The sequence below is a fragment of the Sander lucioperca genome, chromosome 13, assembly GCF_008315115.2.
Source record: "Sander lucioperca isolate FBNREF2018 chromosome 13, SLUC_FBN_1.2, whole genome shotgun sequence".
NCBI classification, from domain to species: domain Eukaryota; kingdom Metazoa; phylum Chordata; class Actinopteri; order Perciformes; family Percidae; genus Sander; species Sander lucioperca.
Genome location: NC_050185.1, coordinates 15,411,237 through 15,555,415, shown reverse-complemented (window position 1 = coordinate 15,555,415; position 144,179 = coordinate 15,411,237). Strand labels below are relative to the sequence as shown.

Sequence of the window (144,179 nt, the reverse complement as noted above, 5' to 3'; positions counted from 1 at the left end):
CATTGGCCCTTTTGACACTCAAGAAGAGAATGCAGCCTTAATGGTCAGTACTTACATTAATTGATTGCAGGCCTTAATGCTCGATTCCAATTTATTGCCAGATCCGTTTTTCTTTTTTTGACTGACTGTTCACATTACTTTCTAAAATGTGGTCCGCATCAGACTTAAGTATGAATTGGGCCAGCCTGACAGTGACCCGCATGTGCAAAAGAGTAATACAGCGTATCACACAGCACCCTGTTTAAAGGAGAAATCCGGCGCATAATGAACCTAGGGGTTAATAACACATTTGTACCGAGTCAACCGTTCTCTTGGAGATATATATATATATATATATATATATATATATGTGTGTGTTTTCATGCTAATCGAATGTGACCAGTTTTAGCGCAAACTGCTAATTAGCTTATAACGCTAGTCATCGGGGCACTGGTAAAGTTAAAAAAAATCGCTATTTCTATACCACTAACAAGGCTCAAAATAGCACCACACTTCCACGGTAGCATAATGAGGGTCCCTACATGTAAACTGAAGCATTGAAAACTTTGTAAGTGTACAGACAGTTTATTAAAAATATAGTTTATAAAGACAGTACCGTTCCCATCTTGGGAAAACAGTCAAACGACAAACGCTGTGCTTGAGCTATGTTATTGGTTACTGGTTGCACGGTGTTCGTTGTTTGACTGATTGTGACTGTTTTGAGCCTTGTTAGTGAGATAGAAATAGCAATTTCTTTTTACTTCCATAAGGTGACAAGATTTCTGAGACAAAATCTGGGGACATTTTCAGCTCAGAAACGTAAATACCTCCAAAAAAGGTATGTTTTTATCTTTGTAAAACTTAAAACGGGGACACTGCTCCAGGGACTAGACCTAGAGCTGCACTGGGGCACAAGCCCCCATAGGGGGATCGATGGGCTTGCTCCCCTGTAAGAAAACTTTGTCTATTTTAACATTTAAATGCATCAATCTGGTGCACTTTGAAAAGAAATTCAGAGGTTAGACTTGATTATTCTTATCTATGGATGGACATATTTGTGCTGTAGCCTGAACTATTTTGCACTTCAGAATTATAACCATGCACACAGGTGGACTAGTTTTTTCTTCATATTTTTGCATTAATGTCACTAGGAAGCATACCAGTAGAAATATATATTCATATTTGTAAGTGGGATATATATATATATATATGTATATGTGTGTGTGTGTGTGTGTGTGTGTGTAAGTGGGATGGTCTGGAATCTGACAATATAATAACCATTATGGTGGGATACACTGGCTAAGCAATTAACAAAAATGTCTGTGCTGACAAATAGTTTACATGAGAATACATTATAATTTTGGCCCTTTGGCTGAGTCTCTATCTGTCATGTCACATTCTCATTAGGGGCTGAGCCCCCCTAAAGGTCTGATCCTAGAATCGCCCCTGCTGCTACATCATACTTGTACTCCACTACACCTCAGAGGGAAATGCTGTAGCTAATGTTTACTGCACTACATTTATCTGAAAGCTTTTGCTTTATTGCTTCACGCTGGGCTTGTTTCTGCAACAGCTCATTGAGTATCGGATACAATTAAAACTATTGAGGAAATATTTTCCTTTGACATTGGTCCAATATTAAACGAGATCGCTGCAGTCGGCAATGGCGAAACAAGCTACAATGTAAGTTAATAGGACGTCAATTGTCCAGCTTACGTTCATAAAAGTGTTCGTTTTGCCACTGACAGGCTCAGATTAATATTGTGTTATAAAGTGTCTGACAACATTATGGAAAGGATTTCTAAGGAGGTCGATCTTTCTGTTTAAGGGTAAGATCCTTTTTTAAAACATAAAAAGTCCGCGAAATTGCGTTCGCTAAACCCACCAGACTCCATGTAAATAAACAATAATTTTAGCATCGTAAAATGGGCATTCTAGAACATCTCTGAGCTCTGAGGCTTGCTCTGGCTGTCTTGAGCCTACACGTGTAGGGTGTACGACTATTTCATTCCAATTTCGGGTCTGTCAGTCACAGTGAAAACCGGGGACAGGTCACCGAAACCGGGGACGTCTGGTCACCCTACTTTACCAGTGCCCCGACGACTAGCGTTATAAGCTAATTAGTGGTTTGTGTTAAAACTGGTCACATTCGATTAGCATGAAAACATATCCCAGAGAATGGTCGACTCTGTACAAATGTGTTATCAACCTCTAGGTGCATTTTGCACCAGATTTCTTCTTTAAATGCTTATCAAAATAAACCGCTGGATGTAGCGAACCAAGGAGATGCTACTAGCTATCGCTTGCTACTAGCCGATAGCTGGCAGTTTGGGAACAGAAACGTTAATAACGTTATATCCAGGTTACAGTCTTTATAGCATACAGCTCTCGGATGTATTATAAGACAATAGAAATTATGAATTACAGCCATTATATCTATTATTACAGCTACAGGAACTCGGGCGAACCGTCATATGATGCTGCAGTGCAGGGCGGCTCAGCTGGACGCGGTCCTGTGGGTCTGCTTTGTGTTCATTATGCACATTCATTATGCCTAGTTAACTAACTCTGGATTCGGCTATTAGTGCATGTTACAACTTTTAAAACATAATGATTTAAATAAGGACTATTTAAGTGTTCGGACTGGTAAGTTGATGTACCTCAAAAACATTTATTCGCTGATATATAGGATTATCTTTTGCCATGTGAAGTCTATGGGAAATGTCTTTCTGGGCCAGAGGGCATCACGTAATGTTGCAATTCCTTCGTTGGCCGCTGTGCCCATGCTTGCATTGAAGCCTAGCGCTGTTCCTGGGGGCTTGTCTCTTACCTGCTGTTCTCGTTTCCCGGCAGTGCAGAATTGTGACCATGGTCGCTCTAGAGTGAATTTACTCTAGAGTCAATTCCGATCTAACTGTCCAGACTGAGGTAACGGATTTGGACCACATATGAAAATAGCCCAAATTAGAAATGGAAAAGATCAGATGCCATGTGACTTGGGCTGTTCACATTGTCAAGAAAAAAAAACAGATATGAGCAAATAAATCGGATATGGGTTACATTGGCCTGCAGTCTGAACGTAGCCTTAGAGTTTATTGCAAACACACACACATACATTGTCAGATCCAGGGTTAAGCCTTGAGCCATGCCGGGAGCTTCACAGGTTCACCTTCAGGCCAACGCTGCTCTATTTGTACTCTCTTTTCCTCTCATAAAACCCTTTATTGTACGTTCATCTTGCTGAGCAACATCATGGCCTGTATTCAAAGCGACTGGCTACTTTACCCTTATCAGTCATTAACACTATGAGCCTGGAAAGGTTTATTCTATTTGGAACTTGACAATTTTTTATTTAATTCTCTTATCTTGAGAAGTATTCATTAAAACAACTGACAGGGGAAATATTACTTTGCAAAGTTGAACCCCCAAACCATGTTCAGTTTGCTCTGACAAGAGACTTTGTGGTGAAGGATTAATCTCAGTCTGAGTAGGTCTATATGGCTGAATTAACTCTACTGCTTTTAATGTCTACTTCCACCTTTATGCATCATGAATTCATTCGTCTGAACAGTTTTGATAGATAAGAAAGAAAGATATGAACATTTGAATGACTTACCTATACTGTGTGTGGTTAACAGAAGATACTTCCTCCATATGGAACAATTTTAGAAGTGACAATAAAGATGCAATGTCAAGTTAACAATTGATTTCAAAGGCACAAGTATTTACCCTTCTTTTATGAGAACACTAAATACCCAGAGGTGGGGTTTTATTTGGACTACAGACAGAACAGTAAAGAGAGTTATTTTTAGCAATCTAATCGACAAAGAAATAAATGGATCTGTGGTGAAAAATGGAAATTGGGGCATGATTTTTAAAGGCAAAAAGTGGGCAAAATGTCAATCTCAACAAAGGAACCGAGGAACTAATGAGGGGATTTCCAATGAAGCATATTAAAAGGCTAGTTAATATAAACAGAAGGGTGCTTAGGAGTGTAAAAACAATTAATGTTTGACATGGAGGTGGGCGAGAAAAAAAGCATAGTTGAAGACTCGTCATGAATTTACACTAAAGACATAGCTGCTGTGGAGAGATATGTCTTGACAGCCTCAGTGCTTTCTCCTATAATCTGCTATGACTGCACTCTTCATATTCAAATGGCAACCGTGTCATGAAAGACTTTCAAAGGCCTTTTTAGATCAGTGTGTGTTCAGCTACAAGGATGGTTCCACTTCTACTGTAGCTTGACTATTTTCACACCTTTTTTGTTCCATTTTGTTTGGTGGAGAGAACACAAATATCAGTTTGAAAAGCCACTGTGATCGGCTCTCATTCATTGTAAAATTCCATGAATGTGTAAACAAAGTTGGAGTAACTTGTAAATATAAATGGGATTTCATTAAATCACTGAGGCAAGTGTCTTGCAGACGAAGTCAAAAGATGAAACTGCAATTAAAAAACTCTAGTTTGATTCTCTTCATGTGCTGAGTTCAGAGGGATGACAATGGTGTGTTGATAGCATGCAGGCAACAGTTTCGGTCTCTCTTCAAAGCTTGAAGTTCTCTCAGAAATTGCAGCACTGGTGTGTAGGCGCTATGCCATAGAATGTACATGACTGATGGTCTTACCTACTGATTTTACCTTCAGCACAGAGTTTATAGTCCCCAAAATCTCTAGTTTGTTTACCTCGAGGTGGTTGTGTTTAGTATGCTGCATGCAAACCTTCAGCTCTTCTGCAATAGCCACATTAAACACACAAAGCGAAGGTTAAAGCGAAGGTTAGCCTCTACCCATCTTGCAGCTATTGACACGATTGAACACGTTAGCCTGAGGGTCATAAATATATTTTTTTGATGCATTTAACATGACTTCAAGCTGATTCTGGGCAACTTTTAAATAGCTTATAGAATATTATACACATTATTTATTTTTCATATTTGAAACTCCTTACCACAAAGTAACTTTTTTTCAATGCATATATTGCAGGGCGGCTAATTGAATACATCACAGACATATCAAAGCTGTTGCATATTATATTGGTGTTATTGTTGTTTTTTAGTTCTTCTTTGTGTGTGTTAAAGAGATGGTTAAATATTTAGGCAAATACACTTATTCACTTTCTTGTTGAGCGTTAGATGAAAATGGCAACCGTTTCATGAAAGACTTTCAAAGGCCTTTTTAGAGCAGTGTGTGTTCAGCTACAAGGATGGTTCCACTTCTACTGTAGCTTGACTATTTTCACACCTTTTTTGTTCCATTTTGTTTGGTGGAGAGAACACAAATATCAGTTTGAAAAGCCACTGTGATCGGCTCTCATTCATTGTAAAATTCCATGAATGTGTAAACAAAGTTGGAGTAAAAACATTGATAACACTGTTACGTCTGTGTAGTAAATATGTAGCTGCTACCTGTACAGACACAGTTATACGGCTGGTTAGCTTAGCTTAGCATAAAGACTGGAAACATCTAGCCTGGCTCTGTAAGATATCTTCCTACTATTAGCTCAAAAGCTAATTAAGCAAATTAGTACAGTCATGGCCAAAAGTGTTGGCACCCCTGAAATTTTTCCAGAAAATCAAGTATTTCTCACAGAAAAGTATTGCATTAACACATGTTTTGCTATACACATGTTTATTCCCTTTGTGTGTATTGGAACAAAACAAAAAAGAAGGAAAAAAAGCAAATTGGACATAATTGCACACAAAACTCCAAAAATGGGCTGGACAAAATTATTGGCACCCTTAACTTAATGTTTGGTTGCACACCCTTTGGAAAAAATAACTGAAATCAATCGCTTCCTATAACCATCAATAAGCTTCTTACACCTCTCACCCGAAATTTTGGACCACTCTTCCTTTGCAAACTGCTCCAGGTCTCTCATATTGGAAGGGCGCCTTTTCCCAACAGCAATTTTAAGATCGCTCCACAGGTATTCAATGGGATTTAGATCTGGACTCATTGCTGGCCACTTCAGAACTCTCCAGCGCTTTGTTGCCATCCATTTCTGTGTGCTTTTTGAAGTATGTTTGGGGTCATTGTCCTGCTGGAAGACCCACGATCTCGGACGCAAACCCAGTTTTTTGACACTGGGCCCTACGTTGCGACCCAAAATCCTTTGGTAATCCTCAGATTTCATGATGCCTTGCACACAGTCAAGAGGCAGCAAAACAACCCCAAAACATCTTTGAACCTCCACCATATTTGACTGTAGGTACTGTGTTCTTTTCTTTGTAGGCCTCATTCCGTTTTCGGTAAACAGTAGAATGATGTGCTTTACCAAAAAGCTCTATCTTGGTCTCATCTGTCCACAAGACGTTTTCCCAGAAGGATTTTGGCTTACTCAAGTACATTTTGGCAAACTGTAGTCTTGCTTTTTTATGTCTGTGTCAGCAGTGGGGTCCTCCTGGGTCTCCTGCCATAGCGTTCCATTTCATTCAAATGTCGACGGATAGTTCGTGCTGACACTGATGCACCCTGAGCCTGCAGGATAGCTTGAATTTCTTTGGAACTTGTTTGGGGCTGCTTATCCACCATCCGGACTATCCTGCGTTGCAACCTTTCCTCAATGTTTCTCTTCCGTCCATGTCCAGGGAGATTAGCTACAGTGCCATGGGTTGCAAACTTCTTGATAATGCTGCGCACTGTGGACAAAGGAACATCTAGATCTCTGGAGATGGACTTGTAACCTTGATATTGTTGATATTTTTCCACAATTTTTGGTGTCAAGTCCTCAGACAGTTCTCTTCTCCTCTTTCTGTTGTCCATGCTTAGTGTGGTACACACAGACACACAATGCACAGACTAAGTCAACTTCTCTCCTTTTTATCTGCTTTCAGGTGTGATTTTTATATTGCCCACACCTGTTACTTGCCCCAGGTGAGTTTAAAGGAGCATCACATGCTTGAAACAATCTTATTTATCCACAATTTTGAAAGGGTGCCAATAATTTTATCCAGCCCATGTTTGGAGTTTTGTGTGCAATTTGCAAAGGAAGAGTGGTCCAGAATTCCGGGTGAGAGGTGTAAGAAGCTTATTGATGGTTATAGGAAGCGATTGATTTCAGTTATTTTTTCCAAAGGGTGTGCAACCAAACATTAAGTTAAGGGTGCAAATAATTTTGTCCAGCCCATTTTTGGAGTTTTGTGTGCAATTATGTCCAATTTGCTTTTTTTTCCTTCTTTTTTTTGTTTTGTTCCAATACACACAAAGGGAATAAACATGTGTATAGCAAAACATGTGTTAATGCAATACTTTTCTGTGAGAAATACTTAATTTTCTGGAAAAATTTCAGGGGTGCCAACACTTTTGGCCATGACTGTATGTAGCCTAATCTAACTTTTTTTAACCCCTCTAAAAAACTATTCCTGGTTGTAGCCGATGTGATTGAGCATTTCTTGGAAAAAAAAACTGTTGCCAGGCAACCAGCAGACACAGCTGTCTGGTTGTGCCTAAGAAATATTCAGCACATAATTGTAACGGATTAAACAACAGATATAACACTAAAACCAGGGTGCTTTTTGTGCAAAAAGCAAAGGAGGGGATGGTTGTTTTCAAATGCACAAAAAAAAAAAAAGGCATGTCAAAACGCTTATTTATGCACTTCAATATCCAACGGAAAATAATCTCAACATGAAACGTGGTGTCAACATAACACAGCGCTTTCAAGTCGGAGTTCACTTTGCGACGAAAACAAAATACTTTCACCCTGGAACGCGTGTTCGTTCCTTGGGAGTGTTTTAACCACAATGTTTTTCCTAAACTTAACTAGTCGTTTTGGTGCCTACACTTAACTGTCATCGCCGCATGAAGCTCACTTTTTCTGGCTAAATTCAACAACCATGGCCCCTGAAAGGATCGTCATCTGGTGGTGTCTGTAGCCAGCTCACAGTTACCTATTGGCAGCTAAACAACTGCTGCATGTGTTGGTGCAGGTGCTGACATAATCAATAATCATAATCAATGTTAAAGTTACAGAACAGATGGCATTCCATTTTTACTGTTGTGATGACAAAATTATGGCAACTTATTTAATAACCTTTATGTAGTATGTGTCAACACAAATGTGTTTTACACTAAAGAAAGAAGAACAATTAATACAACACACCCTACACACAGATTAAACATGTAATACATGCAATGTAAATACTGCATAATGTATGAGGATACATACATTGGTGATTACCATCCAGCATCTGTAAACATCACCATCATCTGGCTCAGCTTTCTAAAAGTTATGGCTTCTCAAAACTTTATTTTCACATTATTTCTCATTTGTATTGCCTCCTGTTCCTCCCTGTGAATGTCTGCTGAGAGGTAAGAGTGACTCGAGATGTTGTAACTCTGAGCATGACACTGTAGATGAGGCTTCTACCTTCTTAACTCATTTGGGAGAAGGTCTCAAAAGGTGACAGATGAAACCATGATGGGAAAGTAAGAAAAAAAAAGATGGGAGGGGAAAACAAGGGTTTATAAAGACGAAGGTACCTAAGGTCTTAAAAAATTCTCCCCATGCAGCTGCCATTATCCCAGTTTGCCTGTCTCCTCTCTCAAAACAGAGCTGTGAGCCGCTGAACCCAGGGATATTAATTTGCAGCCCTAATGTCCTGTGGCCATGGAATTGGAGTCATCTCAACACAAACAAATTGGTTCTTCCAGCTCATCTGTAATGCAAGCCATGCCTGCCTGCCTGCCTGCTGCTGGTGTGGCGCCGAGCTGAATGACCCCCTACGACAAGCAGGAGGAGGATATGGCTAACTTGCCCGGCGTGACAGCGGTTCAGTGGCCAAGCTGGGTTCATAATAAAAGGAGTAAAAGAAGGAAATAAAGCTGTGTATGATATATGACTGATTGGTTTCTGGTGAACACCTGAGTGCAGCTGGCCAGTGGATCAGAATCTATTTGTCAGTTATGATTGCAGGGATATTGAGGTGGGGAAAAAATAAGACAGTAGATGACAGACAATATGTAGAAAAAAAAAAAACTGAAATATATTGAGAGTGGAAAAGCAGTAACAGACACCGCTGGGTAAGAACAGAGGGTGGTTTGGGGGAAATGTTGAAATGGAGGTGTGATCGGTGTTTCAGAACGCTCGGGCTATTACACAGCCCGTCAGAGCCACCTCCCTGTGTGCTTGTGCTCTTTTCTCTCCCCTGTTGTCCATCCCCTGGTCAAACCTCAGCAATGATCAGTGCAGCTACAAGACTATATTTGATCCTCCCTCTTTCTGGCTGTTTGTTGACCCCCCCCCCGTCTTGTACTGCACATGTCCACGTGCCAAAAGCACACTACATTGCACATGAAAGGAAGGAATTGTCAATACCAAAATGCCAAGATAATGGTCAGGACTCCACTGGTGTTAAAGCAGATTTAAATCCCAGATAATGATGTAGGATTCCAGATCTGGAGCAAGGCCACCTTTGAAGTGCATTCACTTAAAGGAGCTCCTTGAACTACATAACCCCGTGGAGGCTGTCTTGAACTCTAAATAATAACCTTCATTTAACAGTAGGAACATAAACCACACTTATTTAGGACTTACAGCCTATAAATCATAAAGTATTTATATTACATCTACATTAAATCAGACGGGCCTAGCTTTTTATGATCACATCACATTTCTAAATATAAAAAACAGCAGTCAAATGACACTACACATTTATAGAGCAGAGTCCTTCAGCATAAAGCTAGTAAATTGCTGCACTCTTCAGTTTTCATTTCCACACAGCATTAATAGAACTCCCTTTATCCTTTAAATTCTTTAGGAGATAATTGGTGAATTTTCATGTGCATTATTGTCTTGCTTTCTTTGTACTCCAAAACATGGCACAAAAAAAGCAAAACATGCACACAGAACGTGAAGTCTGAGAGCTTTGGATTAGTCAGATCAAAAAAAGGTTTTTTACTCACATCTTATAGTTGTGCGTGTATGCTTGATGTTTTGTTCTTTTTTACTAAACCAACCACAACAAAAATACATTGACGATAAAATGGCAGCTAGCCATATATAGAAAGTTTTGATTTGCGAGTGCATGTGTGCATTAAATCTATAGCATGGATGGTCAAAACAATATGCTTATTAATAACTGTCAGAAGAGGCAGCAGGAGATTTACAGTGGATGATCAGGCATCAGCTCCACATACTGTACAGGGAAATAAATAATTCTTAAGTCTCCAGGAAGCTGATTAGTGTTGACAGATTTTCCAATAGAGAACATAAGTGATGGCCAATGCAACAGTATGTTTTAGTAAAAGAGTAAAGAGTAAAATAAGATTACTAGCATGACTGGAGGTGTAAGGCTTGCTGAGATTGACAAGTTAGTTTTGATTTAATAAATTGAAATATCTGCATTTAGCAGATAGTGGTTTGGAGGGAGGGAATTGTTTTTAGCCAATTACTGAAAGTATATTGTTCTATATGTCCAAGCTGGGTAGTACAATAGCTTGCCAAGTTCAGCCCTGATTTTGAGTTGTGTTGCGTGTAGATATAGCAGCTATTTCATTAGCCTATTATTATTATTATTATTATTATTATTATTATTATATTGTTGGTTTCATATCCTGCTCTGGGTTTTCTTGATGACATTATACTGTATTTTTAGCAACATTAGCAACATTTATTTATTAGTAAAATTCTTAGTTAATATTTATCAAGAGTAAACTCAATTAGTTTAAAACTCAACTAATCTGCATCATTAGAACTGGAGGATGAAGGAAGAATTCAAGTTGTTTACTCTGTTGCCACACACACACACACACACACACGCAATATCAGGGGTGATTCTAAGATCAGACCTTTAGGGGGGCTCAGGCCCTAATGAGAATGTGACAGATACAGTGCCTTGCAAAAGTGTTAACCCCCCCCCCACATTAAATCAGTAATTTTTGACACTATTAACACTATGATGATAGAACTAAACCTGACACTTTGTTGACATAATGTTCTAACATTCAGCAATTTTAGTTGCTTACGTTTCAATTTGGGTTCTAATCTGCGCCATTTAATTACCAAATTCTTCTCTTTCTCTGGGGACTGCCAACGTTACACTTCTTAACCGCACTCCTGCTCTCCCTCTGACAGATTAGATAGAGCGAGACTCAGGAGTCTGGCACAACCACCTCCGATTGGCCAACACTACATTTTTGTTAACCTTTTCCTTTCTTTTCTTGCGAACAGACAAGTTTGCAAACTCTAATTTGACGCACTTTTTTTTTATTATTATAATTTTTAGGGGGGCTGAGATGAAATTTAGGGGGGGCTTGAGCCTCCTTAAAAAGGGTCTAAAATCGCCAATGTGCATTATGTACAGAGATGTCAGAGCGAGGGGGCTTCCTCACAGGATAGCTCCTGTGCCTGCTCAATGAGGCGGACTGGCATCTCTCCCAAGCCAAGTTCCCATAGACAGAGCTACTCCACCCCCTTGGTGTGTTTTGATCAAAGTGGGTTGACAGGGGCCTGGCAACTTAAGCCACAACTGCCATCAGATTTTGATTACAATGTTGCTTGAATCTGATTGGCACTTAGAAGTATATGACATCATCCTTATCCAGCTGAGCCCCGCCCACTTCAAACCAGTAAGAACAGCCACAGAAATGCATGTGATTTAATTAAAAAATAAAAAAATAAAAAACGTTCTAACAGAAAATGTCACTCATAATAAGAAGCTGATTGAGAAAATAGGTCTTCAGGGCTCTTTATGTCTTCATTAGTCTCTCCAAGTCTATTTTTAAAACTGAATAAACTCTAAGTGACTAATTTGAGTGCCACAAAAATGTCAGAGAGTGCTTTAATTCCCCTTGAACTAATCAAATCAGCGGGCTCACGACAGACATCAGTGGTCCACTCAGAGTTAATTGCAGTGGCAGTTTAAGAAAGGTGCTGTCCTGAGAGACTTTAACTCATGAGAGATGACAATCCAGCCACCCAGTCATAACCCTGCTCACTTCTACATTTAGTGACGACTATGTGGTATTTGTTATACCCATACTGTAGGGTTTGATTTAAATAAATGGTGACTGGAATGATCTGTACTATAATTGTCCAGTGCTTTGGATACTGCTGCGTGGTGATGGTTTGCAGGAAAAAAAACATCCGCTCTAAGAGAACATTGACCTCGCTTGCACACTGGAACTCGGTGAAAGTAAGCGCATGCACGCAGGGAGGGTGGACGTTGTTGTCTCTCTTTGCGCGCTTTGCGAAGCGCATATCGGGCTCTCCTCTCTCCAACCGCGCCTGCAGAATTCATCCCTCCCTCCCCGTTTCTCTCTCTCTCTCTCTCTCTCTCTCTCTCTCTCTCTCTCACAGAAGGTGCTTTAACTTTACGAAGGCGACCACATTTCAGTCTCAAGGTAAACGCTTTATTGGGAAGGGAGACCTTGCAGGAGGAGAGGGAGATAACGAGACTGTGACGGCGGCGTTTTGCCGAGCGGAGACCTGTTCAGCCCGAAATGATTGACTGTTTCTTGAAATGAGAAAGTCTTAGAAATCTCTTTTTCCCTGGGCGACACCGTCAGCATCACAGCCACAATGTACAGGCGGAAACAAGCGAGTGTTTGCATCCTCCAAACAATATTTGGATTGTCAAGAACTCAAAGGTAGGACATTAATTCACCAAATAAACGCTGGCCAGATTTTTGAGTTTGCTTTTAATAGCGCGCGTTCTTAAAGCTGACAATAATTGACTAATGATGGGTAGTAAATTGTCTTTACGGAAAATATGTTTTTACGTTTATACGCACATGATCACATGTCAGTGTTTAATAGAAAGAAGTGATGATTGTCGCATCGCAATGTGTGTTGTGATGGAGGATGTTGTTGATAAAGAACTCTGCACACAGTTTCCACTAGCGACTGCTGGAGCATCTATCCCATCCTCTTCTCTTTGTGTGTGTTATAATGTGCGATATGCCTTTGGCATGAAGTCATCAAGTGACTCTTTGTACTGTAATAGTAATTTTTTTCCTCTGTGGAGATTGGTCAGAACACTTTTCACCCTGTAGCCAAGAAAGATAGACAATAGCTAAGAGCGTGAAAAGGAGTGGTTCAGTGTCTACATTCAGGATATTATTATTATTATTATTATTATTATTATTATTATTATTATTATTATTATCTTCAGCATGCAGTAAGTTGTTGTTTAAGGTGATAACAGGGATAAACGTTGCAGCAAATATTTAGCAATTTGTGCAAAAAAGAGGTATGCAGCAAGGAGCTTATTCTCTCTTCACACACACACACACACACACACACACACACACACACACACACACACACACACACACACACACACAGCTATCAATCCCTACCCTTTCCCTCTGATGTACCCCTGGTGCCTGCAACAATTGGGATGGCACAAGTGATGTCAGGTCTGATCGCTCCTTGAACTGCAGTCTTCATAGATTGCAAAACCTTCACCAAAAAGTACCTGATTTTCAACTAACAGCTTCAGTAGTAATTTTTGAGGGAAAAAAAACATATGTTTCTAAAATTCAGGCTCAATCCGGGACACATTTACTTCAATGTCTGATTTTAAGTGTTAGCTGTGGAGCTCTTTCTATCTATCTATCTATCTATCTATCTATCTATCTATCCATCTATCTATCTACAGACAAAACACAATCTAGATTAATGGTGTCTTGCCATCTTTTAGCCAGAGCCTGCCTCTCACTAACAATGTACATGGCTGCTATTGACAGCAACCTTCCCATTGTATTATTCAAACACATTTGGCTGAGATTTTCAGGGGAGGATTTACACATGAAGGAACACTTTAAATCATGTGATGGAGGTGTGGAAAACACTAAGCCAAGTGATAAAAGAGGAGAGGAGACAAGTGTCCAGAGGAGTCCTGACTCCTCTGTGGAAGGTTCCTTGCTAAGGGTTTAATGTCTTATCAGCTCCACAGACAGACGTGTAGACAGTGGGAACAGACTATCAGCAGCGGCTGCTGACACAGGAATAGGATTCAGATTAATTTCAAGTGGATTATGACATTTTTACACAGTCTCCTTTGATGATAATAGTTCATAAGGGGATCAGTCAACGTGGTTATAAGCCCATTAGTCACTTCATCCTTTCTGTTGCTTAATCTGTCAGTGGACTTTCATGTGCTGAGGCCAGGGGGTAAGGTTCACCACGAATGGGATGTATTTGCATTTTCTGCAATGAGCTCTCATGCATTATCCCAATGTGCGATCATCAATAACTACCTGGCGTTACCGTATTATGCACATTATACGCCAGCCAGCACTTCCAAAATTAAATTACAGAAAGATGAAGTTGTTGTTGTCGAGTACAGGGAGCAGATGCGGTATCCAGGAAAAGGAAAATCTGTGAGAGACACAGGCCGGATGAAATGGGTTGGTAAACATGGCCGACAGATAAGACACATTGGTATTCAGCTGCATCTTGCCACACTGGCATCAAGGCCTGGCCGATAATAGCCGCTCTCGGCTTCAGGGTCAGAGGTCTGAGGTTGATTGGCAATGGGCTGACACAGGGAAATAGAGTGTGCTGACTGGAGTCTAATGGGGTTGAAGCGCACAGATGTCTGAGCATGGCTGGCATGTTAGCGATGCCACGGTCCCACTCTTCCCCTCGTGCACCTGGATGCTTACAGGTTGTTCACTAATCTATTAGCTCCTTTTGTCAAACACCTCTGGGCTCTCTTACACAGCAGCACACAGGCCGGTGCTTGTGCCATCTCTGTCATGCTGGATTGTTTTCCTCACACACAGCGTTTGCTCCATTCGCTTTCAGCTGCACCCCCCCCAGCCGCTGCTGTCTAGCAACATGCCCAAGTGCACTCAACCAGAGAATCGCCTTTAAGTATGATATCTCTCTTTTGTTCCCCATTTTCTCTCTCTTTTCTCTTCCAAACACATCCACCCACTGGTACACATGTATATTTACTCACAGCCGTCTATGCACAAAACATAAACGCCCACAAACAAATGTGCGCATACAAACACGCAGAACGGTGATTCTTTCTATGACTCTCCACTGCTTCTGAGGTGTCCTACATTGCTCAGCTCTCGCTGAAATAGCTTATTCACACTTAAAAAAGGCCCCTCTCTGCACCAACAACACGGCAGCAATGTATTTGGAACCATGACAACACTAAAAAGATTTCTCAGAGCATCCCTAAGTAATGACATGAAAAGTAATCCGCTGTCAGCTCGTAGCCTTTGTGCAGATCAGAAGTGTTACAGTGGCAGAAACAGGGAAGTACTTGGAAGATACTTATTATGACAATATGCATGGCAGCCATTGGATCTGGTTCCATGTCAGAGAGTTCATTTGCATTGATCTGTTGACAATAGCTGATGCCCATCACTTACTGAACAGGAAACAAAATGGTAATTTTTGTCTCTTAAATCTTTAGCTCTTTGGAAGAGCAACATGCTGTTTTGCGCTGTTGAGGCAATATCTCTTTGAGCTGCAAAATTCCACTAACAAATCTAAACTGTGGTGTAGAAGCCAGTAGAAGTAGCTTGTCCTCTGGCACGCTGTCTCATTTTATTATGGTATCCACAGCAAAGCTTTAGTATTAATGCGGTGATGATTTATTGAGGTTAAAATGCTATTTGTAGCCCCTTCAACTTAAGTGGCCATCCTCTTGATTTGAAAAATATACTTTGACATTCTAAAAACTCACAAGGGTGCGTTGTAAAAGTAAAAGTTGCCTTTGACACCCAGTTGGAACCAATGAATAGGAAGCTGTACAAATTCAAGAAATGTAGTTTATTTCCACAAAATCAGTTTTGATTATTCGTCAACACCACCCAGGAGCTCACAGCCAACACAGCAACAAATCATCAGTATTTTAAGGACACGTTAGCAAGGCCGACGCCACCACGGGGCTTGAACCTTTCGCAGAGACCAACCCACTCCAGGAAAGCAGCAATGTACGCAACAATAGCATCCTAAGTAGATGGCAACCTCAGCACCTGCTCATCTTTAGTTTTTCATTAAGATTTCCTTCATAATGGAAAAAATACTCACACTTTCACTCGACTGACTCAAGAATTGCACGATTGTGCGATCCCTGGAGCTATACGTGGAGCAAAGGGCGCACTGGTGTGGAACAACGTCAGCACATTCCGACGCAGGAGGTCAACAGGGAGGAAAACTTTGTTGGTTGTCTGGTGAGCTCCAGGAAGCCTGGGAGCGTGAGGCTTGTGTTTTATTCATGGGGCAGGAAAACATGAAAAGTACAGCAAACTAAAAATCCTACATTGGGGGAAATAAGGAAGAGAAAGAGAGAGATTTAGAGCAACTGAAGAACTGCAACATAAATGAGTAAGGGAATCTAAGAAGCAAGTGATGATTACACTGTAAATGGAAGATTAAAACGAGGAGCGTTATGTGACAGAGGATGCTGCATAAAGGAAAAGTGGGAATGAAAGACACGGCAGGTTATTGCAGTCAGCCTGTTTCTTCTGTCTGATTGAAGGCTATGGTTACAGCTCCATAACATCCTGTAATATGGAGCTTAAGAAGTTGAAATAAATATTTTCATTGCATGTCCTGAACCACTCGCAGAAAGCCATTTATAATGGACGTCTCTTCTTTTTATTGTATGACACAGAATTTGAAGGTTAAGCAAAATAAAGAGGATGTTTGCAGAATGTGAATCAGCAGAGGTTTCTGACCATGATTAACCAAAGGATAAAGGAAATATATGAATCGTTCATGATGATTAATGTATAAGTTATTAACCTGTGCAACAAAAAGCTATTATCCATATCCCATCGCCACAACGTTATTTGGCATTATGTGTAATCTTGTTGTCTTCGATTGGAAATACCCTCTCTTTAAGCATTTAGAAATGCACGATTGGGGTCAGGACCCCCAAGAAATAATCTGCTTTTGGCTTTTCTATTTTAAATGCAGATTGATCAGACAAAGGTCAAGGGTGACAGCTAAGAAGGAGAACCCTGAGGTTTTTTTTGCAGTGTGGAAAAAACTGAGAAGAAAGGAAGTTTATAATTTTGTTTTGATTCTTGTGATAGTTAAATGTTATGTGCCTCATTTTACAGCTGTTTAGGGCATATTAATCATGTGGAAAGTATTTAGTCTGAGCACCACAGGGTGTCCTCTGTGGGAGAGACACCCAGAGCAAATATAAGCATTCTGCTGTATGGTTGCATCAGTATTATGAAGATTGATCAATATCGCTAAAGTATGCAACTTCTAAAGGCTGTAACCATCTGTGTGTACTGTATAGATGTGTTTCTTTGGTTTACATTTATGGTAAAATATACAACATTTAAGGCCCTAACCTCGCCAGCTTTGTTGCAAACAGACACAATTTATGCAGGACCTTTACATGTAACAAAGTATTTTTTCCAGTGTTGTATTAGTACTTTTACTTAAGTTAAGGATCTGAATATTTCTTTTCGCCACTGCAAGAAGCAAAGCAATGTGTAACCCTCGATCCAGACTATTTACCATGGGAGTCGGGAACATCATCAAGGTCCTCTTCTTATCCTAACCACGAGACACCCAGAGACTCCTCACACAAAGCAGGCCAAGTGTGAAGGACTCTGACGCCTCAAAATACAAAACCATGACAATGCACAAATCATAAATCCTTTCATGTCTAATAATTTTCTACCACAACAACTGATTTAAATTCCAATGAATTCATAGAACTGAAATACTTTATTTTGAAACGCATTTATCTGAACTCATGTTTGAATTTTTCTTTTCATGTACATTTCCACGTGCCCTATATATATATATATATATATATATATATATATATATATATATATATATATAAACTACATTCAAATGGCTCAATTTCAATAAGCTCAATTCAGATCCAAATATCCAACTCAAGTCAGAAAATCCGGTTGTTCAATTTGACGTGGTCAAATTCAGACACTAGAATTGATCCAGTAATGATTTAACTTCACAATTACATATTCAGATGCTTACAGTACAGGACGCATTCTCCTGAACAGGTGCGTATGATATTGTACGAAAATCTATGCACACCAAAACGTATGATATCCTACGAAATTAGTAGACCGCCGGCTGGTCACGTGACGCCGGCTGGCTACGAGCTCCAAGACGCCGAGCGGCAGTTGCTAGTTGTTTAAGCTACTACAGAGCTTTGCGACGCGGGCTACAGACCTCTGTTGTATCAGCGGTAGTTGGTGGTTAAGTTACCCGAAAATAGGTGACTTTGAGCCGGGTACAAAGCACCGCGAGCTGCCGGTCATTTCGGCAGACATTATGGTTAAATTTAGTCCACAGAATATGATAGGCCTAACAAACTCGATTGCTTTTAAAGATTTGGGTAATTCTGATTCACTCAGTAAACTGATCGGGTTGTGCGAGTCAGTATTGCTCTATAGGCGAGCTTGCAATGTTTTGGACTGTCTGCTCGACCTAATTGCATTTAAACATACTACATTTATACACCAAACCTACAGTAGCCTAGCTAGGCCACGTGAAGAACATTGTATGTTATTTCAGAAGTGAAAGAATGGCTTTTGTTGTTGATTTGCTTTACCCTGAGCTCGAGGAGAGACTTCACTCGCACGTTCACTGAATCAGATCCACTCATGACAACGTAGCCGGCTGAGAAGCGGGATTGACTGACTCCCGCGAGAACTCAAGAGTCATCGACAACTCATGAGTTGTCGACAACTTGTCTGCAAGGCGAGCCGTGGCGAGCTTGCAATGTTTCCGGCTCTGAGTCTGTGGGTCGGGAAGTTCCTATAACCTGTCTTGGACTGTCTCTCTGCTAACTCAGTCGCTTGAGTTGACTTGTGCAGTTGTTGTTGCTTACGAAATTGTAAGTTATAAAGCTTTTGGCAGCTAAGATGGCTAGGACTAGTAGTAGCTAATGTTGCAAGAGGTTTGCGTGTGGCGCTGTTATCATTTTAGATTGAATTGTAATAGGACTCAACTGATCCGAGTTAATGATACTAGAAGCTCGCGACTCGTGAGTTAATTTAAAGAGTCGGGTGAAAGAGCCGAGTGAATCACGACTCAAACAGGTTTAGAATATGAGCATTTTGCCGCGACAAAAATTAAGATTAGGCAAAAAAAATACTAGTTAAAATAAGGAAAAGATTGTGATTTGGATTAAAACACTTCTAAGGGACACGTATTTCCTGGGTGAAAGGCTTTAATTTTCCACGGGAAGCGAACTCCGCTCTCTGGCTTGAAAGTCCTCTATGTTAATTCTCTTCCATCCTACCCGACCTCCTCCCTTCACGGCCAGCCGCGTTCTTATACAGCGGCCGTCAATGCTGTGAATACAGCAACAAAAAAACAAAACATGGAATGCTTACGAATTACAGTGCTAAACTTTTCGACAAATGGTTCATGAGAACAGGCTGCAGTACAACATTCAAATCATTATGGTCATTAGTGATTCCATAGAAATGAGGCAGACATGGCCATCTTAGTTAACTCATCATCATTCATGATTACTATACAAATATACAAATAATGACACTTTAAGCTCTGCCAATTGGGATCCTCATCTTCAACCTATTTATTTTTTACTTTTATCATATATTAGTAGTAAATATCGGATATATATATATATATATATATATATATATATATATATATATATATATATATTCAGTGGAAGATTATAGCCCTCTGAGCTTTATAGGCTTCAACTGATCCATATTAGAAAGTCAGGCTGATGACACCTTTTAAGGCCTAAACAATGGAGCGATAACAATTTAAATTAGATGGCAACGCTTTGATGTATTGCTGTTACTACTCTGGTAAGTGTATGTGTGTGTGTGTGTGTTATTTTATGTGTCTAAAGTGAGGAAGCAAATTAAATAAAAAACTTTGACTTAATTGAATCATCTGCAGGTTGCCACTCTTGACAGGTGGGATGCTGTAAAAAGTTGTTGTTGCTGAGGGAACGACGGGTAAAACTTTGATCTAATGTGAGCAATTGTTCGGTAAACGATTACCTGCTGGTAGATGTCAAATAAATCATCCTTCCAGTTTTTATATTGAATCTAAAAACTCTCCCTGTCTGTGTGTTTTCTCTCCAGATCTGAGAGCGCTGAATGCTGAACGTCATTAACGCCTTCACTGATATCAGCGCACGCCATTGAGGAGCACATCCTGTCTTATTTCACCCATCATTTTCCCATCTCTTTGCAAGAACTAGCATCACTAAGAAACCCCCCCTGCATACCTTTTGACCCCTGTTGCTATGGAGAATCTCAGTGAGCTCCAGAACCCGTTGTTGGACAAAAACAGTAAGCACATGGTCAACGGTTATGGGGGTGACTTCCCTAATAACCAGTACCAGGAAAACATTATTAATTACTTTGCTGGTGGAGGAGAGGGAGGAGGAGGAAAGGTGAATAACGGCAACGTAGTGAGCGGAAGTAGTTACAATACCAACGGGAAGATGAAATCTCAGCAGCTTTTGGACGCCACCTCACTGCACCTGGCAGTAGAGGCATTCTACAGGCCCAACTTCATCCTGTACAAGGAGGACAGTGGCAGCATTAAGGCTAAGGAATATAAAAGCGAGTGCTGTGAGACCACATTCACAGAGAAGAAGGCGAAGGAGGCATCCAACACAGCGGGGGCGGACACGCCTGGCACTGAGGATCCCCAGGCAAAGCTGCTGGAGGACAGCGAACACATCAAGATCCAAACCGTTTCCTATGAGGTTGAGGAGGAGGAGTATGTGGAGTATGAGGTAAGAGAGAAAAAGCACGAGTGGAATAAAGGAAGAAGCAAAGAAAGCTTGCATTTGACCAGAATGGATTGTTTTTAAGGTGAATGAGATCAGCTGTAAATAGACAGTTTTTTTGTGAAATTCAGTGTCAATTTTTATCATTTTCATAAAATAAAAAAAATGTGTTTAGTGTGTAGCACTTAACCTAGTGCTTCACAACAGTGTATAGACCATCAAGGACGAATGAGATCCATGCAGATGAATGGATTTTAGATTAGTGAGAGATTTTAAGGCAGGTGTGGTACATTTATCTGGGGGTCAGGGAGAAACTTGTGTGATCTCAGTGTTTTCAATGAAAGGCTCATATCAAGCTGATATATCCATCCGATCAAGGCTTGGGTACCTGAAGTGTAGTGCTGTTTGTGCTAAATTAGAGAAAGAGCGAGCATGCTGGTATCCCTGTGGTATTTGTACACTTGTATCGTTACACGATTGGGCTCGACGCCTGGATCAGACTGACGTTTTACTAACCACAAATCCCATTTGATCCACTGACCTTGGCCTCAATTCCCAACTCTAGTAAAATTCACAGTCGAATAAATCACCCATGCCTGGCTCACCCAGGGATATTAGGTGCTACAGAACTACAGCATTAGCCACAGTATTTTCACTTTCAACTGGCATGGCTAAGCACAAAGCACTCTAAAGGATTTAGGGGATTGGACAGGCAGAATAGGGTGTTGAGTTTGACCAGTGTCCTGGCTGCAAGACCTAATGGACTGACTGCCACACACGGGAGAGTCTGCTAGAATGAACCTGGGTTGCTGTGATATACATGGAGCTGCTGAAATGCAACGTGACATGGGTGCATATAGCTTGGGGGCTCTGCAGAGAGACATGGTTGCTCACTAACTTCAAGAAAAAACATTGCAGATGCAGTGCAGATGCCAAAAGCAAATAGCCTAAATAAATTATCAAATAAATATATTTTCTGATGTGATTAAGTTCTTCCCGTTGTACTTTTTCACTTGTAAACATAGGGGGATCCACACAAAGAAGATATGAGATAGAAATGATTGTATGCACCAACTGGAGGCTCCTCTTAGCCATTCAAAGGTTAAGTGAATACATTACCATATTGTTCATATATTTCCACACGCTTCCTGTTCACAAATGAGCAAGCATACAGCATACACAGTGGGAGTTATCATGTAGCCTCCCAGCAGTAGACCATTGACACCACAAAGACCTTTGACAAGAAAAGCCCCTCAGCTGACATGCACGGATTAGTTGGCGTTTTAAATGTTTATCAGTTATAACAAAACACCGCACAATATATATTTATTATGTAACCTGTTAGCAAGCACACAACATTTATCTCCCAACTATTTATTATTCATTATTTATTTATGCTTGCACCAAGTTTCTCTTCTAATGGCTTGTATCTAACACACTGAGGGCAAAATATAGTTTTGTGGGTTTGTTTGGCAGTATTATTACTATTAGTAGTAATATTAATTAGCTCAATGGTACCCTGAGGAGTTTTCTTGCAAACAAACAAAGGTTATGTGTACAAACTCAATACATGTGTATCCTTGAGCTCTTAGAATTGTGTTGAATGTGTTTCCTTCCTTAGAAAACATCAAGAGAGGTGATCTTCTGAATTGGATTTTAATTTGTGCAATATTTACATATGTTAAACCGAGCAGTATCATACATATGGTAACCTGAGCAAGAGAGTCTGGGCGAGGGCGTATGATGTTGTGAGACCGGAAACACCCAATGAACCCAGGATACATCACTGATGATGTGTCTGAGTTGCACCAGAGGTGTATGTTAACAACTACATACTGTACATGTTTGCTAGCTTGCAGCATTGCTCTTTACCGCCTATGTTGCTGCCGCTAACTGCTGATCAGTGGGAAAGTGTGAAACGGCACGACAGGAATGTGTTTTGAGTCGCCCACATGCTCACACATGCATGATACAAAAAAATAAAACAAAAGGACCCACTTGTGAAAACTACTACTGGTGGTCAAAAACTCCACAGGGTTCCTTTAAAGGCCCAATTACAGTCTGACCACAGCTGTTGAAAAGACTAAAATCTCAAAAACATTAAGAATTGCATTACAAAATATCTGTTCTTTGTTAGAAAGTCGTACATAGAACTTTGAGGTACACATTAACTACAATATGACTCCCAAAGTACATTTTGGCCAGAAACATTGGAAGCTAGATTACTAAAATCAGAATATGCAGCTTAAATCAGTTTTAAGTTTTGTTCTCAACTGTAACGAGAAAAAGTTTTTTATTTCGCCACTACTCTGACTGGCCTCTTCTGACCGAGGCTCATGGGTATCGTAGTAGGCCTATTTAGACCTGTCTGAAGAAACAAAGTTGAAATAATTAAACCTTGTGACCATAACATAAATCTATCGGATTGTTACATTATCCAGGAGAGTCTCAATTTTCTAAAATTGAGGAAATTGTTTAAAAGAAAAAATGCCACTTCGCATTGGTTATGAATTAAATGAAGAGATTATAATAGCTGTTTGAAATTAATGATACAGGACGGTTTAACTAAAAGTTTCTTTTTTTCAAAGTGTCAAAGTTCACATGAAATTTGAGTGTGAGTAATTATTGTTGAGTAATTGTGTGAGTAATTATCGTTCCTCATGGGTATCGTTATGTCCCATCTGTTTTAATTTACCTCTGTTGGTTGAAGTGAATACAAAAAAACATGTTTTTTTTCCAACTGTACAACATACTGTACATTCACCATTTCAATTCATGTGCAGTGGTTTAGATAAAATGATTAGATAAATGATGAATGAGAGCAGAATGCTGAATTTATCTCCTAAAAACCTCCACTTGAAAACACTGAAGCACAACTGAACTGAAATTGAATCCAATCTATTTTTCTCTTTTTAAGGAAGGTACAAATGAGACAAAATATTTAGGTAGTGGAGGCTTCCTCTTGAGGAGGTTAGGATTGGGAGACAAAAGGGATGAAACATGATGCCTTTATGTGCAGGCAATTTTCTGGTATAACCTAAATTGTTCAGTTCTTCATAGTTGCACAGCGGTTTTGTATGTCTGTATCGGTGGATGGAGGAATTTTAGCTCTTTTTTTTGAGGAAAAAGATGGTTGTTTTTTATTTTGATTATGAGTGACAGTGTGGTGGCTTAGTGCAATATTATAAGGCACTGACAGCTTGATATCAATGATACATGAGAGGGCAACATTTGCTACTATTATAGGTATGGTGGCAGTAAAAAAAACATCTTTTAAAGAGTTGCTGATCATTATATCCTTCGACAAGTGCTCATACTTTAAGCATTGTATTTGAGCTGGGTTTCTCCTCAGCTGAAGTATAAACTGCCACACAAAAATGACGTGGCTATGAGACAGGAGTCAATTTTACAAATAGGTAGGGCTGGGTATTGTTCAAAAATATTCAGTACCGGTACCAATACCAATTCCAATACTGTGTCTTCGATACCGGTTTCTAAACAATACTTTTTTCGATACCATTTTTATAGATCAAAAAGAAATTACAACATTACACATTAAGTCACTTTTTATTTTTCATCTCCTACTACATGAGCCTCGTCTTTGTGCGTAACGTAGAGTTTTTCCTGCATGCCTCTAAGACTTAGACAGCCAATCACCAGCATTAATAGATCTTGGTAGAAGCATGCTGCATGCTTATTGGCTCACTGATGCGGATAAAATGTACTCCTTAGCTATTGAAATTGGGTTTTGAATGACGAGGCATTTTTCGATACTCAATACTTTAGAGGCAATTCGGTCAGAGCCTAAAAAGTATTGAACTCGGTACCCAGCCCTAAAAATATGTACCACCTTTTAAATAAACTGTGTGAAATTGCTCACAAATTGTTAGATGGTGTGACCAGGCCTATAGGGACATCTTTCAGAGATTGAACCGCTGCTCCTTTTTCACACTCCACCTGTCAACTGCGTCTTTAAAGTTTTTTTAAAATCCCTCTTTTTTGTGTCTCTTTATATGCAGCTCCTCCTCAGTGAGTCGTATTGATTTAAGAAAGGAATCATTAAGGTGTGATGCCTTTTGCCTGATTCAGCTCAAACATTTTCAGCAAGAGTTTAAAAGGTAAAAATTACGTTTTTCACCAATCATTTTGCTTAACTGGATGTACTTCTTGTACAATGCCTAATCCATAATCATCATAATCCTGCGATGTGGAGTGATTTTTTTACTCTGAAAAGTTTTCATCAGCACTTTTTAAGTAGATGAGACAGAAAGAGTGACAATGCCAGAAAGCTGATTTAACTACTGTAGCTTTGTCTGAGATTAGCAAAATGTTCTTAAGGGCAAACGTCTCTCAAAGGTCGATACAGCAGCACGTACAGCTCAATATTTAACCTGCTATATTAGAAGGATTACAGTGATCAGTTATTTTCAACTTCGCTCAGAATTGGAGGAAGACTTGGCTTGAGGAAGTGACAGAAGGATGTTAAGAGGTACAGGCTGTTATGGAAGAATGCCACTGCCTACCAGGAGCTGCACACAATACGGTAATCAGTGTAAAATAATAAGCTTTAAATCCTCACCAATTCATAAAAGGTCTTTAACTTCAGGCGGTACAAGATGTGCTCGTTTTGCTTTTCCTTTAACTTGCAGATATTAAAAGCCTGCTGTTTCTAGAACCCATCACCAAAAAATTAAAATGGGAAACTACTGCAGTGGAATAAAGAGTTCTGCATTTTACTTATAAACGGATGTATTAAAAGCAGCACAAGTTCTCCAATTGACAAAGTACATGAGTACATTTGCAGACCGCCTCTGAGGAGAATAAGGAGATATACATTTCCTTTCCTTTGTTTTCATGTCCCTACCTGTCAAACGTGATATGCATTATACAAAAAACTACTGGAAGCATTTAATGGTATCACTTGAGAAATGTGCAGTCCTCCTATGAACCTCTTGTTCTTACTTCAGTAATAGCTGCAGAGGGCAAACCTTTTATTCATGCACCAAAACATTGAATTAGCTGTTCTCGGTAAGATTCTCTGAAAGAACATTTTCATGCCTTACATCTCCACATAACATCCCCTTTATTGATTTAAAACCATAACAGACTTCTGTTCGTTGCATATTCTCAAGTTACACCACTTTCTTTTCCTACTTTTTTATTAAAGGACAATTCCGGCGCAAAATGAACCTAGGGGTTAATAACAGATATGTACCCACTCGATCGTTCTCTGGGACATGTTTACATGCGGCCGCCGTCTTGAAAACCAGTCATGACTTACAGCTGGTGATGCAAACTAAAATCAAAAGCAATTTGCTCAATATATTTGAAATAATCGCACTCTGCATAACTTGTCTAGTGTACTTACTCAGTGGATAACTGTCCATCTGGTCCCTCCGGTCTGGGTCGGCATCTCCAATTTATTTTCGGGGCATGGAAAAAAGTTTCAAGTACAGCCCTGTTTATCAGAGCGGGGAAATCTTCAGACTGTACAAAACACTGTGTCTCTTGGGTGTTGCAACGCAACAGGTCCCACTCCGTGCAACACAGACACTCCTGTTCAGTGGCCATAGCTTCACAATATCCGCAGGTACACCACCAGTTTCCCAAAGTACGAGGCTGTGTTGCGGCATTGACTACCGGTAGCTCTCTCTCTCTCGTAGCCCTTTCACGGAGCTCCCGCAGCTCTTCATTCAATAAACTGTCTGTACACTTACAAAGTTCTCAATGCTTCGGTTAACATTTAGGGACCCTCATTATGCTACCGTTGAAGTTTGGTGATATTTTGAGCCTTTTTAGTGGTATAAATAGCGTTTTGTTTTTACTTTCCCTGTGCCCGAATACTAGCATTGTAAGCTAATCAGCGGTCCGTGCTAGCTTCTTTCAAGCTACAAACTCATTCGATTAGCATGAAAACATGTCCCAGAGAGCGATCGAGTGGGTACACATCTGTTAATAACCCCTAGGTTCGTTTTGCGCCGGAATTGTCCTTTAACTTATTCTTTTTAAGCACAATATTTGAAAACAACAGGACAGTTAGTAAGCAGAACGTCTAATGCAGTGGTTCACAACCTGGGAGTTCGCAACCCAAAGGGGGCCGCAAGATCATTTCTGGGGGTCACCAGATGGTTGGGGAGAAAAAAATGTACATAACATATTCTAGACATTTTACATTACTGTGTGAGTTTGGTACATTTCACATCTTATATTCAGAGCTCCGTTTGTAAATCAGGAGGTTCTGGAACACAGAAAGGAGTCAAAGGCAGGTCAGGGGGAGAGAAAAAGTCACAAATGCATCAAAAATCCACAGAGCCTGAAGCACATTGGACAAGGCTAGGAGCTAGCTGCTGAAACTAAATCATCATCAGTCATTAAAACAAATCATTATTTGTTTACATGTATTAATCAGAGCATTTACAAAGTACTCAAAATCAGCACAGGAGGCATGGGGAAACAGCTTTTTACACCAGTTTGCAACTCTCTTTCTCGTTGTCGAGGGGGGGTGGGGGCATTGGGAACACCAAACTCATTATTCTGGGGGGTCGCGACTCGAAAAGGTTGAGAACCACTGGTCTAATGAATAGAGGGTCCGTGATGATGAGCACTAGCCCTGCTGAAGTACCCCTAAGTAAGGCGCTGGGCCCCTGGCAGCTGCGAGGTGGCATTCGTGCACTCTGCCCTCCGTGGAGAAGATTAAAGCCCAGAGAATTTTGCCTCCAGAGGCCGACAACACGAAAAACAGAGCTAAGGTTCTTCCATGTTAGAGGCCTCTGTGCCACACAACCAAAACAATTTCATCTGTCTCCTTTTATTAGCTCCAGCCTTGACAAGTGTACAATATGCACAGGGGGGGTCTGCCGAATGGCCAAGATCATGTCCAAGAAACTGCATTTATATTTACTCTGTCAGACGATTTCTCTAGCATGAAACAGTGTTTTGCTCAACGTTGTCAGTGCTGTGTCCAAATCACTGAGGGCCAGATGTACGTACATTTGCGAATGTAGCGTTATCAGCGCCATGGCCAACCCGCAGAAAGCGCACGCTGTGATACTTAAGCATACGTCGTATTTACCAAACCTCCAGTTCATCGGGTAATCAGCGCCTTTCTCCGCCCACTATACCGTAAATTGTGCTGTAGCAAAGCGTTAAGTACTGGTGCTATGATACGGCTGAGTGCAGACTGCGATATTCCCACTGCTGATGCTATGACTGTTTGAAATGACCCTGATGCCAATATTTGTAATGTAACGAGGAGTTTAACAACTGCTGGAATGGAATGTGAACGCTGAGTCGGAGATTCAATGTCATCTTTGATTTCTTCCAGTAACGGTAATATTGCATGGCTGCTTAATCTGTAATGCTTAATGATTTAGTGTTCACTCAACTGAAAAAGTGTGATCCTTGTGGCAAAAATCTTTTCAGCTCGTCTCCTTCACCTACATCTTCGTCTTGCTTGGATTACTGCTGCCATTTCACCAGGAGGCATATGCGAGGAAACCCGCTTCCAGGTTTACACCTGCTTTTAAGAGGCGGAGAATTTTCACCGCAAAATAGAGGCGCACTTTCATGGGCGTTTTTTGTACCGCGGAATACATAATTAGGCACACTTTACGCTTCCCCTCCCATCTCTTTATGGGAAACTCCCACTTTCCCCTTGACCCTCCCGTGAATGCATATGCATGACACGGAAAAGCGCAATTTGCCATTTTCAGTTTCCGCGACAGGCAGTCCGCGCTTTTACCTCAGTGCAGCCTGTTTGTACATACCTCGCCATGCTTTTACGGGCACGTTGTGAAACAAATACGCCTGAAGTGGGCGCAAAAGCGTTAGTACATCTGGCCCTGACAGTTTACCAGGTTGCATTTATGAGCCATGGACAAATTGCTGCTTTGTTTTATGAGAAAAATGTCAATTACAACAACTAAGTTGTATGTATTGCTTTAAAATTAAAGTGATCATTTGGAGTAGGAGGTGCTACAGCTGAGGTTTTGTTGGTCAAAAAACAGTGTGTCAGTGTTGACAGAAAACATTTTGCAAATGACCTGAGGATGCTGGTGTTACAGTGTTTTTAGATTTATCTGACATTTTGTGAATGCAGTTACACAGTCCTGGCTGAGGAGAGACCGCATACTGTTGCTCCTTGCTGAACCATAACAAGCTTGGAGGCTATACCCCTGTGGCTCTGTGACTTATGTCAGGTGGATCTTCTGTATGTTGACACACCTGGCAAAGTAAGTCCATCTTACAGCAGAGTATAGTTCCAGGAAGAATAAGGTGGTTGAACAAGACAGGCCATGGTCCAGGCATCGTTTTAAACCACTCATCCCTGTGAATAGTGCTGGTAGCCTCAGGTTGAGGAGCTGACTGGGGTTAATAAACCAGCAGGGATTGACTTACCTCCATCTTTACCAGATCCCATTGCTGCACTTCTTCCTCAGTAGTGTCTGGGTTTGCAGAGCACAAATTTTTCAATATCAGGAAATTTATTTGTTGGTAACTCTTTCACATAGTGATTTGGCGACACCTGTGGTAACTGGTATTAATGCTGAGAACTTCCTCATAATACTATGGGCCCTATCTTGCACACGGTGCAGCGCAGCACAAAGCACGACGCAAGTGTCTTTGCTAGTTTAAGACCGACGCAGTTGTCAATTTCCCATCCAGCGCCCATGTGGTTTAAATAGCGAAGGCACCTGCGCTCATCTGTGCACCCATGGGCGTGCTGGTCTTACAGGGAGGTGTGTTCAAGTGCATTCTTGGGGTATTGCTATCTTGAGGCAGCGGAAAGTGATCGCGTCATTGACCAACAAAAACCTGGTCTAAAGTCAATATCGCAGCATTTCATTGTTATTTTAACAGCGCATTAGTAAAATACACACACACACAGGAATGCGCAGCAGCATACAAACATGCAAAAGATTAAAAATAAAAATATTACAATGGGAAATAGTATTATTGTGTATATCTATATATACATGGAATACCTCTTGGGACAGAGGATTGAGAGACGACGGAAAATCTCTCCTTTCTGCTTAGCAAATCCGCCATCATAATAGCAATGTGCCAAGGTACAAACGTGCCTGGCTTTTAAAGGGAATGGGAGATGACACTGATTGGTTTATTGCATGTTACGCCCAAAACACACCTATGGTTAATGAAGACACTAAGTACAACCCTTTTGAACCATGCGCCTGGCGGGTGGACCCTTTTTTCCGGCGTTAAACTAGCAAAAGTGGATTCGTACACGCCCTAGATGCACCTGCACCAGGCACTTCACGCCGTGCACTTAGATCATTGAAATAAGGCCCTATAAGTCCCAGAGTTCCATTTGAAATGACATGTTTATCGATCATTTGGAGCAGGAAACACGCCTCGAGCAGCTACTCTATCAGAAATACAACAGAAAGGGGTGAGCAACTCATGCAACCTGTGTTATTTATACTTTAAATCACTGTAGCTATTTCTTGGACTTAAATATGCTTCTTCAAAATGACTGGATGTTCTATTCTCTGGATTACTGAAATGGACTCCTTCAGGGATAATGCTAACTACTGCAAAGAGAGGTAACTAATGAGTGGAAATACATTTACAGTTTTTTTCAAATCCTTAAACACAATCTTTTCATGTCACACGATTTTTGAAACCTCTCACTCAAAGTGCAAAATTACACAGCAAATCTCCAAAACCATAAGCTATTTCTCAGCCTTTCACTCAGTTTTCAATTGCATAAAACACTTTTTTCAAAACACTATACACAATTCTCTACCTAAGACACAAAAATCTAACAGGAAGTGACTTGCTTTCCTTTTCTAAACACAACCAATCAAAATGCTACACTTATTTACCAGGGCACACACACTCTCCTCACATATGCAAACACATTATGTCATTACTGAACACTAACCAATCACTGCTTTAGTATAGGCCTATGCAGAGGTCAAAGGTCAGATTACCTGTTTTGAACAATGGATGCCAACAATAGACAGAGAGCAAGGGGAGGAGGAGGGACAGACAGGGGACGACAACGAGGAGGAGAAAGAGGGAAGAAGAGGAAGGAGAGCCATCTCTGATGAGATCAGGGCCACACTTATTCATCATGTGATCAACCACGGATTGACCATGAGAAAAGCCCATCTTGAGTAGTAGTAAAAGTGTTTGCCATTTATTTTATTTATTTAGAGAAACAGGGACAGCGTACAATAAACATTAACCTCAAGAGGAGAGATGCATAGTACCAGGATTTAGCTCAAGAGCTAATTTTCACCCATAGTCCCTGGGCACTATTTGATGCAAATGCTTCATTTTGAGATGTGTTTATGGTATTTTTAATGCAGTATTTCATTTTGAAGGAGATGTGAGGCATTTTGCATTTTGTGTGTGCAGTTTTAGAAATTGTGGAATAGAGTTTTGAAAAAAGGAGACAGTTTTGAAAATGTGTGTAAGCAGTTGGAAAAAACTGTAATGGCTATAGTGGAACAAATACCATTCTTAAGTATCTAAAATTGTGTTTGACGTCATGAAAATTGGAAGGATTATTATAACTTTAAGGACATTGCTACCTACCTGACGTGATCCTGGATATCTTAGATCTTGCAGTCATGCATTTGGTCCATTAAAATTGAAACATGTATTTTCACCTGCATAAGAAAATAGCACTTGAGCTACGGATAAGACCAACTGTTACACCGTCTGCATGCAGTTTGCATTCATCAGTCCATTTCATATTTACATAATAATTTGAAAATGTGGTAGTCCTGCCTCTGTGCAACATTTCAATACAAATGGCTTCTACTTAGCTTTTCTGATTTAATCCCTTTTTTCAGCACAGGCATTGGAAGGCTAAAATCATGGGCATGGGTGTGAAATCAATAGTTAGATCAATTTTACAATAAATATATTTCTAACTCCCCTCTGCCTCACCTCTGCAGTATTTTAAATCAGACCAGGTTTGATTAGAGGAGTTATCCGTTCTCAATAAATCTGAGGGGACATTAGCTCTTACATCTTCATTAAATCTAAAATGTAGTCATGCTGCGGTTCAGTGCACTCATATGGTTCCTTTCCTTTCCTGCGCCCAATATGAGCCAGTGTCATGGGTTCTATAGAGAAATCTTTAGTGAGATATCCCATTTCTCATTTAGCACTAAATGACAAACCGATCTCTTGGATCATTTCAATTTAACAGTTGTCTAAGCAACTCTTTGACGTTCAGTCGTTCAAAGGAGCAGCCTTAATGGGAATTCCAGACAACATTACATATTATTCTCCACATTTTTGTTTACGTTTGGTGCAGGATTGGGGACAAAAGTTTGGTCATTTTTTTAAATGTCGATCTGCTTGCAACTGCCTTTTCACATAGCTTGCAGATGTGACAAGTCAAATCTAACAGCTCATCAAAGGAAAAAGGGAGCTAGAGAAAGAGAGAGAGAGTTTCAAACCCTGGCTCCCTTCTCACCTTGAGGTGGTTGGATTATTGAGAATGATGATTAGAATTCCTCAGAAAAATGAAGAAATAATCATTGAAGATAGAATACTTTTAAGTAAACTCATAAGTTTGCTTCAACATTGCTTATTTACACTTTATATGTTGTGGGCACTGAGCAGAGAGAAATGATGAAAGCTCTCTTTAATGGTGGGCGAGTGCTTCTTCCTATCACCCTGTTTGTGATAAGGTGTGTGTAGGAAGAAGCACTCGCCCATCATTTCAAAGACCTTGCATTAAACACTTAAACACCGGCAGTAGTTCTTTTAACTGTGTGAACCACAGTTGGCATGGCTTGTGAGAGAATTGTGTCACAATTATAATGATTGGAATGGGTTCATTGGTTGTCTACACACTCTTCTGTCTATACCCATCCCAGAGAGACTGGGAGTTGACAGCACAACAATCTGGCTCTGTACATATACAGCCTCGGTGGACCCCATTTCCCTACATCTATTGTCACATCTGTACAAATAACTGAATCAACAAGTAAACACTTGCATTTGTAGCAGTTACTAGGTTGAATTAAATTAAATTGAATGAAGACAAAGGCAGAAAGCCATCTTACTCTGGTCTTACTCTAAAGAGAGAAGTTTGGGCCTCATTCACCAAACGTTCTTAAGAACAAATTTGTTCTTAAACCCCACTTACGCAGTTTTCATGAAGATTCTGGCATTCACCAATGTTTTCTTATTTGGGATTTGTTCTTAGCTAAGAACAGAATCTACGCACACTCAAGAGCACTCTTACGCACAATTGAGAGCTGACATGTTTGCGCAAAATAAGTAATTATACCGTTTTCGTCCATTCTAATTTAAAATTTAATATTTCTCTCCTTTATAATTTTGTAACTAATTATTGTCATTATTTAACACATAATTATATGTTTGTTTGTTTTAATAAATACAAACTACACTTACACTTCTGCTCACTTGTAAAGCACTTTGAATTGCCATTGTATATGAATTGTGCTAACCCTATATACTTCATCAGTTCTGCGCCCTTCTCCGGACACAGCGTTCACTGCATGAGTAATTGCATTCCATGCATCGGTTTTATTTGCTGCTTTGTATACACTGCTGACGCTACTAAATATGATGTCTCGTTTTTCGCCAATTTCTTGCAGCAGTACCTCCACTTCAGAATTACTGAAGTTTTTCTTTCTTTTGGAGTCGAGGACTCCACCGTCTGTACCACGTCTTTTCGACATTTCTCTAGTGTGCACGTGGCCCTGCCATCTCATGCCCTTTTATGGGAATTAATGGGGCGTTTACCTATGCTAAATAGGAGCCACAGGCACAAGCTTTACATTTACGAAGACATTGGGATTCATCATTCTAAGAACACACCTGTGAACAATTCTGCTGTTTAAGAACACGTCATGAATCAGACGTAGACTTTTTCTTAGTAACTTTCTTAAAGTGCCCATATTATGAAAAAATCACTTTTTCTGGGATTTGGGGTGTTATGTTGTGTCTCTGGTGCTTCCACACACATACAAACTTTGAAAAAAATCCATCCATGCTGTTTAGAGTGAGATATGGTTTCTGAATGTGTCCTGCCTTCAGTCTCTGGGTGAGCTGTTCAAAATCGGCACGGCTTGTGACGTCACAAGCCGAAACGAGCAGGCTAACAGCAACCATTAGCTCGTAGCGTTAGCGTTAGCATGCTAACGCTAATGCTAACGCTAGCATGCTAACGCTAGCATGCTATCTCGTTCTCAATAGCAAAGCACTGCTACAACACACACAAGTTCACCATAATCTTCAAAAGAACTACTTACATGTGCGCCCTCATTTAGAAGTCTCCCAGCTAATCCTGCCTTGTAACTGACCGAAGTTGTAGAAACAGCCTTTCTTTTACTGTCTATGGAACTAGCTAGCTGACATGATCTACATCTGAGCTACTGGGCATGTGCGAGTGCAATCAAAGATAGTACAGAAGAAGAAGAAGAAGAAAAGAGGTCTCACTCTGTAGCTAAAACAGAGACCAGCTGAAAAGAGGATCTGCAGCAGTGAGAGAGAGCACTGCAGTACAACACAAATATGGTGTTTTTTGAAAATTTAACCATGTAAACCTATTCTGGTACAACCTTAAAATACAATTATGAACCTGAAAATGAGCATAATATGGCTGCTTTAAGAACAAATTTAAGAAAAAACTTAGGAAGATATTGGTGAATGAGGCCCATTGTCTCTCTGCCAAACTTAACTGGTGCTTTCTTAATTCTCGCCTGAACGGCAGCTCAAGAGTATTAGAAAATAAATAATGAGAGATGCTTCTGTAATGCAACGGGTTTTAAATAATATCAGCCCTTTGGGGCGGGGGCAGTCATGTAATGATTGTCCATCAGTCTGTTGGATTTAGATTTTATATTCAAAAAGAAACTAAAGGGAGATAAGGCTCTTGTTGCGATGTACATATAATCGGTGGGTAGTTACAATACCTTGCTTTTCAGCCTTAAATCCACTCTGTCGCAGTCCACTACTCTGGCAGGTCACCTTCTCATTGGGTGTGAATATGTAATACAGCTTTGGCATATGCCATATTAAATGGCTATATGCACAGGCTAATCGAATACCCTCTAAAATTTATACTTCACTCTAATGCAGCAATTTCAGTCAGAGTGGCACTTATCTTAAGGTGTTGGTCTTAGTTCTACTGTAGCTGAAGTATTTGGAGTTAGGACCTTTGGATCTGGTTTTTGTTGTATGGAAAGATGAATATGTGTATACAGTCCAAAAGCTGTTTAGACTGTTTAATCCAGTCCCAACTGTGGCCTTCGGGTCAAGTGTGTGAGTTTTCATTTGTATATATTGTGCACCTGCTTGTTTAAACACTATTGCCGTGTATGTATTTATATGCATTTGCTTTCTTTGTTAGTTGCAATGTTTCTACCTGAGTTGACCTATGGATTCTGAAAGGTTAAACCGGGCATGTTGCAGGTTGGCACCTTAACCCCTAGGCCACAAGGGTGCCTGAACAACTGTTTTCTAACAAACGTGTAATATACAAGAGGTATTCTGGTTCCATAAGTCAAGAATTTATTTTAAATTTTTTGTAAGATTTAATCGCTAACTTCTTCACAACCCATTTTTGCTTGTGCATTACAGCCTGTTTACAGAGCACGGTGAGAATACCAAGCATGATGTGTAGTGTTCCCCTGTTGTAGCCTCATTACACCATCCTAAATTGCACACCTGTCAACAATAGGCCATTGGGCAATGGAGAGAAAGAAACAACAAATATTTTGTTCATTAATTCACTGCAGGCAGGCAGGCAGGCAGGCAGGCAAGCAGCCCCGACGACTGTAATACATATTTGAGAGGACTGCATCATGACAAGGCTCTTATCATTGGAATCACACACTGTGTGACTGAGTGTCCCTCTGAGGTTCCTGAGTGTGGTAGACCTCATAGGGCTGCTGAGCCCAGGCACTGTGTAAATCACAAGGTCTTATAAGCAGTGTGGTGAAGCTTGTATTTCTTTTGACCAGCCACCCCCTTTGGTAGCACTTAATCACGCCGCCTGATAAATTACAAACCCTTAAGACAACACCCTCACATCTGGAGCCATGAGCTCCTAACCCGGAATAACTTAACATGACCACCTGGAACACGGAGACAGAGTGTGTATGTTGAACTGATGCAGCATTAGGATGCAAAGGGTGCAACTGAATATTGTCTTGGCTGGATCTGCCTCACCACAGACAGGGAGGCCAGATGACCTGCAGAGGACTCTTATGCAAAACGAACACGCACCATGTTTTGTCAAAATATAATTAAATGAGAGGGGACTATTAAGAGGGCCCAGATCCTAATGAAATGGCGTGTTTTCTCATGGACATAGGACACTGTTGCAATCAGAAGATGACATCATTCATAGTTTTTGCAATTTCCCAATGAATTGTTATCAGGATTGTAAATGTGCTGAAAATGTAATTTTGTGCCGTATTGCATCTTTAATGGCACTCGCTCATTAACTTTGCTTATGCATTCAGCCAAGTAATTGAATTCCCTTTGGTTGTTAAGTAGTTTCTGTCTGCAACCAGAACTCACTCTCGGTATACTTCTACCTTTGTGTAGCTGTTTTTTGCTTCATAAAATGGTTGAAGAGACAATATTAATATCTGTGGGTGCTTTAATCTGATTCAGTGTGCTCAGGAATTTGTGTTTGTGGTGTGTAGTTTTAATTTTTCCTCTCTCATACTTTCAGACAAGCAAGCTGCATTGCGCAGATCCAAAATATGCCTTTTTTCCTCCAGTATACAACCTTTAATTGTACAGTTGGACTCACTATGGAAGGGGAAATTATATATTCACGTTGTTCCCCTATAGAGGCCTATGGCATTTAATTTCAGATGTCAGCTTCCACAACATGAATCTGCATTCAAAGCATATCAAAGAAACTGTTTGATTTGATATATCCTCAAGGACAATAAGACATTTATTCCAGACCGTCCTCATTCAAAACGACTGTATACAGGTTGATTGTGCAATCAGCTCATATCATTCCATATTTACGTTTGCTGTTAGGCAGCGACCTCTCGTAAATAAACATATGTCGTTTTGGGAGTTATTGGAAACGATCTATTCTGTCGTTTAGGTATGATGATGTGTTGTTAATTATTTTTATATTTGAAGGGGGACAGACAAATAATAGTGACAGGGTTCATTTACTAAAATACCCAAAATGACAGTGTGCTCCAGCCAGATTCACTGTGTCTTTTTGCAATCTGTGACTAAGTCTATATTTATGTATTCATTTTACTGTCACAAGTAAATCATGAACAGGGATGATCTCTGTCGTCCTTAGGTTTGAATTTCTGAACACATTAGCGCGTCACAAATAAAGAGAGAATCAAATGCCACATCCTGTGAGATACTTTGTACACGGTGGAGTGGTTCAGTTCAAAGATGCATTAAAATGCTCATGTTCACTGTCATGCCATCTTTATATGATTACCTGCCTCCCACACAGGAGTTAAGGTACAGTACAAGACATCCACTTGATATCAGGACGCAAGAACAAAGGTATGATAGATCTCCAGGGGGATGGAGAGCAGAGGGTAAAAAAAAAAAGTGGACAGGGGCACATTTCCTGTTTTGTGGAGGCAATTTTGCAACAAAGAAATTAGACGAGCCCTCCTCTTGGTTATGCTGTCATGGCAGAGTGGTGAAACCATCCATTAGTTCTTCATTACCTGTCAGCCAGTTGCCACATGTTGACATGATTTACGCCCCACAAAACATATCTGAGTACAGCTAGCAGCACCGGCATGCATAGTCATTAGGGCTCTCATGTATAGGAGAGATAGTGAACGAATGTCAACACACACACACACACACACACACACTCATTAAAAGTCAGGTAGGAAAACAAAATTCTGTTAACTTTAAATTAACCAGCTTTGCAGTAAATCCAAAGCCTGTCAGTCTGACCTGTAACTTCTGGTTTGCTGAGCTTCTTGTAGGATTTAAATTCATGGACGACTTGAATTTCAGGAAAAATGAGATACTGGTGGGATCACACTCCCATGAGACAGCTTTGCAGAGGGATTGGCGGCCTGTTTTCATCTGCTTTGGATCTCCTGCAACCATTTGAAGGTTTCATGATTAATGGCCTTCCTGTACATCCAGACAGGTTTGCATGTAGAGCACATGCAGCCCTGTCTGCAGGCCTGCACTGACTCCAGCTAGCCTCATTGTTCGCCTGCTTCACTGACTTCCTCTGCTTCTTTAACTTCTCTCTCCATCTTCCCTGGTAGCCTAAGCCAACTAAACAGCTAGCATCCCTGGATGATGTATGCTTTCATTCTCCAAACAGCCAAAAGGCTGTGCAGATATTGTCAGTAAGCTCTGAGGCACAGGGCAGAGGAAGGCTGCCTCTGCAGAGATTGCGCTATAGTGTTTGCTTAAGGCCATGAAGGCAGAACGACATTATGCAGAATGTAGGCTGCATTATACTTGTGTGATGGCCTCCGCATTGCATTATGAAGAGAATGAAGATATATCGATCATCTCAGCAGGGGTCTGTGTTCACAGCTTTTAACAGATCCATAAGCTTCACACCTTGACAACACAGAGTGGCATTCTGAGGCTGCAGAGACGGATTGGAAAGGTTTCGCTTGCTCAGTCTTTTTTGGAGTTTAATATAATTTACTTGTTTTGTCCTCTAGGATGTCTATTTTTGAATGAAGTGTGTGTGTGTGTGTGTGTGTGTGTGTGTGTGTATGTGTTCCCCCTACCATTAGTAGGCATGGCCCCCCACACATTTTAACCACCCACCCACTAATCCCCACCATCAATCAGGAAACATGGCTATAAGGGCTGCATGTTATTAAAACTAATTGAAAACGGTTTCACCCCTCAAAGCAAATTCATTCCCAACACTCCCACCCAGTTACAGTAATTTTACTTTTAATACAAAGCAAACACCACTACACTGCACTCTTGCTTATTGAAATAAAACACACTGTGCACAACAGAATCCATGTTTTTAAAAGAGTGGTCTGTAGCGCCCTTGTTCTTTCAAATTATTCATCCACAAACCTTTGCACCATTGTAATAAGCTGACCCTATTTAAGTAGTTGTCCTTTAAATTTAACAAGCAAGCTGAGGATGCCCTGGTGGCCTAGGTGTTGAGGTGCCATATGTGAGCCGCATCGTACCTAGTTCTGCTTCACCTCTTTATTGTTCTCTCTGCAATAGAAGAATTTAAAAAAAGCAGCAAAAAAAAACAAAAAACAGTAAAGATAATTCCTATGCTCCTTTGATTTAACAGCACAGTTAACCAAGAGAAGCCTGAAAATTCTGGAGTAAAGGGGAGTCATAAGCCCGGTGTGAGTCAGGATTACAATGTTTTTTAGAGCAATAACACCAGCCCTGGTAAAACCAACAACCCTGACCTCTAACAACCTTTGAACGTACACATGTTCCATCAAAACAAGTTCTTATCGAGGCTATTTTGCAGCGGCACCGCGGCTCTGTCCGGCGCTTAGCAGCGCCCAAGGCGATTGTGATTGATTTAAAGAAATGCCAATAAACAAGAGCACGTTTTTCTCCCATCCCAGAATGCTGTGTGGACTGCCCCAGACCATCCTCTGCAGCGCTGTGGAGGAAGGTCTGGCAATGGGTACACCACAACCACAAAAACAAATGCAGGGATTAAGAGTTATAAACCCACTGATAAGGATTATAGCGACAAGATGTCAGATTGCTCAATGGAAATCAGGGAAAATAATTTCCTTTGTCAGATTGCCATCTTAAATTTGATGATTGGACTTTCGATATACCTCCCATCTCTAATTGAAATATTCAGCTTTATATTGATCTCAATTTCTTTGACACAACAGTACATTGTTAGCCTTGATTTCTTTCATTTATTTCTCATGTCCCACCCTCATGGATCATCCTTTAAACAGGATGATGTGTGAAGGATGCAGCTTAATGGCTCTTATAGAAACCATGGCCTCAATCTGTGATTTCTTTTCATTACAGGCACCGTGGAAAATAAATCTCTACTCTTAGTCCTGCCTTTGTTGTGGGGCAAAATACACTTTATATGTACAGTATGTTAACGGTTGTCTGAAACTGAAATTTGACTGCTGTGGATCAGAACCCCCTAAACAGCATGCAGATGGATGAGTGTCTATTCTCTTTTGCTGAAGGCATTTCAGTTCCATGTGAGGAATGTTGCGTGGAGCGTGAAATAGTTTCGTAAAGCTTTAGGGAGGAGGTGTGTTTGATTCATAACTATTTCTCATTTGAAAGCAAAGTCTACTTTCAACAGTAGCTCTTTTTTATGCCATCTGTTGTTTAGATGCCAAAATGTAGGAATCTGCATATCTCAAAACTAATGAGAAACTAATGGGCCATCACAAAAAGTCCATGAATACGAGCTATGACATTACGTGGAAGGAAATGATCCAGCATGCAGAGACTCGTCTGTTTTGTTTCCCATTACGCAAATGGCTTTTGTCTTTTTTAATGAATGCAGATTCTTTCTCCTCCCAGTCGACTTAAAAATCACCTCTACCTGTACACAGATAAAGGAAAACTTTTTCTTTCATCGTTTACAGTGAAATATGCCTCAACCCACCTGCACGAAATGGATACACTGACCGATAAATGTGATTGGCCGAAGCGGTGCCGCAAATATATGATGTGTTAATGATGGAGGGAAGAATAAAAACTGCCAAACTATATATGCAACTATGTATGTCTTGTCGGAAGTCGCAGTTAAACTTAAATAGTTTACTGTGAATGAAAATAAGGCCCATTCATGAAGTATCCGTAAGGTACAAGAATTAATAAATTTAGTATATCATGCATGACTTAATGCAGGAACAATATGTTAATTAATACATCAATTAAGGTTTTTGAATCATCATGACTTCTGATTTATTAATGATGTTCATGTCTTCTTCAAAAAACCTGACCAGTCCCAGCAGTTTACATATATTCTTAAAAAAAATGGAATTGTTGTTAACATTGTTAACTAAACATGACTTCTTCATAACTTCATCATGTTTGTAGCCCTTAAAAAGTGCTGACCTGGTCCATCTTTAACATTGATGATAATGTATTAAGAATTAAAGGAGTCAGTTGGCAATATGATACTGAAGTCACGACACAAAATACAGTATACTGCAGATGCATTGTTATAGTTGCTTTATTCACAACAACAGTAATGCCTGAGTGAGAACAATGCTCACACAAGTAGGGTATTTATGAATTTTACGTTTTACTAACTAACTAACTAAGTGTCTGAACACAAGAAAGAGGTCACAAAGATTGGGGCGTATGCCACCATTAATCATATCTTATTTATCAATGTTAAAGATTACAACACTACAATTCAGTGTCTTTAGCCTGGCACTCTAACTACTGATGTACCTATGAAGAAGACATGATCATTAATAAATCAGAAATCATGATGATTAATATACCTTAATTGATGCATTAATTAACGTATTGTTCCTGCATTAAGTCAAAAGTGTTTTTACGGTTGAGTATGTGCCAGACGTAAATTGCCACAACTTGTCATTTTAAGACTTTCGTAAGGACTAAACAAACAAAACATAAAAATGTTAACTAGTGAGCTTTAGATGTGATTATATGTTGTTATTCCCGTTTTTAGTCTTTATGCTAAGATAAGCGGCTGTAGCCTAAATTTACCATATAAACATGAGTGAGGTATCGATCTTATAATTAACCCTTCGAAAGAAAGCAAATAAGCTCATTCCCCAAAATGTCAAACTACGTCTTTGACACAGGACTCGCCTGTTTGTTTACTACTAAGTCACCACTCATGAATTGTAACATTTGCACATGTACAGGGCACGAAACGGGTGTGTGTGTTTTGACCTGAGTTGGTGTTCTCTATGCAGACGGACTGCTCCAGCGACAGCGAGAGCGAGGACAACTTCATAGTCGTCCCTCCACGAGACCACCTGGGCCTGGCCATCTTCTCCATGCTCTGCTGTTTCTGGCCTCTAGGGATCGCAGCATTTTACTTTTCACAGGGGGTGAGGACACACACACACACACATGCAAACACACACACACACACACGCACACACACACACACACACACACACACACACACAAACACAAACACATGCAATACAGACGCCTCCAAAGTTATGGTCTGTCATGCTGCTGAATGATACATGATCAGTTTGTTGAGCTCTAACGTAAAACAGGTGCATCCTCCCATACACATACACCTTCATGAATTTGAGACACACAAGCACACAAATAGACATGCGCATATACTACCCAGCTCTATGTATGACTCATCACACATAAAAAGGACTGACAGCTGACTCTCTTACTGCCAATGCAAGGCTACTTTTTACTGGGCAACCCATCAATAACTCAAGGCCAATCTGTAATGGCTGCTTGATGCTCTGTAAACAGGTTGAAAGCCGCCTTTAGGAAGAATATATATATATATATATATATATACACACATATATATATATATATATATATATATATATATATACATATATATATATACATATATATATATATATATATATACATATATATATATATACATATATCATATATATACATACTATACATACTATATACTATATATATATATATATATATATATATATATATATATATATATATATATATATATATATATATATATATATATATATATATCCCCTGTATATATATCCCCTCCAAGGCTCTATCTGCAAATTCCCAAAAAAAAAGGAGGTGACCAAAATACTAAGATGAGACGGCCTTTGAAGTAGTGTCATTTTCAAGAGGACTAAAGATGAACCCAATTACAGGTGTGCCGACGGATTAAAGGTGATCTCAGACACGTTAAACGGCCTTGTTGGAGCTGTAGTTTGGAAAGCAGTATTTGTCGGAAGAAATGCATGAAAACACACTAAAAACAGTTTTCTGGCTTTCATGCACAACTATCCTGTTTTTGAATGTTAAGGAATGCCAAGGAATTAAACCAAAAGAGTCTATTTACAGATCAGAGCTTAGGTGTTTGATATCCTTAATGGGTAATAGATAAACTAGCCTGACAAGCCAGACCCACATCAAGATGTTGGGTCTGGGAACTCACCATTGGCAGGGCTCAATCCGAGGGGCGGGATAAACGGTTGTCTTTCAAATTCCCTCTGCACTCATAGCCAACGAGAGCAACGCTAGTTGATAGATTAAACTTTTCCCGCATCCGGTCGGCAAAACTCCAAACACATCTTCCTTTTTTTAAGAATGACTTCAGTGCTTAACTCCAAGTCTTCCAGAGTCGCGGCTAAAGCCAATTCCAAAGACCGCTGTTCGCCAGCAGCACCAGCAGCAGCCATCTTCTTTGTTTTCAAGTAGCAGGGAATTCACGCAGAACTGTCGCAACTCTGCCATCCTTATGTTAAGCCACGACTCTATACACAATGTAATTGGCCCAAATTACATTTGCTGCTGCTAGGGTGTGTCTAGATTTCTAGGCTAAGATAAAACAACATTGCCTTGCCAGAGATATTTAACATGATGGAAAGATAAAGCCACATTATTATGAACTGTAGAGCCAGCCATTCTTTCCAAAGAGTACAAGCCCGTGTGATTATAGTGTGTGATCTGTCACAGTATGACCAGGCAACACAGTTAATTATAGCTTAGCCGCTGTCATTGGCAAACTGCACATAATGGTTGTCTAATGGATTCCAACTGGACTTCCTCCCTTTTTTCAATTCTGTAGGAAACAACTCCAATGATGACGTGTCATTCAAACAAAGAGCAGAGGGATCACTTTGTCTTGTTGCTAATCAATTCTGTCTCTTTCAACATTCAACATGAAAGGCCAAACACATTAAAAGGCCGACACACACACGTGCAGCATGTGTTTAAAAGCACATGTAAACACACACACACTAGAGACAGACAAGTCTCAGTCAATCAAAAGCTTGAGCATTTAGCTTACTTATCTGCGGGGGCGAGTAGTCCGAGGCAGATGAAGGCAGTCAGTGAATTATCTGGTCAGGGGCTAATTTGATTCTTCTTGGGTAATTATGGACAAGTGATGGCTGTGTTTAGGGATGGATGGCTTTTTTGCTAATCTCCCTCCTTTAAAAGGTGCCATCTAGAAGAGCTGTCAGGAAAAGATATGGTGGGAGTCTGGGATTGTTTCCTTTTATAGCTCAATAACCCACTTCACTGGTCTTCATTTCATTCAGTCGTTCAGGGAGCCCCCCCTAACTAAATGAATTAATTCTGTATAGGTGTGAGGATATTCTCAGTTTTGTCAGAACACGGCCTGGAATTTAATTTTCCGTGTCAACTTCTGCACCATCTGTACTTAGAAAAAGAGTGTAAGGATCTGGACTGACCAACAAAGCCAGACTGCAATATCTAGATTTTTTTACGTCATATGTAAAGTCTGTGACAATGATTTTTGGGGGGAAAAATCTGCCTAAAAAGACAGAATTAAGGTATAATGCCTTATCTGCACAGTTTGGTTAATATAGCCTTAAAACTTCAAACCCTTCATTCTCAACTTCACTAGCCGTGTTTCAATTCACATATTTTAATGCGCATTAGGTATTGCATTAGAAAAGCTGGATGGAAACGACAACATTTGATAAAACCTCCCCCATTGCGCAAAACAGTTTTTACGACAGTTTTCCCTGGTGGTAATCATACCTAAACTGATATGAAAAACAATTGAAACTTGCCCAACTGAACCAAATTCCTAAAGACCTCTCTCCATTTTTCTCTTGTAGATGGGCAAGTTTGCCAGGACGACTTGTTTTGTTTCTGGTTAGCAACCTCTATTTCTACTACTACGGATTACAGCCATGCAAAGTCTATAGCGCCAACGTATGACGAAACTACACTGGAGCCTAGTTTATTTTATATATGCGTAGTTAATGCGCTTAATTCACATTTCTTTATTGCGACATTTCAATAGGTTGCTTAAAATTGGATGGACAATTTGTCAATGGCTACAGTTTTTGTTGTTACTGCTCTCTGCCTTCGGCAGGCAGTGTAAGCTGATGCATTATGGGATTAGACAAGGGCGGCAGAATGAGCCGAGGCGAAAAGTTTAGAATTGATAGCACCTGAGCTTCGTAATTTACTCGGAGGACATTTACAAACAAACAGCTTAGCGACTGTAATAGAGTCTGTGGATGGCCGATCAATAGTGTTTTTGTCCCAATGGAAGGTCAGATCTTGTCAAACTAAGAGAGCCACTGCATGGCTTCCCAAGGAGAGGAGTTTAAGTGAGAGCATCAACAAACACACAGAAACAGACATGCATTCATGTACTAATTTAAATATACTCATATCCTATTTGCCAAAGACTATACATCTTTAATTCTGTGTATCGTCTTTATGGTAAGTAGTGTTTTATCGTTTTAGGATTCAGCGTTAACCGCCCACACACACAACCGATAATGAATAAAATAATGTGGATAACTGCGGGGAAATTAGCTCGGAGCATTTGATTGGGAAGCAAATTGAGTTTCAATTATCGGCACTAATAGGGTGAGTGTTTTGTTTGGAGATGCTGATAAATGTTTCCCTAAGCTCTGAGACATCTGTGCTGAAAGGTGTAGAGTTGAGGAGCTGCATTCCTGCCATGATTATGCAAATAAGACTCCCCTGAAGTTATCTCACAGCATACAAGTCATAATAATGGATGAAAATGAATGTGCTAATTATTGTGAAAGAGTTTATGTATTTGCATGCTTGTCTGTGTGTGGGAGGCCGAGAGACATACACAGAGAGAAGGAGAGAAGAAGAGAGGGATTTGTGTGTTTATTATTCGGAAGAAAAACCTGTTAAGGGTGCTGAATTGACTTCCGAGAGCACATCGCAATAGGAGTCTCGATGCAGCCATGTCTGAGATGTTATCTTTTTTTCTACGACGCCTCATTTCAATCATTTTGTCAAGGTTGTGGAGATAAAGACTTAATGCTTCTAACTGCTTTGCTCTCAAGGGGATTCAAGGAAAAATCCTCACAACGACATACACGGATGCTGACAGAGAAGAGAGCATAGGCACACGCACTTTCAACCTTCTATACTCATCTATTTTGTGCACATAGCATTATTATATGAGTCATGTCCCTGTGAAAGAGCCACAACATGCTTTTCAGTCCCTCTAGGATTTCGCAGCCTTTTTTTTGAGATTGTTGCGGCCCAAAATGCCTGATTTTGCGGGAGCTTTTGTAAAAAAAAAATTGCGATAAAAGTTGCGATGTCTTTTGTATTTTTGTTGCAATGAAGTTGCGATTTTTTTGGGTATAATTCTTTAAAAATAAAAAGGAAACTTATTTTGGGGAGAATAAAACTACTCTGGGCTGAATTGTTAGTTAATTTCCTATCCTGGGCTAGGACACACATTCATACGGTTTGATAAAGTAACGTTACTTATTGGACTGCTGGGATTGGTTGAAGTCGCGGGAAGCTCCGGTTATTGGTCAAATTTGCGGTAAAGTTGCGGTGATTGGTCAAAATTGCGAGTTGCACCGAATTCACGGTGATTGGTTGAATTTGCATGAATTGTTGCAATCGCGACATCGCGAATTCCTGGAGGGACTGGCTTTTATTTAATTATTTGTGTTCGGTGGGGTAAAAGATTGATGCATCAAATACAGTGTTTAATAAATGCTTTCACTGGTCAAATTACATAACAAGCATGTGTCCTTCAACTTCCTGGCAGTGATGTGGGAATTGAAACCGCTACATTACGAATCTTTTTAGGATATTCTTTTCCTAAAGAACTTGCTGGAGTCAAAAGGAGAGGGCACGGTCTCGTTTTGAAAGCAAACTCGAACCTAATTTCCCATAAGGCCTCCATAACGGTGCTTTTGTTTCAATAATTACTGTATTGATTTGGAAATTGAAGTCTCTGCCTTGATATATGTCCTTTGTCTAGATTTGCTTCCTGACCTTTCGAGGCATTTGTCTGAAGAGTCTTTCTCCCTGGCTCTCATCTGGCTGTCTTTGTCTTGGACGATTAGGCATTGTCTTCTAAAACCTTTCTTGCCACTAATAAAACATTTGGTGCACAGTGGGAAAGACCGAATGTGTAGTGGTTTTTACATGTCATCATACCTAAACGATACAACAGGTCAATTGCCAATGACTCCAAAAAACAACATTTAGGAGCTTTCTATTTAACACAGTGATATGGTCTCACAGTGGCCATTTCAAACATGTGACCATAACATGTGACCATAACTTGCGACCATAACATGTGACCATAACATGTGACCATAACTTGCGACCATAACATGTGACCATAACATGTGACCATAACATGTGACCATAACATGTGACGCACAGTTTTAATAAAGTGACCATTCTATTCAACGTAATGGTTGCGGTTTTAAACACGTAGTTAATGTTATGAAATGGAACTAGTTTAGGGAACAAAAATACTTAGTTTGGGTTAGGAAATCAGAGATTGGCTTAACATGAGTCACGTAAAACTACTAAAATGAGGATGGAAGAACATCACAGATGACCAACGTCACCGAATTATGTCGGCAAAACCTCATTGACTTTTGGTTTCAATCAGGATTTATTGTTCATTTATTATTCTTAATGAGTATGTACTATGTGATGCAGAGCTTGCTGCTTCATAAGTAGAAAAAGTATACAGGTATAAGAGGAAGAAAGGCTCAGCTATTTGCACTAAGTCTGTGCCAGGGCTACTTTATGCCTGATTTATGGTTCTGCGTTGAATCTACACCGTAGTTACGCGTAGATAGAGGCCCCACGCTGTACACCTCTCCAGAAATGTAACTACACGTCGCAGGCATGCAGACTGCAACAACTGTGATTGGTCCGCTTGGCCGTAGCTTGGCAGCATCGCATTTCCCTTTTACTCATTTCTGGCGCTTTCTTTCTCCGTGAACAACATGAAATCAAGGAAAGAGTTAACCTTTCCTGCTACAGTTTTCCACATACTGGTCAGAAAGCACATGGGGGGGGACACTTTGTTTCTCCGTCTCCACTGCCGGAGTCGGAACTTGCTCCAAAGCTAACCCCTGTCAATCTCTCACTCGCTCTACCACACACTCCCCACACACACATATGGACTCTGCTATTCTCTTAAAGAGATACACTAGAACGATGCAGACACACCAGCGCACAAGTATAAATCCTCACAACAGTGTAGGCCATTTACCTTCAGTCTTTACCTATCACTTTCTCAGTGTAATGACACTGACAATGTTTTTTCACTGTGTCGTTATCTAAAGAAAAACTCAGGATAAAGTTTAACAAATCTGATCTTGTTTCAATAAATGTCCCAAAAAAGTCTCCCTACCCTAAGACAACCCCTGTTGACATGCAACGTTGCAATCAAGAACTCGCCTCTCATTCCGTTACGACATACATAACAAACCACTTGAAATGAGTAAGCAGCCGTTATGCGCTTAGAGAGGCATCTGTCCTTTCTGCATTTGCTTTGCTCAGCAGTATTTTCCAATGATAAATTATATGTGCCATTTCTGTCTTATATTATAGACAAAACCCAGTATCAACACATCACGCTTTGTTTCAAATGTAATTTGCATCTGTCTGATTGAATTGACTTGGCTACAAAATTGCAGACAGAGTGCAGAGCTAAACAGGGAATAGTAGTCTAGATGGGAGTTTGCTGTCTGGGGTGACTGCTCTGGTCCGGTTTGCATGATTGTTATGCAAATGGAGAGAGGCTTCGAATAATACAGCATTTAAAAAAAAAAAAAATAAATTCTGGGTATAATATACAGATGAAAAGTCATCAGTAAATCTTAAATATTCATAAAAACAAAACAAAAAATGTTTAAACAAAAATACTGGCACATACATTGAAAAAAGTTTAACATGTATGTTTGTGAGCTGTTTGTTATTGCCATTTTCAAATCGGTTTGAATAATTGAAATTATGAATAATTGACTCGCTAACAGTCTTTCCGGTGTGTTACATTTACCTCAGGCTCTCTCTTCAGTTAGCCATGCAGAGCACACCTAAAAATAAAGCAGCCACAGGGTCAGGTACCTGAACCAACTGGCTCCTCTCTAAGAGGAAAAACAGTGGCTCCATTTCAAAGTCCTCCCAGATTTCTGAGTTTCTCGTTCTGTTATGATGAGCAAGGCTGGGCGTCCTGCAAAGAAACCTCATTTGAGCCTCTTCTATCCGCATGCGAAGGTCAAAATAAGGATTTGTGTAGAGCCTTGCTTTGGGGGGGTTCGGATGGTCCCCCCCCACCGCCAAAGGTCCATATATAAAGTCAGTTTTTTTTTTTTAAATAAACAAGTGTCTTTTTAAATAACAACGGCCATGAATCCCCCCCCAAAATAAAAATTATCTATACCACCACGAAGCCCTAATCTTGTTAAAAGCACCACTTTTGTGAATGTGTTAACTGGCACAAAACATGTACAATGTAACGTCTAATGTATCAACAACCCACGCAACTAACTTCATGCTATTTGCTCATAGCAAAATATGTGAGGCCAAGGACATCAAAATGAAATATTTGAACTTCATAATTAAATACAAAAGGAGGGAAAAACTGCAAAAAGGTCCACTTAAAAAAAAAAAAAAAAAAGAATGAATTCAATAAAGTAATGGTCATTTCACACACTCACGTTACATTCCAAACTCTTGACCAATTATTATGTAAAGTAAAATCAATAATGGTTGTGCCTTGAAATCAGTGAATCTAATCGACAACAAAAAAAATGAATAGATTAATATGTGATGTCATTTGGAGAAACGTAGAACAGAAATGAGTTTAGGGAAAGACAATGGAGATGGAAACAAAGTCCAAATAAAGCCACTGTTAACAATTCCTACTGTTGTCCGTGTGTGTAATTTCAGCTATATGAATGAAAACAACAAATCAAAACAGGCGTCTGTCCTCTCTCCATTTCCCTCCTGGCAAGCAAGTTCATTAAAAAAATAGTAAGATAGCTAGAGGATACCCAGCACAAGCAGCAGTGTGTGAACACATCAACAATGGGCAGGATGAACAAGAGAAGCCCCTGTTCATTCGTCGTCGTTTTTTCAAGCAAAGTACTCATATCCATTATCCAGATAGTATGGAATGATATACATAGCTAATGTTTCCTATGTGGCTAATTAATAAACGTTGACACAGTGGGATAGTTTACTTTGTCTCACTCATTAACAGGGACTCCCAGGGATGATTTATTTAACGGTCTTAATAGTATTAGATACTAGAAAAATACAAAGACAGGACAAGACTGAGTTTTTAACTTAAGTAACGCATTATTTAAAGCTGCTGTAATCAATATATTCATCAATGGATCAAATCAAACCCACTCTGCACTAAGAGACTTCAGTTGTTTTATACTGGGGCTGGTCAGAGTTAAACAACTGTTATTTAAGCAGAATGGTTAACACAACACCTCACAGGATCTATATGTGCCTATAGTGGATTGTAAAAATGCACTATAACCTTAATACTTTGTAACTGGGTTATGCTGATGGGGCTTGTTGTCTGGGAAAATAAGTATAAAACCATCCCTGCTTTCTAATGACCAGTTTCAATACACATTACAGCGTTTAGCTTTCACCTGTTAGCATGAGTTGTTGATGAAGTTCTTTCATGTTAAACAATAGCAGCACTCTCAAACTGTACTCTCATGAGTCTTGAAAAATGTTGTTTTATAGCTTAATCTCTGCTGTTCTTTGTGGAGTTTTCTTTTTCCCCTTTAATTCAATATTATGATAAATCTGCTGTTCTCATGTGTCATTTATCATTCAACGCTTGCAGCCGATATAACATAACCTCTGGTCCTTGACATTTTCACACTAATTGCCATTTTTTAGTCCTGCCATGCACACGAGTGCTCCCAGGTTATACCGAGTCGCTCGATCAATGGACTCATCCTCCCATTGCATTTTTTCTTCACACACACACACACACACACACACACACACACACGGAGAGACAATAGCTTCTTTTTTTTTTTCTTTCTTTTTTTTTTTTTTTAAATATGTCACCCTTTCTCTTGAGCTCCATGCAAACTGTATCTGACTTTCTTTTCTTGCATGTTCTCCTTTCCAGACCACCAAGGCAGTGAACAAAGGTGACTTCCCACTGGCCAACATCGCCTCTAGACGGGCTTTGTTCCTCGCTGCCCTCTCCATCACCATAGGCACCGGTGTGTATGTGGGGGTGGTGGTAGCTCTCATCGCCTACCTTTCTAAACCAGGACACATATAGCAGCTGCACCTTCCCTCCAACACACCTCCCAGGAGCCCAGGAAAAGAACAACCTCCCCCCGCTCCCTTGGGAACGGCATTGCTCCTGCACACTTCGAGGACATGTTTTTTGGTTTCGGGGATGCACAGTTTTTCCCTCCGCTTTCCTTTCTTTCCAGCTTTCTCTCCCTACAGGCCCTCTGGCAGCCACGATTAGCCACAGTCACTGGAGAGAGGTCAAGCTGGAGGGTGAGAAGAAGGGGAATTGGGGATAGACAAAGTTTTTCTTTTGTTGAGACAGTGAGAGGGTTTGAGTAATGGAAGTGTTCCATGTTCGAGTCCAGTTTGCATTCCATTGACTTAAACCACTGTTGGCTTCATCCTCTTTTTCCTGGTGTTAACTTCCAAGACCCCGACAGACACATCGAGGAGAAGAGACTGAGGCGATAACGCTGCACACTCAAGCAATTATTAAAGAGCAGAGGTATAGGAGGGTTAGAAATCAACACAAAATCACTCTTAAACCAACTCTATGTCGTTGCTATTTGAGCTGCAGTTAAAATAAGAGCCTCTCTGCGGAGTCCCGTCTCCTGCCATCTGACTTGAGCTGCCCTCATCGACTCAAAAACACCAAGGCTGCATTTGTCTCTGGGCTCACTGCCTCACAGTAGATGACCACACTCGCATTTTCTGAAATCATGACAAAGGAGGGTTTTCCTTTTGCAGAGAAACTTTAGGAAAGAAAATACAGAACTGCTAATTATAATTTAAATCAAAGAAGAAAAGAAAACACAATCAGACGCGGTTTCTGACTCATTGAACAATATGCACTGGCATGAATTACAAGAATCTCAATGGAGCCTCAGGCCTGTATTTTTACCTCTGAGGTGTCCATCAAAGACAGGCTCTGAAAGCTAAAAAAAATCTGTTTATGCCAGATATGGTTTGCCTACGTACACGCAAATGTGCTTTGTTTTTATGTTGTCTTTTTGTGTTCCCTGCTGTCTAAAGGCACCTTGATTAATCTCGCTTTAAGGAATGTTCATTTATAGTCTTTGAAGTAAAGCACATGCGAGGTGGCCAGATGGTCAGAATTTCAGAGGGAGGGCGCCTGGGTAGCTCACCTGGTAGAGCGCGCGCCCATATATAGAGGTTTACTCCTCGACACAGCGGCCGCGGGTTTGACTCCGACCTACGGCCCTTTGCTGCCTGTCGTTCCCCATCTCTCTCCCCCTTCATGTCTTCAGCTGTCCTATATAAATAAAAGCCTAAAATGCCCAAAAAATTCTTTAAAAAATAAATAAAAATAAAAAAAGAATTTCAGAGAGGAAGGGTGCACAGTGTCTCCCCAAAACACTGCATCTGGTGAGGCAATATTAAATTAAACATCAGCCATTCACAATGGGCGATAGAGTTATAAATCAGGTAGGTAATATCATTAAAAGGCAGGCCTTACGTGTCCTCCACGGCTGCGCATATAATGTAAACAAAGTGTCGCAGTGTGACAGCTTTGAATTTAGCCGTGATCAATTATTCTTTGCATGACTCTAGCTGTATGCCAGCAGTATTACTGCTACGCATGATTGATTGGATTGAGAACTTGTTTTTGTCAGATCATAAAAAAAGCTTAAATTAAAATTGATCAGGCTGTGAAGGGGCTCATATTTTGTGCAATGCTTAAACCCACATTCCCCAATTCAGCTATTAAAATAGAGGACATGTCACAGTGATAAAGCATTGAGACACTTCAATTTGCTCCTTCACAATTTCAAGATTTTTTACTCGAAGTTGAACGACAAATTCACAGGTTCTCTTTGTACGGAGGGCTTATTACTTTTTTGTTTTGATATTGTAGATGCAGGCCGATGCTAGTCCAAGCCTCAAGAGGTGACATTATACGCTTAGTTTCTCTGCACAGGTACTGCATTAGTCATACCTGACATTTATGGTGCACAATTAGCTCCCCATAATGGCTTTTTCTGAAGGAATGTGTACTCTCTGGAGCATAGCCTTAAAATAGCACAACCACATTAATTTCACTAATAAGCCACTTTTGGCATTGCTGGTTGCTGTCAAAAACTGCAAGTAAACAATCCATTTAGACATCCATGGCTCTGTGAACATTTTGAAATAACCATGTAAATTGGTTCTGCTGTGCTAATGAAGAGTGAATATTGCCCTTATTCTCCACGAGGAGACGTTTCCAGTACCCTAGAAATCCAGAGTTCTCGCGAGAGCACAATTTGAATTTGCTCAGCGAGTCACTCTGGCATTGAGTAATGATGCTCATTTACTATGCCCTTGTAGCCGAGCTGCACCAATCACATCGGTGTATCTGATATAGGCGGGCCAGAGGCGTGCTAAACAGAATCTACCAGTTAGCTGCGCTGGTAGCTAAGCGCATGGGGCTCTGGATACGTCACCCTGTGTATTGTTGTAATTGGTCGTAGTGTTATCCAATTGCGTGCAGTGAGATTTTCAAATGCATGCTTGGTGCCGCCCCTCGAGTTGGGCCATTTTCATTACTCAATGCCAGACCCTTAATCTTTCGGATTTGGGTCTGGATTTCCAGGCTACGTTTCCAGTGCACTTTGCTTAAATAAAACTGCAGCCAAGACTCCAAAGACTTTCCTTTGAATTGTATATTTGGCTGCCTGTATGAATAAACATCAAGGCAGTCAGATAATGACAAAACTGAATGCCGATTGATTTCTAGGTATTTGTTTGGGGCCCTGTTATTCACCTCATTGAGTTTCTGGTCATGTGAAAAGCTGATCAATACACCCTTGTAACCTCTGAGCACTTCTGACCACACGTTCCAGTGGTGAGCTACCGATTCCTCATCAGTGTACACACACATCATGGCCATCACTGTAACTATACTGAAATACTCTGTAAGCCTGCTTTCATCTCTCGGAGAAAGTTTTATTGCTGATAACGATGAACATGCTTTGTGTTATGTAGCGTGTCATTCAAAATGATGTGTTTTTATCTGGCTTCTTTGGCAATCTGGTATTGTGCAATGTGTTACAACAGTACGTGGGTTTCAATGCTGTTGTTATTTCCTTCTCATCGTGATGAGTTAATGTACACATCCACGCAACAAAGACGTTTGCTGAATGCGTTGCTCAATGCCAGGGTGATAGCGCTCTATTTGTGTCGTGCTCTTAAGCCGAATTAAAGATGACATTTTTTTATTATGTTTTGGGGATTTTGTTTCCTATCTTGTGTGAAGGCAACATGTACATAGTGCAAATAAAGACATGTTCAAATGTAATGACAAATAAATCAGAAAGGAAGGATGTCCTTTCTTAAAAGCAAAACACTTTTTTTCTGTGGTTTATATCAGGGGTCTTCAACGTTTTTTAAGCCAAGGGCCCCTCAACTTAAAGAGAGACAGCTCAGGGACCCCCTACTACATCTATTGTAAAAATTGAGTTGCATATTAAACTGGGCCTACAATAACATGTAGGGCAGCCTAAAGCCTTTATACATAACTTTTTTTACATAGAATACTAAGCTATTAAAATAGCCTAATAATTGTTGGCATGATTTTATAAATCATGTTTGAATGTTAAAACATACATGTGGATGGCCTCAGTGACTACCTTACCTATAGGCCAGTATGCCTATCATCAGTGGGGATTTATATTTGCTAATAATATGTTAGATTCATGTTAAGACTTTTTAATTTTTGAAAGAAATTCAAAAATTAACAACAATTTGGAGGCCCCCCTGCATTGACTCTGAGGACCCCCTAGGGGCCCCGTACCCCCTGTTGAAGATCCCTGGTTTATACAACGTGAAGCTCTGTAGACAGATTTATATCCCAAAAAAACTCTCCTCAACGATGACCTGCGAGAATTGGCCCAGTAATTGAGATGCTTGAGTTGTCCTTAAAGCTAAAACAAACACAGACTGAGTCATGGAGTGTAGGTGGTTTTGCCAGAAAGAGATGGAGGAGCAGCTCGGAAATTTGTAGCTGTAGTGTTCTCATACTGTAGCTGCGGGCAGGAAAGTACACCGTCACCATCATGGTTATTGAACATAAACGCAAAGCCGCACTCAACATTTCACACTGAATAATACAGGTAGGAGACAAACTGACATTTCACACTGTTTAGTGGCTTGGGATTGTCTGGTATGTGGCATATTTTCTACAACAGTCCATACTAATTTTATAATAATAATAAAACTTTTTTGTCTGACGTACCACAACAGTTAGATAAGCTGAAGTACCGCTTCATCGACACCACCCCACTATCTTCTTATGAATGGAATATGAATTGGATGAACTATTTCAACTGTTTGTTACTTTTAGCTAACTATTTTAAAACTGTATCCATTACTTTCATTATTTCAACACATGGCTTTTAACTATTTAACCATTTACTTTTAGCTATTTCAATAGTTTGTTTTACTTTTAAATACGTTATTTCAACAGTATACAATTACTTCTAGCCATTTCAACAGTTAAGCTGTCAGCTTTTGTTCATTACTTTTAGCAAACCATTTTATCATTATCTTAACGGTTTCAACCCAGATTTAATTATATATTTTAACCATTAATTAATTACTTCTAGCCAAGTGTGGAGCATGGATGGACGTGAGGCAGGCCAAATGAAGCCTAAAGTCTATGCTAGCCACCTGCGATGGCACTCAAAGCGGCCCTTAATTATGCATAACTTTAAGCCTGAATATAATTTAAACAGGTGAGTTATTAAAAACAGTAATCCCTACATGCAGCCAAATTATTCTATGTCAGAGCTGATTCGGAGGTAATATAGGATAGCATAGCTTGCCAGTGTATAACAACAGTGGGTGTGACTGCAGCAGCAGCTGGGGAAGAGCTCTTATTACAGGAGTGAGTAAGTGGTGAGTCACACGCTGAAGTCTTTGTCGGTGAACACGCTGCAGCACAATAGACGATGTTGAGATGCTTGCCTAGTCATCAGGGGTGAAACATTCTCATATAACACAAAACAAAGAGCATGCTCCACTTATTTCCCCCTTCATGAGAATATGCTAAACAGGCTGTGCTCAACAGCAGACACACAGGCAGATTGAATTAATAAGCGCAATAGATCAAAAGAAGACTGTTGTGTTTCCCAGCATTCAGTGACTTCGCCTAAACAAACAAGACAGTGAGCAGGAAAATATTTTGCTCGTCCTCGTGCAAGAGGGATTTCACATGCTCCCTTTAAAAATTATTTGTGAAGTTGGAAGATTTTTAGGAAAAGAGCCTATTATTATAAAGCTACGAATAGAATCATCGAATGCTTTTAATCATTACAGAATAGAGTTTTTTTTTTTTTTTTTTTTGATTTGACTGTAAAAAAGCAATGTCTGACTCCCCCAGTTCCTCTCATATGTGGATGAGTCAGTTTTCATCACTTCAACAACCATTTCTTGTCCACATAAGAGGATCATGCCGAAGATTACCGTGGGAGAGAGAAATGAGTTTGGTTTTATTTGCTCTCCTCGTATTTCTAACTGGAAGCTACAATGCTAAACTGCAGTCTTTTTCTGCAAGTGCGGTTCTTGAGATTGGTTATTGTGTTTCAATTAAGGATGGCGCAATACCCTGGAAACCTCCACTTTATGGGCTTCTCACACTTGCCCACACATGACAAGAACTGCAAGTCAGTGGAGTTTTACAGCTTCCAGTAATAATGTTCACGGGTGGATTAGGCAAAAGGAATCGTTGATCAGCTTTCACACTGTAGTACGATTTGTGTTTTAATTACATCTCGCATGACACATATCCCTCACTGATTGTTTTCTGAGTGTGATTCTTTTCTTAGCTACTGTTTTCCCTGCAGTAAACGCAGTTGTTTTCCTACAGAGGTGAAGAAGAGAGCCTTTGTAAACCACAAGACAGAAACAGGAATGGAAAGAGTATGCATTTTGATTGTACATTTTTTGCAGGCAATCATATTTCCAACCTCCCAGATGATTGGGGGTGCAATACAGAGTAATCCTGAGGTTCCAAACTCCTCTCCTCTTTGTTTGGGGATATATAGTGCCTTCAAGGCACCCTATAAGGATTTCATACCAACGAGGAAGCTGAGAAAAATGAAAAGCGTGCGGGTAGCCTCCTCCCACTGAGGTTACTCTTATTTCCCTACAGCAGTAAAATAATAAACAATGCAAATAATTTTCTATTATCAATACTTGGTTAACCTACTGGATTGGGGTAGTTCATGATGTGTTTTTTTCCATTGATTTGGTAGAAAGAAAATGCTAAATCTGATGGAATTGCTTGGGGCATTAAAAAACGTTTTTGGACAGATTGCAACCTCAGATAAAGAGGCTTATTTAGCTTAAGCGACTCAGGCATTTTATAAAAATAGCACAATGAACAGGTGCTGGTTTAGAATACCTTGTGAATTTGTAATGCAAGACCTTTTTTGGGGCTTTGAGGAGTGGGCACTTGAGAGGAAACTGATTGTCTCAAAAGCCCCAAACCATAAAAAAAAAAAAGGCTCACAGATGTTACGTTCTCTAAATATTCTCATCTTGGATGACAGGACTAGCCGGGCCCCAGGCTGTTTGGGCTCCATTTCCATAGCAGTCCCCAAGGCTACAGCTAACCATCACAAAAGTATTCTGGTCATAAAAAAAAAACAACAACTTTGATACAAACTTATTCCCATCTCCAAACTGAATGCTGCTGTGGAGCTGTACCTATCCCTCAATATCCAATCTCTATATTTAGACTGAATATTCTTTGTGGGTATATCCGCTTTTACTTATCTCTTTCAATAAGGAAACCTCGGTGGAGAGAAGAAAATTGTGCCCCTGCTGAATAACTGATTAGAAGACTGTGCGGTTAGTTATTCATGAGAAATAGTTGGAAAGATCTGCACTAGATTGAGAGACGTGCATCAAAATCCTCACCATTTAGTTTGGCAGCAGTTAACACTGAAACAAATGTGGAATTAGTGCTGCTTTTTGTAGAGAAGACGCAAAGATACTGTACACACACAAAGACAAATTTAATCATCATTAGAGTCATATAAATAAATTACACCTGTAAGTTTGATATCAGGCATCATAAGAAATAATGTGGGAGCCTTTTCATTGTGAGACTGGATTTTTCGATTACAGCATGCCTCCACAATATTGAATTTGTGGCAGTTTGAGTCAAGAAGAGACGCATGGAAACAGCTCTTGAATTAAATTGTGCAATTATTTGCAAATGTAAAATGTCTAAGTAGCGTTAGGATCATTGTTTACCTTGCAGCAGTAGTTTATGCGGGGAGATATCCAGGCTGTTACTGCTGTTGAAGAGTGAGTGAATAATGCAGGTCTGACTGAGAACCTCTTGTACAGAGTAAAAAAAAACTTGCTCTCTTCTATGACTCTGCGCACCTCTCAGAGTATAGGCTGTGCATTTTCCAGGAAAGCCCATTCAAATGCAATGAAAGTGTTTTCACATTATGTTTTCACATAACTTTGGCTTTTATCTTGCTCCTGCAGTAAGCAAGGAGAGAAAAAGGGGGTGGAGATTGAACAAATGTTATGTATTTTAAAGCTGAGAGAGAGAGAGAGAGAGAGAGAGAGAGAGAGACAGATATCTATGTAAATATTTCTTTATCAACTTGAAAGCAAATAAGGAAAAGCGGAGTCTAAGAGGGGAAACATGAAATTGTACAGATGAATCTATGAATGTACAGCTATTCAAAGTCGGTCAGAGGGAGCAGCTGGGCGGCTGAGGGGAATATATCTTTTTTTTGGAAGATGAGATTAAGTAAAAAGCCGACAAAGCAGTTATCAATGTGGATAACAGATTCATACAAGTTACATTATTCAGTTGCAGATGGTTTAAATGGAACATTTGTTAAGCCTTTGCTTCACTGAGGAATAATTCAACATTTTGGGAAATACGTATGCAAACTCTAACCCTACAGCAAACAGCCAGTTAGCTTAGCATAAAGACAGGAAACAGGGGAAAACAGCTAGCACGATCTGTCCAAAAGGGAACAACTACCAGCACCTGCAGCTCAAACCACAACTCACACTTCGGTTTTTGTATGGATTAAATAAATGAGACATATCGTGTTTAACAGTGCGCTTTAGAGGGACTGGTAGGATAATTTTTTTACCTTTAGACAGAGCCAGGTTAGCTGTTTCCAGTCTTGTTCTTGTACTAAGCTAGGATAACCAGCTGATGGCTGTAGCTTCATATTAACCGTATAGGCATGACAGTGGCACTGATCTTCTCCTCAAACTCTCAACAAGAAATCAAACAAGCATATTTCCGAAAATGTGAAACTACTCCTTTAAAAAATACCTAGTGAATGAAGTAATAAACACATTTGTCAATCAACATCAGTAAGAATAACAACTAGAAACGCAGACCTCCGCCAAGGCGTGCCCTATCTCACAATGGTAATGCAGTAGGAATTTTCCTAGTTGAAAACTACGTTTTTCCGATTATTCAAACACCCCCTAAATGCAGCACAAACACCCTATCTCGCAATGTTGATGAAAGAGAAAAATCATTTATTTATCCGCGCTGTCATTTGGATGTTCTCCCAAATTGAAAGGCGTTTTCCTTGGCCCATGCTACGCCCTTCCACCAAGTTTCATAAAAAACGGGCCAGTAGTTTTTCTGTAATTCTGCTCACAGACAAACCAACAAACCAAACCAAAAACATAACCTTTTTGGCGGAGGTAATAAGTCTAAACATGCTACAAGATATGAGTACAGACTTAAACATCTTTAATCAATTTATGCCTCAAATACAACTGATTAACAGTCTGACACCGCCGTGTACACACACAACACACACAACTCTTTTTCCCCTCCATATTGGCTTTTGTCTGCCTCATAAACATTTCCAAGCAGTCACGTCTGTCTCCGAAATTCAAAAGCTATCTTCCTCAGGACATAAGAGGAGCAGGGCGTGGATGAAACGTAATAAAATGGACAACTCAAAGCAACCTGCTGCGGGTGTCTGGTGACAGATGGAACTGCCTTCAAATAGTACCCTTTGGTGATAAAAAAAGGACAGAACATAGACTCTTCCCTCTGTTCACAAAATTAATGCTTTTCATGCCAGCATGGAAGACAGACGCACCAGTCACCAGTGTCACAAGTTGGATTAAAATGCTTTTTCATTACCTGAAACATTAAAAAGGAATCAGCACAGCAGTTAAAGGGGCTACACACACAACCACCCACACACACACACACCCACACACACCCACACCCACACACGGCAGAGCTGCTGCTAATCAAAACCAGCGGTTTGCCTCAAGCAGTGATACACTGCAAGGGAAATATGGACATCCCTTGCTGTTATGACTGTATAGCGGCAATTGCTACTTGTTAATTGAGAGCAATTGAATGTCTACCAGGCAAAAAGAGACTTAGAGAATGTCAAGGTTGCAAGAATACCACTCTCAACTGAATGAAGACAAGGCAATTATTTCGTCCCTTTTCCTTTCCTCACATGACTTTTCCAGATCTGCACTTACATGTAGTCATTAAATGCAACTGTGGGGTGTGAGCCAATTAGATAAGAGATTGTGCGAGATAGACTTATCGCTATAGTAATGCAGTCATAAAATGTCACTTAAAGGTAAGAATGACTTGCGAAGCTCTCAAGTAATAAATCTGTCCACTTCCTTTAACTCCAGCCAGACAACTGTCACATTAATGATTCCTTCAAGATTCCAGCATTTACAGAATGACATCTGGAGCTCCTTGTCTTCAAGTGTGCTCATGCTTGATTGAGTTATCTCGGTGGGAGTTTTACTACAGTCTCTCTCTGCAGACTAGTTGAGACTGAGTGTAGCATGCAGCTATAGGCAATGTGACATGGGAACAGTAACACTTTGAATAATGCAGCAGCCACCCACCTCCACACACACATTTACTGCTGTCATTATCTTTACCAACAGTTCTGTGGGAACACCCCCTGAAGCCGGCACTCGCAACTTCTCCTGTTCCTCATCTCACCTTAGCAAGTTTCAGATGGCCAACTCCATTATCTTAGCTCCAGCTGGTGAACCAGTACACAGAGTTTCATCAGATTAGTTTCAGGTGAGATTCCTCTCTATTATTAATATGGAGGTGCACTTGTCATTCTCCCAGCTAAGAGATCAAGAAACAAGAGATTGTTTGCAGGAGGCTGCACTTAACACTAAATGTTTCCTGCTGGAATCAACAGGCTGATTAGTCCTGATTGATGCGCTAGAGCCTTTTTAGTCTCACTTTGCCAGACCATCCACACGCTGCGGAGCGGAGGAGGGTCTTGCTAGTCTACATAGCATTCCGGGATGGGAGAAAAACGTGCTCAGGTTTATTGGCATTTCTTTAAACCAATCACAATCGTCATGGGCGGCGCTAAGCTCCACACGGAGCCGCTGTAAAATAGCCGTGCGAGAGAAAACTCAAATTTGACAGATAGTCTAGCTAGCTGTCTCAATTTACCATGCAGAGATCTGATGTGCAGTCAACCATAGTCCTCATAAATCCACCGGAGTTTAAAATACCAACACAAAGAAAGCGGAAGGAAACTAAAAAAATACATGCATCCAGCAGAATTACCTGCGGCACCGGAGCAATCCCGGAAGTGGAACTTCAAGGATATAGACTAGAGCCTCTTTGACTAGCAGCGGTGCTCCATTCTAAACAAGTTAGAAGTTGAACGACCCACAAAATTGAAGAATTTGCTGCCTCATGTGCAAAAGCCAACTTCATTTCTGGGAGACATATCATGCTGTATGTTTGTTTCAGCTGAAGCACATAAACTGGTCTATTTGAATAGCTCTTTAACTTACTGACTGCTTCACAGCACTGTGTTTGCTCTTGTAAACACAAACAAAAGCCAGCAACTCAATAGCTTACCAAGATGAATGCCTCTCCGATGCCACATGCGCCCTCACATCTCACAATGATGCGACAAAAGGGGGTTAGCGACAACATGCGTCAACGTGTGTAACCTGGGGAATGTCACTGAGACTGTCTGGCCTTTAAGCCAAGCAAGAAGTGAGTGGCAACAATCAGCTGGTGACAGTGAGAGACCTTTAAAATGGGGACCACATCTTGAGCGATCACTCCTCGGAAAGGTCGCAAGGACGTACAAAAATGGCACTGTACATACTGTAAATACCATCAGAGGGAGCAGCACAAGACAATACGGGAGAAAGCGTAAGAGCAGGATACTTCAGAGTGGACCGTGTTTAAGAGAGAAATAGACGGAGAGTGAAGGGAATAAAAACAAGGCCGGGGCAGACAAGGCCGCCTGACAGACAGGTAGTGATTTACTGCCTTCCTGCTGACTCTCACGTTGTTGTCTCCGTCCCTAATTGGCAGTCAATTATCTTCCAATGACAGCCCCATCCAATGGCGAGCCAGTATGCGTGAAGTCTTTGTTGACATCCCCGGGGAACGGCAAAGTTTACGAGGCTCGAGTTCGGTGACAGATCAATCCTGCTTGTAGAGATCCTTTCCCCTGAAGAATAAGCCACCATTGTAGATGTGTGTTAGTGATGTCCGGGGACACACTTACACTGCTGGAAAGAAAAAAATCTAAAAATGCTTTTAAATTTTAAAAGGGGTTGATTGCAGGGTGGGTGATTGCGCTTGATTATTATGTTTCACAAGAATGGATAATGACGAGAGGGTCGCCTCCCTACGCCTGCGGGTTGTGGGGGGGAAAACTCTGACTGCTGTTTGTGCGTATGCACCAAACAAGAGCTCGGAGTATTCGGCCTTCTTGGAGACCTTGAATGGAGTCCTGTATGGGGCTCCAGTAGGGGACTCCATAGTTCTGCTGGGGGACTTCAACGCGCACGTGGGAAATGATGGAGACACATGGAGAGGCGTGATTGGGAGGAACGGCCTCCCTGATCTAAACCAGAGTGGTTGTTTGTTGTTGGACTTCTGTGCTAGTCATGGATTGTCTATAACGAACACCATGTTCGAACATAGGGATGCTCATAAGTGTACTTGGTACCAGAGCACCCTAGGCCAAAGGTCAATGATCGATTTTATAATCGTTTCATCTGATCTGAGGCCGTATGTTTTGGACACTCGGGTGAAGAGAGGGTCAGAGCTGTCAACTGATCACCATCTGGTGGTGAGTTGGGTCAGAGGGTGGGGGAAGACTCTGGACAGACCTGTTAAGCCCAAACGGGTAGTGCGGGTAAATTGGGAACGTCTGGAGGAGGCCCCTGTCCGACAGACTTTCAACTCATACCTCCGGCGGAGCTTTTCGTGCATCCCTGTGGAGGCTGGGGGCATTGAACCCGAGTGGACAATGTTCAAAGTTTCCATTGCTGAAGCTGCGGCGGGGAGCTGTGGTCTTAGGGTCTTAGGTGCCTCAAGGGGCGGTAACCCACGAACACCGTGGTGGACACCGGTGGTCAGGGAAGCCGTCCGACTGAAGAAGGAGTCTTTCCGGGATATGTTATCCCAGAGGACTCCGGAGGCAGTTGCAAGGTACCGAAGGGCCCGAAGGGCTGCAGCCTCTGCCGTGAAAGAGGCAAAGCAGCGGGTGTGGGAGAAGTTCGGAGAAGACATGGAGAAGGACTGTCGGTCGGCACCAAGGTGCTTCTGGAAAACCGTTCGCCACCTCAGGAGGGGGAAGCGGGGAACCATCCCAAGCACTTTGAGGAACTCCTAAATCCGACTAATACGCCCTCTATGGTAGAGGCAGAGCTGGAGGATGATGGAGGATTGTCGTCAATTTCCCTGGTGGAAGTTGCTGAGGTAGTTAAACAACTCCACAGTGGCAAAGCCCCAGGGATTGATGAGATCCGTCCAGAAATACTTAAAGCTCTGGGTGTGGAGGGGTTGTCTTGGTTGACACGCCTCTTCAACATTGCGTGGAAGTCGGGGACGGTGCCTAAGGAGTGGCAGACCGGGGTGGTGGTTCCGCTTTTCAAAAAGGGGGACCAGAGGGTGTGTGCCAATTACAGGGGTATCACACTTCTCAGCCTCCCCGGTAAAGTCTACTCCAAGGTGCTGGAAAGGAGGGTTCGGTCGATAGTCGAACCTCAGGTTGAAGAGGAACAATGCGGATTCCGTCCTGGTCGTGGAACAACGGACCAGATCTTTACTCTCGCAAGGATCCTGGAGGGAGCCTGGGGGTATGCCCAACCGGTCTACATATGCTTTGTGGATCTGGAGAAGGCGTATGACCGGGTCCCCCGGGAGATACTGTGGGAGGTGCTGCGGGAGTATGGGGTGAGGGGGTCCCTTCTCAGGGTCATCCAATCTCTGTACGACCAAAGCGAGAGCTGTGTCCGGGTTCTCGGCAGTAAGTCGGACTCGTTTCAGTTGAGAGTTGGCCTCCGCCAGGGCTGCGCTTTGTCACCAATCCTGTTTGTAGTATTTATGGACAGGATATCGAGGCGTAGTCGGGGTGGAGAGGGGTTGCAGTTTGGTGAGCTGGGGATCTCATCGCTGCTTTTTGCGGATGATGTGGTCCTGATGGCATCGTCGGCCTGTGACCTTCAGCACTCACTGGATCGGTTCGCAGCCGAGTGTGAAGCAGCTGGGATGAGGATCAGCACCTCTAAATCTGAGGCCATGGTTCTCAGCAGGAAACCGATGGAGTGCCTTCTCCAGGTAGGGAATGAGTCTTTACCCCAAGTGAAGGAGTTCAAGTACCTTGGGGTATTGTTCGCGAGTGAGGGGACAATGGAGCGGGAGATTGGTCGGAGAATCGGCGCAGCGGGTGCGGTATTACACTCAATGTATCGCACCGTTGTGACGAAAAGAGAGCTGAGCCAGAAGGCAAAGCTCTCAATCTACCGGTCAGTTTTCGTTCCTACCCTCACCTATGGTCATGAAGGCTGGGTCATGACCGAAAGAACGAGATCCAGGGTACAAGCGGCCGAAATGGGTTTCCTCAGGAGGGTGGCTGGCGTCTCCCTTAGAGATAGGGTGAGAAGCTCAGTCATCCGTGAGGAGCTCGGAGTAGAGCCGCTGCTCCTTCGCGTCGAAAGGAGCCAGTTGAGGTGGTTCGGGCATCTGGTAAGGATGCCCCCTGGGCGCCTCCCTAGGGAGGTGTTCCAGGCACGTCCAGCTGGGAGGAGGCCTCGGGGAAGACCCAGGACTAGGTGGAGGGATTATATCTCCAACCTGGCCTGGGAACGCCTCGGGATCCCCCAGTCGGAGCTGGTTAATGTGGCTCGGGAAAGGGAAGTTTGGGGTCCCCTGCTGGAGCTGCTACCCCCGCGACCCGTTACCGGATAAGCGGAAGAAGATGGATGGATGGATGGATGGATGGATAATGACGATGAGGAGGAGAATGGATGCTGCTAAAAAGTTTAGACCCTGTGGTATTGAGCATGATGCATTAGCAGAACAGTGGGCTGCTAATCAATTCTTAATTATGCTGTTAGGGTTTTTGTGGAGAAAAAAAAAAAATCGTGTCCCCGGGTCAAAGGCTGCTTGTGTAGCATGGGAGCAGCAGAATCAATGAATTGATAACGTTGCAGCAGCAACTGAGAGTGTGTGTGTGTGTGTGTGTGTGTGTGTGTGTGTGTGTGTGTGTGTGTGTGTGTGTGTGTGTGTGTGACACAGCCCAGGTCCCAAGGTTCCCTTCAATCACATCTGTTGTTGTAGAAGGCTTTTGTATGCGATGTCTCATCTCCCATCATCGCTGAGAACAGCTTGATAAGGCTGTGTACTTGGCTTGGTAATAAAAAGATGTGCTGCAAGGCAAAGAGAGCACTTGCAAACACCCCCCAACACCTGTCCAATCAGCCAACAAGACCCAGCCTTAAATGTTTTCCATCAGTGCCGCTGGTGTTCAGGAGTTCTGAGCTCACGGGGAAACGCTGGTAATTGGCTTCTGTTTGTTCCTGGACTTATCAGTGTATTACTTTCATGGATAACTTGGAACTAATTAATCAGGGTATGGTGAGAGGGATGGGATTTGCCTTTCACTATCACTCGCTTTCATTTTCTTCTCATTTTCTTTCAAACACCAACTCTTCTCATAGTGTTCTGCAAGCCCTTTTGGAACAGTTGGGATACAGATACGGACTCTGAGAAGTGGTCGAGATAAAGTTATTTCCCAATTTAAGAGGCTTTGTTTTTACACGCCTAATCCTATGTTTTTGTCTCACATTGCCACCGTGGATTTGTTTGAACTTTTACAATGTGTGTATTCCTGCCAGCTGCCCCGCAGCATCTCACACTCATTTGAATGCAGAATAACTTTTTTTTTAATTGCTTTGATACAATCTAGGAATTTCATCTATTAATGCCTGAGGAAGCTTTTTAATGGCAACTGACCGTGTGTTGTTGAACAATGATGCTGAATCGGCTCAGAATCACATTGTTATACATATCTGTTAAAGAACATGACAAATATACATAGCATGTCCTTGAAACGGGGGAGATAAGATCAACCTTGGTGCTTTATTATAATTCTATAAATATCTAGCAGACATGACCCTCATCTAGGGCTGGACGATTAATCGAAGACTTATCAACATCGAAATTCGGAAGCGGTTATCAACGTATTTTTCCCAGTGACGATAATTTTGATAATTTATTCCTGTTGATAGGCCTACTTTCTCCTTAAAAACATTCTACCGCGTGTGTAGTCACGTGACTTCACCCAGACCAGTCAGCCGCATGGAAAGCATAATGGAGGATAATTCAAACACCGAATCAGAGTCAAATAAGCAACTTGTGCCCAAAAAAAATGCAGTGGCCGTCGTCTGGAAACATTTTGGCTTCAGAAAAGATTATTTAGAACAACGTGATTAATTATCGTTCATTTATTATTATCGAGGTAAAATGTGCAATTAATCATGATTTTGATTTTAGGTCATATCGTGCAGCCCTACACTCATCACTCTTCAGTTATTTATTGTGCGGATTAATTAAATCAAGGGCATGTTTCTATGGCAATAAGTGATGTTCACTTTCCAAGGCTTTTTTTAAACCTGATGCTCTGGAATTACGCCCAGTATTTGTGCCATACATTGTGAGACATAGGCCTAATATACACGGCCACTATATGTGCTGAGTGAACAACCTTGGTATGTGAACAACCAAAACAAATTCTAACCATTTTCCTGTGATCACAGGCTCTACCATTTGGTAGACAGCCTTAGCCACTGCAGAAATGTGTACTTGCTGAGTAGCCTAAATAAGAAGTGCACAGCCTCTTCCTGCAGTGCTGACCCTAAGGAGCACCACTCTGCATCCACAAACTGTGAGGGCCTGTGATCTTACAACTAGAGTCACAATGGGAAAAACGTATGTATCACAGGTGTCTAAATATGCACAGGAATCAACATGGACCCAAAGTGACTCAATGTCCAACCAGGGATAAACCGCCATACTTTCTACCCACCAGATAGTTGCAGCAAATCAAAGTCAATTTAGCAAGAAATATCCTCTTAATGTCTCCAGTGCCACAACTTATAATGGACCCTCATTCAATTTCAACGGATAATAAATTACAGAGCAAGACCAAGATGCTGCCACGCAAATGTCTACTATCCCTGTTGCATTGAACAGAGTCCCTATAGTTGCCATTCTTTTGGCAGAAAGCCCTCGCTCCTGTGTTGAGCGTTCACATGGCCAGCGTACGTGCTGTTTGTTTAGTGTCTTGCCCACAAGCTCCTTCACCATAAAAGACGAACAGCTGTTGCGAGCTTCTTAGGGATGCTGTATGTTCTGCATTAAAATGCCAAAGTAAACACACAAGACAAAAATTATGCATTTCCTCCAGCATGGGTTGGAGAGAAGAAAAAAAAACATTCAGATGCACAGCCAGACAACAACGTCAATATTGGACAATTCTGCACAACGCTGGATTACGTTCATTGTCAAGGTTTTTCAAATGCTTACTTTGTACAATATCACAGTATCAAAGGTTAATTTAAGGTCTGTGATAGGATAACAACAACTCTGGTCTACTGCATAAAAGTCAGACTTGGGCTACATGGCCAACTAGCACTTGGTCCTCCACACACTTACTGAACATTTGCTTCAGGACACACTACTTCCTACAGTTGCACTGAACACTGAATGTAAATCAGTACGGAATCATCCTAATAAACATCTGATGCGCTGAGGCTATGGATGGCAATACATTTGCCCTGTTTGTCTAATCCACCTGAGTTAACAAGCAACTTGTGCACCTGTTTCCACAACAACAAGAAAGCCGAAAAGTTTTAATAATATTTTTTTATTGAGTTGGAAACATACACCAGCTGTGTCAGTTCCCATTGTCAGTTTAATGACCTGACCAGAAACTAGCATCTCTAAGGAGTCCAGGGGTTCTCACAAAAGGGCTCGGTCAGCTTGCTTCTTAGTCCAACTAATGGTAGCCAAGAATGCAGGAAAGAGAATGCACATACCTGGTTTATAGCTTGAGTGGCGAAACCCGTCACTGTCCTGCAGGGAAGCTCGTCGACGATCCATTAACTGGAGGGAACAGAGGGAACGTGCATCATTAAGCATGAAAAACATGTGAGCGGACTTTCAATATTCCCCATGAATGTAAATTCACCTTTCAGGCACTTCATCTGCATTTGGCTTCAAACCAGTATTTGTGGCGCTGGATGTTAGTTTGTGCCATTCTTAACTTTGAGGACAGAATTCCAATAGAAGCCGACTCTCTTCTTCATTTTGGCGAGCCATTTACATCATGCCCCTCCATAATTCATACACCTAAAAGGTGTAAAACGAGAGAGGCCCTTAAGGAAGACAACTTTAAATTCCAACTCAATCAACAGCTGATCATTTCAAGGCCTAAACTTGCATTATATAACAACATACATTATACACAAGGCTTTATGTTTTACAAGTTTATGTCAAGTAATGAGAAGGCTAAATACAGTGGTGCTGGATACAATTTGTTATGTTTCTAGTAGCTGTGAATCTAATGCCAATTCCAAATAATTGCATTTAAGTATTCTTTCATGCTTCATTATCAAGAGGGAATTCAAGCCTTACGGAGGTCTTCTATTATTTAGGAAACAGCAGGGATCATATTTGAGGTATAAAACACTTTGACACATTTCTTTGTAGATGAAATGGATCCTTATGCTTCTGCCTAGCATGAAGTGCTTTCACTACAAATCTATAATTTGAGTAGCAGCCCATGGGAGTTCTCTCCCCCCCCCATCCTCTCCTCAACCCTAGAGTGTGGGAGGAGTGCAGAAGGGCCTCGCATTAATGCCTCGCGCTTTCAAATGGAAGCCCATCGACTAGGGATGCGTGTTCATTTCATATGCTTGATATCTAACTCGGAAGGAGGAATGGGAAGTGTGAGGATTAGCAGGCAGGCAGACACACAGCATGGAAGTCTGTCTGGCTCTGTTGACTCTGTGGGATCCCAGAAGACTCTGCACACATATACGGGAGCCAGAGGGTAGTGACGAGGCGGCTGTTGATGTTTGAAAATACACACATGCTGATATGTGGACACGTAGGGCCTGCACGCACTCGCACAGATAAATGTTAATACGTACTTGTATATATTAACGCCTGTATGAGCACATTTTATTTGGATATACTGCTCCAATTTATGTTTTACGTGTTGGTTTTATTGATTCACCTGTTTTCAATGTGCTGGTTTTATTGTAAAGTGTCCTTGAGTACCATGAAAAGCACTATATAAATAAAATGCATTATTATTATCACATTTTTCCTGCTGCTTTTCTTTATTTCACATAGCAAGTGATTTGTCATGGTGTTAAGGATAAACACTGGCCAGACAGTCAAATTTCTGTAGTTCTAGTATTTATTACATTCTGCCTGCACAGTGTCCTAGCTGTGTTGCTAAGTTGTGTAGCGCAGGCCTTTGTGGCTGAGTTATGTTAGCACAGCAAGCACATGTGGGTGTATATAAAACGTGCTGTAAGTCATTTCTGGTTATCTCAGTATGCATACTGTCCTCATACACATTCTTAATGAAATGACCATTCAACTCATTTTTTAATACATTCAATTCAAATAAATGCATTGGTCATATGTAACTTCAATTTACAAAATGTTTGTTGCATGATCGCCCAGCCATCTTACCTGCTGGCCATGGGTACAAACTTCCAAACAGGAAGTGCCACCTTCCAATGGGATTTATAGTAGAGGAAATTTAGACTGTACCATTTTGAGTGGAGTACAGAGGGGGGTTTCATTGTTTCAGGGAATAGTCTGTTTTTTTTAAGTACCCAAGTATACCAACCCAGTCGCACGGCAGTTCGTGAAATGGTCACGTTATGTAATCTATGGATTCGTGTTGGTAGGACGAATTTTAAAGTAATGTATTTAAATGAGAAGTATGTTTCGTGATCACGGCACGACTACGGTAGCGAGTAGTACGAAATGCCGAAAATCCACGTAGGGAGGCTGGTTGGGGTGGTGGATGGGTCAAATAACACAGGACTTTCACCCCGGAGACCGGGGATTGTGTCCTGACGTGTGGCGTGTCCTTTCACCGTTCTCGTGTCCCTGCGCGTGGCGTGTCGTTTCCCCGTTCTTCTTTTCCAAAACCCCGAAAGGTTGAAACCCAACCTCAGATGCTTCCCATTACGTGCTGACCAGCACGAATACATTACGTTCTCAGCAACACAAAATAAACGAGATAATCGTGTCTGTGTACATGAATCAATAGATTAAAAATATGTGACCATTTCACGAACTGCCGTGAGACCGTGTTGCATATACATTTCTGTGTTAGGACAATAAGATTAGATTGGATTAGATTAGATTTGTTTTGTTGTTTTACACTTTTTACTATTTCAAGAGTGTTAACATGTTTGTGCCGTAGTAGACACTGATGTATATGTTTGTATAGGTAGATTTGAAATGTCAGTGTGGAAGCTGTTTAGGTCAATGAATGATGTTCATTAAATCTACTGTATGTAACCAGCATATTACTGCAATAAACGCAGAAAACAGAAAAACATGTACATGGATGCATATCAACACACGCCCCCATTTTGAAGAAGCAGGCATATATATATATATATATATATATATATATATATATATATATATATATATCTTTTTTTTAAGATAACAGTCATGCTGTGAATTAAAGGCAGAGGAAGAAAAAAAACTGGTCGCCTTTCACAGCATAACCTCAATTTACATAAATGTGTGTGTTGTATGTGAGTGCAGTCATGTGTGAATTTGCACGTGTGAGGTTGTGTGTACGAAGAGTGCAGCTGTGATGTTGTGTGATCCGTGTGGGTGCAGGTGGTCCATATTGGCCAGATTTGTGTGTGTGTGTGTGTGTGTGTGTGTGTGTGCGTGTTTGTGTGTGTGTGTGTGTGTGTGTGTGAGCCTGTGAGCCTGTGATCCTGAGCACAGCTGTGATATGGCAATATACTCAGCATCACGTTCAGCTCAGGCTATTCATACATCATCCCCACAGTTTCTACAGTCATTTGTGAGGATGCACTCTGGTAACAAGCTCCATCTTCAGCTTCCTTGTGCATGCCTGTGACTGTACAGTCGGTGTGGCAGTGCAGCTGTGTGATTGTAGTGCTTGATTCTGTGGGTGGCTGTGTTTTTCTGAGTTAAGATGCAAAGCTTTGAGGTGAGAAGAACAAGCGCTTTATTATTTTCTCACAGAGATTTATGTGCAATCTTCCACTGTGGCTCAGCGGGGCCGGATATCAGAAGCCAGTAATCTCAGCCACGGATTTAGTGCCAGAGTCAAAGGGTCAACAACCTCTCCATCCACACACAAGTATCAACATGTGATGGATAACCAGGACCGCATCAGGACACGGAAATGCTTAGTAAGCCATATTGTTTGTGTCCGTACTGACAGCCGCCATGTCAGTTTTTTGAGAGAATTAGACATATAGCCACTAAATAGTTGGCACTTTTCCTGAGCTTGCATGTTCCTTCCTCCCACTTTCCAAAATACATGTTTGTTGACCCACGCAAAATTTTACTGAAAGCTATTGTAAGGATTTGTAAAGGTATGTAATCATTGCCTTCAATCAACTAACTTTCGTATAATGTGTGATGGAAAAGGTTATTTCAGAGTGGGAGCGCATCTCATAATTAGTCGTCTGAATCAGTTTTTGGTAAATCAACACTAATTTCAGGTACACACTTTAATAGCGACAAGACTATTCACAGAGGATAATCTTCTCTTGTTTGTAAAAGACAACATCCAACGATGCTGTCAGTTTCAGACAATAAGGTGTCACTGGCACACTTGTGGTCCCTACTCTGAACATAATGCGCCACTTATTCATACTTTGTGAGAGCTCCTTTCAAACTGATAAAAGAGGATTTTATACATGATAATATAATGAAGATTTATCCCTAAAATCTGCAGCAATAAATAACTTTCTGTAGTCAATTTCTCCACTCACACATCCTAACTGATTATTCAGCAAAGTTCAGAGAGATGGGCTCTCGGAACGCTCTTTCACTTTGAAAGCCCGTGGGACAATTACTGACACACATTGACACGAAAATGTAATTAAAATGTCATTAAATGATAATCAAAAACTGCAGCCATCATGATCCCAGCGGGGTAATCTACAGGGCCTGTGAGGCACATGCAGGCATTGAGAACTGTTGGCAGCACTGGCATCATCACAAATACCACTTCTACAGCCATTCAAACCGCATTCATGCCGGACTGCGGTCACAGGTGACACATACACATCAGACTTTGCATGCATGCATTTGAAATCCCCACTTTTCAGTGAGTTATTAGGGCCTACAGCAACATTTAAATTGACAGTACTTTATTTGCATGAAAGTGAATTATTAAAGGCCCAGAAAACACATTTTCTCAATTTGCTTCTTACTATGAGAGATGTCTTCCCACATGAAAACAAAATAATCTGCTAAAGTAAGAACAGTTTTATTTATTTTTTTACATAAGAGAATTCTGTAGTTGTGCATTTGTCTGTGCTCTTCTCACTGGTTTGAAGTTGGTCCGTCTCAGTTGGACTATTGCCATGCTATTTAGTACACGCATTCATGACCCTCTCAGAATGAACTGTAATCTTTTCATCTACCTCCATCATCAGGGCAAAATTTAAATTGGTTTAATACTTGATTTGGTTTAATAGCTACGCTAATGACATTCCCATCAGCCTCAGCTTTGTGCTAATTAGCAAATGTTAGCATACTTACAACCTAAACTTAAGATTGTTAACATTTAATTAAACTACATTATACCTGCAAACAGCAGGAATACAACTGCACTGTGAGCATGCTAGCATGCTGATGTTAGCATTGATTTCACAGAGCTGCTAACAAGACTAGACCATCTGTAGCTTGTTTAACTTTTAATAAATAATATTTGATGACGTCATTTAAACTCTGATTTAGATGCCTATGTAGTCATGAACAACCAATGTTATCAAGAAAAATGTAAATGTTGAAACTAGTTTCCAGTGGCTTTAACACACATCATAGCCTATTCCAACCTATTCTGGTGGCGGTGGTGGTGATGATGAGTACAGCCAAAAACATTCCAGTCAAGTTTAGTTTCTAAACGTTGCAGCCAATATCTAGAGTGCTGGAATCAGCCTGGAGTAAACAAACAATAACCGTATCTGTATTAAAGAAAACCATGTCCACACCATCAAAGACCCACATTAAAGCAGAGCTAGGTTGGAATTGTTTTGTTGACCCACTCATCACCCTCAAACAGGGATTCATCCTGGCTCAGTCAACAAAGGATATTGCTTAAAATGTACATTACATTGTTGTTTGACTTCTTTTTCCATCAGCTTTCTTCTTTTTGTGCCAGAATCATGTAGTCGTAATTGTTTTCTTGTTACTAAAGCAAATGTTGTTGTAATGTATAAGTCTTGCATGCTTGAGAAGCAGCTTTAAGCCTCATCTATATAGTTCTCTTCTGCAGGGCTCTGACCCTCCAACCTACCAGCCAGCAGACGTAGAGCAGACTGGCCGTACACTGCAGCAGACAGCCATCCTGCTCTAAAGACCAAACACGTTGTCCAAACACTGGTATACCCTGTTCTAGCAGTCTTTTTTGTGCGGTGGATGACTGTAGAAGCTAAACCTTAGATGTGTTACTTCTTTGATGAAGATGAGAGAAAACCAGTTCAGTCAGGGAGGAGGCAATTCTCTGTCAATGCTTCTCTCACACTGATTCTCCGGCAGCAGTTTGAAAGCTTGCCCAGCAACAGGGTTGGCAAAGGTGTGGAAGTGCAGAGCAGTGGAGATTTTTCTTGAGTGAAAGTATATGAAACACCAAACAATTCAACTCAAGGATCAAGTTGTTCTTGGTTTGTATGACTCATATCTCAGGCAGATCAGCCCAGACATTGGCTGATAATACAGAATGTGTAAACAGAGGAATATGCTTCTTCTTTTTTTAAATCATACAAAAGGTACTCATAGGTACAGTATTACAATCATTCAGTGTTGTGTTTCCCAGCCATACACATTCCTTGATCTTCCAAAGACAGGTCTGTTTAGTCCCACATGTGTGCTTGCTAGCACAAAGGTACATGCCACGTGTCTCATTACTAGGGCTGTCCTCCATTAAAGAAATTCGTAGTCGACTGACAAATACAATTTCGTCGACTAATCGCTTAATTGATTTAATCGACATCAATCTTAATTAATCCTCCACAAATAATCCCGCAAAAGAACCACTTTAAATCTTGTGTTTACCAGAGATGTGCTGATAGTTTTTGTAAATAAATCATTCAGCATTAAAAAAGCATAACAAATGACTAATCTACTAAAGAAATCTTAGCAAAACTACAGAGTAGTCGACTAAGAGCAAAACTACAGACTAGCCGGCTAATCGACGCAGAGAGGGCAGCCCTACTCATTACTGCAATACGTTGTACAACCGAGATGTGAGGGACAAACCAGTTTTTCCTTGGCTCAATTATGGACTTTTTTTTAACTCTGCGGGATGATGTGTCGACAGCCAAGCCTTAAATTATTGTAGAAAATAATCCTTTTAACTCATTTGTTAGCACATTGTTGTTATTGTTTGAGTGTGCCACACATATGGGCACAAGCTCAGCGAGTGTGTAGAGGATATTGGGCGTTGTGTAGCTCAGCTGGGATTGTGAAGTGCAGAAGCTTGTGCCACAACATCAAGTCACTGCCACTTACCTGCTCTATTGACCGTAAAACAACAGGCCGCAATAACAGTGGACCTTGGAATTGGAAACAGCTCCTGGTCTGCCCATTTGGTAATAAACAATAACTGGCTCATTTCACACTCTTCAGATCATTCTCTTGGCTCCTATAGCCGCTAGAAACAGAAGAGAACCTTTATGTAGACATGTGATGTTAGCAACTGTGCCCTCCATTAAACCTTTAGTGACTGTAGCTGTGTTCGAAACTGTTCCCTATCACGGAAATAGTGCACTATATAGTTTGTTCGCCATGTTGTAGTGGTGTTCGAATTCTCTGCGGTTAATTTCATTCACTATATAGTCCACTTTGAAACACCCACAATGCACTGCTAATTTGAGTGTACATACGATGTAACCTACATTTTACTCCCGTATACCACAATGCAACGCGGCCGTGTTTTCCCAGAAGAGAAGAAGAAGCAGAAGTCACAGCGAAAACTGAAAAGGAGGAAAATGGAGCGGACTTTCGTTTCTAAACAGTGGAAATGTAACATGCAACATTCCCTATATAGTTCACTATTTAATAAACACTATATAGGGAATAGTGAGTGAGGGAACAGTTTTGAACACAGCTTGTGTTTCACAGTATTTCTTGGTTTAGGTGTCAAACCATTTTATTTGTTATGGTTATCCTCGGTTTGTTTTTTGATACAAAAATGCCATAACTGTAATCTGTGCTAATGCTTGCACATTAGTATGAATAGTGCTTCTTGTAGCCTGCATAAAAAACACTGGCTTGCAGTAGGACCACATTTCAGTCAATTTGGTGAACTCATGGATATATTGTAAACCGTGTGCCACCTGTAGCACAGATTCAATGCAAACTCAATTAAGTCTGGATTTGAAAGAACAATAGTTCATCTTGAAATACAATACAAGTCTTTATACTATCTTATTTGTTGTTTTTTTGGCACCTGGCAACACACACTTTGCCTTAGAAGTGGCTGCAGAGAGCATCTTCTCACGAACATGATGGATGTGTGGACGAATAACTCGGGCAAATGGAAAAGTAAACAGCCGCGGGTGGTGAGAGTATTAGAGGAGATTATACAGGTGGCGGGCTGCGGGGCTGCCCCATTAACATCAATACCGTCCTGGCTTTAGAGCAGAGGGGGTGTGCTGCTTCTAAGCCCTGCTCTGGGGCCACTCACTCCACTCCAGGTGTGTGACTCTGCTAAACTTGCCTTCATCCACCGAGGGGTGATAGAGGCTTATTATTCCACTTTTAATGCTGGAAACGGGGGTTCGCATGTGGCGCAGCAAGATCATAAAATGGAAGTTGTGTGTTTTTCTCACATTTCATCATGTATGGCTTACAGAGTATCTGAGGGCTATTTCACAAAACCAAGATAAGGGATTAAGCCTGGATTTCCCCGTTATCCTGGCTCAATTTAGCCTTGACTCGGTTTCACAAAAGCAGAAGCACCTAAGTTACCATGGAGATTTATTCTGTGCAGCTAGCCTGCTCCTGACCAGGCTAACAGCCATGATTTATTAATCCTGCTGCCTTTTCTGTTCACTCAGCAGTGGTTTTACGCTATTGTTATCAGCCTGCATTAAAATACAACAGGTGCGTATTGCTGTTCATTTAAGTACTGTTATTATTTAAAGTTGTGACCATTATTTTTCAGAATTATTCATGTGACAGTCATTGTTACTGTTATATTGCTGTATGCAGACTGCTATTCATATTGTTGTTAGAAGTTTGATGAACATATTATAGCAACAACAGACAATACGACAATACAGATTAGCGCTGCCTGCTGTTTTGGAGACGTATTACGTCTCGTCTCTTCGGTGTGTTCTGAGGCATTTTTTTGACCAACTCTGAGAGACTGATCAGTCCAACTGCCTTTTCTGCCGACGGTTGGCCATCTGGTTGGTGTGTAAGCAGCTTTACTGAAACCATTCAATGAGTCCCTTGTCATTTGCAAAAACGAACAGTTGTACACTTTGCATTAAAAGCGATCAGTGGAAGTTAATATGACTTAGGAAATTTATATTTAAGCCCATGAGAGAGAGGGAGAAACCGAGTGAGAGAGATATTTACGCATCATATTCTAGCGTTATAGAAAATTGATCTTCATGGTAAATTTCCTGAGTAACATTATCTGCTTACTTTTAAGGCAAAGAGTACAACTGTTAATTTGTGAAAATGATTAATAGCCTAATCCTCGAATGGTATGATTATGATGGTTTCAGTTCACAGCAGTTGTCAGTAAATGTATATTTTTAGGCTGCTTACGCATTCAGTCAGTCCGTGATCGTCTGCCTCGCTTTCTCTCGCTGTTTCATTACAGCGGCCGTGTTTCTTTTCTTCATTTTACAAATAATGTGTTTCACGTCATCATACTTCCACAAGAAGCTGCTGCTCACTCTGTGTAAAGTGCGTATTCTCCATTTTAGCATCAGTAAATCTGTTATCGACCTTGCGGTCTGTTAAAGAAAGCCGTGAACGCATCTATCCAAATTACTTCATCCTGGCTCGACCTAGTCGCTCCTCCTCAGCCTGGCTTGGCATTCATGAAACGCACCAAGCCAGGCTGCACAGATTAGACTAGGTCAAGCCTCGCTTTATCGGTTATCCTGGATTTATTTTTTTTCTTGTGAAACACTGTGGCATCAGATGAATGCCAAATTGCCACAGCATTTGACAATGTGTCATACTTTTGATGTGGCTGACAAAGTGCATTGGTACAGCTGAAAGCAGCATGTTATATTGACTTGTTTATGTCAAAACCATGTGTAACCGGACACGTGTAGGGGTGTCGGCTAAATTGTATTAATTAATTGGATTCCAACCCAATCCCTTACTTTTTACTACACATTTGTTTTTGAACCAGGGGTTCCCTCGAACACAGGCAATTCCACAATTAAAAACTCAGAGACGTAGGCTACATTCAAAACATAATTATACTGTATTAAAGCAATCAATAAAAATATGAACAACAATTAAATCAAGATAAAAACTAAATATAAAATACCAATACCTGGAATTAAAAATAACCAGAAATAAAACAAACAATGGAGCTACTAAAAAGTGACAGGAGTTACACTCTCAACAGGGGCAACTAGAAACAAGTGGCCTTAAACTTCATAAAATCCCAGCAAAAGCAGACTATAAATCAATAAAACAAGTCCTAGCAAAGCCACATGTTAAAACATGCACATAAAATAATTTAGCCACTTCTTTCCTACATTATACATGCGTATCTCTCTTATAAGAAACTTTGCTTTAGTAGTTTTCCTCCACAAACAATGATAAAAACTAAAAACACAAAAGCAGCAGTGACTATCTCAACTCTGCAGGTACACAAAAGACATGGGTTAGTGGTATCCGTTGTTTACAATGGCATGTAAGTCAACCAGAACTTACTAAATGTTTACCTCACCTGTGTGCAACACTTCGGTCAGTACAGTAGGATATCGTAAACTCTTGACCCTGAGCGTGCAGTCAAGCTGGACCTTAACGAGTCAATCCTACGTGTGACACCGGAGCAGCACAGCGCACGGAGACATCTGTCTGGACAACAGGTTCTTACTCCCATCTCGTAAAATACGGACACTTGGTCAGGTGCCTTTGTCGTTGTTATTGACACAAAGTCTCCTTTAGCATCATATAACACGCTTTAACTAAACACGCTTGGTCTGGACTATTGGCGTCCCTTTTGACGCAGTTATATTAAGGTAAAGGTCGTGGGTGTGCTTACGTTTCCGTGACTCGCGGGAATAACGGGACGGTTGAGTTTAGAAAAAGGTTGTGGGTGGGCTTACGTTTCCATGACTCGTGGGAATAACGGGACGGTTAAAGAAGAAAGCGACTTTAGGAAACGTGACAAGCGGGGTCTCATGAGTGAAAGTCCAGTGTTTGACCCATCCACCACCCCAACCAACCTCCTTACACGGCCTTACATACTACTCGCTAAACCCTGTGTAGCTGCCTGCTCTCCCCGGTACGTTATACAAACACGCTGAAGGACACCTTTTTCGTCAGCCACTGTCCAAACGTCCGTATTGTACGAGTTTGGAGTGAGAACGGGTTGGTCTGGAAACATTGTGGAATCAAGAACATTTTACAAACTTAGATGACATAAACACGGTAACGCTACAATCAAAAGCTACATACCTTGCACTCGGAAGACACTGCAGAGCGAAAGAGAACAATTTGCTAACGGTTACACATGTGACACTAATTATTTAGCATGAGTCATGAGCAGCGCATCTATTTATCCAAATATAATCACACAGAGGAGCGAGAAAAGCAGGAAAGGAAGGTGTTCGACTTTCAAGATTTCTGTGTGTGTAGATTGATTGCCAATTAGACAGGCAGACAGAACTGTCTTGGTTCAGGTTTAGGGACAGGTATTGACGCCCCAGGCCCTCTCACTGGGCCTTTGTCTGGGATTTTTTGATAGGGTGCATTTGTGTTACCATGGGGACATAGAAATTAACCGCTTTCTTATTTGCACTCCTCTGTTCTCTCAGAGGGAGCTGCTTTTTGAATGCTAAACAGTGTTGCTATATCTTCAAAAGGCGACATTGGATTGATCCCCCTGAGCCATCAAATCTAGGATCAATTTACCTCTGTGCCCCACCCATGCAGCTTCCACCATCTGAGAGTGAAAACAGAGACCTAATGTTACATCAGGATCCGGACTGGATGTTTACTTTTGTCCAATTCCTTAGAGGCCACTGTCAGAACATGTGAATATATGCATATCTCTCTCTTTAAGATTAAGATTACTCAACTAAACCACCATTAAAGCAGACAACTGCAAAAGAAAATACAGATATTTTCAAATAAAAATGGCTCGTTAAACACCGGGTCCTTGGTTATTTTAATTTTATTTAACTTTTTATGAAGTGATATCTCAAGTTTATGAAGATACAAATAAGTATTAATAGAAGTTAAAGGAAGTTTACAGTAGTGTTAATTTCGTCAGACGAGACTAAATATGTTCGTCCACCTTTTTTTCCATTACTAAGACGAGACAATAACGAGACTGCACCAATGTCCAAAAACGCTAAGACTAAATTAACATGCATTATTGTTGACAAAAAAGACGAGACTAAAATTTTGCATAAAATAAAAACTAAGATAAAATTTCTCTTCATTTTCATCTACAATCGTCTCTACTTTTTCATCGTGAGATAGAATATTCAGCTGTTACGCCTTCAAAATATTCCGAATGAGTTCGTGCTGTTGCTGCCAGCCTCTGTCTTTTCTCAGAAAACACTTCTCTCCAAACTCTATCTCTGAGCTCAGATTGCTGTCTTTCTATTTCCTTGCCTCTCCTATTTCTGCTGATGGTGTGTAATGACCAGCGCGTCTGACTGCTTGCTGTCATTGTTGCTGCTGTTGTGCTCATTTGCGTATCGTTGGCCAGCTGATGACAGATCTGCTGATGGTCTTTAATTCGGGATCGATTTGTTGTTTCTCAATGATCGGCTCGACAGAGAGAGTTTGATTGGTCCATTGATGGTTGACGTGCTCTCTCAATTATTCTTTGTGTGATACTGTATAGAGCTCAACAGTCCTGCCCACAGCCGGTGCTGGAAGTAAAAATACAATGCAATTTCTCCACCGACAATTGGAGTATAAGCCATAAAATCCTAACCGTCAATGGTAGACTTAAAACCAGCTACGACATGACTAAGCGATTGTATATGCTCATATAGACGCCAAAAGTTCATGGGGCACCAACCTTGTTTTGAGATAAATGTCTTTTATTCGCGATGTCTTGGATAAGTACTTCATTACCCACAATCCTGAACAATCCCACAGTGATGCCTCTGATTGGTGGAACTCATGTCATGTGACTGGTTAAACCCTAAACCCAGCGAAAGTCTGTGAGTCTTTGCTGCTGTACTGTGTAGGCTACTGTAACGTTACGGTCTACTGTACGATCTTTAATAAAAAGAAGAAAAAAAAAACCTGTGTTGCGTTTCTGCACGGTAGACTTATCAGTGCAATCATGATCTCCTTGGCTGCCATGATGGCTTTTTTCATGGACGAGAACAAGTGTCCAAAGGGGTGAAAACTTTAAATTGGGTCACGTTATTGAATGTAGTGTGTCCGAGGTTCAGCTTTGTTTCAGGTTTTGTAAGGGCCAGCATGCAGGGACAAGACCTACAAAGTTGTGGTGAGTTTTGCAGGGAGGTTGGTAACGTTAGTTAACATTATCCATTCACTTTAGCTAGGCTACTGTAGCCTTCATACTGTATGAGTCATATCAATCATATATTATTTCTTTATTATGATTACTACTGAAATAACTGCTATTAACTGTACATTCACTATATAAAAATCACTATGTTTTGGAAGAAAAGTGTGAGAGGCTGTCGTCGGATTGGGGTTCGGGTGTTTTGACTGAAATGGAAATAATCTCAGAAATAATTTGTTATTTAAAAAAAGACAAATGTTTTTGACTAAAACTTGACTAAAATATATTGAGTTTTCTTTTGACTAAAACTAGTCTAAAACTTGACCAACAAAAAAAGATATGCGAATGACTAAATATGACTAAAACTAACAAGAACATTTGGCACAAGACTAAATTAAAAATAGGTGACAAAATTAACACTAGTTTACAGTGTGTAATCAGGCAACATGAAAGAACCAATCCAACTGCAGAAACAATAGACAGACTATAGAAATATCTTAGTAACATTAAAGCATTAGTGCGTAACTTTCTGATATTAACGTCCGTTACATTCAAGCCAAATGAGTTGCTACAAAGCAAATTAAGACTATCAGCTCCACACAACTCTCTGTATTTCTCTGTATGGCTATGTTCAGAAGACTGTGTCGTCCAGCGACTTTCCCACGCAGAAGCTTGAGTCAAGATAATTACCTCTTCTGAAGAGTCCATTGTGTTTTTTTAATCCTCCGTGTCCTCCTCGGCTACTAGCAACTGCGTACTGGAGGAGGGTGGGGGCGCGATCACTGAAGGCTTGTATCATGTGGACGAGTTGACAGTGTTGTTGTCATTACTTAGAATTCCTCATGGGACATCACTTTAACTAACTTGAAACATGAATCAGTAACATGATATAGCACATATATGCAAATGACAATCCATTGCTGATTGTTATGTGAACAGTTGATTAGAAACGTGCTGCATTTACATTTTGCTTGTTGTTTTATGTTGAGATTCCAAGATTTAGCAGTCAAAGGTTGGACCAAAAGTATGCAATCTGTGTTAAATTAATGGCTCCACATCTTTAATTGCTCCACAGCTGGACTTCAAACTGACTGGACAAATTGAGGAGGGTTGAAGTATTCAAGTGTCTCTTGAATTTGGTGCCTAAACCTTCTCTAAGAGGTTGATTTTCTAAACCTCCATCAGAAGAGTAGGCCTCAAGTGGGCTCTTCACGGGCCATTGTGTCAAATAGTGTACCACACCCAACTTTTGGACAGCGGGACAAAGTCGCATATGGCTTGTTGCACAGTCTAAAGGGAGTGGTGACGTCACCGGCAATTGGTTTACAATGTGAGCTTTGGGTGCATGTTAACCCATTGATTACTGTATGTTTCCACATGCATGGACGGATGATCAACTGTAGCCAGTTTGGAAAATAATCACTCCTCAAATCAAGGATTTACAAGGATGGTGCAGTGGCCATTTGCATTGTACAGCCTCAATTGCATTCACAATGCAAAACATCATGCATAATGGTAATTGCAGTCTGTACATTCCAAACTTAACTGATTACCGTCTTCATAAGTATCCATACCTATGCGCCTTTAAGGTAATTGGGGGAGGACAATTATCATATGTCACAGCTTGTACAGAAAAATTATGTTTGGGCTTGTATAATGACCCACAAAATACAATAAAAATCTAGCATTAGAAAAAGATTTCTCCTCCAATGACATGTATAATTATAAAACGATTAGCTCAAATCAACATCATACGAAAGAGGATTAGGGACACGTGAACATTTTATTTGATTTCTTAGTTTAAAGTCAGAATTTTGAGCAAAAAGTCACAATTGTGAAAAAAAAGTTTTAAAAGTTCACAGTTCTGACATTAAAATCAGAACTTAAATACAATTTTCACGTGTCCCTAATCCTCTTCCGTAACATCCCATATAGTCTTGCTTTGACAGACCCTCCTCCAAAGCACGCTGGAGGAGAGTCTGGCTACTCCACATAGCATTCGGGGGTGGGAGGAAAATGTGCTCTGGTTCATTGGCATTTCATTGGCACCAATCACAATCATCTTGGGTAGTGCTAAGCACCGGAGATAAGCTGCGGTGCCACTGCAAAATAGGCTCGGAAGGAACTTGCTTTGGTGGAACATGTGTATGTTTAAAAGTTGTTGGATTTACCCTGCAGTGATCTGAGAAAAGGTTAACCATAGTCTTCATAAATTGTCCGGAGTTTAAAATGCCAACACAAAGGAAGCCCAAGGCAACGGATATCCGGCCTACATGAGTGAAATCCGGTGGATTTTCCGGCGGCAACAGAGCAATCCCGGAAGTGGAACGTCAAGGATACAGACTACATCCCATTCAACACCTATGATTCAAATTCCTTTGCACAATAAGTATCCCTCCATGTCTGAGAATAAAACGTGAGACTAATGAGCTAGCTGGCGCTACAGAAGGAAGCCGTTCATCTGCACACACAGCCATAACACAGAGCTGGTTTAAAATTGGCAAAGTATCCCTATAATAATAATAATAATAATAATAATAATAATAATAATAATAATATGCTATATTCTGAATATTTTCACCGCTTTACCTTGCTTTTGACCAGTTAAGTTGCCGTCCGGGAAAAGCAGAAAGCATCACTCTAAGTGTAGGGACATTTTCAACCTCTTCCCCTTCCCTACTCTTTCCCATTTTTTGCCATGACAGGGATGAAGCGAGGCTTTGAGAGACGGATGAGGAAGGGAAACCCTCCTGCTTGTCTTTCACACATTCCCCTATTTTTGGGGGGGTTGTTTGGTTTACTCATGAGGAGGCATTGTGGCTCAGATTGCAACCATAGACTGTTATCATTCAAGTGCTCCTTTGTTTTGATGCTCTCTGCAGCTTTGTGTGTTTGTCTCATCTCACCCTCCTCAGTGACATTTGGAGGATGCTATTCATGGAGACTTTGCAGCTCGTAGTACAGAGACACTGGAATCTGATAGTTCTTTGAAGTTCAGACTCCGGGACAATAAAAAAAATATATTTTAAGACTCATTTGACAGCCAAAGTAATTACTGTTTTTTCTCTTTTGTTATTTGTGTATATCTCAAGCCATTTCGTTGTTCTTCCTCGCTGTTTGAAAGACGACGATGCCTTAGTATAGATATGCAGCACAAATAAATCATACTTTCTCAGTGTAAACAAAGGCACTAGATATAGTCATGAGACAGACAACAAACTGGATGAAAGAAAACTTTACCCTTGAAATTCCTGGGAGCACTTCATAGCACACTTCCCAGACATTGACTGTTTATTCAGTTCAACAGGTAGAAGATGAGACAAGATAAATGTTCAATGATTTCTGTTGGGAAATCAGGTTATAAATACAGGCAACAGATGTAGTACATCTCATTAAGGATCAGATTCTAAATTTGTCTTAATTAAAAGCTGAACAGAAGGATATTTTAGGTAAAGACTTTTGAAAGGCAGTGAAAAGTTTATAACACATTGAATTTAAAAAAAGTGTTCTGACTTAAATCCCTAGGAGGCTAAAAATAAAGTTTTTGCTAACTACCAACTCTACCGCATACAATAAAACAGTTTAATAGTGATTGCAATAGTTGAGTTATTTTGATACATACGCTTATTCACTTTCATGCTGAGAGTTAAAGGGGAACCATGCAGGTTTTTTAGCATAATTTACCTTAACTGAACAGCTTTGGAGTCATTGGAATGGTTATATTACTTTTTTCAGGTTGAATGGTGGTCGTCTCGCTCCCCCCCTAGCGCCTGCGAGCGGAAAAACCACCCTTGCAGCTTGGCCGCCGGCCATAGTGTCAGGAAGTATCGTGTGATATCAGGTCTGGCAATGTATTGAATTGCTTCACGGCACTGCACACATACGCCCATTCAGGAACCGGCTAAAAGGTAGCGATGGAGTTTTTCACACTATCGTCATGGCTGAGCCGGCAAAAAAAAAAGCAGAAAGCTAGGAAAGCATTGTCGGAGGAACAGAGAAAGAGGAAACGGCAGACTGACCGAGAGGACTCAGACACAACTAAACATAGGAGCTGCCAAATATCTATTCCGAAGCTGTAGGGGGAGCTCCATAGAGAAACCTGCCAGCAAAAAGCGAGAAAACAGCGAAGAAACTGCATAGAGTCCCTTTAAATATAAAGGTCGATACCACTTTCATGTTTGTACAGTAATTAGAAGGCTGCTTAGCTTAGCATTAAGACTGGAAATAGGGAAAAGCCGCTTACTGGGCTCATTCCAATGATAACCAAATCCGCCTACAAATTAAACAAATGTCATATACCGTGTTCAACCTATTACCTCCTGACCGTTCAATACAAAACCATTTCTTGTTAAAAATATATCACATGTAGGCTACAGACTTTCTTCACGTGTTTATTTTCCTTCCTAGAGTCATCTTTATTGAAATGAAGTGATTACTTGGTTTCTGAATGCTCTGAAGCTGATGTCCTCGTCTTGTTTTCTCTCACCTTCCGCCTATAGAGCAGTGAGCAGCGCTGGCCGGTAGGAAGAGTTGATTAAAAAGTAATAAAGCTACAGAGGGAGAGACGGACAGAGAGAGATTATTTAAGACAAGAAAGAGAGACAGAGAGAGATGTATGATTGCACTGGGATCATCTGCTTTTGGCCAGACTTCCTCTTGAGTATTGCTTTTGATAGCTGACTTCATTAAGCGTGAGTTTACTAGCAGAGACACTCTTGGCTGATGAGTAATGCAGTCAATATTCTTCAGACAGATAATACCTGTTCAGACTGGACACACAGCAGCGCAGCACTGCTACAGCTGCTTGCTTCAAATGAAGGACCTGGCCCAGGGGATCGGTTGGTCATCTGTTGCACGGCTCCCAGAGTTTGTTTCCAAAGCTTATAAATCTGGACAGATTGAAGCTCCAGCCTGCAGGGAAAAAGCCATTTAATTTACAGTTATTAAAAACAAAGTGACTCTCTCCTCTTCAATGTTCTCTCCTCCTCTCCTGGAGCTACAGTGACTATATTTATACAGAAAACAAGTAATTGATTTTCAGCCCACAGAAAGGCAGTTATGATTGCTTTGGATGTAGAGGTAAATGCAGGTGTACTGCAGATCACTAAAATACAATTGTGGTGCAGATTCAATAGGTTCAACATAATATTGTTGTTCCTTTTTGCAAAGAGCAAAGTAAGCCTCAAAGAAAAATTCTCAATTGAAAAAATGTGTCTATGCTATGGTTTACATGCTTTAGTGGTATAAATTAAATTTGCATTATTTACTTATGGCCTCAAATATCAGGTGGCCATCTTTGTGTACAAAAGTCAACATCAGCAGAAAGGTAAACCAAACTTTCTTGGTTGCTTCAGTTTGTTTCAAGTCTATTTCAAGATCAATCTCACAAGTCTATCCATCCATCCAGCCCTTTGAGCTGTCTGCAATCATTCTGCATTAAATCCATCCCACTGTGTATGTTTGTACACAGGCCTACAATCTGTGCGGCAGTTGGAGGGAAAACTGCAACCACAGTTTATCGTCAAATGTTGCTATTTGTAGCCCTTCCAAACCTATAATGAAAACCCAATTTACCTACCGCAAGAGAGACAAAAACAAAAACCCTGTCACATACCCTGCTACATACATGATATTGAAAGACTATGTCTCAGGCAAAATAATGAAAGTATGAGTATGTTCCTTGGAAGTAACTGTAGTAGGTAGTAGGCTAGTTAGCCAGACATGCTAACCTTTGCAACTAGCATTAAAAAAGGCAAACACACTGTGTCCAATCCTTATTTTTCCCTTATATTTTTGGTTTCGGAAAGGCTAAAAAAAATACACTGTCCTTCACACATTTCATATAAGGAGTTTTGCTCCATGCACACCTGTTTTAACATGGAGAAATCCAAAGATTACTTAGATGAGACAAAAAAGTGAACACTTCCTCAATCTGTGGCATCTCGCAGCAGAAGCAGTTTGAAACAAGAGCCTGTGTGGAAAAGGAAAATAACGGTTTTTAGTCGAGTTGGCACAGGAAGTCAAAGGAACTCTGCACTGCAAACCCAGGGCAGTCTTTATCAGCTACATACGTACACCATCTTTCTTTCTCTTACTCTCCCTGTTTGCACACATTAAATTATCATAAAATTCACATTACCTTGATCTCTCTATAGACAAGAACCTTATGTGCTCAGCAGACATCCTAAACAACAGGAATTCTAACATTTATCTATTCATTATTTGAGTTGCTCAAACCTGCTCAAAGTGGGCTCTTCATTCCAAAGTCCATTTTTAATACATCAGAGGCTCTCCTAATGGTGGTATTAGGTCCATATCTAACACACACACACACACACTGAGAAACAATATGGCCTGCTTTTAGAGCAGGCAGATGAACAAATGCACTCAGACGGAGGAATTTGGGTCTCCTCTGCCTTTGTGTGAAATATTACAGACCTGATTGGAAGTGACACAGCTATAATTCCACATGGTGAGAGGGACCAGCCTTTGCTTTACCTAACACACACACACACACACACACACACACACACACACACACACACACACACACACCTAATTTTCTCACATTTTCATCAGTATATCGTTATGCTTATTAGAACTGCAGAATCACATCATCTATTATTCTACAGCCTGCTGGCATGGTGACAGTGCACGGAAATAAGCACTGATATACAGCTAATGCTTTAGACAAACAAAAGCACAAGACAATGTTTCTAGAGATGCTTACACAAGGATCAGTGCTGAATTAAAAACGCCAGAGTTGGAAGGGAATAGTCTAGACATACAGTGGAGGAGTGTTCCACATTTAGTCTTGTACTTCGACCTGTCTTTGTTGATCCTATCAAATTAAAAATCTATCACACAATACATACTCTAATACATGTGTTGTGGTGCATAAATCCTACAAATTAGAAGTCGAAGTTCCTTAACCTCAAAGGTGATTTCTACATGATTTAGTAGATGCACCTATTAATAAGTAATGGTTTTAAGATTAAATGAGAATGTAGAGCAATATGTACCAATCTTTGTGATTGGATCAATGTAATTTGCAAGTCATTTTTCATGTATAACTTTATTTTCATTGACAGCAATACAGAAAAACAGACTTTGGGTAAAGACCCAGGAGTAGGTAGAGAGATTATATCTCCACACTGACATGGGAATGCCTCGGGAGCCTCCAGTCAGAGCTGGTTGATGTGGCTAGGGAAAGGGAAGTTTGGTGGTCCCCTGCTGAAGCTGCTGCCCCCGCGAACCGGATAAGCGGTGGAAGATGAATGGATGAAAATACAGTTAATGTTCTAATCTCCTTGGATCGATTTTTTAATAAAACTAGTGCAGTGCCTGTTCGAAACATTCTCATTAGGAACGGGACGATTGCTTGGCCTCCGGTATTGCTGCTTGCAGCTTGATTGAGAACCGCTCTTCCAAACAACTTCAAACTCAACGTTGCGCCTTGGGTCCTGATCAATGCACCTTCCATGACATAGGGAGTTTCCCATGTCGCTTAAAATGCCTCCTTGTCTCCTACACTTGCCTCCCTTCCTCGAGTCTTAGTCCCTCGCACCGAGGAGGTACGGGAGAGACGCAAGAAAATCATGGGAGGAGAGAGGAACAGAGGAAATGTGTTTCAGAGTGATAAGACGTCCTTTCCTCTGAAGTGTCACATGAATACGCCAGCTGTATGGGCAGAGTTAGCAACTCCTTCAGCTGCATGGCTTCCGGGAAGGCTGCTCTCGTGTATCCTCGCTCATGGCTCCTCGGTGATCCCTCCTTGATGCTCGCTCCTCAGGGCAGAAATAAGAGCTTTGAGACCTTCACCGAGGAGGGACGGAACAACATTCGGTTCAGTCGAGGACAGAGGAGTCGAGGAATTAGCGACATGAGATGCACCCATAGTTGCATCCTATAGCAATGCTAGCGTAGACGTGTCATTTGCTATCAGCTATTTCATTCCGAAAAGTACATTGTTGATGCTTAAAATGTTAGTTTGCTTCAATGTAACATCTCCAGTCTCTTTCTTCAACTGTTCTTGGATGTACTGTAGCGAGCGTCGAAGAGAAAGCTGTACCCAGCATGCCGCTTAGCGGTGTAACAGTTATTAGCAAGGGGGTAAGCCTCTCCTCGGACCGCGAACCTCCTATGGCGCCATTTTAATGCTACAAAGCGATCACCCCCCGTTAGCATTCCATTGACTGCCATTCATTTTGGCGCCACTTTGACAGCAAATAACTTTACATCTGAAGCGTTTAAAGACTATTTGTCCATTGTTTATTTCTAAAGAAACACGACAATGTATAAAAGGCTCCATTACCTTGTATCTCACGTTATGGCTCCGTAGCAGACGTTTTTATAAAAATAGGCTAACGATTGTGTCATAACCACGCGACTTACTGTCGCATAGTAGAGGAATTACCGTATAGTACAGGAGAAGCGCGCAGGCAGTTTCGTCTCACATTAGCTGTTTAAGTGCAATTACTAATGTTAACTAGCATTTTAGTTAGCAATAATTAGCCTGTGCCTATGTTATCTCCTTACATATACCTACGCTCTCCGTCTCTGCAAGATTGGGAATGATTGAGATCTCTCTTGGCACAGCTACCAGAAGACTTACAACTTTCAGACACGTTGCTCACGTCACATTTATGTCGTCTCTCTCAGTTGGAGGCTGCGCAGTAACGCTCAGCGCTCACCGGAAAAGTGCTTCTAACGGCCTTCACTGGTCTCCGTCCAGAGCAACGGGATCGGTTGGTCCACTCTTATATACAGTCTATGGTTATTGGTGGTCCTCATTCAATACACTACACCAGTCATTCCCAAACTGTGGTCTGTGGACCACTAGTGGTCCGTGAGGGTACTGCAGGTGGTCAGTGGAAAAGCTAAATAAAATATAAAATATTTTTTTAACCTTCATTTTACTAGGAAATTCCCATAAAAATTAAGAATATGTATACTGATATAAAATTTAAATTAAATTGTCAAGTTATTGTGTGATTACTAAAATAGGCTAGTGGTGCTCAGCCGTGACGTTCAAGTCCAGGGGCCCATTTCAGAAAACCGGTTTAGTGAAAACTCTGAGTTTGTTAACCCTGAGATTAGGGAAACTCTGGGTTTTCTGTTTCAGAAAGAGAGGTAACTTCACCTCAGAGTCAGTTACTATGGTAACTGAGCCTGTGAACCTAACCTGGTCGGGAGCAGGTTTTCTTCAAGAAACCTCAAGTTTCTCTCAGTCTCCTCCGTCTGACACCAGCCCAGCCTGCTGACACAGCCCTCTTTCATTTCCTCATTCATTCGTTCAGTCTGTATCAGGCGCATTTTAGCGCAGTTTGTTACTGTATCTGCATGAATGAAAAAAACACTATACAGTTACTATAAAACGACTAAAACTATAAAACGTTTTTTTTTTTGTCGACGATCCGTTGATGAACAAGCTGTATTACTTCGCAGGGTGTTAAACATACGTTGGGAGATGACATTGAGGCCCCGACGTATTTTAGTTTCCAGATAACTTCCTATTTGAGCAGTATTGTTTTACTTCCCAGTCTGTCAGTTATGTAGCCTACATAACCTTATCCGTCCTCATATCACTAATGTCACCCATCGTGGACATGCTCTAGGTACATCCCAGCAGATTATGTGTTGCATTACATTTTTTTGCAAACGGCAGTTTTCACTGTATAGCAAAGCGTCGTCAGAAGAGCGTGACTCGTGTAAAACGTGTTTTAAATGTTTTTGTAGTGTTCCCTGGCCACAAACCAGTAAGAGACATTAAAAAGGAGTTCCACAGTATTGCTAAATGATGTAAACCCCTTTGAAATAAAAGATTATGAATTATAATTTTGTTAAAGGGATACTTCACAGATTTAGCATTAAGCTTTTTATCAGTAGAAACACGGTAGTATTTTCGAATGACTGTGCTTCCCTCCATCATGTCCCCCTGAGACGAGAGATCTCTGTATTGTGGGTCTGGAAAAAATCTTCCGATGACGGAAATCGGCGATTTTTGCGTTTGAAAAGTTTGAAAACCCCTGCACTACACAGTGTGTACATACATCACTAGTAATACATATGGCCCATAGAGCTCACATTCAACTCTGCACTTCCTTGGATCCTCAGCAATACGTCCGCCAAGTGTGAAGTCAATCAGATGAACGGTTGTCAACAAAATCGAAGGAAAGACATATAGACATATAGACAGACTCCTTCCACTTTAGTTAGATGGACCAGTTATTTCTTGGTTATGGATTAGGTTGCAAGGGATATGAAATAGGAATGTTTTGAGAGTGTAAACAATCCATAACCCTGTATTTGTGCAAACCGTAGTTCCAAACACAGCCTTACACACAGCCCTTTAGGAATAAAACTCTTTCAAGGGCAGATGTGTAGAATGCTTAGCTTGTAGGTGAAGTGTATTTCCCCAAGCACACATCTAAGATCTCCTTAGTTCGGTAAATTTCTTTAATTATTACAACCCTGAAGCGGTCTGACTGAAGCTTGAGACGTATGACTAAAACAGCTGCAATAATTCAACCTAATAAACTCAGCAAAGGCCTTAAATTGACCCAAGGGACGATTTGATTCAGCCGACTCAAGTCGGATTTACAGAGCGTTTTGTTTCGTCTAAAATGCTGCTGCACAATTTAAGTGCAGTTAGTGTTAAAGCTTTTAATTTGATTGCATTCCAGTGATAGGCTGATCTCAGAACAGCACACATTACTCTCAATTACCTGAAAACATCTGTCCTTCTTGTCACAATACTCTTTGCTTCTAACACTCCCTATAAACTATTGAGTCATCTTTGAAGGGGAAAGCTTAAAGAGCAGAGTCGGCAAAGCTGGATCATTCAAAGATATATCTGCAGGCACCTAAATCAAACAATAATGTTTTTGCTTAATCCTTTATCTAGGTCATATCTACTGTTACTGTCTGGCTGTGAGGAGCAAGGAGAGTTCAGGGCAATTAGACTCTCACTGACATGTCCTCTCGTGTCATAAAGAAACTACAATCAGAATTGTTGTGGTTATTTCACATTGTCTACATTCCCTTCGAAGGAATGAGATGAGAGAAATATTAAAAAGTATGAGGTTGTGTCGATACTGGCGATCAAAACTGCTGTCACGAATGCAAAAGCTCCCATTTAAATTGTTTGGTGGGAGTTACTAATGCAGACAGCCAGTTATTACCCACACTCTAATTTCCTGTCCTTACTTTAAAGTTAATCCCCTGTACGTCGCTCTTCTTTTCTTGTACTGAAACTAAATCTAGCAATTAGCTCTTATCTTCTCATTTTGCAGACAATAGCTCTAGCTGAAATGAGTTCATGGTTGCGGTGCTTTTAATCACAACCCCGGACATTAGCCATTAGAGGAACCAACAGCTGTGCTTACACCCACCCAACTCACAATCGAGCCCACATGGTCATTATGGGTGGTTACTAATAAGGCTCTCTTTAACATGGGGAATCAAAAGAGGGCATTAGTAGTGAATATGGAGGATAGTTTCATTTTGGCCTTCAGCCATTCACCCAGGAGTACACAGTAACACTGAGCCCTGTAGGCAGCTGAGGGCATGTCATATGATGGGCAGTATTTATTTGCCTGTTTCACAATATTTAACCATGAAAACCAGTGCTTAGATAAGAGTAAATCCCGCATTAGAAGCTGAAATTCACCTAAAGTTAAAGCAATACATTTTGAGAAATATGCTTATTCGGTTTCTTGCCAAGATTTAGATGAGAACATTAATACCACTCTTTCATCTGTATGGTAAATATGATGCTACATCCAGTAGATAGTTAGCTTAGCATAAAGACTGGAATCCGAGGGAAACAGCTAGCCTGGCTCTGTCCAAAGGTAACAACCCACATATCGACACTTCTAAAGCTCATTAATCATGACAACAGAAGAAATCAAGTGTAAAAAATTACAATGTGGTTTTACGGGTTATGTGTGGGACTACTTCTTGACAGGGAGCGGTGACTTCCAGTAGTCAAATGGTTGCCTGGCAACCTCATGATAAAGTCACTTCATTTTTGTACAAATTAAACATATGAGCTATATGGTGTCCATTAGAGAGCTTTAGAAGAGCTGGTAGCCCGGTTTTCTTATCTGAAAAGCAATTTCTCATTGAAAATTAAATGATTGAAGACTGGTGGTTAGAAAGGTAGGTGAATCAAATTAGTCTAATCAAATTTAAGTAGAAATTATAGAAATGGTTTATTACAATGTTGACAATTTAAAAGGTAACTTATTTTTTTAAAACAAATACACTGCCAGTTACTTAAAATTACCAGATGAAAGGGTGAAATGGGCAGAGGCCAGCTGTGGATAGGCAATCTAACTCAGGGTGTGTTCCACGGGTGCTTAAACTTACCCACCACATGTGCTCACTGCAATCGATAGTCACTGCAAACCAGTTTACTGCAAATCATGTCACCACAAATTGTGTCCCAGTGCCATTATCACTACAAACTGTATAGGGACCCCCACTAGCGTGCCTAGCCTCGATAACAAACAGTTGGTCATAGCTAAAATACAAGCAGACCAAACATGGAGAGTGCTGCCTGGTGGCACTTTAACGAAGTTGTAGTAAATTAATTAAAATACTAAGAAACTAAACCAAGGCAAAACAGCAGCTGACAACCTTACACCATGTGCTCAGTAGACCAAGAAATATATCACGCCACTCCAGGTAGGGGAACTTTGAATTCCTAAAAGGTCACAGAGAGGGTCCCATTTGGCAACTGACAGGCAGAGAACACCAAAGAGGCAGCCATGATGGCACAGGTGCCTTAAATAACCTCAGCTAATGAGGGGGGTTTGGTCTGGGTGGAGCTATTTTGATACTAGGGAGGTGCGTTCAAGAGCAAACAGTGCAGGGCTGAACACCTGAAGTTCTGCACACCATCAAATCCCACTAAACTAACTGGCTGCTGGCTGTATCTTCATATTAAAGCTTCCCAAAAATGCCAAACCACTCCTTTAAGATTGAACAAACTGTACAGAGGTGTATAACCAGATGAGGTTTCCATGAAAACACATATGGTGGAAATGAAAATTACTGCAACCAGGTAAAAGTGCAATATTGGAGTTAAACTTTTTTGTTTTGTTTGCAACAAACAGCAGGTAATTATGTCCCTCTTGCCTTAACTCCACTCGATTGGTTTCGGAAGAGCTCCTAGGGTAAGACTCAATGGATGGATGAACAGATGGACAATAGATTTTTTCTTCCACTTTCCTATCTTTAGATCTGACTTTATTGAACTTTGCAGTCCAACTGTTCTGCTCTCTGACTCGCAGTTGGATGTTGCATTGAGGGATCAAGCCTCTGGCTTTCGCCAGCTTGCGTTGAACCAAAACTGAACAGGTTGTAGAACTGTACAAGACGAAAAAACAAACATGCACAACGAATTACATGACCCCAAACATGGATTACCCAAGGCCTTTATTTTACCTGACCTTTAGCCCTGATTATCATGTGTCGACATGCGGTTTGGTGCTTTAGCAGCAACGGGGATCAGAGTTGCCATAACTGCTCTTGTTAATACACTGACAATCCCTCATGTCTCTCTCTCTCTCTCTCTCTCTCTCTCTCTCTCTCTCACACACATACACACACACTCACTTTCTTTGTCTCTCTCCATTTATCAGGAAAAAAAAGAATCACAGAATTATTGATTCAGTGAAACAATTGATGCAGGAAAAACGAGTCAGGGGTTGTCACTCGTTGATTTACTTGTCAGTGCAAATCTTTGATCAGCAGCTGCAGTATCATGTGTGCGTTTGATAAAATGGGAGACGCTGGACGCAACAACAACAACAGCAGCCAACCTACAGTAAATCACTTCAGAATGAATGCAAGAGAAAACTGATCGAAGCAATATGAGGCAGCAGCAAGTATATAATAATACTTTCTTATTGAATTGACTAATGCTTTCCTCCTATGGTTTGTATTAACAAAATGCCTTCAATGTCTGAGCATGCTCACAGGCACAGTATAATTAAGCCTAACACTTGCACTTGTGGAAAATTCACAAATAGCGTCTTGTTTCATCGACTGGCATGAACAATTCAGAACCCCATTTCACAACACATACACCTTGAGGGAAGATAATTTACATCAGCCTCATTTTTAAGTCAAATACAGACATTGTGACGGTTTAATCGTTTCTCTTTTTCACCATAAAATCTTGAAAGAAATGTCCATCTGCTTAAGCAAACAAAGCCCTAGACGCACTGTTTTGTTTTTGCCGCTTAATGTGACATGATGCTGAATCACATTAAGCTGTGCCAGCTGGTAATGACGAAAATATGGATAAAAATTGTGATTATTGAAACTCGAGTATTTCTTTACAAATTGGGAGTCTCAGACTCTGAAGTTCAACAAGTAAAACTGCAGTTAAACTATAAACAACATAAATGTCACATTTACATGAGAGGACTTCTCAAATATTAAGTCCTCCTATAGATTTATTTGGATATGAATCATTTTCCATGTTTTTTTTTTATATTAGATAGAAACCAAGATATTATAAGTGGATTTTTAGTGAGTATGAATACTCTTTCAGATTATAGAAATGTATTGAGTTGATTCTAAACATAATATAGCAGAATAGCACAAAGCAACTTTTGTTTATGAGACAGGTGGACTGGTGCACAGGTCGGACCCATAATGTTACCTCGAGCTCTCTGTGAAATCCTGGCATTTGATGCAAAGTATTATTTTAGTTTTGAGTTATTTGCATTATTTAATAACCTTAAAAAGCAAATACAGGGAAACAGTTCTGGGACAAAATAATCCCTAACTAGATCTCATAGATGCCTCCTCTTTATTTTTTTTGTCTTCTTCCTGTCCTCTTTAATCCATCATTAAACAATTTGTTTCCCAGGCGTTATCTAGTTTATGCATTACTGGCTGCGATGTTGGATTATGTTTATTAATGGAGTTATCACCAGAGGAATCTGCACTACACAAAGCAGTAACACATTGATTTTCTGTCCAAACCAAAGTGTGTGTGCCTGAAGTAGTCTTTTTTTTTTAAAAGGCAACCAAAACCATGGAAGCAAACCACTGCCATCTAGTGGACAAACTGTCTACATGCTCTGATATAGGTATGTATGTGTCTGAAACAAAGAAACTAACTGAGGCCATGTTTTATATGAGATGTACCTAAAATATTGTTCTGAAACACATGTGGGATTGGTACATTTCAAGCAATGTATGAAACCTGTTTCGAGAGGGAGGGGTTTTGTTATGAGTGAAGGGATAGATTTGAAAATGTCACCCTATTTCTAGTCTATATCGTTAATGTTCCACTTCCGGGATTCCTCCGTTGCCGCAGGAAATTCCGCCGGATGCATGTATATCTGTTTTCATTTCGCCTTTAATTTTGACAGGACAGCTAGGTGAGAAAGGGGAGAGAGGTGGGGAAGACATGCAGGAAATTGTCACACGTCGGATTCAAACCCTGAACCTCTCAATAAATGTGCGCCTGCTCTACCCACTGATCCAACCCAGCCACGTTTGTGTTGTAATTTTAAACTCTGGTGATTTATGAGGACTATGGTTAACTGCTCCTCAGATCTCTGCATGGTTAATTGAGACAGCTAGCTAGACTATCTGTCAAATCTGAGTTTTCTCTCGCACGGCTATTTTACAGCGGCTCCGTGCAGAGCTTAGCGCCGTCCATGACGATTGTGATTGGTTTAAAGAAATGCCAATAAACCAGAGCACGTTTTTCTCCCATCCGGGAATGCTATGTGGACTAGCCAGACCCTCCTCCGCTCCGCAGCGTGTGGATGGTCTGGCAGAGCGAGACTTCCCTATTTCAAACATTTCAGTCTGAAATTGCTTAGTTTTTTCACGTCTCACCTTCCTCACTTTACCCCCCACACTAAGGTCAAATTTCAGTTCTTCTGAGTTCATACCACTGCTCCTATCAGAAGGTGATTGGCAGCAAACGGCAAGCCTCCAGAGTCCCACAGGTCTGTTTTGTTTACTGAGAAAATGTGGCATCCTTGAGAAGCCTCTCTGCTTTATTTATTTATTTTCTTTCTGAACCAACTGCAGTATGCTAATCCTTGAAGACTTCCGCTCCCACCTGTCAACCCTCATTATTTTCATGCTATTTTTGAGCTAAATAATGTAGAGTAGCTCGTTGCCAGTGAAATGTCCTCCTATCTTACAGTAATAAAGATGGAGATGGCAAAACAAAACAGGCAAAGACTTTATCAAATATTTACTTATGCCAAGGTCAGTTGCCATGGTGATTCTTAGACACTGACCACATTAGTCTATATAATTAAAATAAACTTTTTAAATGTTTTTAATTGGCTGTCAATTGTTCATGGAGAACTGAAAGGATATGTTCACATTTTCACTTACTGACTTGATTACTTTGCAACATGAATGCTGTTTTGTCTACTATTTACCTTGTGATGGTTGTAATGAAGGATAAAATATGTATAACTTTCTCTAGTTGTAAAATCCTGTTTTGGAGTCAGAGGTTTGTTTGGCATCTGATAAACATTCATAATCATAAATGTATAACTCTAACTGGACTTCCTGGAATATATTTTTACCTTAATCTGAAGCAACACCCATCATAACAGCTCAGCAAGAAAACATTACATTACATTACATGTCATTTAGCTGACGCTTTTATCCAAAGCGACTTTCAACCCTGAAGGTGCAAACTCCAGACAACAAGTAGTAAGTGCAGGTACATTAGCTTTAAATAAGCAAAACTACAAAGAGACATGTGAAAGTGCAGCTTTTTTTTCTCTTCTTTTCCTTTTTCATGTTTATCCGAAGTGTAGTGAAACAAAAGAAGAACATTGCAAATTAAAAAAAGGCTGGAACTTTGGAAGATATCCATTTATATTTGACTACCTCATAGTGCTGGAGTATTACATTGCAAGGGCTGTGGATTTTGTCCCCCATTTCTGGAATCACGTTAGAAAGGGATCTCTCCACAGCCAAGAAGTACAGGAGGAATGATCACAGCCACCATTTACTCTTTCAATGTACATATGGGCAAGTGGGTGATGTTTTAAGACAAACTTAAAAAAAAAAAAAGGGAACCTATCCTTTACATCAGACATGGAAAAAATATCAAAAACAAACTTGAAATCAGGCCATTATATTTGACTGTAACTGGAGCTGACATTGCTTATGTGTAGGTGGATAGAAAACTGACTCTGTAGTCAAGCTGATAAAATACCAGTTGAGTTCAGTGCAGGATAAAATGAACTGCACGTTGAATAAAATACTCAGGTATAAGAATGGTTCTCAGGATTTTGCCCATGCTCCACAACTCCCTTGTTAAAAATTAATTAGTTTGTTTGATCCTTAGACTTGATAAGGCCAATGTTAGGACCAAGTTTTAGAAGTCTTAACTCTTCACCATCACTGAGATTTTCTGTTAAGGACAGGTATCTTTTGTCCCTAAACATAGACAGTTGGAATACAATAAATACAGAACAGATACAAAACAAGGAAAACTAAAAGAAAGAAATACTACTGGAAAATGAAACTCACTAGTATCACCTAATCAGAATGACAGTCCATCCCCTGTCCTTTCTACACCTTTTGTCCTCCCCCTAAACTCTTGGATGTTCTTGGCCTTATCTCAAACACCTCTGTCCCCATGAATACAATTAACCCCTTCCCCCTCTCTCTCTGTACTCCATCCCACCGACTCTTGGCCATTACCATAAGCACAATGGCTAAATAGAGAAAAGGCAGTGAGCAAAAACCACAAAACCAGTCTCAAAGCTCATTTCTATTCTTTAGCCTGCTGGCTCGGTTTGACCTTCATGTTTGCACATTTGAATGTGGTTACACACAATGATTTTGATCCTTTTCTTTATCTTTTGTACAGCACACTGGTTGTCGACATGAATTAACTTGGCGAGGCCAGACATGTCTTTTGGGTCATAGCATAGTGCAAACCTCTGCGATGTGCTAAACTGTCCAATTTCTTCCGCCAGAGAGTCAAATCAAGATGCAGCCGATGGGGCAGAAGATTAGAATTGCTTATTGGTTTCACTTGAGCCGGAACAAGGACTCACTGACTTGGAAGAAAGACCAATTGATTTGTGGAAATTGCAGAGATGTTTTACAGTTGTAGATATCGTGGAGCATAAAACTGGTGGCTTTATCAATTTGTCAGGCATGGACTGTGTTTAATGAGCTGACATGATGAAGCAGCATTTTAATATCCCCGTGAGCAAGAGTGAAGCAAAGGGTTGATGGTGGTTGATGGTTTATTAATATACAGCACAGATTTCCTTACCTACTGACTGACTACAAAGCAAGCTGCCAGTATCAACAGTACCAATTGCAGACATGTAATACAGTAAGTACAAAGTAAACTGAAATGTATTGTTTAGGGTTGTTACAGTGGAAGTTCTGCAAAACAAGTTTGTCTGTGTGGATAGAACTGGAAGTGGAACTTCATTTAGTGAAGAACACCAGACAATAAAAGGCAAATATTCCCCAATATTGCAAGAAAATAGGTAGCCTGGAATGAAGGATCATACAAAAAATAAAAAAATCTTTGTTGGAAAATTCAAACTTAACCAAAGTTTGCATGATGGTTAAGACAATACATTCAATAGTGTCATGGGAACTATTTCAGTGCAAATACAGTGTGACAAAACTCACAGTTTATATAATGTGCATCACCAAAAGTTAAAGAGGCATACTAAAAGTAGGTCATCAAAAAAAAAAAAAAAAGCCAAAACCTTGAGATAACCACCTAAAACTTTGGTGCACAAAATGTGTACATTCAATAATCAAAAGTAGAACAATGAAAAAAGACTGAACCTCTGTTTACAGAAGATGTTTGAACAAGGAGTAAACTCATCTCTGAAAACAAATACTGGCTTTCTTTACATTTTAAGTATCAAAAAAATATGAAACCACTAGGAATTTCCCATATCAATAGCACAAGCATCAACAAAAAAACAAATCATACTTTTAAGCATTAACAAACTTACTACAATGAAAACTGAAAAATAAAAGGACCCTGAGTACAATGCTTAGCAAGGATTAAAAGAGAATGGAGGAGAAACAGCTTCAAACAAAATGCCACTAAACAACAGCTTTGAACTGCCTTTTGCCTGGAGGGCAACATGCAGGGTTTAAACTGACCCACAACTCAGTTTCTTTTCACACACGTGCAAATGTCCAGGAGGGAGGAATGAGCTGTGGTGGTGGGGCAGAGGTAGGACACAATGCATTTAGATGCTAAGCCGGTGCACTTAACAGTCTTTTAGAACATGAAGTAAACAATGCTTGTGTAGTATGTTTACAGTAAAATGTACCGGCGGAGAGATGCATGGGAGGTTTTTGGGGTCAAGAAGTTCTTCAACAGAGCTTTAATGTCGCTCCTAAAAGCCCATTTTTGTTAGATAAAAGCGTTGGGCATTTACCCATGAACCAGCGACACCCCATGATGCAAAGCTCGCTTCCACATGTAGTACGTTGAGCGTGGCGTGAAGGGGAAGTAAGACCTGAATTCTTTAAACGTAGGGAAGGATTTCTCCTCAAAGCGTTGCTGCAGAAACAGCTTGGCCTTGGCCTTGAAGTTGGCCAGAGCCACAACATCCATCGCAAACACCTGCTCATCTATAGGCGCCTTGCTGTGAATGGTATGCTTTGGATGTGGGGGATGAAACAGGGGCATGGGGGTAATTTCTAGATGTTTGGGACTCTCAACAAATGGGAGCACATGCTGACTATCCATCCACCTCTCCATAATCTTGTTTTCTGGAGCAGTGCTCTCCAGACTCTCAGGAAGGTTGATCTCTGCGCTCTGCGTGACGATCTTCTTCTTGCGGTTCCGACTGCTACGCCAAAGCCAGAAGAAACAAGCGGACATGGTTGGGAACTTGAGCTTGAACTTCGTCAGGGACCATTTGAACTTCTGGACATGTAGCTTTGCAGCATCTCGGAGCTGTTTTTTACTGATGTACGCCAGCATGAAACTTTTGTGTTTTTGCCCACAGATTCTCCTTCTGGGCGCGAACAGCTGGTTGGTGTGAGGCAGGACTGGGGACAGACTTTTTGGACTATGGCTCTTGTCAGCATCTGAGCTGTCCTCACTGCTGCCAACGCTGCCTTTGTAACCGCCGTTGAACAGCATGGCTTCTCTCCTCCAGTTGTAGTAGGTTGATCTGGAGATCCCTGGGAAATTTCTTTTGAAGATCCTGAAAGGGAGGGAGGCGTTCATGGCGATGCAATTTTGCAGACAGCGCTTAGCTTCCTGCATGTGAGCTACAGTCTGGGCCCGCTCCAGGTCCAGCTTGCCGAGGCTGAGGCCAAACAAGCTGGCCACGCTGTCATTATGGTCTGGCTCATCCTGCTTTGCTTCAGGCGAAGACCAGGTCTCCTGTTCCGTGCTCTCTCCAGGACTAATCTCTCCAGCGGATGATGAGGTGGAGAAGTTTCCTCCGGTTTTCAGGAGCTCTTGCTTCCAGTTGTAGTACGACGACCTTGAGATCTCAGGGAAAAACTCTTTAAACTGGTGCAGAGGGATGAGCTTGCCCTCCAAGTAGCAGGCCTGCAGGAAATACTTTGCCTCGTACCTTGCTGCTGACTTTTTGCAGTGCTCCTGCGTCTGCCTCTTCCAGCGGTAGAAGGTCCTCTTGGTGATATTGTACTTGTCCTTTAGACCCGGGTAGGAAAGCTGCAGGTCCCGGTTCAGCAGGTCCTCGCTCTTCGTCTGCGACACCCTCTGCTGGCTGTCAGGGCTCCCAAACGTGAGCTCACTTGTCTGGACTAGTGCCACAAAGTGGTTCGGCCTGAACAATGACTCAGACTGCAGCTCTCCAGACCACATGATGTGGAGGGTTAGCGGCCCACAGTCTTTAGGCCACGGCCTTGGACGTATGACGCGGTTGAAATAGGGCCGGATCTTAAGGTTGAACTTGGGATAGATGGAGTAGATGTTAAACTGCAAGACTGACGAAAGTGCGTACACGTGCCACATGTTGGCATAGGAGCCGGGGAAGCAAGATGCTTTGACGTCGGCATCGAAGATGGCCTCCAGGACTGTTACAGGCAGGTTGAGCATGTCCTCAGACTCTTCGGCACAGAGGCTGAAGCGAACAGCCTGAAGCATCATTTTTGAATCGATCATTCCAGACAGGTAGTATCTCTTCCATAGCACCATTTCCACTACTGTTCGGACCTGTGGGGGCAATAATATTTGCAATTAATATTACAAAATGCACATATAAACAGCTAGAAAGAATCTGTAATGATGTATACATTTAGACCGTACAGACTGAGATTATAAACCATCATGGCTCACCTGTAGCTCCAAGCTAAGTCCAGTGTTGCCCACTAACAGCATGCTTACTGCATCAAACAGCCGGTTGCCCTCCCCCTTACAGTTTAAAGGCAGGAGGCCCAATGGTGCATCGGGTGGGTACAGGCCGTGAGCTGAGTTATCCACGCCTGCCCACTCGGGAAAATCCTGACAGGGGGTCTCCGGGAGCTGGAAGGGAGCAAGGATCTGGTCCACCTCCAGGGCCACTCGGGTCAGAGCGTCCAGGCCGGAGCTCTCTGTGGCCTCCTGGAGCTCCCCCAGAACAGACAACACCACCTCCTTCCTCTGAATCATACCTGGGGATCTGAGAAGAGCTGGAGGGGAGGAGGAGGAAGAGGAGGAAGAAGAGATGGTGAACAAAAGTTAAATATTATGGAGAAGGAGAGGGAAGCGAGGATGATTCTGAGAGATTTAAAACAACAGGGACTAGGTTTAGGGAATGTGCTCATGCCTTTGTTAACAGTAGAATAGATTATGTAGATTACTGAGGCCTATACAAACTCAAAACAACAGCTGCAGCTTAATCAAAGCGCTGCTGGTGCAGTTTGGTCTCAGAACAAAAATAAACACATCACATGTTTCTCAATGTATTGCACTAGATTTATTCCTGAGCAATTAAGCTGATCTCTAAGCATTTTCTCTGCTACTCACCTCTTTACCCAAATATACCTTGTTTCTTTTTACAAATGCAAAGCCAAGGCTGTGTTTAAATACACTTTGTAAATTACATCTAGAAAAAGGTCTCGATAATAGCGTGTGTTTTTATTTTTATTATTACAACGTAGCTGCAAAATATGACTTATTGTGTTAGTAATTGAAACTTAACAATGCTAATTCAAGTCAAATTCAATACATACAAGGCTTACTTTGTGTTGCGCCGTGTTGTGTTATTTGTATGCTCTCAGTGATGTATTTGCTTGTTTCTGTAATTTCAAACACTTTCCTGAACCTGCGAAGTTTAAATCAAATCAAGCGGAGTTTATAAGTAGCCTGACCTCTTACACCCAAACACAAGAAAACGCGCATCTGGAATTAAAGATAACAAATGACCCGTCATTAATCGAAACGCGAAAAACGACATTAAAAACAAACATGTTCCTACCTGAACGTCCAGAGACTACAAAAAGAGACTCAATGGAAACGGCTTGTTTGTAGCGGAGGGGTTTCACAGCTGATCGTGTTGATCTCTCTCTGGGAGTTCTAGTCCATTGTGTGCGTGCAGCTCCGGAGAGTTCTGTCCTCGGACCTGCGGCGGCTGAGCAGTGGCGATTTGGGGAGTGGTAAGCAGCATGTACCTCCCTTCAGGAAATTGTTAATCGTCAATTCGCTTTTTTTTTTTGTCTCTGAGCCAAGAGACACCTCCCTCCTCCTCCTCCTCCCCTCCTCCTCAAGTTGGCTACAGCCAGGGTCAATTTCAATGTGAAGTGTTAACAAAAGCCATTGTGTCAGGGCCCATCCGAACACAGAGGCAGCCCTGTAGGTGTACAGGTATCGGTGCTTTTAGGTTTTATCAACACGTTTATGCTTTTGCTTTGTCAAAGCCAACTGCAGATGTCAACAGTTCACTTTCAAGTTTATTTGTCAAATGCGTCATCGGAACATCAGGGTTCTTTTTGTCTCATAAATAAACTATCCTAACTCTGATGTGGTTGCACAAATATATTTTGTGGTTACTTGTATAGCTTGTTAGCCCGCACTTCAAATCCTCAATGCAAATATACAGGAACATCAGAACCTTTACAGCAGAAGTGCAGAAATTCTTTCAGATGAAGGGCCAAAATGTATCTGGGTAGAAGGCCACGTGCCAAAAATAAATGTTGATGTTAAAGAATACCATAATTGTTGTAATTCTTCGTAGATAAAACTTACCAGCACTGTGCTTTACATTGCCGTAAAACTCAGATTAAGTCTGCGGGCCAAACTTGGCCCGCAGGCCCCAAATTGGGCGGCCTAGCTTTACAGCAATTACCTAGCTTTCTGCTTTCTTTCCAAATGCAATGCTTTTGTATTCTTCAGTCTGCACTCCAGACACTGTAGTGTAAAAGGCCAGTTTGTGGATTAGAGTAGATATGTGCAGACAGGGTGTGGACATGAGCTTTGTGAGAGGAGAGGAGGGCTCTTGAGCTCCAGGTCTGCTCCACTGTATCACTTTTAACACCTCCTCTCCTGCCTTTTGCAGGATTTCAGTAATCAAGGCCTTTTGTTCCACACATGCACAACAATCCCAGCGACTGTCCCCAACCCCCCACTGCCCCTACTGTAGACCCATACACACACACACACACACACACCAGGGGACAACAGCATTTGGCCCCCACTGATCTGTCCACTCCAAGCAGCACTTGGCAGACAAGCTGGTGCCAAGCTGGGGTTCAAGGCTTTGACCTAAACCTTATCAGCTGTTTGGACAATGTGTGAGTGAGTGTGTTTGTGTGTGGGAGGGTTTACAAAAGAACAAGCACAATTTCCCCACTTTGGTTTGTATTTCTGTCATCGCCAGCTGAGATAATGCATATAGACACCCACTTGTTAAAAGGTATGGTAATATGTGTGTGTGTGCGTGTGTGTGTGCATATGCGTATGCGTGTGCGAATACAAACTCCTGTCTTAATGAGGAGCTTCCTTTGCTCGTCGTCTTTGACCTGAAATATTTTGGAAGTCAGAGTGTGTTGAAATGCAAGCAGCGACATTACTGCTATCATTTACTGTCAATTTTGAAATGAGGATGGTGACATGTTTTGTAAAGAAAGGTCAAAGAAAGTGTCTAAACATTGCATCAAAAGAGCGGAGTGGAAGAGAGGTCACACTGAAACCATCTGGACAGCTTTGCATTTTAAAAGACACTTTTTATATAGCCAATGATTTCATTGTAGCTAACATTATGAAGACATCCAGGAGCAGAGCCTTTTTTCCCTTCAATTTATCATAAAAAAATATGATTCAATATAACTTCATTACATTGACTTGGAGACGTATTTCGTTGCGGTAATACAGAAGTCTCAGTATTGTACAAATATACTGAATGTGCCACATTATCCTCAGATCCTCAGCTTTGAGTATGAGTTCAAGGACTTTGATATCATTTAAAGCATATTAAATCTAACTCATGGCTGTTGCTCTCTTATCCCTCTTTGCCTTCATCTTCTATTCACTTTAATGCATTCAACAAATTTTAGAAAAAGACAGCTACTTTCATCCTTTGCATCCAGTTTTTGAAGGATAAAATCAAGAAAATGAACACATTCAGAATCTAGTATATCTGCTTCCATGTCATGTGTTATGTGCTGAGGGCCTCTAACCTATCCTGGTACGGCCTCTTCACTTTATTCATCTACCCCCTTTCTTGTGAATGTTTTTGTGTCTTTACCATCTCTTCTTCAACCCCCTTCAAATTCTTGGCTTGTAGCCAATCACACACCTTAGGTGTGTAGATTAGCTGTGCTGCACTGCACCGTGAACACAGTAGTGGGCTGGCTGCAAGCATTTAAAATGCAAATGGGGCAACACTGGGACCGGCTCCGGCAGTCTCTCACCTGCTGTGGCTGTGTGTATGTATGTGTGTGTGTATAGGTGTGACTGTGTGTGTACTGGCAGAGGAAAGTAGAAAGCTCTACACTAAATAGTAATTCAGCATGTTTGCAGAGGCACAATAGCAGGTTTGTGTGCAAAATAAAGTGTTGCATTTGACTGTGTAGCTTGGTCATCTGAAATGTGGTACTAAATGCTAAAACACTATCACATGCAAAAACACAATGTCACTGAACAATGGCATTCAAAAATATTCCAGGGCTTGTTGAGATTTCACGCAACAAATCCTATGTTCTTTGGGCTATATGTTTCTGTTTTTTTAACCGTGCCATGTTGCCTGCCACCACATATTGCAAGTTCCTCTAACTGGTTTGTCAATTAATAAACATAGGCTACCTCTCGTTGCAGTTAGTGATTTGCTTACATTACTGTATTCAAAAGCTCTCTAACCAGATTTTCTCTCTACAAGTCCTGCCAGGTTTTTTAATGAAAAATAACTGCAGATTTAATAGCCAAGTGTGTCATCTTTTGATTTATTATAGACCTGCAGTCAGACACAGTTTTGCTAAGAAAACAATAAAAAGCACCATAAATAACAAAGAATGTGGGTTTTGTGAATACATCCTCTGATAAAAATAAAATCAGGGTATACATTGCTGAATGAATTGCCATATCTAAAAAGAGAAGTCAAACATATTGAGGTAGACTAATTAAATCAATTTTTCTAAAGTTGAAATGCAAAATGGCTGAGTCAAAGGGCAAAATATCTGTTAGGTTCCCAATGATTTAAGTGGCAGAAACAGTTACAGTACAAGGATTTGGTATGGAGCAATTCACAGTATTAAAACACATGGCAGTAGCACAGTTGGAGCTCACAAACAAAGAAGAGATATACTACAATTTGTAGTTTGGACAGCAGACTATTTGTATCGGACACTGGCGTATTCAGTGGACTCGCACTCATCGACCCACACTCTGTCAGGGCCAGCGGGGAGGATAATGTCAGCGTAGATCACATCGTCTGCATTCATAACCTAAAGACACAGACACACACAATCATTACCTTTCAAAATGGCCAAAAGCACAAAAGATTTTACTTTATTTGTGAGAATTGACTTACATTGTTGGTACTGGCCGTGTAACAAGACTCATCTGGCACCTGGCTGCCTAAATAAACATAGGAATGCACAAATTCACGTTTTACTACAATTGTGTTCAAATATAGGCTAACTATTAAATATAATATGTTCAGTGCTGTACAGACTAGTGTAAATTTCTCAAGCTTTGTTATGTGACTCTACAATTGCAAAACAATTACCATCATGAAAAGAACAGTAAAAACAGAACATAACTGATTGCCTCAAAGACCATGAAAGTAGAATTGTGCAAGAAGACGTGTGCATGTGGACACATGTACATGGAAGCGATTGTGTATAGCCTGTGTTTGGACTAGTCTGTGCCCAAATATGAGTCCATTTTCAATGGTGCAACACATCCTCTCTATAGGTTCAGGAAGTTTAGGAGAACTTACTTGTTCTTCTTCTGTTCACAACAAACAATGCAACCAACGCTGTCACAACCACACATCCCACCACCCACACAGCGGCGCCCATCATGTCCTGGTTGCCACTGCCACCTAAAATCAATCATTTAACATGTCAAATAATGTTTTGTATGCCCAGAACACGTCCTCCAAATCCTCATCTAACTTTAAATGAATAGTTTGAGCGTTAGATGTGAAGACTGATAGGCTACCACTCTCATGTCTGTATGCTAAATATGAATCTTCAGCCAGAAGCTGGTTAGCTTAGTTTAGCTAACCCTGTAAACAAGGGAATCCAGCTAGCTTGGTTCTGTCAAAAGGTTACAAAATCACCTACCAGCACCTCTAAAGCTCAGGAATTTATGTGTAATATTTCATTTGTTTCATTTATTAGGCTAGCTTATGCCAAGCTAAGCTAATTGTCTCCTGGCTCCAGCTTCATATTTAACAGATATGAGAGTGGTATCAATCTTCGAATTGGACTCTTGGCAAGAAAGTGAATAAGTGTGTTCAAAATGTCAAACTATTGTTTTAATATTTAAATTGGAATGAACTGGAAACTATTCAGTGCCCCTTAGTATTTTGGCAACTCAATACGCAAACTGTGCTTTCCACAATAATCCAGATTATGTAGCTAGACCCTGAGTGTATCGTAGATTTATGACAAAAATAATTTGCTGCCATATTATTAAAGTGTCTGCCTTTTTGCTGTCTTGGTTGGATTATTACTTTACATATTCATGTTTATTAGATATTGAGCATATATTTAGAAAAAAAAGTCCATTTGTAGGCTATATGAGTAACAAAGGTGGCCTCTATATACTGTACCTTGATTTTCGGGTTCTAGGTCTATGATGAATCCTCTTCCCCTCCCTTTAAGAGGTACAAAGAAAATAGCATTTGTTATTATTACTTCTTTGCATTCAACACCTAGGAGTCTACTGGTTAGAATGAATCATACAGACCTGGGACTCTGACCCGAAACTCCACTGAAGTCTGGACTTGTTCACCTACAGTCGCCTGGCACCTAAACGTCTTGTTTTCAGGTCTTTGAAGGGTGAGAGTCAGAGTTACAGCACACAAAGACTCCTGTTTTATCTGATGTTGTGAGTCCTTGTGTATCTCAGTGCCGGCTTCATCCACCCACGTCAGGCTAACCTGGTGTAGCTGTGCTCTGCAATGTCCCTCCTCTACGAAAGTGAGGAGAATACACTGCAGTGATACTGTTTTGCCAGGCATGAGCTTTACCTCTGGGCTGGCTGAAAGAAAAACAAAAAAGCATTCGTTTTATTTATTTTATTCGTTTACAGTAGAGATGTTCCGATAACGATACCAGTATCGGTATCGGCTCCGATACTGCCTAAAACGCTGGTATCGGTATCGGGAAGTACTGGAGTTCATGCACCGATCCGATACCACGTAAGAAAGCCCTAAAGAAAATCTACATTAAAGTAGTTTATTTATGTTCTTTTTCCGTTATAACGGATTGTCAAACTGGATAATATAAGAAAGTTCTGTGGCGTTCATTGTTTGTGTTTGTTCATGTTTCACAAAGAGTTTAACCTGAGCCAGACTGACACAATTACATCCATACAGGGATAGTAGTATACAGTTGTTAAAACATAATAAAATATATGACACACTGGTATCGGATCGGTACTCGGTATCGGCCGATACACAAGTTCAGGTATCAGAATCGGTATTAGGAAGCAGAAAATGGTATCGGGCCATCTCTAGTTTACAGCACAGATTTCTCTTTATCAACTTTGTCGTTAGAAGATGAAATCAATTCGGTATCAACCCACACAGCAGTAAGACTCTAATCTTGACAGTACTCACTATTGTGAGGAGAGAAAACATCTGGCCTTTGTTGGCAGCGATGACGTCCAACATCTTCCGCTGTGAGATCTTTGATTTGCAGAGTGCATTTTGAGTCCTTATCCACTGACGTAGCTGTCTGGATTTCTCCATTACTGACTATGGCAATGTAATCACTTGTTTGGCTCGTGCTGAGCTGCCATACATGAAAGCAGACTAAATCTTCCTCACATGGAAATGTAATAGAATAAGCCCGTTGGGCAAATATCAGACCATCTTCTCCATTTACACCTGGTGAAAGAAGATAAACAGGGTCAGATTTTCTATTAGATGTTTGAGATAAGATTATAAAACTATCACAAGATAAGATTGTGTCAATGTTTCACTAACCTTTTGTGATGAAAGATAACAATAGCAGCCTCATCCCAATGTGAACAACTCCAGCCATCCTCCGTGCAAATGTGTTCGCTGTGAAAAGGTACACTGGAGGTTCTCTGTTGTTACCCTGAACATTAGTCAACAGGAATTTCACTTCCTGCATTTGCCAACATCTTTAACCTGCTGGTGTGGAAAACAGCTACTGGTCTGACTGTAGTTCTGAGTACAAGAACATTTATACAAACAATAGAGCTGTTTTAAGTCAGGGTTTAGTTTGCTCACTGGTGAAAACGGGTCAACAGTAAAGAGGAATAGGAAAGACTACCAAGCAAAAAAGCTTGACATTTTCAGAAACTATACTATATTTACACATCAGAAGAAAAATAAATCTAAAATCAAAAATACAGAAACTTTTTTTTTAAACATTAAACAGTGCTTGTTGTTGTTGTGTCTTTTGTTTTCAGACGATTTGTAAAGAGGTTTACTGATGAGGACAGATTGTTTTCTCTCCTGTGAGGAGAGATGACCTTACAAAAGATAAATGGATAAAGGAGGATTTTAGTGAATAGCAGATTCCAATAGCAATGTGCAATCTTGTGTGCAATGGGAATTTTAATTTAACTGATTTTTTCTTATGTTCATTTCATAATAAATAACTAAAAAAAAACTATTAAGAGACACATTTTAAGCGTCGGTCCACTCAGTTCTGCACCGCTGACCCCAATACAATAGAGGTTAACTTTTTAACACAATTGAAAAACTCAACAGCAGACCTCACTTCCACTTCTTTCTTTTAATTTGTATGACCTGACCCTTTAAGATGTGGTTGCAGTTACTGGCAGATGGAGCTCTGGCTGAAACTACAGCGTTTCTCCTTTTGTGACAATATTTTCCAGTGCCTTTTCTCTGGACAAGTGATGTGTGCAGCTCTCCGTGATTCTGCCTTTCTCACTTAAACTAGAAGCTACACTGGAGGTTGATTCCACCCTTTTCTACTCTGCTATCTTGGAAAGCTGTTCAAAGACATCCTGCTTTCCGCAGGCAATATATTTGAAAATGCAATCTTCACTTCATAGTGCCAAGTGGCCCCTGCACCTAATGTTGCATCAGTCCCATGTGTAGCAGGAAACAATAAAATTAGGCCTAATCAGTTAATGCTGATTATCATAGGACAGAGATGCAATAGATAAGAGAATAGATACATCTTTCTCAGAGGGAGGGGCCCATGAATGTCATAATTAGTTAATTATGGGAATTGTCATAACCCACAAGAACAGTCTTTTTTGTGAACTTGGAATGCTGTGTTTATCAAGTGTAGTTGTAGTTGTGTAGTTGGATTACAAAAAAGCTGCTGAATCATTTTTATTTTGCCGTTTGTACAGATCATCATTGACAAATCTAGACAAATAGGTTATGTCATGATTATGTTAAAAATATATGTCTCAGTTTTTCAGTTAAAATCTCTTCAGTGTAACAGCCAACTCAAACTGATCAAAGAGACTTTAAAAACTGCGTAAACTCAGACATTCAGGGAACCACACAATTACTTCAGACTGAAAAATATATGTACTGTGTATATTTACATGACAACACAATCTCACATTAACAGTTACATCCTGTACATATTGCATCTTTCACATCAGCTGGACTACATGTTAGCTGTCAAATGGCAATCACCAAAAGTTTCAGATGTAATCTACCTTACAGTCAGAGAGGTAACAGTCACTGTTCAAGAGGTGGAATAATTGAGTAAACACAAGCAACTTCTACAGACATACTGTACCAAATATCCCTTTGCACTTTCATTTCTCATCATCACCCACCATCAACCAGAACAGCCTTGGAGATTTCCAAGTTTCTCAGCAGCATTGAAAAATTCAAACTAGTAACATTTAAATTTAAAACATGATTCCAAGAAATAATGTTATCCCTCAAGTCTGAGTTTTAGTACGAACACCTGCGAGTGAATACAGCTGTGTTACATTCAACATACGGTAGGTTTAAGAGCATCTGTGACTTTCTGCTCTCCTACAGCCTTTCATAGAGTCTTCATAAACAAAATGACAACAGTAGCTTGATTTGTTGCCAGGTTTACAACTTCAGACAAGCTCTCAGAAAAGCATTCAGGGGAACGGTTTGTCAGTAGTACTGACGGTTTACTGCTGATGGGAACTGACTAGGATTGGGCATCGAGAACCGGGTCCAACTTGGTATCGTTTCAAAAATAACAATTCCAACGGAACCATTTTTTTTTTATTGAAATCATTTGGAAAATTTGGTTTTGAATCTGTTCATCTAGGGCTGGGCAATATGGATATATGGAAATATTACAGTATTTTTGACCAAATACCTCGATATCGATACAGCAACGATATTGTAGTGTCCCCTCCCATAGATATAGAACAAGACCCTCAAAGAATCGGAATCAATGAGAACCGGAATCGAATGGAAGAATCAGAAAACAGATTCCCAACACTCGAACTGACGCATTAGCCTTTTTGTAGGGGAGTAACTTTGATTGGTTTACAGCAAGATATTCAACATTCAGGCATAAAATATAGGAAGAAAAAAACATCTGATACTGACCACACACATGCAGAAAGCAGACAATTCCCACTCATTAACAAAAAACAGATTGTTTCTCATACTGCCCAATGCTGCAGCTCCTCTGTCTGAAACGCTCGGTCTGATAAACCTGTTTGAGTCGTGATTCACTCGGATCTTTCACCCGACTCTTTAAATTGACTCATGAATCGCGAGTCTCCAGTATCATTAACTCGGATCAGTTGAGTCCTAATACAATTCAATCTAAAATGATAACAGCGCCACACACAAACCTCTTGCAACATTAGCTACTACTAGTCCTAGCCATCTTAGCTGCCAAAAGCTTTATAACTTCCAATTTCGTAAGCAACGACAACTCCACAAGTCAACTCAAGTGACTGAGTGAGCAGAGACACAGTCCGAGACAGGTTATAGGAACTTCCCGACCCGCAGACTCGGAAACATTGCAAGCTCGCAGACCATGGGGCTAACTCCAGAACTCATGAGTCCTCGATGACTCGCGAGTTGTTGATGACTTGTGAGTTGTCGATGACTCATGAGTTCTCGCGTGAGTCAGTCAATCGCACGAATCAGCCGGCTATGAGTGGATCTGTAGCAGACAAGCGAGCAAAGTCTCTCCTCAAACTCAGGGTAAAGCAAATCCACAACAAAAGCCATTCTTTCACTTCTGAAATAACATACAATGTTCTGCACGTAGCCTAGCTAGGCCTGCTGTAGGTTTTGATGTGTAAATGTAGCGTGTTTAAATGCAATTAGGTTGAGCAGACAGTCCGAAACATTGCAAGCTAACAATACTGACTCAAGTGACTCGCAAAACCCAGATCAGTTTAGTGAGTGACTCAGAATAACCTGAATCCTTAAAAGGAATCCAGTTTGCCAGGCCTACGGTCTGAGCTCTTGGCCCGCCTTCCCGAAAGCCCAGTCTGCTCTGATTGGTCAGCTGGCCCACTCTGTTGTGATTGGTCAACCAAATTCAAACAAGCCACTGGGTGGGCTGTACTTGCTCAGGCAGCACCTATGGGCAGCAAATATGATAAACTGGGCATTCTCAATCAGTGGCATCACTAATTAAAGACTTTCAAACAGAAATGTGGGCGAGGCGTATCTAGGCAGTTGAAAAAAAAAAAAAAGTGCTGTCTGTGGGAAAGAAAGGAGAGAAAAAGGAATGAGGGCCATCCTAAATGCTGACCCTCCCAGTTTGAACTTTTTCCAAAGCTTTAAAGAGACCACCTAGCACGAATTTCTGACCCTACTATAACCATATAATGTGCAGCTTTTAAAGCTATTTTAAAACAAACAAACTGATAACTAAAATTTACAAAAATAAAGTAAAATAGTGGAAGTGTGGTGCCACGCCCACATGTAGCGCCATGTTCCACTTCTGGATCAGGCCTTTATTACAGTAGTACAGTTACAATAACACTTCACATTATTTGGTAAAAAAAAAACACAACATGCTAAACAGACAACCAAACAAGACATAACACCACCTACCATCCTGATTCACACGCAGACCCATTTTACATTCAGACCCGGAAGAGCCCTTTAGACCAGTGGATTTCTGTACTGACATGTGCTGTATGGAGTAATAGTGCTTTAGTTAGGATTAGATTATAGCTGCAATATGTTATTTGGTTAGAAAGCAGACACAAGTGATAAGTTTTTTGTACTTATCAAATGCTACATTCCATCGCTCTCTTGTTTGGCTCCTCAGAGAATACAGTTCAGCTACAAACAGGTGCTTCAGCTTCCTTAAACAAAATAAAAATATTCATATTATAAGGCAGGAAAATGTCTCCAATTTACATTTAAAAACAGAACTAAAACCATGATACATACAGGTGCAGTGAAACACTGCACATTTCAAGATAGATATCAACCTTCAGTGTCTACACTGTACACACCACGTAGCCACACCCTTAGTTTTGTGGCTCAGTAACAAGTCATAATCAGTGTCACACAAGATATTTCTCACAGATAAAAGCTGTGTTAAAAACTTTCATGAATCTCATAGCTCCATTTTCCCCATCTTATCATAAGTAACACCATCCCCTTGTACAAGTCTGCATCTTCAGTGGCAAACCTAAAACTTAAATTATAGCTACAAATAAATATAGTTGCCTTTGTTTCCTTTTTGACAGGAAAGTAAAAACACGTGTTTATATAAACCACGTTTTTTTTTTTCTTCTCAAAATTGGGAATGGCGGGTCTGGTGTGAGACTAAGTCAGACATTTAGAAACGGGTTTGTATGTTTATATAATCCATGCTCCTGTAAAGTGGCCAGGTTGAGACCTCTGTGCTGTCACAGGCTGGAGGGTTGGGCCTGCTGCTGTATCTGTGTGTGGTGGCTTGGCTGAGCTTGCTCACAGTCTTTAGGCCCCTCCTCCACCCCCCGGGCGTACATGAGGATAAGGGTGACGGTAGCAAAGGTAGTTGCATTCACAGGGAACGCCCGTAGCAGCGTGGAGGTGAGGCCTCGTGTGAACACCATGTAGCCCTCTCTCCTGATACTCTGTCGCACACAGTCGGCGATGCCGCTGTACTGGTTGACTCCACCCACCCCGTCTGCCTGCAGCCGCGATTTGATCACATCCACAGGGTAGGTGGAAAGCCAGGAGGCAATGCCAGCCATGCCCCCTGCAAACAGCAGTTTGGGGATCATGTAGCGGTCATCCGGCTCACAGCCAAGGCTGCGCGTCATCACATCATAGGCCAGGAAATACACTCCAAAGCCAGGTGTCTCACGGATTAATGTGGTGACCATGCCTCTGTTTACGCCCCGCAGACCCTCCCGATTGTAGATGCGTGCCAAGCAGTCCAGGGAATTCTTGTACAACTTCCTAGAAGACTTCTTCTCCCCAGTACCCTGCATTTGCATGCGGGTTTTAGCCAGCTCCATGGGGCAGCAGATGACACACTGGATGGCACCTGCTGCTGCACCAGCAAGGAACTGGTTCATGGGCGTGTCCTGTCCCAGCATCCGCATGGTGTTTCCCTGAACACCAAACACTATAGCATTGATGAATGTAAGGCCCATCATGGGGGATCCGATGCCTTTGTACAAACCAAATACCTGTGGAGAGGGTCAGAGACATCACATTAAACTAAATGTTTTCACACATCACTATAATCTAGCTGCCGTTAGCTAATTAGCTCAGTTAGCTGTACAGCTGGAACGTTAACCAAAAAGTGTCCGAGCATGGACACAGTCCCGTTAACTAACGGCAATTTACCATAGTTAGCAGCAATTACGGTTACTTCAGCAACAAGTAGCCTGAAGCTATGTGTCCATAACTCCGTAAGTCACCTGGGTACTATATATATATTGACATCAAACTGGCTATATAACAAGAACACATTGTTCCACTTTACTTTAGGAAAGTCAAGGAAATATTTTTTGACAATTATTTTAGTCTTATGAGTACACTTCCTTCTGCACGGTGATACGGTTGGCGGGTGTAGTTCGGTAGAAAGAAAAAAGTTCCTACATGAAACTGCTCAAAACCAGGTCTGTAGATTGTCCTGAGTAACCAGGTCATGATTTCTGGATTTTATTGACGCCTGGAGCACAAGCCGAGTGCCATCTAGTTCCATTATATTTTAGAGATGGCAGACATCTCTACGGCTGATATCTCCAACACTGGGCAACTCACACCAAAGCAATCTAGATTGATAAATAGCACTACCGGTAAGTGGACAACATTTTGATTTTTGGGGTGAACTGTCCCTTTAAGGTGTTCCATTCAGTGTTAAGACAGGTCAGTCTGATCTCAATGACATAACTGCAGACCATAACACCCGTGGTGGCTGGACCTTACTAAAGAAGAACCACTTGAAGAAATAAAAACATGTATTTCAATAAACTCTATAGACTGGAAAACCTTCACATACGACAGAGGCAAGCTAACAAAGCAAACATAAACATAGTCACTTATCAGTAATATTACTGCTTGCATATATTAGCATTAGAATTGTGTGGGAAATAAATCCACGTACCGTCTCCTGCCGTATGATGGACTGGAAACAGTGATAGGTCCCACGGTACAGAGGCTTATCAACACTCTGGACCTGCAGTCTCACCTGGGAAAGAAACTCCTCAGTGATTAGATAAACCACTTTCTCTACTGACATAGCAAGAAATTCGCAATGAGCACTGTTCACTTCAGTTAGCCATCTACAATGTCCAGTGATTACATGGCAACTACGTATGCTGAAAACACACAGAGATATCTCTTTAACAGTTAATAGTTTGTTTTTAAGTTTGTTATTATCTTTAAACAAGGTGCATTTAAACAGAGGATAACATAAAAAGGCCTAAAAAGTTATTATAAATCTCTCAAATGACATTGTGCCTTAAAAAAATTGCCCACCTTAACTGTGTCAAATGGGTGTCCAACCAAGACTCCAGCAGCACCTGGAGACAAAGGAAAGAACCATGAACAAATACAACGGACATTGATAATCTATCACTTGAACTTTCTTGATGAGTATTTTGTTCTGTAATAAAGGTGTTTTTGTATTATATAAAATCATATATAGCATTTATGTATCAAATGTAATCAAATAATTTGATTTTAGTATATGAGAGTATGGCACTTCCGTTCAGCTCATTTTAATCTCTCATAAACCCTCCAAACGTCATAATCATAAGAATAGACAATACTACCCAGTGTTATCTTAATCATAACATAAAAAGGCTGTGTGCCCTTGTCCTTAAAGTTTTTCAGACATCTGTGCAAACATTAACATGGGTTGTTTCACCTCTTTTACTGAAGTGTAATGGTTATTGAAATGCTAACTCTGCCTTCTAAACACAGCAAAACATTCTTGTTGGCCTCCCAGCGTTAGTCTCTGTTCTGTACAGTTATGACCAATAAAGTCAAAACTCAGAGACAGTTCAAACCTCTGCTGAGTCTTCATTACCCAGACAGTTACTGTACACATTTTTCTGATATAAAGAAATCTGGACCCACTAACACATCAGGCCTATTTAACCAGTTTTTGGGCTATATGACCAGTCTTAGTATGTCAAAACTCTTGCAGCTGGCATTGTTACGTCATTTCAGAGTATGCGGCCATCTCTTCCAGGGTAATGCTGCCTTTTTCGAGCCTGAGCCAGCTCACTAGGCATCATTACCCTCTAAAACTTTCCCCAGCGAGCCTGTGAAAGTTACATAACCTAGGCTTGTGCAGCACATGCCCATGGTCTAATGCCAGTGTGGGCTTCTCACCTCAATCTATGTGAAGCCTGATAAGAAATCCTGGACCGACCACAAACAACATTAACAGTTAGCCCAGAAACAAAGGAAGTACCTATACTACAATCCCAGGTATTACAGCGTTAGGTTTTAACAGACAAGGTGACGATTTAAATGTGTCTAACCTCAGACATTTTGCCATAACGTCTATGCTGTGGTAGCTATCTCTCTAACATATGTGGTTGTGTTAGATCATTGCGAGCAATGTTGCCAAATGAGTATGACAGCTTTATGACAGTATTGGATTTTTATGACTGTGATATTATCAGTGGATTTTCCAAAAGATGTACTATATCATGATATATATCAATATTGTGACATGAAATGACATATACCGCAGATGACTTTATCCATACATTACACCCCAGGAGGTTAATAACATCTAAATGTTCAAAACATCTAATGCTGCAACTAATTTTATTATTGGCTGATCTAATGAGTATTATTTTGAATTAATCATTTAGTCAATAAAAAAAACTGTGTGAAATGCCCATCGCAAGTTGGTAAACAAACAGTTTTTTTTGTAATTTTTGTTTTGAATTTATTGTTGATTGTTTTGTTAAAGCAAAAATATTCCAGATGTCAATTTAAGAATTACACACTGTTTTAAGGTTGAAAACATAATGATAAAAGTCCTAATGATATTAATAAAAAGTATTGGGAAAAAATAGACCTGATGTTAGTGGCCCACCTGTGTCACCACAGTAAACAAACCACAGCTTATCTGTCATAAGCACCTGCTTTGTCACCTGACCCATTTGTAAAAAGAGCCAACCAGGAATGAGTCCCAGCTGTAAGCCCGGAAAAGAACACAAGCAGGCGTGTGTTTCACACAATGACGAGCGGTCATTGACCTCAATGCACTGATATGATCTAAGTACAGAAAAAACAAGCAGACCAGGGTGTTGCATCATAGCTGTTGTAAGAATTATCTTCAGTGTGTCACTGTCACCGCCAAACTCAAAATGCCTCAGCATGCAGGCACGAATGTACACTTCAGTGGTTTCAAAAACGATCCCACTCTTAGCTAACTGGGTTTTGAGCTAAGCACAAACTAGGCCATCCAGCTTTCCATTTGACTGTACTTGGTTCCCTGACATTCTACCACACTGAGAGGGTGGCCAACCACATGGTCTGCCATGTGTTAAGAAAATAAAGCATGAGATTGGTCTGTGAAGGGGTGTGTACTGATTCATGTTTTCTGTGTATGGTGTGTGGAAACGTTTAATTGCCAAGCCAACCCAGCTTAAAGGCTCGGGTTGTACTTGTGTAGTGTTTGCATGCTCTTAACTCTAAACGGAGTGTACAAGTTACACCAGGGAGACATACAGAAGGTTGGAGCACCCTTGGTTAGCAAAACAAAGTCTTTTCCATGTAGACCTCGTGAAATGCTGTACATTGGACATACAAGAGACCTGTTAGATGCAATACATTTCTAATTCTGTATTTTAAAGTTAACATATTTAACCTAAACTTCTGTGTTAAGTTTTTAAACAATCACAAAAATTACTGGAGGGAAAATAACATATGATAAAAGGAAGTAAGCGTTTCACAATATGGAACTTCACATTGTCGTTTACACTATTTGACCCAGCAGCTAATGCAGAATGAGCCACTCACAACTTTACACTCAAAAGTCAAAGTTTGCCACCAGGTCAAATGCTATCAGCGGAACACGTTTGCTTTGGTGTGCAGACCTGCGGTGGGATTTCGAAAATGCACTTGTAATATTGTGATAGAGTTGCATCACATTAGTAAAGGGGATTTGCTTCTGTTATAAGAGAAACAGAGGGACATTATACCACAACTAGGTCACGCTATGTCTCAAATCAAGGTGTCTCTTTGTCAGCTTCACTCATCTAACAAATCACAAGAATAAGTGGCTATTACTAACACAAGTGCATCTGACGGACTTACCTCCCATGCATCCAGCAACGAAGTCCATCGCCGCTCTTCAACGTCACCTAGCTGCAGAAGGACTAAATATTACGTTTACGTTAACTACTAACTGAAAAAGCACTCAATGATTCTATGAAACGTTTTTTTCTTCTCAAAACTGTTTACTTCGTTGTGCAATTTACAGTAACCGTTCCTCTCCGTTTAATCTCGCTATTATGGACTAACGTTGATTCACACTTTCGGTTTAGCACCGGAGTTCAGTTAGCGTCTATGTTAGCTGGCACTGGCTAGCTAGCTAGTTCCGAGTCGTCCTCTAAGACCTGACAAGACACAATAATTGTATTTTATTTTTTACCCTATTATTTAGCTTGCTCTATATTTATCCTAACAAAACTCTCCTATTGACCGACACGACCTCAATGTACCGCTGTGGTGTTTATTGTCAATGCGGACAACCTCTCTGCTGTCTGTATCGAGGAGGTTTATTCTGTATCACGCAGGAAAGACAAGCTAGCGTTGCAGCAAGGTAACTAATAGGAGGCGGGAATTACCGGCTTTGGATAGAGTTTCTATCCAATCCAAGTAAAGAGATAACGCCGACACCCCGCGTCAGACCAAATCCGCATCATTCATTGGCTACATACCGCAAGGGCTCCCAGTGTTGAAATGCGTCACAAGTGCTGTGTGATGTTTTGCTTTTGAATGAAGTCTCGTTGCGTTTCAGTGGATGAAGGCAGTTTCATCATTTCACTTCATAGAGCCACGCGGTCCCGATCAGCTGCCTTCAGTGTTGCTGTTGAACTCTGTTTAGGATTGATTTCTCCCTAATGCATCAAATTCTAAATGATTCACTGTGACATTCTGTTTTTGCTCAATGTTTTTGATGTACGGTAAACACTTATTTACAGGTTCTCCATTCACCCCAAGTTCCTTCTTCTCAACTTCCACAATTTTCATGACCTAGTTAGGCTAAAAGCATATCGTGTCTCCAACTGATTTGACTGTCCAGCCAAAACGATCAACAACAATTTAGTCACAAATTTAAGATACAATGATTTAATCTGTCTGTGTTTCACGTAACAGATGTACAGCTTAACCCGGAACAGTGAGAGTAGTGCTGGCTGGTTTCTTCTGCAGCACCTAATGCTTGTGAGGCTTCCATTGGATGTTAACAGACAGCAGGATGCATTACACATGCTTGTGTTGAATGCTCAAACAACCAGATTCATTAATAATTCTGTGTGATATGAGCTAACGAGTTATCATATGAGTAAAGCCTTACACACACCCAGCAAGTAAGACTTACAAGATGCTGTGTCATCCCTGACTGTGACAATAACAAACACAGGAATTTAAGACTTTTTTTTTTTGTTTTTGTGAAAACTTTATATCTCATATTCTATTTGTATATATCTATGTATAAGTGCAATGTAGTTTATATAATATAATGTGTAATCTACAAATACAACACGTTTTTGTTCACTGAATACCTTAAGAAGCGGTGATAACAAATGCATTTTTAAGTGTTACCAATATTTCTATAAACCCAGAAGTGATTAACGTTGTCCATTTACTATTTCAGTGAAGTGAAGGAATTTAGTAGGAATTGATAAACAATTGAGGAAAGAAGGAAGACCATTCAATTGGTGCTGTTACCTACTTCACAATATGGGGTTTCAATATTAAAGGGTCAAGAAAAGTCAAATGTCAATTACATGTCATTTCTATTACTTGTTGCATATCTCTCTCTCTCTCTCTCTCTCTCTCTCTCTCTGTTGGGGGGTGGGGAGGGGGTTGTGGAATCTGTTTGATATATTGTTATTGTTTATTATTGTTTCCAAATAAATTCAATGAATTAAAAAAAAATCCATCTTTATTTTACCTGTTAATGAGCTAATTATGCCAATTACACAAATTGCCCAACATGCAACTTTTAGCAACCAAGTTGAATTTCAAGACAGAAAAACGTTTAAAACGATATAAATATTTGGACAGAAAGTAGTGTTTAGGTTGACTACACCTTTTAAAACTATAAGTAGGCTACTTGGACAGAAAGTATCTGGGTGGAATAAACCTTTCCAAACTGTAATTAACTACTTGTACTTAAATTTGTATTTTGGGGATAAACCTTTACAATTATAGGTAGGCTACTAGGACAGAAAGTAGGGTGGGTAGAATAAGCCTTTACAACTTTTGTGGTCATTCAATTCGGTACCTGTGGCGCTGTAGTGAAAATCTAGGACCCTAGAAATGCGGTCTTTAGATACAGTAAATCTTTCGGCCATCTTCGGGTAAAGTCGGGACAAATGTTTTCAGTCGACGCTGTACGTCACGGTCACGCATCTGCTACACACGTCATGTAACAGCGTACAGTCATATACACTCAAGGTTATGCTGCTGTTATGCAGCACATGCTAGAGGTACAATGGGCTCTTATCGACATCTGACAAGTATATGTTGTTTCGTCGCCATCTGACACGATGCATATCGCTGATTTTGTGTCTGGATCATTTGCAGGTATAGCTACGCTAGTTCAGAAAACGTCAGCATGAGCTGGGTGTTTGCTACACGGCTAGCTTACGTTACTGTATATGGTGCGATAACCATTAGAAGACGGATAAATTAAACCTGACGGTAATGTCTTGTAAAACAGTTTTTGCCTGTCCTCTTATGCATGGCATATGTGTAATGTTACACGTAAAATTTAAATCTGAAGAATTTCAGGAGAAGTAGAAGCAGTTACGTTAAACAAAACTGCCATAACGTTACTGTAGATAGTGGTCTGTGATCATTTCATTGAGAGAACAAAAATATTACGTCTTACATTACTTAGCTCAAAATCAAGTCTTAAAATGTCTTATTTTGTCCAGTCAAGGCATTCATTTTTAAATATGTAAAACAGATAAGCAACATAACATCACGTTTGACCTTCCTGTCAACTGCACATTATTAAAGGGCTGCAGTTCAAGCCCTTAGCCGTGAGCATCGCCGCTGTGTCTCTGCCGTGTCCTTGATGCTCTCTTTTCTGGGGGAATTATTGGAATTGTTGGGACCATAGTTCTATATCTATGGTTGGGACCTACTCTATCTGTAAAGTTGTATTGCGATAACGCTTGTTATGATTTGATACTATAAATACAATTGAATTGATTTGAATTGAATTGAATTGAATTGCATTTTCTCTGGAAACACACAGGGGCATGTGGAGTTGTAGTGGGCTATCCTCTGGATACTGTCAAGGTACACTAAGCTGCATGTATCTGAAACATGATATTAAGATGTCTATGTAACAAATGGATGCCATTTTTACATCATATTCTTTATCTTTCTAGGTCCGGATCCAAACCCAGACACAGTTCACTGGGTTTTGGCAGTGTGCAGTGGTGACCTTTTCAAAAGAAGGGGTAGGTGGCACTGGTGTAGACTGCATGGTGGTACCACGTTTTTTTTAGTGTGCCAGCTACAATATGTTCTCAAATGATTTTGAAAAGTAGTTGAGAGGCAAAAACACTCATTGGGTGGTTTATCATTAATCTCTCGTCTTTCCATCTTTCATTTGTGCCATCAGGTGCATGGCTTCTTCAAAGGAATGTCCTTACCCCTCACCACAATCTCTATGACTTCCTCTGTGGTGTTTGGCACATACAGGAACTGTCTGCAATGTCTGAGCCAGGCGCGAGGAGCTGGTTGTGGTCCCAACACCAAACTAGAAGTCTTTCTGTCTGGCTTGGTAGCAGGTATAGCTCAGGTAACAGAAACAGTCTCACACACCCTCTGATTGTCAAAAATTGTTGAATCGTGTGCCTTAAATAATGTGTTTAATTTCACCTGCAATGTACACTGTAAAGGGTAATGCAATGCATTGTTTACATCCACGTGTATATTTGGCACCTAAAACCAGGGGTGTGATTCTTCCGGATAATTCTGGAAATCCGGCTTTTCCGACCTGAAAAAGAAACTCTCGTAAATCATGGAAATCCGCTTTTTTTTTTTTTTTTGGGTGGTGGGGGGGGGGTTGTCGCAAGGCACGGGTCGGGGGTATTGGTAAACATAATGACCGGTCACTGCTGTCAACGTTTTTTGTGCCTCTGACTCGTGTCTTCATATCACTCCGCAAGTGGTCCATTAATTTGTCACGATGTAACTTCATTCAAAGCAGAGCTCCACCAAAGAGCCTGCAATCGTTGCGGAAGGTTATTTGAATACGAATTTTGGACATGTGGGGGCGAACTATCTTCTTAGCTGAAGCCGACAACGGGACAATATTTTTATTTTATGTTGGCAATGCAAGCTGAAGCAACGTAGCAGATGACGTTGAGAAGTTGCAGTGAGGAATATTTTAGGAGCACCATTTTCGGCAGTGTAGAAAGGTAGTGGCCCACACTAACTTAGTGTTGAGCCGGGAAACATGGCTAAAAGAGCTCTACAGCGAACAGATGTGCTGGGCAAGCCGTCAGTCGGTGAAAGCTAACAGAAGCTAGCTGGCGTAAGCTGACAGCTGACCAACGCTACCAAGTGATCGGCGGAGACAGGGAGTACATGTATTTGAAAGAGTCCGGCAGTTGTGGTAGACGAAGGTCCAGTCGGGAGTTTGGATGGAGAGTCCACTGAAGTCCACTGTGGTCTGAAGGGCTAATCCTCGCTAGATCACTAGCTAGTCGGAAGTTGACAGCTAACGTTAGCCAGCTGAAGCTAACAGTCGATCGATGGTGAGTAACGTACGTTACACAGGCTGGCAGCAGCACAGAGTCCAGAGTTGATAATGACCAACACCTAATCTTAAACTTAGGGTACTTAATTTACTACGACCCGATCAGAGGTTACTTAAATTGTGACGTTCAGTCAAAATCAAGCACGTCACCTTCAAACGGGATCTCTGTTTGCAGGGTTCAGGCTGGACCCTCCCGGTGATCATGCTGCTCTGGGGGACCAGCTGCACAGTGAGAAGCCACTGCTGACGGGCGCAGAGTTCTGCCGGAACTCCGACTGCTGTCTGTCCGCGCGGCCGTCTGACGGCATCAGTATTAAATTGAGACAGTTTCATTAGCGGTTAAAAACGTCTCGTTATCGCGTTAAATAGTAGTCTAATTCGGTACAGTTGGTTTTAACGCCTCATGCGAAGTGTAGGCCAATAGGAGTACCCATGACAACCCTGAACAAGCAGCGTCGCTCTGCTCCGTCTTTCTGCTGTGCCCCATTTACGTAGTAGTTTTACACTATGTAGGTTAAACTCTGCAATTAATCCGCGGTTCACATGTATAAATGAACTGTGGTGGTCCATTACACTGTAGGCTATATTCAACATCACTTATTAAGTAGCCTAAGTCAATCCTACAAACAACTGGACTTTAGTGTCAAGTGTTGTCCCGGATGTGAAAGCCCCCTTACTGCAATACTGAATATAATAATATTCCATTATATTTTGTATTTTGAATTGTTACCTGCCACCAGAATTTTGTGATTTCCTTGCAATAAATATTGACATTTCTACCATAAATTGGTGCCTAAAAATGTATCAGAATGCAGGAATTGAAGTCTTTTACCCTCAAAATTTCCTGGGGGAGGACACCCAGACCCCCTCCCCCCCTGCTTTGTGTGTTCCCGCAAAGACAAATTCTGAGCAAGGAAAAACCCTGAAGTATCATCACAGACAGCCATAAAAAACATTTAAATTGCAGAGTTAGAGTTAAAACGGATGAAAAGATGGAGAACCAGACAGACAATATGTACAGTGTCAACAGAGAGAAACACGGACAATCGAACAGACAGTGACAACATACATACTACGTACCTACATACTGTAGAGAATGACAGTAACAGCATACAAACGGCATAAATAAAAATTTGTTATAAACGTGTGCTCTTTAAAAAGTAGAAAGCATTGTTTGCCAATTACATTAAATGTTTAAAAGTCTGTTACATAAGGTACTGCATCTGCACACAAATGTAATTAGTGAATGCACGTGTCCGTGGGTGGGGCTGCATGGGCGTGGTAATGTGGGCTGCTGTGGCTACAGTGCCAGGGCTGTCCGTGTGGGTGTGGTAATAAGGAGAGAGAATGGGAGAAGGAAGTTTGTGTGAGGTGGACCTGGTCACCACAGACCCAAATCTTCTCAGCTGTTGCTACTGTCATATGCTGCACTGTCTCTTCATGTGGCACAGTATTTATATTATAACAAGGTAATGCAATGTGTAATCAAGTGATGACTGATTAACAGTAATGTAAATGCTAAATGCCCTAATACCTGTTGATACTACAACAATGCAAAGTATAAGCTCTTAACCTTGCAGTTTTGCACATATCATGTAAGACTCAATTTCTCCATTTCTTTGCACAAAACTCTCCAGAAAGTGCCATTTAATGGTTTATTTTTCAAAAAAATGTCATGGGTGCAGCTTATATTTTCCTGCTTTTTTGTCCTTTGCCAATCACACCTATGTAAAACAGACACAAAAAATACCTTTTCCCTCATACCCCCAGACGTGTATAGCCTTGCAGATAGTTTTATTTGCCCAGGTTTTGAGATATCTGCTGTTGCGTCTCTCCTCATCTGCCTCCAACAGACGTCAGTGATGTCTCCAGGTGATATAGTGAAAGTACGTCTGCAGTGTCAGACAGAGTCCAAGCGAGGACCAACCAACATGCTTAAACCCAAGTACCGTGGTCCAGTTCACTGTCTGCTGAGCATTATCAAAGACGAGGGGTTCATGGGGCTCTACAGAGGAGCGCTCCCGCTAATGCTGAGAGACGGGCCGTCATTCGCCACATACTTCCTGACTTACGCAATCATCTGTGAAATGCTGACAGACAGCGGCCAGAAAAGACCAGGTGAGTCCACCTTTTATTTAAAAAAAAATAAAAATAAAAATAAAAAATATATATATATATATATATATATAAAAGGCATCTTTTTTTTGTGTGTGACATTGACTCTTCTGTCTGATCTGTATCAGCACTGTAAAATTATCTTCATGCATGTTTCAATATTTTTTAGTTACAGCCCGGAGTCATTTGAGGAATAAGTAAAATTATCAAAGTCACATTCATAGTTATAAAATATCTGTTAAAAGTGTGACGTCATACGTGATTATTGAATTTCTCAGTCACAGCTCTTTTTGGTGTTTATCTGCCTCAGTCATCATTTTGTATTACGATTTAAATTGAAAGTGTTACATAAGCTGTAAACTAGCTCATATCCTTGAGGTTAACATAGCCATTGCTTCCAAAGAGGAACACTACCAAGGCCAACAAGCACCTCCAAGGGCAGCTTAAACTCTTTCCCCTTTATATTGCAAAGTGCTTGAGGATTAAAAAGTTAAAAATGTAAATGTCTGTGTTCACTTTTAACGTCAGTGTCTTTTCATTTCCTCCAGGTTGGAGTGGTGTGATGCTGGCTGGTGGAATAGGAGGAATGGTAGGTTGGACTATAGGAACACCCATGGACTTCATCAAAGCCCGTCTGCAGATGGACGGAGCGCAGCAGATGAAGCGATACAAGGGTTTCTTTCACTGCATCTCTGAGATAGCGAGGGTGGAGGGAGCAGGGGTGTTCTTCAAGAGCTGGGGCATCAACTGTCTGCGTGCATTCCCCGTCAACATGGTGGTGTTTGTTACATACGAGGTTCTCAACGGTTTCCTCCAAGCCGACAGTGTTGACCCTCCTCGTCTAAGGTTCGAATAGCATCGACTGACTCCATTCTAAATCCCTCATATTAGTTTGCCTGTTTATGTATAATGCTGGTGTTTTACATACATGATGGCAAAGACATTTGCCATTTGAAAATGTCTATTGCATTGCAATATTTTCATGGAATTATTATATTATTATAGTCATCCTTTGAGCTGTCAGTTATATGTGTAACATTCAGTTAGGTAGGGTAATGTATCCTAATATGCTCAGGGGGTAATTTGACCGTAATAGGAACTGTTGGTACCATAGATTGGACCAGCAAACCTCTGACCACTAGATGGCCTCCCTGGCCAGCTGGTCACCGTTTTTTCTTCTCTTGCGGTATGTTTATGACAAGAAAACAGTCTGCATGACTGGTGAAGTTTTTCAACAGAAGAGCAGTGCACCAAGAAACCTCAACAGATTTTAGACTGCAACACAAAATAAGGTATAATAGACTGTATTCAAGAGCATTTAAGGCCTTGAGTTTAGAATTTGCAAATGAGCCGCAGCACGCACAATTGACAGTATGATACCCGTCCTGTTCCTCGCTGCATTAATGCATATTATATCAACCATGACTCATTTCCAGATCATTAGCTAAATGGCTGGATAATCTAAATAAAACACAATGTGCCGATATTATAAACCTTGATGAACTGGATTGATGAGATTATTCTATAAATAGAATTATTAAAAGAATCAGTAGACCCAGGGTAATCAGTAAATGGTTTTATATCACTATTACACACTACAAAAGTAAATGCTGTTATTGTTGAAATCCTCAAAGCAAATTGTCTGTAATCAGAAGATGGAGACACCTCATAAACTTATTTGTTTTACTCCATCTTCCTCTCAAACATATAGAATTGTTTTTACCCAAAATACAACACGCACATTTTAATTACTACTGTCTACTACTGCTACTGACGTGTAGACATTTTAAGGGCATAGGTTTGGCATCAGAGTGGGGGACACAGTGAAATCAGCGTTCCTTTAACAGGAGGAAAAATGTAAATGATATTTTGTGTAATTTATTTATATGATTATATGAACATGCTTATTGTGCCTTCCATAATAAAGGTATCTAAATCTTTTGAATCTCTGTTTTATTACAGAACAAATGCTACTAACCAATAGAGTCACACAGCTTAGACTAGAGTGGAAAAAAGCTAGGAAAGATAAATCATTTTAGCAAGCTGACACTAATATTTACTCGTCGAAAATTCATTATTGTATCAAGAGCACTCTCTTTTACGTCCTTAGCCCTGGTTAATATAAAATACTAGCATATTTGAAAGATTTTATTATAAATACACCTGTAAATGAAAATGAATGCAGGAGTAAGGAAGTAAGCAAGTGACTACAAGTTGCAGTTTTTGGAGCAAAGGGGCACAAAAAATATATGTTGTGAAAAGTGTGAAAATGTAATCTTAGGTCAGCCATTATTTTAAAGATGAGAAAATCGTTTACAGTAGCCTATAATGTTATGAAGTATTCAGATCCTTTACTTAAGTAAAAGTACAAATACTACACTGTGAAAATACTCCACTACAAGTTAAAGTCCTGCATTCAAAACCTTAAGTAAAAGTATTAAGTATTATCAGCAAAATTGAAGTATCAAACGTAAAAGTACACAATGTGCAGTAAAATGTTCCCTGTCAATATTTTTCTTATTACGTGCTGTTTTTGGATTAATGTGACTGCTGCATTAATGTGTACGTTGCATTTTGCTGCTGTAGATGTTTAAGGTTGTGCTCATTTTAACTCCTTCATATGAAGCTCAGCGTAAATTCTTTCAGGGAGACTTCAATTTTAACTTCATCACATATCTCCTAAACTGATCAGCTGTTTTCGAGGCATTCACATTTCAGTTAAACCAATCAGAATCGGCCATGTAGTTCACAAGCCAATCACAGCATGACATCCCTGCTTTAAATCTGTTCTCTCTTCTGCGGCTGTCAGTTGTCATTTTAGGCAAAGAGTGCGACCCTCCTCCTCCCCCCCCTAACACCTCCAGGCATCTTCACCCACGGCACCCTGGGTTTTCTTCTGGCTGACCGCTCCCATCGACTCCTTCGATCCGGTCGTTGTGCTCCTTCACCACCACCACCAGTGTCTAGACTCCATCGGGGGATATGTCTGGGTTTCTCTACCCCTTTAAAACATATATATTTTATACGATGGAGTCTAATCTCCAAAGACTTTGTACATTTCATATTTTGCATATGTAGCTTACAAATAAATCTTTGCATATCTGCAACGAAGTCTCTCCTGATTGAAATACTGTTAGGTAGTTTAATCTACAGCAAGGCGTCATATTCTATAAGACCATCATATGTTTGTAGTGTTTCTGTCCTGTGAGAGCCACATACAGTATCTCTAAAAAGTCAACTTTTCATGGTCAGAAAATCAACCCTTTTTTCAACTATATGATGATGCATTTTCCAGCTGATTCACAAGGGGTTTTAAATACTTTGTTTAGCTTAAAAAGTAGAAGAATTTTCTCAACACAAAGGAACACTTCATCCTTTAGTTATAACACAAACAGTTAAAATTAACACATCTTGAGTTTTTTTTTTGCTGGACAGGAAGGGAATGAAAAACTGTAATCTGTGAAGAGCTGTCAGAGAAATGTAGACAGTCGAGTAAAAAGTACAATGTTTGCGTCTGAAATGGAGTGGAGTACTCTAGTATAAAGTTAGTTACTTTGTACTGATGGACACCCCAATAGATTGCTTAAATCCTAGGTGAGTAGTTAATGAATATATTAATAACATTTTAATTTCTGAGTTTAAAGGAATGCACATGTTACAGTAATAAATGGAATGCTGTTACAGTTGTGATCAGATTACAATTGAATGAGACTTGTTGCTTCTTCAAATGTGGACAAATTGCACCTCCAGTGTATTAAATAAAAGCACAACTTAATCCTTCCATTGGTCCTTCAATTAACTAACTGAACAGTAAATGAATGTAGGTATAAAAGTGGGCTTGAGTTTGAGTTGGAAGTGGTGTGTGGAGAAAACAAAACAAAGGGAAGGCAAGAATTACTATCTGCCTGAAAGTTACATCCTTTGCAAACGTTTCTTGAAGCCACCTTTTATATTCCCTTCCAAATTCTAAGTAAGAGGAACAAACAAGCCTATTGTTTAATGGAATAATTAATGCATTTTGAATTAGATTATCCCACAAGCAATATCAAGTGAAATCTAGGAAACATTTTAAGAGCTGTTTGAGTAAACCGCCAATTCTTCGACCAGCCTACAGAGATTATTACTGCAATCATGCTATCTCTCTCTCACTCTCTATCTATGGGTTCTTGTTGTGTGAACTGAATTATGAACTCTGCATGAGAAATGTGTTAAATGATTTGTTTTCATCAGTTTTACATGTGTAATTGACTCGTGTTTATTAAAAACAATTAACACATTTCAGTTGAGTTCTTTATAATGAGGTTTTATTGCACTTATGGTGGGACATGAGTGCAATAAAGCCTCATTATGAAGAACTCAACTGTAATAATTTAATTGCTTTAGGAATACTCAATGGATAAAGTGGGGTCATATTGGGTGAAAACCCAGAAGATTACACGCTGTAAACAAGAAAAAACAAAACAGAAAAGTCTTTTTAGCATATTGTTTGTTGTTGTGCATCTAAAGCAATCAACTTTTACAGATGGCAAGTTGTACAAATATTAGTTGGTGTTAATTAGTTTCATGGGTCCTAACAGAACAATTGTGAGAAGTGCTGTGTAGTTCACAGCTGTTGATCTACAAGAGTTGATGGTTGAGGAAAAAGACAAGTTAAAAATGTAAATGTCTGTGTTCCCTTTTAACGTCAGTGTCTTTTCATTTTCTCCAGGTTGGAGTGGTGTGATGCTGGCCGGTGTAATAGCAGGAATGGTAGGTTGGACTATAGGAACACCCATGGACTTGATCAAAGCCCATCTGCAGATGGACGGAGCGCAGCAGATGAAACGATACAAGGGTTTCTTTCACTGAAGAGTGCAGAGTTTGCTGAATCTGAACTCCTTTTAGTTCAGTTCCAAGCCAGTGCCGAGCTTCATAAACCAGGCTTTTCCACAATAGGATACTTGCTGAAATTCTAGGAATTGCAGACTGTACTGTGAAACTAGAAACCCACTGAATGTTGCCTTTGTTAGCTGCTTTCAATTAAACCCTGATCCCTATGTCTTTTCCCCCTTATGCAACAACAACACGCAATTATGCAAGCATCTAAAGATCTCACTGAATAAACCGGTTGGTCATGAAATAACTAGAGTTGAGTGACACCTTTTCACTGATATAAAATTTTAACATTTGCAAGGCTTCGACATTGTCGTATTTGCATACATACCACGCTCCTGGGGATGAAGTCAGAGCTACACAAGAGACATTTTATAGTATTTGTCAGTGATGAAAAAAGATCTGTTCCTGACCTGGATTATTACATTTGTTTGGATGATCTTCATTTTAAATAGGTTTGGCAACCAGATAGTATCACTTCTGTTAGCAGATCATGCAACCGATTATTGTTCCAGTGGTGAATATTGTGTTGGTGGCATTTTAATAAGCAAATCAGTGGGATGAGTTCTAGCATAGGACTCACATCAGAAGAGCCTTTTATGTCTTTCAACTATATCACAGTATATTTTTCTGTGATGGCCTATGTTGCATATTCTGGGATCACATAAAAAGCCCTCATCAATAGCTCTAAATAATCAAGAGGCACATGCTGTGGAAAAAATATAATTAATTCCAAATAATTGTTTCAAAACATAATCTTAATTTTTATGGCTCTCCAAAGAAGTGCTGAAACACATGATAAATCAACCTCCAGGGTTTGTGTGGGTGATTAAATGATGGGTGTTCACATAATGTTAGAAAGATTCATTTTGTTGTCAGAATCGGTACTTGGTAACTGCCACTTGGGCCCCCATTCACCAATTGCTGTTTGGGCTATTTTGGGAGCTCTGCACTCCCCTGTTAGTGACGTGTGCTGCTGGGTAAATTTGCAGCTCCGGCGGCCTGGGTCTGCAACCTCAGATGGCACCAATCGGGAGAATAAGAATGGGTGGGAGGGATGAAAAGGAAGGGTAACAGAAGATTCTAGAAGGAGAGGAACAGAGTCGCAGGGACTGGACAGAAAACAAAAAAAATATAACTATTGCAAGATGGCACGAGGACAAGAGTGGGGTTTTAAAAAGAAGATATGATGTTCAAAATGGCAAAAATAGAAACCAAAATAACAATAGAAATAGGTATTTTTTTAGGTGAATCTGAAGAGGAAAATCTGTTTGCATCAGATGAGAGGGATGAAGGCTGCATTCATGAGGAAAATTAACTTTATTCTTACTGATGACTAACAAGTGTAGGGAAGAGTAATAGATGATGGAGGTGGAGTGGGGGCGCTATTGTACTTCATACTATCTGTGGCAAATGGAAGGAGGAAAGGACATACCGAAAAAATGCAAATTCTGCCTGAAATGTGATGTTTTTGTATTACACTAGTTCTGTTTCTTGCATGGAAGACTGCCTAATGACAAGCACAAGTGCTTTTAAAATGTTTTTAGTATTCCATTGCAAAAAACAACACACACAAAGAAATCATCATCATTGTCCATCACTAGTACTACCTCTTTTAACCAAAAGGCTTATTTAATTTATTTGTATTTATATTTATTTAATTATTTATTTATTTATTTGGGAAGTCTGGTTGAGATCAGTATTAGCCATCACACATGCAGAGAAGCACATTTCCCAGATTTATTTTAAAATAGCAATTAAAACTCATTCCTGTAGCCATTTGTGCATACTAATGGAAACCATTTCAGAGTCAGCATGCTGTGATCTGCTGCCAGACTTATTAGCTGTGAAATAAATCTATCAAATTAAGTTGTAAAATTTAGTTTGATAACCAATGCAGGGTAAGTAATTGCAAAACATCATCCATCCTGTGGAGGAGGTCAAAGTGGTCACGTTAATGGTATAATTTCTCCCAAACCAAGAGTGCAAAACATTTGCGGTCATAAGTGAGATGAGGTATTTGCAGACCACGATAACCATCCATGCTGTCATGGAAAACTGGAATTAATTTGACTTAGTCACAAAAGTAAAGGCAGCGGTATTCTATTAGTCCATAGAGTAAATGACAGGATACCCAATATGAGTCCTTGCGGAACACCTTTCTTAGCATTTCATGGGTTTGATTTGGAAAAAAAGGCAAAAACTGTTAGCTTCAAGAAAGTGATGCAGAACTTATTATACTATGGCAATGTCTAAATCCTGATGAGAGGACATAATTAACCTCCAGTTGAATAGTGATTCTAGGATGTTACCCAAACATGTAGCAAAACGGTTAAAGTGATGTTATGGTGATAGAACAAGCTACTGTAGACAACATAGAAGGCTCAGTTCAAATTTGTTTTCTCCAGCTGACAATCTAAGCATGTAAAAAGTCAAAGGGAATATTTTATTGTGTGGTAAAAATGATGAGGTAGACAAATCAAAGTCTTAAGACGATGAAATGTAAGTAATAATTGCAATAAACTAATTGCAGAGGTCCAGTAAACACCCATACAGTAATAGTGATATGTGCATTCCCTCAAGCACATATATCACCAATTTCTCAGCAATGAAGAGAAGTGAAGTATACAAACAGTGGATTTGCTAAAATCAATAAAACACCTTGTTTCTCTTGTCTTCATTTGAAACTGTCACTGAGCCAGGTTTCTGTGGAGACATCCTGTGCAGTTTCACTTCATAACACATACAAATTCCAATATAATTGGTTTCTAATGTTTAGATCTATACTTATATTGTGAACTTTTGCATATTCATTGGACAATATTTTGCACATTCCTAGACACAACTGTACATATCTTCATTTAAAAAAACAGATATTGTATTTGTTTTTATAGGATTGTTTTTTCATATTATTATTGTCACATTTTCTATTTCATTTATGTTTCTTGATTGTTGCCGTACTTGATTTTATCTTTTGTTTTCTCTATGTTTGTTTTTATGCACCAAAACAAGGAAAATTCCTTGTATGTAAAAACCTACTTGGCAATAAACCTGATCCTTATTCTGATAGAAGCCTAAGCTCATGGAACATCCTAAACTCAAGTGAGACATTAATTTCATTATTAATATTAGATGTGTTAGGAGGAAGAGAAGTGTTGTATATGGTCCAACCCTGTCTTATACATTTGGAGAGAAATATGCCATCTGAATTGTGTTTTGATCAACATAACGATGTTGATTAATCCTTTTAATAAACATATCTGCAAATTCACAAAATGTTCATACTGAATGTATCTGCATTCTGCTGCTGTTATCCTGTGATATAGCAACGCAAGCATGTTAAACATTTTTTTTATGAATATGGTTATGTTTAGGCACTCAGAGCACATTAAGTTATGTTAAAAAACGTATTAAAACATTATTAAAAAAGTCAACACTGACTTAAACCACAATCTCTCCCTAACCAGTACACTTGGATCGCTCCTCTAACAAACTCTTTCGAGGAAATACTTCCCTCAAATATGCGCCCATGTGATTGTAGTCTGGCTCCTCGCTATGACTGCAGGCTTTTTGCGCTAAGTTTAATGGTGGTCGTTGGAAACAGCTATGATACATTTTGTTCCAAGCATACCACCTCCCTACAAATTGCCTGCAGTACAAGAACATATCACTAGATTGGTGTGTGTGTGTGTGTGTGTGTGTGTGTACACAATTATGTCTGTGGCAAACCAAATTAGTTCTATATAAAACATACCAGGACAGCTGTACAATACAGAAAACAGTAGAGATGGCAATTTGAGTGGCGCTGACTCCCCCCAACTGTTGGAAGCAGCCTTAAAGTGCTCATATTATGCTTTTTGGCTTTTCCCCTTTCCTTTATTGTGTTGTATATCTTTTTTGTGCATTTAATATGTTTACAAAGTGAAAAAGCCCAAAGTCTACCCCAAAGGGACTTACCATGTTTCAGAGAAAACACTGTTCACAAACTGCTCCAAACAGCTCTATTGTAGTCCAGCCTTTACTTCTGTGACAAATGTGTGTCACTTTGTAACACACGTTATAATGCTTGCCTAGGCTAGCTGCTAGCATGGCGCATGCATGGCTCTTCTGACTAGCTTGCAGTGCTGACCTAGGCACTGTGCATGTGCGACTCCCAACAAAGATGGAACAGGGATAAGATGTCTCACTCTGTAGCTAAAACGGAGAGCTCAACACACAGGGTGAAAAGAGGAACCGCAGCAATGTGCAGTACAACAAAAATATGGTGTTTTCTGAAAATTAAACCATGTAAACCTATTCTGATATAACCTCTAAATACAATTATGAACCTGAAAATGAGCATAATATGAGCACTTTAATGGATAAGGCAGTAAGTTGCATGTTAGTTTGCTCTGAGCAATAAAATACAACATATGTTCTTTGTAGCATCTAAGTTGTTTCCACTTTACGACTTAAAGCTCATGAACACTCCGAAGTCAGAAGAATGACATCCCAACTTGGAAAAATGGGACCATCTGAGGAGCATGTGAATGAGCATGACTTTTAGGTCTGTGTAACAGAGGACAGCTGAAGGGCCAGCAATAATGCAGCACTTAAGAATGAAAAATGGTGGTGACATATTTTCGTGATTGTTTCAGCCTAATGTCATTTGATCTGGTATAGAAGATAACAGATGGTGCACAGGCTGGAGACAGACAGGGAAGCGGGCTATTAGCTGATAAGAAGCAGCTATTCAGAAGGAGAATTCTCCCAAACAGTATATAATAAAGGTAGCCATTAATTAGGTTTACACACAAAAATGTGGAAAAATAGGATCTGTATTAGGAGCAAAAGACCAAGAAACTGGCCAAGAGTATGTGATAAAATGACAGGTCACACATGGATCAAGGATCAAAGTCTATCATTGCTGTGAGTTAGGCTATAATAATACTTCATTAGATCAGCGGATCCCTAGAAGGAAGTGAAGAGAGAATGTTTAGTATCAAAGCCACTTCATTTGGCCTGAGACCCACACTTCCCAGATTGAGAACACTATCACTTTACACAAATCTTGCATTGGCTTCTGAACCAGGAAGCCAGACCACCCATAACAGCATGCACAGAGCAAGGGGAATCCACTACCTCTCACCTCAAATACCGATAAGTAATACTGATTTAGAAGTGTTTTAACAGTAGCGGTCTTTGTTCAAATGAGAAATAACAGGCCAGGCCACCGGAAGTGCTTGAGAAAGTGAACTGAAATAGCAAGCAGGGGTCTGCAGAGTCCACAAAGAAACAGAAAATGATTAAGAAAGAAGAACCCTTTTTGCGAGACAAGACTATGAGCAGGCATGGAGAGAACAGAGAAGGCACAAACAGAAGAAACACAGCAGCAAGCTATGGACAAGCGTCACTGGGAGAGAGGGGGAAGGAAAGAGGAGAAAAACAGAACGAAGAGATATAAGAACAGGAGAGAGGTGAATGGAGGGAGCCGTCACGCAGCACTGGAAGCAAGCCTTTTAGTAGCCTTGATGTGGCCATCTCCTCGCCTACTCACTCTGATAGCCTGGTGCAATGGTGGAGGGTTCAGACCAGGTCAGTTGCACACAAACATGCAGGAGATTCTTGACTCCATCGACACTTTGGCAGAAGAGAGCGAGGGGAAGGAAACCCGAAATATTCAAACCATGTGTTGAGCCAGATATAAGCTGTAGATAAATTCCACATTTCCCCTGTTAATTAGTTTGGACATTCTGTACAGCACAACAATTTAAAATGTGCTGAGACTTTATAAGTTGAGGATATAATTACATCTTCTCTGCAGTGAAAACTCAGCAACATCAGTCTGTAGATTGAAGTAAGTAAAAATGTATCCATTGAGCGCTTATCACAGATAAAAATCAAAAAGTGCTTTACATAAAACATACAAGATGATACATTTCATAAAAAGGAAATACACAATTAAAATAAAGTAATACATAAAAAGTAGATTTACATCGTAAACCCACCGTGGTAAAGTTGCGGAATAACAGAAACTTGATGCATAATTTGTTTGGCAACATAAACATGACAATAAAGAGGTTCTTTATTTTTCCATTTCCAGCTTAATAATATAACACAAAGATCATTATCTGGAAGCTTCATTGGATTTTACCATGTGTGTGCAGCTCAGAGAGGAAACAACTGAAGGGGCACTACAGTATCAAAGGTAACTTTGTCAGAGGGATGTTACGCATTGACCTTTTAGAGGAAAACAGAAAATGCGTGTGATGTCGACACAGGAGACCGACGTTTGTTTCCAGAATGATTCCTAAAAACTGTTAGGTACACATTGCACAACTCACAGTGAAATAAAGACATGATGTGGTGGGAGCCCTGGATGTGTGTGGGGATAGGGGGATGGTTCCAACAAAGCTCAGGAGGACCTTGGGTTTCTTGACAAAAACAGTCAACGTTGGTTTCTTTCATCTATGACCCTGATCTTTCCCTAACCTTAACCACCGCTGTCATTTTAGCCGTGACAATTGTTCACAAAGTCTTAACCAACTGATTTTTTTAATCAGTTTAATTTTTTTTAAAGAATGTACCACTATCTCTGCCTAAGTAGTCTTTGTATCTAAACCCACTAAAACCATAGCAGTGATGTGAATTATTTTTTAAATGATCATTTGCTCAATTGATCAATTGTTGGTCAACTTCTGACCAACAATTGGGCCATAAGATCAGAAAATTGTGTGGGTGGATTTGGAAGGTAAATTATGGTGAATATCATGGTTTGGAGGACTTGTCAGTCTCTTCTGCCTCTACCCTTTGCAACAAATGTATTATTTATGTTGCAATTATGTTGGAATTAGGGCTGGGCAATATATTGATATTATATCAATAATGTGATATGAGACTAAATATCGTCTTAGATTTTGGATATTAAGTGTTGTCTTTTCCTTGTTTTAAAGGTTTAAAAGGTTTTAAAGTTAGTCTCGCTTTGCCAGATCTTGCTTCACAGCGCTGTGGAGGAGGGTCTGGCTAGTCCACACAGCATTCCGGGAATGGGAGAAAAACGTGCTCTGGTTTATTTGCATTTCTTTAAACCAATCACATTTGTCATGGTCAGCCCTAAGCGCCGGGCAGAGCCACTGTGCCGGGCAGAGCCACTGTGCCGGGCAGAGCCACCGTGCCGCTGCAAAATAGCCTCAGGAAGGAACTTGTTTTGGTGGAACACGCGTTTGTTCAAAAGTTGTTTGTTCTGCAACAGAAAACTCAGATTCGACAGATATTCTATTATATTCTAGTCGTGGATATAGACTACAGTAAAGTGAACTTACTAGACTGTTCTAGCTGTTCTATTATTTGCCTTTAACCACTTCACATGACCACAGTCATTATATCCATCACATTATCCATCCATCCATCTTCATCCGCTTATCCGGGGTCAGGTCGCGGGGGTAGCAGCTCCAGCAGGGGACCCCAAACTTCCCTTTACCGAGCCACATTAACCAGCTCCGACTGGGGGATCCCGAGGCGTTCCCAGGCCAGATTAGAGATATAATCCCTCCACCTAGTCCTGGGTCTTCCCCGAGGCCTCCTCCCAGCTGGACGTGCCTGGAACACCTCCCTAGGGAGGCGCCCAGGGGGCATCCTTACCAGATGCCTGAACCACCTCAACTGGCTCCGTTCGACGCAAAGGAGCAGCGGCTCTACTCCGAGCTCCTCACGGATGACTGTGCTTCTCACCCTATCTCTAAGGGAGACGCCAGCCACCCTCCTGAGGAAACCCATTTTGGCCGCTTGTACCCTGGATCTTGTTCTTTCGGTCATGACCCAGCCTTCATGACCATAGGTGAGGGTAGGAACGAAAACTGACCGGTAGATTGAGAGCCTTGCCTTCTGGCTCAGCTCTCTTTTCGTCACAACAGTGCGATAAATTGAATGTAATACCGCTGCGCCGATTCTCCGACCAATCTCCCACTCCATTGTCCCCTCACTCGCGAACAAGACCCCAAGGTACTTGAACTCCTTCACTTGGGGTAAGGATTCATTCCCTACCTGGAGAAGGCACTCCATCGGTTTCCTGCTGAGAACCATGGCCTCCGATTTAGAGGTGCTGATCCTCATCCCAGCCGCTTCACACTCGGCTGCGAACCGATCCAGTGAGTGCTGAAGGTCACAGACCGATGATGCCATCAAGACCACATCATCTGCAAAAAGCAGTGATGAGATCCCCAGCCCACCGAACTGCAACCCCTTCCTACCCCGATATCTTGTCCATAAATACTACAAACAGGATTGGTGACAAAGCGCAGTCCTGGCTGAGGCCAACCCTCACCTGAAACGAGTCCAACTTACTGCCGAGAACCCGGACACAGCTCTCGCTTTGGTCGTACAGAGATTGGATGGCCCTGAGAAGGGACCCCCTCACCCCATACTCCCGCAGCACCTCCCACACACCGGTCATACGCCTTCTCCAGATCCACAAAGCACATGTAGACCGGTTGGGCATACTCCCAGGCTCCCTCCAGGATCCTTGCGAGAGTAAAGATCTGGTCCGTTGTTCCACGACCAGCACGGAATCCGCATTGTTCCTCTTCAACCTGAGGTTCGACTATCGGCCGAACCCTCCTTTCCAGCACCTTGGAGTAGACTTTACCGGGGAGGCTGAGAAGTGTGATACCCCTGTAATTGGCACACACCCTCTGGTCCCCCTTTTTAAACAGGGGAACCACCAACCCGGTCTGCCACTCCTTAGGTACTGTCCCAAACTTCCACGCAATGTTGAAGAGGCGTATCAACCAAGACGACCCCTCCACACCCAGAACTTTAAGCATTTCTGGATGGATCTCATCAATCCCTGGGGCTTTGCCACTGTGGAGTTGTTTAACTACCTCAGTGACTTCCACCAGGGAAATTGACGACAATCCCCCATCATCCTCCAGCTCTGCCTCTACCATAGATGGTGTATTAGTCAGATTTAGGAGTTCCTCAAAGTACTCCTTCCAGCGCCCTATTACCTCCTCAGTTGAGGTCAACAGCGTCCCACTGTACACAGCTTGGATGGTTCCCCGCTTCCCCCTCCTGAGGTGGCGAACGGTTTTCCAGAAGTACCTTGATACCGACCGAAAGTCCTTCTCCATGTCTTCTCTGAACTTCTCCAACACCCGCTGCTTTGCCTCTTTCACGGCAGAAGCTGCAGCCCTTCGGGCCCTTCGGTACCTTGCAACTGCCTCCGGAGTCCTCCGGGATAACATATCACGGAAAGACTCCTTCAGTCGGACGGCTTCCCTGACCACCGGTGTCTACCACGGTGTTCGAGGGTTACCGCCCCTTGAGGCACCTAAGACCACAGCTCCCCGCCGCAGCTTCAGCAATGGAAACTGTGAACATTGTCCACTCAGGTTCAATGCCCCCAGCCTCCACAGGGATGCATGAAAAGCTCCGCCGGAGGTGTGAGTTGAAAGTCTGTCAGACAGGGGCCTCTTCCAGACATTCCCAATTTACCCGCACTACCCGTTTGGGCTTACCAGGTCTGTCCAGAGTCTTCCCCCACCCCCTGACCCAACTCACCACCAGATGGTGATCGGTTGAGCTTGTGAGTATCCCCACACCCGCCCGGCGCCACACACCCTGGGCAACTCCGGAGAAGAAAAGAGTCCAACCCCTATCCAGGAGTATGGTTCCAGAACTGAGACTGTGCGTAGAGGTAAGCCCCACCAGCTCCAACTGGTAGCGCTCCACCTCCCGCACAAGTTCTGGCTCCTTCCCCCACAGAGAGGTGACATTCCACGTCCCCAGAGCCAGCCTCTGCCACCCGGGTCTGGTCCGTCGAGGCCCCTGACCTTCACCGCCACCCATGCGGCAGCACACCCGACCCCAGCGGTTCCTCCCACAGGTGGTGGGCCCATGGGATGGAGAGAGAGGTGCCACGTAGCTTTTTCGGGCTGTGCCCGGCCGGGCTCCGTGGCAAACCCGGCTACCAGGCGCTCGCTGATGGGCCCTCCATCTGGGCCTAGCTCCAGACGGGGGCCCCGGGCTTCCTCCGGGCAGGGTCGCTCCATCTCTTCCTCATTTATTCATAGGGTTTTTGAACCATTCTTTGTCTGGCCCCTCACCTGAGACCACTTTGTCATGGGAGACCCTACCAGGAGCACAAAGCTCCAGACAACACAGCCCTCAGGTTCATAGGGCCACACAAACCTCTCCACCACGATAAGGTGATGGTTCCCAGAGAGGTCCATCACATTATTGATGATTATTTATCTAAAATCCAATATTTTGTTAAAGCACCAATAGCCAACTCTACAACTATATTGTCGCAATATTGACATTGAGGTATTTGGTCAATAATATCGTGGTATCAGATTTTTTTTCCATTTTGCCCAGCCCTAGTTGGAATATTACATTCCTACATATATAGCACTGAAATGTGTATCCATTGCTATTGTCGGTAAAGTGTGCACCAGTAAAACAGATTTCTTGAATTATTAGAAAATAAAAATGTCTTCACTCAGGGTGAGATGCTTCTTTTCTAAATAGTGAGATACTTCTTTTCCACTGATTCTACTAGCAACATTTCACCAAAATGATGTCACCATTTCATATTTAAATATTTCATTGTGTCTACTTGGTATCTTTATGATTTATATGTTTTACAGGTTTGGTCTGTTTTATCACAGTAGAACACTGAATAACCTGTCATAATATAATATCTTCATGGTAAAGGACAACCTGTCAAATGGTTATAATTGTGTGTTGCACAAACACTCTCATAAAGGCTTGGTTTATGTTTGCCCTGGTTTGAACCCAAAGGACTGTACTGTAATGTCTGACTCATTAGGTGAGGCCGTATAAAGTGCACAGAAAATGTACACAGCCAATGTACTTTGTTGACATGGTGACAAGAGCTCAGACAAGTGCCCTGGGCAATAATTATAAATATGAAAGCTAAGTATGAACTAACAAAAAGCAACAGATTATGCAAACAATCCCTTATTAGGACTGAGGCCAATAACCTCTTGTGTTGGGATACCGTGAGTGTTCAAACTGACAAAATCGTAACAAGTATGCTGTTGATAAGCCTCGAGTTGGACAAACAGATTGTGGGAGTTATTTGAGAGTACAGTCATCTGAGGACAAGGAAAGAAAATATGAATGTCTGGCACATTATAGGATCAACTGTCAACAGACAGAGCCAGATATATTGTATATATGACTTCACTGACCAGTGTATACTTCCTTATTGGTAGAGTAAATAAATACAGTTTAGGGCTGCAAATAACAGTTTGTTACTGATTAATCAAATTGTTTATTTTCTCGAATGATGGTTTAATCTAATGAAATGAAAAAGGAGGAAAATGTCCAGTGTGATGTCATAAAATGTTTTAATCTTAAAAATATTTTGTTTACTATCAAAAGGAGAATGTGATAAACCTGCAACTATTCAAAATATATTATGTATTGATTGATTAATCATTTCAGTTCTAAAGTTAATTTGTAATGAAAACATTGCACAAGCTCTCTAAGCAAGTTTAGGTTAGTTTAAAAGGTATAATGTGTAACTTTTCTGCAATAAAATGTCTAATCAACAACTAGATCAATGTTATATATTTTGTTAAGTTGTGTACTTACATTATCCCAAATGTTTCCAACAGTGTTTAAAAGAAATCAATGGCGTCATATCCCCTTTAGCGCATGCATCAGAATCCACAACATTTTTTACCTTTTAATGCAGTTTTAAGCCACATTTTTATGATACACTTTAGATCTTGGTTGTTTTTTTAACTACTGTATATCTATATCTATATCTTTATGTCTTCTGGATGGAGGATTTTAGTCATCAGAAATCTAGATCTTATTAGTGAAACAAATCTTTAAATGACAGCTTGGCCCCAGCCCCTCCACTGACGAGCCAAACTTACCGGTTTTAATTACAGGGTTACAGGGCCAGTTGTTTTGGAGAGGAGGGAAAAAAATGAACACTGAAGAAGTGGATTGCAATGACGGCAATGGTGGGTAAGACAACAGCGCTACATCACGACTTCACCGAACTGTGTCTTTTGTTATGGTTTTGAGAGACAGATAGCGACAGAGAATGACATATTGTACGTTTTAGGTTGAATACTGAACAGCTGGACCTGTATTAGTAGCTCTGTGTTGTTAACATCAGTGATAGTGATCAGACAGAGAGCTTCAGTTTGTGATTTCATTAAAGATACACCTGCTTTTAAAAACCATTCAGCAGCATGTACCTCCGTGTTAATGCCTTGTACACAGTAAGATGGTCTGCTGGCGCCTTTTTGTATAGTGTCCGTAATTCCTCCAGGTGCACTGGTTTCTTCTTACAGTCCTAAAATATGCAGGTTAGGTCAAATGGAGTTCATAATGTGGGGATTTCTTAATGCTATTAAATTAAGTCTGTTTAATCCAGTTCACATTCAATCATTGCTTACACCTAATATGTGTATTATTGTGGGGACTGTGCAATATCCTAGAGTTCAGCCAAGGGTAATATGGGGAAAACTATGTCGGTACACATTGTGCATGGTGGAAAAAAAGGACGAGATCTGACGGAAGCCCTGGAGGTGTGTGGGGAAAAGGCACGGTTTGCTGCACTCACATGAACCCCGTTCCAGCAGAGCTCAGGGGGACATTGGGCTTCTTGACAAAGAAGCCTTGTATCCTTTTGGAATACTGCATGAGGCCACAACCTTTTGTTTCTGTCGGCTCAGCTTCAAACTTCTGTTTGACGCAGACCTCCACTGGAGGACTCTGGACATGGCTTTTATCATCAGATAATGGCACCCTGATTTTAATTTAGACCTGAGCTCTCTTTTGGGTCTTGTGGTCCATTTGACCTATGCGCAGAGTAAAGCAGATGGAAGAAGAAGAGCGGCGTATGAAGTAGAGCTGAACTCAGTGACAATTTAGAGTGATGTCACATCAAATAATGAAGAAAAAACAAAAAAAAAAAACGCTCGTAACACAGATATTTTACGGCTGCGGCTAGCTAACTGGGCTCGTTAAACAAGAAAGAACACCGCTGCTAAGCAGC

At 40.8% G+C, this 144,179-nt stretch overlaps 5 protein-coding genes and 2 long non-coding RNA genes across 12 annotated transcripts; 3 read left to right on the top strand and 4 right to left on the bottom strand.

Moving 5' to 3' along the window:
- Positions 1-12,101: 12,101 nt before the first annotated feature.
- Positions 12,102-51,375, top strand: syndig1l (synapse differentiation inducing 1-like). 2 transcript variants are annotated; one of them, XM_031322323.2, is made up of 4 exons: positions 12,102-12,324; positions 20,020-20,681; positions 41,549-41,686; positions 50,731-51,375. In XM_031322323.2, exons 2-4 carry the CDS (start codon positions 20,184-20,186, stop codon positions 50,887-50,889), a joined length of 795 nt encoding a protein of 264 aa, XP_031178183.1. In that variant the 5' UTR covers positions 12,102-12,324; positions 20,020-20,183; the 3' UTR covers positions 50,890-51,375. The 2 variants fall into 2 exon arrangements, with proteins under 2 accessions (XP_031178183.1, XP_031178181.1); XM_031322321.2 differs by having other exon boundaries at positions 12,102-12,570.
- Positions 51,376-85,510: 34,135 nt separating this feature from the next.
- LOC118493019 lies at positions 85,511-87,393 on the bottom strand. Its single transcript, XR_004894950.1, has 3 exons — positions 87,371-87,393; positions 85,894-86,044; positions 85,511-85,683 (listed from the first exon to the last, which is right to left on the bottom strand). It is a non-coding gene; the product is annotated as an uncharacterized LOC118493019 (long non-coding RNA).
- A 4,743-nt stretch (positions 87,394-92,136) lies between these two features.
- LOC116066019 lies at positions 92,137-112,301 on the top strand. The gene is made up of 3 exons (XR_004108877.1): positions 92,137-92,149; positions 97,136-97,140; positions 112,196-112,301. It is a non-coding gene; the product is annotated as an uncharacterized LOC116066019 (long non-coding RNA).
- On the bottom strand, positions 99,382-103,742 carry vrtn (vertebrae development associated). Of its 2 annotated transcripts, none has more exons than XM_031321735.2 (3): positions 103,573-103,742; positions 102,453-102,784; positions 99,382-102,329 (listed from the first exon to the last, which is right to left on the bottom strand). In XM_031321735.2, exons 2-3 carry the CDS (start codon positions 102,762-102,764, stop codon positions 100,566-100,568), a joined length of 2,076 nt encoding a protein of 691 aa, XP_031177595.1. In that variant the 5' UTR covers positions 102,765-102,784; positions 103,573-103,742; the 3' UTR covers positions 99,382-100,565. The 2 variants fall into 2 exon arrangements, with proteins under 2 accessions (XP_031177595.1, XP_031177594.1); XM_031321734.2 differs by lacking the exon at positions 103,573-103,742 and adding an exon at positions 103,337-103,545.
- On the bottom strand, positions 106,807-110,135 carry LOC116066016. Its single transcript, XM_031321736.2, has 7 exons — positions 109,750-110,135; positions 109,381-109,650; positions 108,507-108,800; positions 108,370-108,423; positions 107,530-107,634; positions 107,119-107,165; positions 106,807-107,032 (listed from the first exon to the last, which is right to left on the bottom strand). Exons 1-7 carry the CDS (start codon positions 109,898-109,900, stop codon positions 106,919-106,921), a joined length of 1,035 nt encoding a protein of 344 aa, XP_031177596.1. The 5' UTR covers positions 109,901-110,135; the 3' UTR covers positions 106,807-106,918.
- Positions 112,302-114,225: 1,924 nt separating the features above from the next.
- slc25a29 (solute carrier family 25 member 29) lies at positions 114,226-131,752 on the bottom strand. 2 transcript variants are annotated; one of them, XM_031321739.2, is made up of 5 exons: positions 131,742-131,752; positions 119,479-119,529; positions 116,674-116,717; positions 116,300-116,383; positions 114,226-115,376 (listed from the first exon to the last, which is right to left on the bottom strand). In XM_031321739.2, exons 2-5 carry the CDS (start codon positions 119,504-119,506, stop codon positions 114,606-114,608), a joined length of 927 nt encoding a protein of 308 aa, XP_031177599.1. In that variant the 5' UTR covers positions 119,507-119,529; positions 131,742-131,752; the 3' UTR covers positions 114,226-114,605. The 2 variants fall into 2 exon arrangements, with proteins under 2 accessions (XP_031177599.1, XP_031177597.1); XM_031321737.2 differs by lacking the exon at positions 131,742-131,752 and having other exon boundaries at positions 119,479-119,987.
- slc25a47a (solute carrier family 25 member 47a) lies at positions 121,772-131,149 on the top strand. Of its 3 annotated transcripts, none has more exons than XM_031321742.2 (6): positions 121,772-121,977; positions 122,657-122,700; positions 122,793-122,864; positions 123,029-123,208; positions 126,025-126,289; positions 130,995-131,149. In XM_031321742.2, the coding sequence occupies exons 1-6, from the start codon at positions 121,941-121,943 to the stop codon at positions 131,132-131,134; spliced, it is 738 nt and encodes a 245-aa protein (XP_031177602.1). In that variant the 5' UTR covers positions 121,772-121,940; the 3' UTR covers positions 131,135-131,149. The 3 variants fall into 3 exon arrangements, with proteins under 3 accessions (XP_031177602.1, XP_031177601.1, XP_035864734.1); XM_031321741.2 differs by lacking the exon at positions 130,995-131,149 and adding an exon at positions 126,835-128,227; XM_036008841.1 differs by lacking the exon at positions 130,995-131,149 and adding an exon at positions 126,835-128,227 and having other exon boundaries at positions 121,794-121,977; positions 123,109-123,208.
- Positions 131,753-144,179: the final 12,427 nt, after the last annotated feature.

Bases quoted from the DNA above. Each gene is read 5' to 3' on its own strand.
- slc25a47a (XM_031321741.2), top strand. From the start codon at position 121,941: ATGCATATCGCTGATTTTGTGTCTGGATCATTTGCAG. The intron at 122,865-123,028 runs GTAGGTGGCACT...TTGTGCCATCAG, and splicing joins TGACCTTTTCAAAAGAAGGG to GTGCATGGCTTCTTCAAAGG. The intron at 126,290-126,834 runs GTGAGTCCACCT...CATTTCCTCCAG, and splicing joins CAGCGGCCAGAAAAGACCAG to GTTGGAGTGGTGTGATGCTG.
- vrtn (XM_031321735.2), bottom strand. From the start codon at position 102,764: ATGATTCAGAGGAAGGAGGTGGTGTTGTCTGTTCTGGGGGAGCTCCAG. The intron at 102,330-102,452 runs GTGAGCCATGAT...TTGCCCCCACAG, and splicing joins GACTTAGCTTGGAGCTACAG to GTCCGAACAGTAGTGGAAAT.
- LOC116066016 (XM_031321736.2), bottom strand. From the start codon at position 109,900: ATGCAGGAAGTGAAATTCCTGTTGACTAATGTTCAGGGTAACAACAGA. The intron at 109,651-109,749 runs GTTAGTGAAACA...TTCTTTCACCAG, and splicing joins GTTATCTTTCATCACAAAAG to GTGTAAATGGAGAAGATGGT. The intron at 108,801-109,380 runs GTGAGTACTGTC...TTTTTCTTTCAG, and splicing joins TGTTTTCTCTCCTCACAATA to CCAGCCCAGAGGTAAAGCTC.
- slc25a29 (XM_031321739.2), bottom strand. From the start codon at position 119,506: ATGGACTTCGTTGCTGGATGCATGGGAG. The intron at 116,718-119,478 runs GTAAGTCCGTCA...CTTTGTCTCCAG, and splicing joins CGTTGCTGGATGCATGGGAG to GTGCTGCTGGAGTCTTGGTT. The intron at 115,377-116,299 runs GTACGTGGATTT...CCCTCTCCACAG, and splicing joins CCATCATACGGCAGGAGACG to GTATTTGGTTTGTACAAAGG.
- syndig1l (XM_031322323.2), top strand. From the start codon at position 20,184: ATGGAGAATCTCAGTGAGCTCCAGAACCCGTTGTTGGACAAAAACAGT. The intron at 20,682-41,548 runs GTAAGAGAGAAA...TTCTCTATGCAG, and splicing joins AGGAGTATGTGGAGTATGAG to ACGGACTGCTCCAGCGACAG. The intron at 41,687-50,730 runs GTGAGGACACAC...TCTCCTTTCCAG, and splicing joins CATTTTACTTTTCACAGGGG to ACCACCAAGGCAGTGAACAA.